This window comes from Sphaerodactylus townsendi, linkage group LG01 (assembly GCF_021028975.2).
Source record: "Sphaerodactylus townsendi isolate TG3544 linkage group LG01, MPM_Stown_v2.3, whole genome shotgun sequence".
Taxonomy (NCBI): Eukaryota; Metazoa; Chordata; class Lepidosauria; order Squamata; family Sphaerodactylidae; genus Sphaerodactylus; species Sphaerodactylus townsendi.
The window spans coordinates 144,361,598-144,505,776 of record NC_059425.1 but is presented as its reverse complement, the minus strand read 5'-3'; positions in this window follow the sequence as shown (position 1 = coordinate 144,505,776).

Here is a 144,179-nt window from a genome sequence, read left to right as displayed (position 1 = left end):
ACATTGCTCCATTGCTCTACGGTATACTCTTGCTCCTAGGTTTAAAAGGAAGCTGGGTTCATCTGCTAATGAAGCCCAGAGATCAACCAAGTACTGTTCATAGCAAAATTTTACTGCACAAGTGCCAACCAGTTTGGAAGAAATTCAGGACATTTTCTGCATCTGTGAATTAATCTTGGGATCGGCTCACCAGAATCAATGCCTTTGAATACAATAAATCCATCTGGCAAACTCATCCACAATGAAGAATGTGACATTCCTAACTGAAATGTGTGTGTATGTGCCATCCAACATAACAGCCTGATGGTGACACCGTAAGTAGGGTTTTCAATGCAAGAGTATAGTATAGTCATAACGTAGTTATTACTAGTCTGTTCTGTTGGTTCAATGGCTATTAGTCATGCCTGACTTTAGCTAGATCTGGGCCTACCTGTAGTAATGGAAAAATACAGAAAAAGCAGACATCTCTCTTGTATTCGTACTAGCCCTTAAATAAAAATGTTGTAATTATGACACTTACCTCATTTGGGCTCATACGTTACATTGTTAAATTATTCTAATTAAAAATAGACTCCTGAAAATCAAGGAGAAGAGTAATGACTGACAGCTGTCCTGATTTTTCAGTGGAATTCTATAATTATTTTTGACATACTTTTGAATTAAATAATGAAGCCTGATCAAAACAATTGTATGGCTCCCATACAGAAAGACTGTTCAAACATCACTTGTCTATTGTGTAACCAGGATATTGCTTTTCTACTAACATTGGTATGTTTATGTTGGCAAAAAATAACTATAAACAGATCTATTACTTCACTGAAAACTCCACAGAATTCTCTGGCTGGCTGGAATAAAATGTGCATTGCTGTTTAAAAAAATCACCTTGTTTTGCATTTTAAAACAAGTACTAATTTTACCAGTTTCTTTTGGTAAAATATAGTTGAAAATAAACTCCTTTATTGGTATGAGAAGGAACACAACCAACTCATACAACATTTTATTTCAGTGTGTATACTATAAACACCACAAAATAAGGAGAATTACACAGCCATTTTATATGAGGAGCACATTAAAAAATAAATCACGCAAGCAAGAAAAGCAAATACCAACTTTAAAGAGATGAGCTTTGCATTGTGCTAGGAATCATGCAGTTGATGCTCTCTAGGGTAATTATGCGTAGATTTAAACATTAACTAGGAAAATGGTAAAATCTGCATCTTATCCAATGGTGTAGTGGTTAAGGCATTGAACTGGGCAACCCAGATTCAAATTCCAACTCTGCCATGAAACTTGTTGGGGGACGTGGGGTCAATCATTTTCTATTGTGAGGATAAGATCTCTGAGGGGAGAATGATATACAAAGAGGTCTCCAACCTTTTTAGTTGTTTTTTGAGGAACTTGGATAGTCCTGAACCTCCATATCAGCAATATTTAGATTTCTGAAAAAAAATCAGGTCCATTAGACCTTCACTTTAATTTTACCACCCCGTCTTACTCATCTCCTTCTTCCCATCTCCCTTTCCCCTCCTTTACCATGAATCCAGCAGTGGAGGTGGATGTCTACATGGAGTCCATGTAGTACCATCAATCCAGCAGTGGAGCCCTACATGGAGCCCAAAGGCAGGAAGGGTGGGCTGGACTGAGCTGAGCTGCAGCTGTGCACCATCCACTATCTTAAAGCCCCATGTGGAGCCTGGAGATGGCAGCAGTGGTTGCAGAGCTGCATCCTGGGCTGGGTTGGGCTGGGCTGGGCTGGGCTGGGCTGGGGCACAGCTCAATGCTACTTATTGCCTTCACGACCCATGTGGAGGCTATGCCAGAATTCTGCAGGTAAGTGAGAGGAAAAGGGGCGAGTGATAGTGACAGGGGTGGAGAAATGAAACTTTAATGGTGACAGGGCCAAATTAGACCGAATCATGCAAACACCCCCCCCCCCCAAGCATGATTAGGATATACTTTTCAGCTCCCTTTAAATTGCCATCATAATTTTTTGGAAGAACTTCCTCCATTCAAAAATACCAATAAGGGATTTTCTGGGGTTTGCTAAACACACAGCCCTAGCCACAAGTATTTGGCAGAAATAGAGAGAGTTGTTTGTGGCTGAGAGAGGTAATAATCAAACAACCTGAGGAATCAGACACAGTAGTGGGTGTATCCAGAACTGGTATTCATATGTTAACATGGCGTGGATACAGAGATCCAAAAGGGGTCAGAGCAAAAAAAGATTCTCCGCTTGAGTTAACTTATAAGAGTCAGGAATTGTTTTTGCTGCAATAAGCTAACAGATGCCTAAGCATTGACTACAAGCTAGCTAGCTTTTGATCTTCATATCCTGCAGTAGCAAACAGGTGCCTGAACCTAACCGCATCTGTTATCAACATCCTATGACAGTTTCCAAGAAGATGTTTGCCTTTTCTGTTCTTTGCAATACTAAGAAAAGTTCTTTGTTCTGTAACATTCTGAGTAGCCCCCATCCCTTGGCCACCATGAGTTGCTATGCAGAAAAAGTGTTAACCTTTGCTAATTGGCTTTTGTAAAATGGAACTGCTTGCCATTCAAGGTAGCGCAGGAGGCGTGGAGATTGATAGGTTAACTGAGCAAACTGTGCCCACTTATAATCTCTGTAAAAGTTTATGCAGGCCTTTGATCTGGGTCCCTGAATCCCAGGCACCCATGTAGCTACTTGCTTGCTTCTATCAGGCCTGAATAAAATACATTCCTGATCAAGAAACGATCGTCCTATTTGCTGTTTGATCCTGTCTTGTTCGTGACTGTGCCTAGGACAGAGGTAACACATACACAGTGGGATCTGCTGGGAAGGAGCCCTCCTTGATGCTGAGCAGCATCTTTCCAAGCCCTGTAAGGGCTTTATGGCACATCCGGGAATAAGGGTGACACTTGGTACCTCTCAGCACTTATGCATGTCCAGGCAAGAACATACAAGGACAGTAGAAGTACTGGCCAAGTTTGGAGTCAGAGCCTGTAAAAAGAAACCACTGGAATGTTGCCTACTGCAGCTTGCCCTCAAATAGATTAGCATATGTTAATAAACAATGATGTAGATTATCTATTTACATAAATAATCTAGTTGAACTAATACAGTTGTTTTGCGTGCTTATTTCAATGGAACCCAGGCAAAAGATGTGCTTTTAAAGGGAATTTCTTCTTCCTTGTAAAATACCAATACCAGTACAGAGCAGCTAGATTTGATTAACAAACTTGAGTGGAAACTAAAGGATTAAATTCCTTCTCCCTTCTATGCAAACTAAAACTACATGAGACTGGAATGTGCATTTTCAAGAAATCCATGATTGTTGTCCCATTTGTTTGTTTCCCCCCTTCCCCACATTACCTACATCAGTTTGTTTCTCTCTGATATATTAAAGTGGCACAGTCTAGGCTAAGTTTTCAACATCATATATAATTATTTCAGATTCTTTTTCTATACTAAAGTATTTCTTTTTTTCTTATATAGGTTAAAAGCTAAACAAACGTAGTACACTATTATATAGATTACTTCCAGGAAAATCAATTAAAAGGGCAACAATTCAGAAATGTTATGCTCAGGCAGATTAAAAGTATTCTGCTCTTATTCCACCATCACTGCCACTGGGAAACTGTCCATCATGGACAGTGAGCCAAGAAGCACTCCATGTACTAAGGGCAATTTAAATATCCTGTCTGTGATATCCCTAAGAAACAGGCTATCTTTAAGTCTTATAAGTAAGGCTGTTCAGAAATGTCATTGCTATATTTAGTGATGCTTCCACATGGGGATTGCCACAGCACCCACTCCCTGAGGGAAGACAGAGGCCCCAAACAGGGAGTGAAGCCTGATGCTTGAGGGTGAATGTATTTGAGTAGCTGACTTTGTTGGCCCAAGGCACTCCCCTCAACTCACGCATGCACGCACGCACGCACACGCACACACACACACACAGGCTTTTTGAAACACAAAAACTGGATTTTTATTTAACAAACTTCTCTTCTCAGGATGGTTCAGAGAGGCACATAAGCATTACTTTAGGCAGTTTCTTCTTAGATGTTACAGCGCAAGCAGTTTCAGTAAGATTGGCTGTTTCAATTACAAGCCCTCTTGCTTCCCACCAACCAGACCTCTAGCCTCTTGTGGAAACAAGGCTGTTCCCCCTCAGTCTGAGATATTTGAGAATACAGCCCCCCTTTGCCTTATCCAGAGGTGGGATCCAACAAGTTCTCACCACTTCTCTAGAAGTGGTTACTAATTTTTTCTGAGTGCCGAGAAGGGGTTACTAAAGCAACCTCCCTGCCCGATAGGGCAGGAGGTACGTGTGTGCGGCGGTGCCACTGTTTGAATCCCACCACTGGCCTATTAAAATTTTTGAATCGGAACCTGTTATTAAAATGTTTGGATCCCACCACTGGCCTTATCCCCCTTTGGCTCTCTTTGCCCTTAGCCCCTATCTCCTTCGACTGATTCTGAGGAAACCACAGGGATCTCTTTGAGTCACACCGACTCTCAGACTGCTTTCCAGACTCTCAATTCCCCATCTCCCTTCTGAAGGCTTCTTACCGCTTTTATAGCAGCCAGTGCACTCTATCTGTGGCTACCAGCTATAGCATCACAGCCCAGCCAATCAGGTTGACCCTGGTTATCTCTGGGGTGCTCTTGTCTGCACTTGTCTGCACTTTTGCTAATTAACCTTTTAATAGCCTAATCCATCACAGGGATCATTCTCTATGTAGCTCTCATTGCCACTGCAAATGCCGAGGTATTTGTATTAGCAATGGAGCACTGACTTAGTATACACTAGTAGATTTTTTCCAGGATTAAAAAAAAAACAATCAACAATTGCTACATTGTGTGTATATCATGCTATCAAGTGGTCGTTCACTTCTGGTGACCCTGGGAAGGGAATTTCAAGGCAAGCGAGGAGCGGAAGTGGTTTGTCATTGCCTCCCTCTACAGAATCTTCTTTGGAGGTCTCCCTTCGAAGTACTAACCCTGCTTAGCTTCTGAGATCTGACATAATTAGGTTATACCATGTTGTCTTCCCTCCCAAAATTGCTACATTACAATAGTGTTACCATGAACATTTCCCTGTTTAGTTCTACAACAAAAAAAGACTGACTTTATTCAGGAAAGGAAAGCTGGGAATTCAGAGGAGATGGTAATTTATAGCACTAGACTGTTATAATGTTGTTGTGTTGTAGTAATCTAGCAATTGCTAATCTTTTTTTAGGCCACCCCAGAGATGTAGAGGAAATGGTGGCCAGAGTGAGGGACTGAGGCAAGGAATATGGAACCATTGTGGGAACTATAGAAATGTGCAACTTTAATCCACAAAGCCGTTTGACTATGATTATTCCATAACTATTGTATTAAACTAGATTTGGGGAAAAGACCAAAAAAGGGGAAAATCTGGAAAGGAAATGACTGGAGATTGTGTCGTATGGATATTCTAAAATTACCACTCCATTTTGGATGCTAAATTAAACTCAAACCTTTGGATGGAAGTAGTGCCCCCCAAAAGATAATGGATTGTAAGTCTCCATGGATCTATAGCTATCCTGAAAAAAAAGTGCAGCCTGGGAAAGGAAAGGTTTCTGTGGTTAATAATTATAATCCAATCTGGGTGCTTACTAGAAGTTCATAGAAATTATTAGTGGACTGTGCTGCTGAGAGATGGTTACCTCATTTTTCTCCATTTATATACTAAGCCCATTGTAAAGCTGGTTGCCCCAGCCATTGTCCTACTTGAAATACATGAAAAATGGAAAGGAATAAGTAATTGTTTTAATACATATACAGAAAAAATAAAACATCACGTCTTATAAGCTATTCATGGGACAGGGCCTGTAGGACTTACCCATTATTAGGATTCAATAACAGTCCAACAGGGATAACCATCCCAAGGTACACACCAATTACAAAAAGACAGAGTAGTGTTGGTTGCCAGTTAAATATCTGCCAGCACTTCTGGCTGTGTCAACTTGTAATTCTCCCTGTTTTCTCTTGACTATGTCAGAGCCAGCTAGCTCTCAACAGGCTTAGATGATATGGATGAAATCCTGGCTGTGTTAGAGCCGATGGCAACTTTCCCATGATTTCAATGGAGCCACAATTCCTCCCTAGGCTTTCTCTGTTCCATTGTTTCTGCCAAGACAAAGCTTATAGAGATGTAAAAATGCATGAAGGACACTGTATCTTGTGCTTTACTGTGACCCTGGCATCAGCAGCTTGCTATGTTCTTTATGCAGTTGGACGAACCAAAGAGTTTCCCAAACTCTGGGCTGAACACAAGCTGGCAATGCACTGCAGACAGCACCTGCTAAGATTGGCCAACTTCCATAAGTTGCCAAATTCATGAATTCTGTTTTTTTCTTTTTTGCTAAATCCTGGTTACCATGTAGTAAACAGTTGTTTGATTTATCTGTTTATAGATATAAACACCACCTTTGTGACTCTTCCTGGAAATGTACACATATCTTAAGAACATAAGAACATAAGAACTAGCCTGCTGGATCAGACCAGAGTTCATCTAGTCCAGCATTCTGCTACTCGCAGTGGCCCACCAGGTGCCTTTGGGAGCTCACATGCAGGATGTGAAAGCAATGGCCTTCTGCTGCTGCTGCTGCTCCTGAGCACCTGGTCTGCTAAGGCATTTGCAATCTGAGATCAAGGAGGATCAAGATTGGTAGCCATAGATTGACTTCTCCTCCATAAATCTGTCCAAGCCCTTTTTAAAGCTAAATCTTGTTCCAGCATATATATTTAGGTGCTTGTGTGATGTGACAAAATCTCACATGCACAAACATATGAGACTTAAGGATCTCCAAATGAGATTTTTTCACCTTTGGATGCAAATATACATTCAGGGTGGCTCAGAAAGAACTAAACATTAGAAGGTGTGCACATAACAACTTGATGGTAACCTTATAACACTAATACAGGGGAGGGGCCGTTTGCAGGAGGAAATTAGTAAGCATGACTTGCTGAACCCTTCCTTTGCCCATTTCAGTTGTCCCCAGAATGTAGATATTCCTTTTCTTCAGTTGGGTTCTAAACTTGGAAGTGCAGACAATGGGCTGGGTGACAGTAAAAATCAGTAAATGGAGAAAGCACCAGGTTGCCTTTCCCTCCTCCCACCCATTCTCCCACACTAATACCATAAAGTCCACTATTTTACTCCACTTTTCTCACAGACTCCTGTTTGCTAGCTTTAATTTTCCAGTTTTGCGCTCTCAGCTGTATACTTGATGTCTCATTCTTGGGAAGAAAAGATAATTCTGAAGAAATGGACTGATGCCCAGAAAAATCTGTGAAGGAGTTTATCTAATTGTTCAGTTTCCATGTACATTTTTAATGGGGAATTTCTTCTCAGCTCAGACTTCTCACCTCAAACTATCTGAAGTGACAAATGCGAAGTTTTTAGAATGGTCATGTTTGTTTTACATAATTGGGCCTATTTAATATCAATCCAAAACACACCTCATCTCTCATAGGTGAGTTGCATAAGACTATCTAACCTTTCTGTTGATAATCTCAGAAACCATATCTTACCTTTTAATCTTTATATAGGATAAGGTAAAGCTACATATGTATTTCTTTCCTGATTTCATGTACATATGCAAGCATATTTTGTATCATAATGATTCTTTTATATTTACTGTAGGTTTACAACAGGGAAAAATATGCTTTATTTCCATGTGTCTGTTTTAAAAGGAATTCTTACCTAAGCAGGGGCAGGAATAGCAGTTCTCACATTACACTGCCAAAATCATGTAAAGGTTGTCTGTCAATGCAACATTGTCCTGTGAAGTATAGTAAGTCTCTGGAATGGCTGCGCCATTCCAGCGACTTACTATACTTCACAGGACAATGCCAAAATTACTATACTATACTTCACAGGACAATGCCAAAATTAAAGCAACATAGTGTGTACTGGATGATTGATACTTCTTTTTACTAAAGTTAATTTCAGGTAGTTCTGGGTATTTCTTTTTATCTCCAGGGATCAAGTTAAATATTGTCTACAGCCAAATTTTTATGTTTCCCACTCATTCTGGACATCTGTCATTAAAGGGTTTTTTTTGTAATTTCAGAAGAAGACGAAGACAAAGAAGAAGAAGAAAGAGGAGGAGGAGGAGGAGGAGGAGGAGGAGGAGTTTGGATTTATATCCCCCCTTTCTCTCCTGCAGGAGACTCAAAGGGGCTTACAATCTCCTTGCCCTTCCCCCCTCACAACAAACACCCTGCAAGGTAGGTGGGGCTGAGAGAGCTCCGAGAAGCTGTGACTAGCTCAAGGTCACCCAGCTGGCATGTGTGGGAGTGTACAGGCTAATCTGAATTCCCCAGATAAGCCTTCACAGCTCAGGCCGCAGAGCTGGGAATCAAACCTCCTACGCCACTGCTGCTCCTATCCAGTACTTTGCCCTATCCAGTACCTCTTACATTGCTATCATTTCTTCTATGGCTGCTTTCAATGGAGGAGATGGAGTTTTATTTAAAAAATATTTCTGATATCTGATTAAGCCAATAGTTAGCAAGAAACTCGGTCTTAAATTTCCTGAAACTGATGTTTTGTGTAGACAGGTGGGATGTCACAAACTTCACAGAAAACATGTTCAGTAGGCCAGCATACCTTGTTCATACCTTGTGAATTTAGATGAGCTGGTTCACACAATATCCATCATTTGATGATAGCGATATTGAATGTTCATATATGAATAATACATTTATTTAATTATGTTATTTCTGTTGGAGACAGAATTGGTGTCTTCTCAAAGACAATTCTTTGCAATGGAATCAGTTCCTACATTCAGCTATGAGTCACCATCATCCTATGAGCCATCATATCAGTAATCCAAAGGTTAAAAAAATCCAGATATGCAAATACATATGAAAGCTAATGTGGACACACAGGTGAGGCATATGGAGTTTCATTCATTGTTAACAGTAATTTCAGTGAAGCTGTCAATATTCTTCTTCATTTAGAGAGACTAACATTCCAGCTTAGCTTGATAAAGACATCTAATTCTTGCAGTGTTAATTGTGAGAAGTGCATCGAAATCCTCAGAACTGCAAGTAACAATAAAAAGATGCATGTTTGAACCAACTTATTGCAAATATCATTCTTGTTTTGTTTCATTCAGACATACACAGAGCTAAACATGCTATGCAAGAAAAGCTTTTGCTAAAATACTGTAAAAAACATGGACACTATTTCATTAGCGCTATGTTCAGATCATACAATTCATTTATTTGTTTGTTTCAAAATTAAGTAAAATCAAGACAAAAATTGCTAGGAAATACTCTCTTTGATGAACTGCATCGTTGTTCTAGCATACATAATTGTACTGGATCACATGACTAAATCCTCTCAAGAACACCATCACTAAACCTCTAATTACAGTTATGTAACCTGGCTACTGTGGCGCAGAGTTATAACAATTTTCTCAACACTCTAATTGGTAGGAAAACCATCACTAGGAGGTACACAAAGGCTAAATGCAGAAGCAACTCATGTGAAAGTAAAGACAGCTGTGGATATAAGTACTTTGCACCAATAATGAGGGTACTTACTAGGATTAGCAAAGAAACAAATCGATGTAAGTCAGCTAATAACAACATTTTTTTCCTCTGGGATTCATTAAAATATTGCATTATATTTGATCTTGAGATAATTATTATGGCTGCCCAAATGCTTTTTTCAGATCTTAAAAAAAAGTATAGTAGTAAATTTTCTTATTTTCCTTTGACAGAGTAGAGACTCTACAGGAGTAAGATGCCAGAGCCTTTGTTTTCTGCTAAAACTGTTTACATATGTTAAAAGATGTTATGTTTGCTTAAATAAACAGGAAAATGCTGGCTTGGTTTCTACAGGGATAATCATCTCATTTAAGACAAAGTACTTGGAGCTGTAATGATGTACCTGTGAAAATGACTGCACACCATTATTATGTGCATTTTGCACAGCCATATTGGAATCATAGTCCCCCTCCCCTTGTAGCACCATTTAATTTCACATCATCCATGAAGCTGGGAGATAATCAGTTTCATCTATTGCACAAAGGCAAAAATGGATACAAGGCCAAAAAAAAGTCCAACTCTACTACTACTGTGCTTCTGAAAAGCTGTTTAACAGCTGTTCAGTCAGACAGCAGCTAGGTGAAGAGACCCACTTTCACTCTGACCTATCACTAAAATAGGTCACCATTACTCTTGTATAAATCCCATTGACTTAAGTGTTACATGTTTACACACAGTTTAGGACTCCATACAAACAAGTTTATCTGGGTTACACAGGAGTAGGTGTTACCTAGTTTAACAGCATGAGACCCTTTGAAAGTAGCAATGGGTAATATAACTCAGCTTGGCAGTGCGAGAGGCAGGCTAGGTGGGATCTTTTAGACAGCTATACCAGAATTGGCTTTCGAAACGTTCTACAGAGAATGCAAAAGAGACCAAATTGTAATTTTAAATATTTTTATATAAATTTTGGTTGCAAACAATAACACAGTAAGACATGGAGAAGCATACACACTGTTCCTAAGTGATATAAGCAGGAAGGAAAAAAGATAGGTTTGGATGACAGGTTGGGAGGGGGAGCAGGGGACTTATACATTACCTAAATTTAGCTGAAGAAGTTCTGGAAGAAGGCAGGGATTCCTATGCCAGCATGGAGAGTGGGGGCCAGCAGCAGCTGGAGCCAGCAGCAGCTGGAGCCAGCCTGGAGAGCCAGCCTGAAGGGCTTGAGCCAGCATGGAGAGCATGGAGAGCCAGCTTGTAGAGCCAACACTGAGAATTTAAGCCAGCAGCAGCTGGAGCCAGCATTAAGAACCAGAACTGAGAATGGGGAACTTGGGTTGCACTGTATTTTTATACCCCTGTGAGCAGTTTGGGGCAGGAGCTAGTAAGTTTCAGTTTTGTTTTTCCTGTATTCTCTATTCCTGGATTTTTAAGTAAGTTTTTATTCCTGGATTTTCTGGGTTTCCATGCTGGGATTGCTGGCTTGAGCTAATCAATGGCTCATCTATTGTCTTCTAAGTACTGGGATAATAGTACCAATTGTTCCTTGATTATATCAAGGAAGGCTCTGAAAAGCTTATGCAGAGTTACCTCTTGAGAGTCTCTGCCCATATATTCAAATATGGCTGAGGCTTTGAGTGGATCAGGGAGGGAACGATTGTTAAGAAGATGATTTCTAAAGACAGAGGTAATGCAAAACCTTGTGATGAGGTGTTTCCCAGGTTCTTTGTAATACAACAACCTTGGCAGGGTGTCTGGAATAACTCAATCAGTGATTTAATTCTGCTAACAGGCGTTTTTGCACTTGGCCAGTTTTTGGTTTGGACCTCTGCTCCACACATACAAGTATATGAAAGTTGGCTTCTGCCAATATAGTTTTACAGGAAAATAATATGAGATCCATATTTCAATAGAGGGGGGTTTGAAGGGCAGGGCTAACATAGCTCTCTTTCTATTTCCAATTGTATTTCTAATCTATTTCTAATTGTAATTCTATTTCATTTTAGGACAAATAAACCAATGCCAAGATACTTTAGAAGTGATGTGGAGCTTCTGTCCCATATAATGAGAACCCCACATACATGACATCTTGAGATGTTCAATCAAAAGGAGACAAACATATCTGATGAATAAATGAATTCATGAACAGATTTTACAATGTAAATGAATAGGTATTACACAAAATCAGATTTCTTTAACTAGGGTTGGCCATGTAAATAACACATTCTCTTTCTACATGATTATTCTTTTTTTGTATTTTTGAAGCACTCCCTTTGTTCAATGCACTTGAATCCAAATTACAGTTATGATTCCATATAGCTGTTGATATACAGTAGGGATTCCTGACATGGAACCCATGGATGCCACTGCACCCGCCAACTTCTTTCCTTGTGGCATCAAGTTCTTTGAAAAAGTGGGTGTGGCCAGGTGTGACTTTGGAAGTTTTTGATTATTATTATTATTATTATTTATTATATTTATAAGCTGCCCTCCCCCGAAGGGCTCAGGGTGGCAAACAACAGACAATAGAGCACAGTAAAATCAGTAATATCAACTATAAAATCAATTAGGAACAGCTCTATATATTAAAACCCAACCCCATTAAAAGCAGCGTTCTAACATCAAACATATCGATGGCGTCTCTCTAATCAGTCCCCTGAAAAGGAAAAGGGAAGGAAAGGGCGGTAGATCCACAGATGTTATGGAGAAAGCGGGGAGGGGGGGAACCATCAGCGGCCGGACCCCTCAAAGGCCCGGTGGAACAGCTCTGTCTTGCAGGCCCTGCGGAAATCATTTAGATCCCGCAGGGCCCGCGTAGCTGGGGACAGAGCGTTCCACCAGGCAGGGGCCAGAGCTGTAAAAGCTCTGGCCCGGGTGGAGGCCAGCCGCGTCATTGAGGGACCAGGGATCACCAGTAAGTTGGCCTCTGCTGACCGCAGAGGCCGAGTTGGGACGTATGGGGCAAGACGGTCCCGCAGGTACGGAGGTCCCAGGCCGCGCAAGGCCTTAAAGGTCAGTACCAACACCTTGAAAATGATTCGGAATTCAACCGGGAGCCAGTGCAGGCGGTGCAACACAGGTAAAACATGGTCTCTGGCGGCACCCCCTGTGAGCAAACGGGCCGCCGCGTTCTGGACCAGTTTTAGTTTCCGAATCAGACGCAAGGGAAGGCCTGCGTAGAGCGAGTTGCAATAGTCTAGCCTGGAGGTGACCGTTGCATGGATCACAGTGGCTAGGTCCGTTTGAGAGAGGAAGGGGGCCAGCCGCCAGGCTTGGCAAAGATGGAAGAACGCAACCCGGGTTACATGGGCCACCTGGGTCTCCATTGAAAGAGACGAATCCAGGTGGACCCCCAGGCTACGGACGGAGGAGGCTGGTGCCAATGTAGCCCCCTCCCACACTGGCGGCTGAAAATCCTCAACCCCACCCCCCCGACCCAGCCAAAGGATCTCCGTCTTCGATGGATTCAGTTTTAACCTGCTCTGCTTCAACCAACCAGCGACCGCCTCCAAACAATGCTGGAGAGCTACAGGGGCGACGACCGTTCCCTCCTCCATCAGCAGAATGAGCTAAGTGTCATCAGCATATTGGTGACAGATCAGCCCAATGCTCCGTACCAACTGCGCAAGAGGTCGCATATAGATGTTAAATAATAGCGGGGACAGCAGCGCTCCCTGAGGTACACCACACTGAAGTGGGCACTTTCGGGAGGCTTGGTCCCCACACCACACTTGCTGGGTCCGGTCCCGGAGAAACGAGGCAATCCACTTAATGACAGTGCCTCGCACCCCGGAAGTGGCCAGGCGGTGGGTCAAAAGGTCGTGGTCGACCACATCAAACGCTGCGGTGAGATCTAACAACACCAGCAGCGCCGATCCGCCTCGGTCTAGTTGCATACGGAGCGTATCTGTGACGGCGACAAGAACAGTCTCCGTCCCATGCCCAGCACGGAAGCTGGACTGGAAGGGATCGAAGGCCGATGTGTCCTCCAGAAAGCCCTGAAGCTGCTCCAACACCACTCTCTCAATTACCTTCCCCAGAAACGAAAGATTCGAAACGGGGCGGTAATTGGCCAGATCTCCAGGATCTAACGATGGTCTTTTCAAGAGTGGGCGGACCACTGCCTCCTTCAGCCCACCCGGAAAAACTCCTTGCTCAAGGGAGCTATTGATAATATTCAACAGGTGGGGCCATAGCTCCACCCGGCATGCTTTAATAAGCCAGGAGGGGCACGGATCCAGAGGACAGGTAGTAGGTCTAACAGCAGCCAGGACCCTGTCGACAGCAGCTTCAGAAAGCAGGGAAAACCGGGCCAAACTTGGGCCCGAAGACGGCAAGGGAGCCTCCAGTTCACTTATTGTCTCTAAGGTGGAGGGAAGGTCTTGGTGGAGCAACTCGACTTTATCTGCAAAAAAGCTCATGAATGCCTCACAGCTGATAGCCAATTGACAATTTGTAGAACCCTCAGACAATGAGGTGAGTGACTGAATAATACGAAATAATTGTGCTGGGCGAGAGCTAGCAGATGCAAGAGAGGAGGAGAAGAACGCCCTCTTCGCCTCCTTTGTCGCCATCCTCATAGGCTTTCATAAATGTCCTATAAGATGTTCACGCAGCCTCGCTTTCACGCAGATTTCCTCCCACACTTGCCTCTAGCCGCCTGAGCTCCCGCTTCTTCATACCTCGCGTAGCTCCTCAGTATACCAAGGAGCCAGCTCTTGACCGGGAGAGCGCAGAGAGCGCTGGGGTACAACTCCTCGATGGCATCGAAAGACGTGGAATTCCAGTGTTCTACCTGCCCACTCCCGCAGGGGTGCTAGTAGGATTCAGGGTCCCGAGAGCATTCAGGAATCCAATAGGACTCCATAAGTCTCCGCTGGCGGTGACATAAACTGTGCTCTGTCAGCTTAGAACAGGGATAAAGCTGCGGCTTACGTCCACCCGAACCTTCAGGGCATAATGGTCAGACCATGGCACTCTCTATGCGATAGAGGATATGGACCATATCAATTCCCAACCCAAAGACCAAGTCAAGTGTATGCCCGGCCTCATGAGTGGGGCCAGAACTTACCAAGGAGGGAGGCCTAAGCGTCAGCATGCATAGGATGACACCAGGTCCGCCCACCATTACTACCGGAGGCGGTGTCGACATGGACATTGAAGTCACCCAAGACAATAAGCCTGGGGAACCGCAACAGTCAGCCACCACCTCCAGTCAGCCACCACCTCCAGTAGCCGCGGCAGGCCGTCCCCTGGCGCGCTAGGCGACCGGTACACCAAGAGGACGGCCAACCTCTCCGAGGCCATCCACTCCAAGCCGACACATTCCAGACCTGCAATCTCCGGGACAGGGACAGCCCTAAAGGGGATGGTTTCTCAGATGAACATCGCCACACCACCCCCCCGGATGATATTTAGTTAGTTGATTTTTATCCCACCCTTCAAATGCATCCCAAGGTGAGCTACAACAATTTAAAAATGCTTCCCTCATTACATTAAAAAACAGCATCATATACCGATAAAAATTCCTAAAAATGTATCTAATACTGAAACAAACCTAAAACAAGACATACCTTTAAAATGCCCAAAAACACATACCTGAAACATACCCAGCCCCTCTCTAACCCACCCAGGTGCAGATGGAGGACAATTTCCAAAGAAACCCAGTGGCTGGAAAGTAGATGGCATCAGTCATTCCAATTTCCCAAGTGAAAAAGACAGTCTTGACCAGACACCAAAAGGTACAAAGTGTTGGCACCTGTCAGACCTCCAGTTGGAGGGCATTCCATAAAGTGAGGACTACTACAGGGAAAGGCCTCCATGCAGCCCCCATCCCCTTACGTCAGAGGGGAAAGAGACTGCCAAAAGCCCCCCGCCCCAGTGACCTCAGCACCCAGGCCAGTCTGCATGGCAGAAGGCACTCCTGCAAATAGTGTGGTCCCAAGCCTTTTAGGGCTTTAGAGGTCACAAACAACACTTTAAATTGAGCCTAGTAGCAAACTGGGAGCCAGTGCAGATCCTTCAGTACTGGCATAATATACGCACACCCTGAAATGTTAGTAACCAAGCTGCAGTAGGCTGCACCAGTTCCAGTTTCCAGACTCTCTTTAAGGGTAGGCCCACATAAAGTGCATTTATTGTATATTTATAGTATAATGTTGTCAGTGGTTTATGTGAAGTTTTTTGCCTGTGCAAATTGTCCAGTGATGTTCTAAAAACATAGAGTCTAATGAAACAAGATTGGATTGCATGGCTAAAATGCTTAATGCACACAAGTGACATTTTTTATTGAAGTCATCATATCTTTCCAAGTTGAATGCACTTTTCCAATTCAAGCAAAATTTGACAAACATCACTCCATCAATGAATGATGAAGACAGATACTGCCAGATGAGGCTTTCTTAGCTAGATCAATATCCATACTTATGGACATATTCAAGAAAATATGTTTAAACAATATATTAATTTTAAAAGTCATCCTGTTAAGCAGAGCTTCTTTTGGAAATATTGAAATACCTTCACAGTTTTCTACAACTTTCCCCTCAGATTTCATAGTTGCTTCCCAGAACAGCCAGTTTATGGTTGTCAGAAATCCAAAGTAGGCCCTGAAGGCTCAAGAAAATTGAGGACCCCTGACATAAAGCAACCACCAAAACAACCCTAGGGATTCCGGAGGAGATAGATATTGGTCAAATTCCCTCTTCAAATTAAATGCCGATATATCCAGGTTTCAAAAGAATCTGAAACTTTTTATCACGGATTCTCCATCCCCTCTGCAGCATGTTTTTTACTGAAGACATCTATGTTTATCGCGCATCGAAACAATGCTAGACTCCCCACAGAGACATGATCAGCTTGCCGGGTCTATCCTGATTGGCTGTCGTGCCATGTTGGGGCGGGGACATTTTTTTTGCTAACGTGCTAATGTAAGCACGTAACGTACTAACATAAACATGTACGCACAGTATCCCCGCCCATCCAACTTTCTTCTGAGTGGCTTATAAAAGTTTGTGCTGGATTAAATGTTAGGCTTTAAGGTGAGGCTGGACTCCTGCTCTATTTTGCAGCTGTAGCTGAACATTGCTATCTGTCGCATTTATGCTATGATAAATGGGCTGGTCATTAAGTTGTCTCAGTAAACGGTTTAATAATGAAGTTAAGAACCACCTTTTGAAAGAATTTTTTGCAAATAGATTCAATTTAATTTGAAACTAAAATGCATACAAATGTATAGTTGTTATTTCTTTTTTATAAGAAGGACAATGTTTGTTGTATTTGATAATACTGAAGGCTAGTAATAATTAACGGATTTTTTTCTGGATTAAATAACATAACGATTGGTGAAGTCAAACCTGAGTTTAGTGAAATAAGTTAAAAATGATAAATACAACAATCCCCAAATAGGGGACTATAATATGTATACTTTTTCTTTCCTTTTGTAAGACTCTGTGTAAAATTTTAACTGATATATAGTGTATTTTTTTTTCTTGTAACGGTGTAACTCCAATAAACATATTAAAAATAAAAGAACCATGGATTTCTCACCAACTCGAGCATGTCTGTGTTATGGGACACCACTGGAATGACTCTGTAGCAATGCCCAAAAACCATTCAAAAGGTGCTTGTGCACATGCACTCGCGTACACTCAGAGAAAAAGAAATCCAGGTCAATAAACTCCAAGGCTGCTCTAGGGGATGGACAGTAGTCAGCCGTGTTGGGCCAAAAGAAAAATACAGAAGCCGCAGTTATGTGTCATTCAGCTGGTTACTCCTAATAAAATATATTGTGTAGATTGTGGGCTGGCTTTTTCTCTAGGGAGAACGTCTGATGCAATGCAGCTGTGGCTGGGGACTCTCCCTGTCCTGCGCCTCAACAAGCACCCAGCCCCACGTGTGCCAATGTCTTCTTTTTCAACTGGGCACTTTAAAAATGCGCCTCTTCTCCCCCCAACCCCTGCAGCTGCTTGCAGTGCTATGTGGTACTGGCTCCCACAAGGGGGCGGGATTAGTCTAATAACACACACATCCGCCACCGGGCAGAGGGTGGGGCTCATGCAAAACAGGCACACTCCAGTTCTGGAGTCAATGGATGGACTGAACGTGCGGCAGGCAGGGCTTCTTTTTTTTCATGGTGAGCATGCACAACAGCCGCGAACCTCTTTAAATTGCCTGTGATTGTATATACCTCAGCTTGGGCTGCTGGAGAGAGCTGATTGGCTGGAAAGTCATTGCATCACTCCCAACAGCATGAAAACAAACACACATTCGATTCCTGTTCCTCCCCTCGGATCTGGGTTCAGCTTGTGTTTTCTAAAAAGGTTCACATTCATGCAGGTCCAGGAAAAACACGTGATGGGGGCGGAATTAGTGACAGAACCAGGATGAAGATGAGTTTGACATGTAAGTAGTGGGGAGCCCTTGCTCAAACTGTGTTTTTTGGCATGAATAGCATGTGTTTTATTGACGGTGGGGATTCCACCATTGTTATAGTGAACTCTTGAAAAAACAATTGTGCCTAGTTGGGGTAGGTAACATTAGGATGGATCCTGCCTAAAAATTATCTGTGTGTAAGAAAATATTTTCACCAATTTCCCTTTCCAGATCAGACTTCTACCTTCTCAAGCTATTCCAGGAGGTCCCCCATCATCCAGGAACAGTATTCAGTGGCATTTTATGGTCTGTTCTGCACAGCACAAAAGAGACATCTGTGGGACATCTTACAAAGAGGCCACGGCTTCTTTTCAACATGCACTCCCAAAATAAGACTTCTAGGGCATGACTGAAAAAGAAGTGTCTGTGGTTTGGTTCCAGACAGCAAAGGCATCAGAGGGGAAAAGAGGTTTTTTTCCTATCCGACAGTTTCACACTCTGATAAGTTACACCCTCAGGTTGTGCCCAACTTTTTGTGTTCAGCTGAACCGATTATCCCTGCGGTCATTTGCTGAAGGTTGTTCCAGGACATTTGCTCTGCAGGCTCTAATTCTGGGCCCCTTTTCAGCCTAAAAAGTATATAGTTGTACTCAGCTCATCCTGCTAATTCTGGCAATTTATAATTTTCCTTTTTTTTATTTTTGAGGAGTTATCTCTATAGCTACACAGACACGCATAAGAGAATCTTAGCCACTCAGAGGACTGGCAGCACACAAAATGTTGGGTACAAGTTGAGTGTGAAACTGACCACACAGAAAAATGTTCAGGTGGAAAAAATAAGACGCCTCCTAAACTCTGCATTCTGCACAGCCAAGCCAGGAATGTCTTGCAGGTGCCTTAAGGAAAAAAGGTGCACCTTGAACTTAAATAAGGCATCCTGCGGTTGTTGTTTTTTTTGGGGGGGGGGGGGAGAGCTATGAGGAATTCCTTCCCACACAAGCACAAACATCTTGCTGATGCCTAGGCTGCAGGGACATATTTACTGGATAGTTGGTGCTAAAAGGACAATTCCAAAAAGGAGAAAAAGAAGGTGACATTATTATTACTTTTCTGCTCCCATACTTTTATACACACATCTATGGCTGGGCATTCACAGGGCAGAGCGGCCAGAATGGAAAAGTGGGGCAGATCAAAATAGGTCTTGGTCCTGGAGATCCCCCACGCCACAATCCAGTCTAGTAGCAGCAGCAGCTACCCAAGGTCACCCCTAAGAAAAAAAGAAACATGTCTTCTGTGTGTGTTTAATTTTTAAAACAGACTCCCTTGATGCTTGGCCAGACTGGCATGGAAAGCCGTGACCCCAGTCCAGAAGGAAAGTTGGTCGCTTGTGAAACAAAGCACAGGAGGGGCTGAGACAGAATCAACTGCAGAAATGTCCAAATATATCTCTAAGCAGCTTATCTACCTAAGCCACAGACCACAATGAAAAGGATAAATTCACAGGGAAAACATCAGATCCAAAATGTCTAACATGCAAACACTGTTGGCTCAAATTTCATATATCTGGCTCTGGATTCCAATGAATTTCTACACTTGGCATCCATTACTAAGCACAAGGAATCTTTCCTAGCCAACCCCACTAAATTCAATGATGAAATCTCTATTTCCACAGAAACCAGAGTGCTGGAGAACATGCCAATTACATTCGTTTTACTCATTCATACCAATGTGGGGAATTTGCCCTCTTCTGCCAATGTCAGAATTAAAAGCACTCATTAACCTCCTGCATCTCTGGTGTGAAATAACATAAGCTGATAGATTATAAATTTGTGTTAAGTTACTGACTTCAAGCAAGTGACAGCATTGGAAAAAAAAAAACCTCCTGTGATCTCCAGTACAGTTCTATATCATGTCATAATGACAGTTTATTCCTGCAAAGAAGATAAGAATGAAGGCTAAGAAGGTTAATGGATCTTTTAAAAATGATCCTAATCTTTAGAGAAAAGGGCAAATTCTTCTCTATCAGAAGAAACAATCTGAAATGTCTGTTTTATAATGAGTTGATTTAAACTGATCAAAGGATTCTGGGATACTCACACTCATCATCTTCCCTTTTTTGCTGAATCAAAGTAATTTGTGTTAACTGATACAAATGCCAATATTATTTCTAAGTTCTGCCATCAACCATGTTGTGACAACTGCAAGTACCAGTTCTCACAGGCCATGATCCAGCATCTTATCTATGAAGTTTCTCTTGTTCTCTTGCTTGATAAAAATGTCCCATATGCTTGTGTTCATTTGCCATTATGTAAATCAAGTGTTTCCCTAATTTAGCAGAGTATTGGAGCTCTTTCTGAAGCGATTCATGTATCCTTCTTGCATTACTTAGGTACGGACAGTCACAGGTGAAACATGCTGCACAAGAGGAGGATATAACACAGTTCATTCTCAGGACCCATTTTCCAGAGGGTTACATATACATTTTACTTTGTCAATATCAGGCTCCGAAAAACAAAACAAAAACCTATGATCTTTGTTATGCTTTAACTCATTGGACATAAATGAATTAACAACAGAATACCTCATTGTAGGATGGGATTCAAAGAACTGCATCACTTTGAAATTGTGACTCTGCAACAGCATTTTCTTATACCACATGGGAAATCACTTTTGAAAACATTCAAAAGCAGGTTGTCACATGGCAAGGAGACCTCTTCAAATGAGAAACATCTAACATTCTATTGGATATGCCATAGTCCTGGCACATATGAAGTTGCCATAAATTGAGGAATTCAGGAGGCTTGTGTGGCATAAATGCAGATGGGAGAGCCAAGCATCTAGCTAAACCCTATCCTTTGCATGCACATTTACTACAAAGTCCTACTACCTTCAGTGGAACAGTCTTACAATACAGTTTTAAATAAAGTTGCTTCACCTGCCCAAGCCTGTTGGATTGGAGCCCATTAAAAAGTTCATCTAATCAAAGTGATGTTTCACCAAATTCCCTCCCACTGTAGACCTTTCCCTCATGCTGTTCTTCAGGGTAGTTTGTCCCCCAGGAGCAACATTTTGAGGATCAACAGGAGGGGGTAGAAATGGAAATCCCATTCCACTGGTGGAAATTTTTTCCATCAACAGAAGTTTATGGCAGGACCCAATCAATGAGCTTGAAACAACTTTACATAGAATTACACTACTCGTGTATTTAGGATTGTCACTCACTCACTCACTCACTCACTCACTCACTCACTCACTCACTCAATCAATCAATCAATCAATCAATCAATCAATCAATCAATCAATCAATCAATCAATCAATCAGTTTTATTAAAGTCGAAGACCAGAAATTACTAAATACAGAATATAAAACCACAATGTACAATTTCCAAATGAAATTTGGAAATATTTTTTTAAAAAAGGCAAGAATTTTACAGATACAAAATGTTAAAACCATAAGAAAATATCAAATCGAAAAACTGATAACACTAGGCAAAGTGTGTATGTGTTTCACTTCCACTTGTATTACCTATTTACAGTTTTCACTGCTCATCTGTGGCCATCTGAGCGAACATTCTAAGGGCATACCAAGCCCTCAGGCCACAGGCATGTTGCACAAACATTCTAAGGGTGACAGTTAAACACAGCCAGCTTCATGGCCTGGTGCACTATGAAAAAGACGTTTTACCTGGCTCAGGTATGGACTTTCGGCGATTTGAAGGTCCTGCCCACAACAGGGAGGAATGTCCTGTGAAAATTTGGGTGCGATCCGTCCAGCAGCTTCTGAGGGAGACTATCAGGGACAAACACACGTTTAGATTTTTATATATAATAGCGGGGCCCGGCCACACGTTGCTGTGGCTTATTGTGGTCAAATGGGAAAGGAACAGTAGCAGCAAATTAATTGCAGAGGCCAGAAGTGATGTTTCACTGGGCTCCCTGCCTCCCCTCCCTTGCATGCCACCCCTCACTGTCTTCCCTCTCTCACTTCTCTTCCCTTGCATGCTTCCCCCTCTATCCCTTTTCTCTCCCTCCCTCTCTTCCCTTGCATGCCATCCCTCCCTCCCTCCCTCCCCCTCCCTCATGTGTATGTGTGTGTATGTGTTTCATTTCCACGCGAGTTACTGCCTATGTACTGCTTTCACTGCTCATATCTGGCCATCTGAGTGAACATTCTAAGCAGCACGAACATTCTAAGGGTGACAGTTACACACAGGCAGCTGCATGTCCTTCACCATGGAGCACCAGGAAAAAGGCGTTTTACCTGGGCCAGGTGTGAAATGTCAGGTATGTGAACATCTAAAAACACTCTCACCTGGCTGACTATAGTGACTGGGAATTTTCAGAGGAATTGGCCCAGCAGTTACTGAGTTATACTATCATCAACAAAAACACTGTTAGTTTTATATATATATAGATAAGATAAATCTTGACTAAAGAGTGTGCTAAGTAAAAACCGTCTTATTCAGGCCTTCCCTAACCTCACGCATCCATCTGGGATGAAAAGGATCTTGGGCTATTAGAGGCCAGAGTCTTTTACTATTTAGAAATACTTTTTCAGCCATTGATAAGCTGATAAAAGAAAAAAAAATCCTTCAACTTTCATCTGTCCAGTCTCCAGTCTAAGAAAAGTATTTGGTACACCAGGTGGAACCTGAAGGATAGATTTTGAGTTCTCTCTAACATCATTACCTGTGCTTGTTTTTTATTATAATATACTCCATATGTAAGTTGGGGCAAAATTTTAGCTTGATAGAGTTTTAAGACAGACGGTACATAATGGCCTCACTTAGTGAGGAAAATTTTTAAGGCTGAGCCTATTGTCCATTCTGCATTTTCAGATACCATTTTTATCTGCTCAGCATTTGTGTCTGTTGTCTGGACCATGACCCCCAAATATTTAAATTTATCAACTTGGTCTGTTTCCTTTCCTCTCACTTTCCAATTCCTTTGTTAAGGATTTTCACCGAAAGATATCACCTTGGTCTTATCAAAATTAATTATAAGGTCTTCTTTCTCACAATATGCTGTAAAGGTATATAGTGCTTTTTTAAAACCAAGAGGTGTTTTGGCCAACACAACTGTGTCATCAGCATATAACAGTATAGGCAAATATTGTGTGGCAACCTTAGGAGAGTGTGTGTCCATTTCTCTTAGGTGATCCACTATGCCATTAATATAAAAATTAAACAGAATGGGAGCTAGGAGACATTTTTGTCTTACACCGCTAAGGATTCTTATTCTGTCTGTTAAGAAACCTTTTGGAATGCATCTCACTCTTAACAAGGAGTAGTCATAAAGGGCTCTGATAAGGAAATATAGCTTTTTATCTACATTTGAGGTCTCTAGTTTTTGCCATAATTTTTGTCTTGAAATAAGATCAAATGCTGATTTTAGATTTATAAAAGCAGCATAAAGTGAGGTAGGTCTTTGGGATGAATATTTTTGATTAGATGTTGTAAAATCAGACAATGTTCTGTGGTTGCTCTCCCCTCGTTAAAATCTGCTTGTTCAATGGTGATTACCTGCTCCTGTTTTAACCAAATGTTTAGCTTGTCTAGTAGATGACCTGCATACAGTTTACTTATAATATTCAAAAGGCTAATTGGCCTATAATTGGCAGGTTCATCTTTATTGCCCTTTTTAAAGATTGGGATGACAAAGGCTAAACTCCAGTCTTTAGGAATTTGTCCTGATTTGTCAATATATGTACAAAGTGAAGCTAAAAACCTTCTCATCCTTGGCAAACATAATGAAGTAGAATCCACCTTTGAATGTATTTAGGATTGTAGTTTATGACTACTCCTGGAATATGCCTCTACCTATCCCACCATACAACTGTGTCACTTTATGATGGATGCAAGTGCCTATGAAAAGCAATGAGATGTTTCACACCAGATTTTATACACAGTAAAAGAGATTAAGCACATTCATTCTGCTAATTTCTAAACTTGTTCACGATAAATATCTAAGTACTCAATATACTACTTTGTACTTTCAGAGACTCTGGATAACCCTTTTGTCAGGATTTGACAGACTTCTGACATACTCATTTCTTGACCATTTGTTCAGCTGTGATCTCACTTTGCTTTGCTTTGCCTGTTACTCCCAGGGAATGTAAGTCTTTTCCAGCATCTGTCTTCTGTCCTCCCAAATAACAAGTGAAATAAGGTGTGTATGCAGCTTTCACTAAAGCCTCAGTATAATATTTTTATCTCTCAAGAGTCCTTTCTATTGACTCTTTTCTCTGAGTGCTACCATCTTGCCATCAGTGTCTGTCTATATTGTACTGTGCTTGTGGTAATAAAGTTTCTGGTACTGATTTCTAAAGCTGGAAAGTGCTCAGAGGCCAAGGGAGCTACATTTTTGCAAACTAGCTTCTATGAGGGAAGTGAAAATGGTCAGCTTATCTAGATGAATATGCCCTTTCCCTTTCTATTTGTTTTCATATATTGTCATTGTTAAAGGTTTTGGTTCTGCAATTTTTGTCGCTAATGTGGACATTTGTTTCTTTTATGCATTTTAGACAATTTGTATAGAATTTATAACTACACCATATGTCATTTATATATATAATGCTTATGTACTGATGCACAAATAACATTGGAAAAACTGCTCGTATTATGCACTTCCATTGTGATACAAGAATTCATTGCACTCTTTCCTAATCTCCACTTCCAGTGTCTGAAGCAGGGAGCAGTTCTAGTGTCCACATGATTCTTGTCATGGTTTCACATGTTCTTTTATCCTCCCATGATAACCTTCTTTGAATTAAAAAAACTTTACTTAGATAAAAGAGGACGATGGAAGTATGGCAGAGAAAATTTTAGAGAAAACTTATAATGAAAGACACTCTGGCTATAGATGCCTCTTTGATTCAGTGAACATAAAAAGGTACAATTCTACCAAGGGATGGAGTCTTTTATAGGATAATGCAGGGTCTCAACAGTGTGTTTCTCTCACTGCCTCTCCAAAGCCTTTATATATGTTTCAGTGACTGATTGTACATTATGGGAAAGTGATGCTATTGAAAGGTATTGTAACTTTATCAAAAACAAAATATAGTTCAGTGTAGTTTTATATTTAAGTGAGTGATAGCTGTTTACCACTGATTCAATGTTTATAAATTAACAGTTTGCTTGTTGTGAGAATCTGTAAAAGGGACATTGGAAAAGAACTGTCACCCTTTGAATCCATGATTGCTTTAAATGTTTAGGGCTCTCTTTCTATATTCTATAGTACTTTATGTTCCTATTTGTGGTGGGTCAGGTCGAGAACATATCTTAAAATGGCAACATGCATTAAGGTGTGAAATAGCATTTGGAACCTTTTGCTTTCTTCGGCATAATCTTTTCTGTCAGTTTAATGTGAGAAAATGTGATTAAAATGTTGTATCAGTGGTCAGTGGCATCTTTCTTGGATGATATTGGCAAAAAATGTATATAGTAATAACCTCCGTAGGTATTGCAATGAACCACGTGCAGGACTCATCCACACATAGTGGAATTGTATTAGAGTAAGGAAATATTGGGAAATGGTAACCATAATGCTTTCAAAAGGAATTAGATATAGCATTGAAAATACCCCAGAACTATAGTATGTAGTTTTTATTCCAAGAAAACTTATGTATTATGAGATTCTGTTATAACGGCTGCTAGATTAACTCTAGCTAAAATATGAAAGCAAAAGAAACCCTCTGTCTCTATATGTGTGTATGCTTTCATATTTTAGCTAAAGTTAATCTAGCAGCCGTTATAACAGAATATATACACAGAGTGAGACCTTTGGCTCATGAAAGAAATGAAGATGTGGCAAAAATAGACTTGACATGGAACAAACATTGTGAGGAATGGTCTCTTTATAATGTATTGTACCTTTGTATGTTTTGCATGTTTTGTAAAGATAAAGAATAGATTAATTTTAAAAAGAAAAGAGGCCATTCTCTGGCACAGACTTCCTGGAGCCTCCTGTAAGAGAGTGTTCTCCCAATGTGTTAATTAATCAGATTGACTTACCAGACAATAAAAATAAATTTGCTATGTATTTTCAAGCATTTTTTGTGTCTCAAGTTTTTGTTTTGCTTTGTTCCAATAAGATAACCTTCTATTTGTCAGGGTTCATCACACATTGGAGCTATAACAACTTAATCAAGTGGGCTCAAGGTAATTCCTCTGCCAAGAACATATTTTTATGCCAGTAACCATCACAACTGACAAGTCAAATCTGCACCAGCAGTTTTTGATTTAAATATTAGTTTATCAGTCAAGGTAACAAGATAGAAGCCAATGTAGGAGCCTCTCACACACACACACAAACATCATATCTGGGTGGAATTAGACAGTGTGCTGGAGATCCAGTATTGTGTTTCCAGAGGTCTTTAATGTTCTTTTAAAATAGCTGTGGATGGTATTGGGTGGGGAGTAATTCTTCCTGCTGTGCTATTTCCTGAAAAGAAATATCTTTCTAGATGCTGTCAGCAATGGTGAGGGGGAAAAAAACAACCTGCCTTTTCACCTTCTGTTTGGGAAGAACTACTCCAGGAATAGTACAGAGGCCATCATTAACTCCTCCCTGTCTTGGTTTCACAGCTAAATCCAAATTGGGTTGGGCTGGGGAAGCTGCAGCTGCTTTTAAAGGGAATTATAGGTCTCCAGCTTTTCATCTAGTTGCACTCTAGGTAGCCCGTTTAGATATTCTGGCAATCCTGTTGTGTGTACCAGGAGAGCGCACTATATTCAATCATCTCAGCTTGTGTGATTGCCATTTTGTCTGAATAGGTCAACACACTACATTCTGATGTCAGTACATGTGAGCAGAACACCAAATTTATCATAGTACGTGCTCAGGTGTACAGAAGCTGGAATATACATTGCCTTATTCCGACAACAAAGTGACCGTAAGAATAGCACACTTTTGTAACAAGCACAACTGGACTGGAAAGAGCACCCATTAGGATTGTGGGTGGGTATGTTTTGATATTCCATTTATGTTTTAATTCTTGCACAATTCTGTTCTCTACTGTGCCTCACAAATCAAATGTGATGCTAAATTTACTGCTGCCACACAGCTGGGAGAACATATTACCTTTCATTGACAGAGGGATAGTGGGAGGACACACAGGCTACAATGACATCAAGACTTGAAAAAAGGTCTAGTAAGTGTTATGGAGAAAGTAAGGGAGCTAGTGTTTTCTGTGCCATCTGCACATAAAACATCACATCTAATTTGGTCTTCAGCCATTGCTTCTATGTGTCCATTACCTGCCAGACTTTCATACACTTGATAAATTCATGTTGCCTACAGTAGCGTGAGGCATCATCACTTATTATTATTGTTGTTGTTTTGTTTGATATCACAGCTGCCATTTCTTTAACTGGTTGTTGACCTTTCCTTACAATTTGAGCCTCACCCAGAGGTCTAGGATGTTATAATGTATCAGCGTAGTATTCGTGCGGATTCCAGCAGGGCTGCCATTTGAATGCAACAGATGTTTATTTTGTCAATTTGAAAATGATTCAAGTGCAGCCCTAGTGTTTTTGGATTGGTTGGAATGGTTTGGAATGGTTGGAATGGTTTGGAATGGTAATCAGGATGCTGATTACCACTGGGATGACCTCAGCTGGTTTGTGCCATAGTTTCTGAATCTTGATTTTCAAATAATGATATTTAGTGGCCTTCTCATTTTCTTTTTCATTCATCCATGCTATCCCTCGGTATTGCTGTGCTGATCATGGTCACTTTCATATCCTCGATCGCTGTGATGTCTGGTGTGTTATATACCAACACTTTGCTCATTTAGATTCAAAAGTCTCACAAGATATTAACCTTCTCATTTTCTGTTACTTTCTCTGGGTAATATTCCCACCAGTTTCTAACGATCCTGATGCTGTTATTATTGCATAAATTAATAATAGTAATATTAGTAGAGTGGCAAAGAGAATACCTGGAGCATTTTAAGAGAAGAAGAGAGTCTTGGGTGAGAGAGCTGATAGTATGTCTATTCTTATGGAATCTGAAACTCTAATCTGTTACTCACTGAATGACTAACCCCAGAGTTAACCTCGACAGTCTCTAGGGTTTAAGGAAGGGGAGAGAAAGTTTCTCCCTCTCTCTCTTAGTTATTATCTTAGAGTTTGTAGCCTCTGTACTGCCATTGATGGTCCAGATCCCAGATATCTTGATAATGCTATATTTGATACATGCCCTCATTGCAGAAGTTTAATTTGGTGGCAAAGAACAGTTGGAATCTCTTGGTACTAAGTTAATTTAATATTTTTACTGTTAAACTTCTGAGAACTCAAAACAATTATTTAATTGACTCTTGACTGGGGAAGGAAGAAAACCTCTTACTTCCCCTGTTAGATTCACATTCAAGTATTGCAGAGTGAGCCAATATCAACCCTCATGTATTTCTGATTTTCATAAAGCTCTCCTATTAGGGTGATGGAGGAAGAAAATCTAGTTAATATGAAATATATGAAGAAGTTAAAATTTAATTTGCATTATGGAAAAGGCAAAGTACATTTAGTAAATTTTAGTGTGATATTTAGTTTTATAACTGACTTTTCATTTAACTACTTGGATTATAGAGACTTCTGCATTTATATTACCCAAAATGATGAATCCAAATAGCATATTAATATGTATTTCCATGGGACCTCCTAAGAACATTTTTCAGTGCCTGATGACATTTCTAAACGCTGGTTAGATTTTTAGTCTGCAAGCCATTTCCTCGAGATAACTTTCAGTGACTTCAGGTACCTATAAGTTAGAAATAAACTATAAACGTCTCATTGTAAACCACTGCTATTCAGTCTACATTTGTTGAGTGAAGATGACCTTAGAAATAACCAGTTATTTTGGAGATACTTAATATAAAGCAAGTTCCAGATGAACCTGTGAGACAATACGTTCTATCCATATCCCATAATTCATGTTAAAAGATGTCAAGAAACTTACAAAATGACAGTGTATTTGCTGGATGTCTCACAGTAGGGTCCACCACAGAGTTCTAGAAAAGCTTTATAAAGTATGCTGCATAATTTACCCTTATGTCTTCTCCTTTAAGAAGCATGAACTTTCATTTCAGGACCATGATTGCTGGTTGTGGTGACAGGGGCAAGAGAGGGAGAGATGGTGATGAGAGAATAAACCAAGCCCATGCCATATTTGGGGAAAATATTGGCCACAGGTTTTATTGAATGCAGCTGAAAGAGTGATGGCACGGCATGAGGGTGGATCCAACAGGCAGCCTGCCTGTTGACTGATAAGTCCGTTCCCCCATCCCACCTGCTGGGTGATGGGAAACCCTTGGAGTGGTAAATCCATAATTCCACATGGGTGCATATCACTGCATGGTTCCCTGGCAACCTGAGCTGGACATGCCACTGAGCAACTCTACCTCCAGAACCTCTTAAGGAAGTCCCCCAATGAGGGAGCTGGGCACACAGGCACCACCTTCCTCACAAATGGAGCAAAATGAAGACTTTGCTTCTCAGCAACCACCTGTGCACTACATGAGATCAAAGTTGGGGAATCATAAGTCTCTTTTCCCTATTTCTTGCCCTGATAGGAATAAGAATGACAATATGATGGGATACATAACATAATTGGATCAATAAATGAAGGCAATAACAAAAATGGGCAAATAATCCAATTTTAACTAGAAAAACGGCACAGGAGAAAGAGTTCAGTATATATGCTTTTTCATGCATTATGCCCATCACAACATGAAACAATCCCATAGTCGCCAAGGTGGCCATGAATGCTTAAGCTTGACCTTACAAGGTCTCCTCAGCATGTATGATATAATTCTGAATGACAATCATCCTCAGGTTTCTCCATACCAAATCTAAGATCACCTCCATCAGTTCAGCATGACACACTGCTGCAAGCTAAGTAGACAGTAAAACAGTAATATTTAATGTGACCCTGATACCCAACACCTACAACCAGATTTGGCTTCTGTCTGCTTGTGCAGTCTATTGATTGAGAAAAAATAACATAAAAATAACAGTTGAAGTTTGTGAAGTACTAGTTGGGCCAAGGTAACAATATCAGCGTTATCTAGTCATGTTTTAGTCAAACAAGATGATCCAGTTGTTTCTCATAGATCAAGTCAGTCATTATAGAGAAATTATTTTTCACAGACCTGACATTGCATAGTAACAAGATCACAGTGGAGCCACTTCCTTTCAAAGAACCTGATGAGACAGAAATTAGGCTTGGAGTGGTCACCATATCTCATTTCATGTATCCCTGCACAGAGTACTCCTATCACCACTGTAACTGATGTAGTTGCCAACCTATGCACCACCTGGACTGTGGATGAACCAATACATGTGTGCTATGTTGTCAGTCCGGAACAAAAGCCATGTATTTGAATATTATAGCAAAAAAGGTAATTAAATAAGATGAAGCAAAAAAGGGGTTGGATGCAACTTGACGGTACTTTCCACCACAATAAGCGGTCCCATTTATCAAAGAGGATCTGTAGTTCCCAGTCTAGATGGAAACACTAGAGTTTCTATTATCACAATTATCTCTAGATCAAAGCAGTTGACTATCAATTATAATGATGTCACTATTAAGCTGAATCCCCTTGCTGACAGCATCAACCATCTCTTCCCACAAAACTATAAGGAAGACAAAAAAAGCTATGAAACAGGCACAGTTTATCTGATTATAGAGTGAGGTGGCATTAAGAGAAATGGTAGGGCACAGCTTTTAAGCAAGCAGAGCCTTGCAAAACCCAAGAGAAGGATGTATAGTCTGGAGTCAGCTACCACTGTTTAATATAATTAAACCATTAGAAAGCAGTCCAAGACCATCCAGTGAACAACCAGTCTCATCCTAAAATCAGCATTCAGACTTCACTTTGTCTGAATTAAAAGTTTGTGGCCAAAAACCAAACTCCACATTCTGAAGATCCCAAACTAACCTCCCATGTTGCAGCTTCTCACTCTAAATGCGATCCCTATGTCTTGCTTGTTAATGTGACTACTTAAAAGTCACAGGTGTATCCAAATATCTCCGCTTTTTGTTTCTAAGTAAAGTGTTTCACATGTAAACATCTTATAAGATTAAAATGTTGAAAATTTCATAATGATATTCCCACCAATCCATGTCAGAACTGAGGTATTTTATTATGTTCCAACTAACTCAATCTAAAACAACAAACACACATGCACAGTCTCACAGTCACTATGGCATTCTTCACTTCCCTCCAGTATCCTTCTGCTGAATGTCCAATGATACATCTCATCATTTCTCTATTCTTCAACCTGCCATCATATAATGTATAGTTTTGCAGAAATGTAAAATGTGCATGAGTGCCTTGTGCAAAATGTCTTTGCCAGGAGGAATGTACTACTGAGCATTCATGTATTTACAACTTCCACGTGGCAGCTATTTCAGATAGAGTGGAACTTCAATTCTGAATGTTAGTAAGCACATAATCAGGTTCTTCAACACTTCCAGTAACAGAAAAAATGCAATGCTTTTCTGTGCCCTGTGGATGATATACTCCTTACTATAACTGACATTTTTGCCTTTCTTCCTCTCCAAAACACCATTTAATTGTAGCCCATTATTTGGCACCTAATCTATGTTGATTTGCCTCTGATCCAGATATATGCTCAAAGAGCTGGACTTTTTTTTTCTTTTTCTGAACAAAAACCAGTAAATTGAGCCCCAGTGTATGCTGGTCGTCACTTAGAAGTTAAGAAGTAACTTGTAATAGAATATATTTCAGTCCTTGCATCTGTGCTTATCATCCCGTGGGAGTTTGTGAAGAAACTTGTGGGATCATGGCTTTTGTAAGGGGGGGTGGGGGTGGGGGGGAATTGAGACTTGATTTGTCAGGGATGAACAATAGTCCTGTATTATTTGGGTCTTTATATTAGTATAATTCTGCTTTCAAACTGCTAGAGGGTAAATGTTGTATAGTGGTTAGAGCATCAAACTAGAATTTGGCAGACCCAGGTTTAAATCCCCACTTTGCCATAGAAGTTCAATGGTGACCTTGGGCCAGTATCAACATGCAGCCTAACCTTTTTAAAAATATTGTTGTGATGCTAAAATCGATAAGGGGAGAACAATGCAACCTGCTTTGGGCTTTCATTGGTCAGGAAGGTTGAGCACAACTGAAATAAGTAAATATATAAATACGTAACGATATATTTCTTACCATGTCCTTCTCATAAAGATTATGTTTCTTAATTGTCCATGATAGCAAATCTGTGAGAAATTCTTACTAGAAGCAATAATATGAAAGGTAATAATGTATTTGGATTCTTGACTTGATTTTGTAATCTAGAAATTGTAAGGCGTAACCAAACATACAGCAAGCAGTGATTGTTAATTTACTGCACAAATGAAGGCACAGACTGCACAGACTGATCTGATACTCACATGTGTGTATCTTGGATTCTTCCTGCCCAGGCCTCATTTAAATCTTGCTACTACCACAGCACCAATTATCGAGGACAGTCCTCTCCCCGCACCCAAACTCACCCAAGAGTTGGGTTTGGGTCTGACAGGTGTATGCCAGGTGTCCTAGGAAATATATTTTCTTTGTTTACCTAACATATCACATAAACACATGATGCATCTTTAGTCACACTCTTGGTTTATCAATATCAGTATTATGTCCTCTGAATAGCAGTGGATCTCCAAGGTCTCAGGTACAGGGCTGGCATATCACCTACTTTTTAAAGGGGCGCTGCTGGAATCATCTGCATCCAAAGCAGATGCTGTGACAGTGAACATGGTCCTCTTCTAGGAAGAAAAAGGGAAAGAAAAATAAATAAAGGAAGAGGAACGAAGCGAGGGGTTGTAGGGAGAATGTTCTCGTCTCCCAACCATCCTCAGCAACAGAGCAGCAGCTGCAACAGATAAGATGGAAAGTTGCGTCGTAAGCTGCTAAACTCATAACCCTAGCTTGTCTATGCAGATCTTGAGATCCATCCCAAGCATCAAGTCCAGTTTCTACTGTCTTTATTTCATATATTCTTCTTTTCCTGCCCCAGGTCATTGATCTTATGCTACATAACTAGTTCTATTGCTAATGTGATCTCTGTACCTACCCGCATGCCGAGCATTATCTTCAGTCCAGGTTATGCTTCTCTGTCCACTATTATTGCCTAAGTCCATTCTATATTTTCAGTTGACTGTGACTGACCATGATTCTTTTGGCTTGTTTTCTTGTGTCCTTAGCTGTGACTGAGAAGCAAGCAAGCAAAAACTCAGCTTGGGGAAGTTCAGAAGCCATGCCCCAAAATTCTCCAATCTTATGTAGAATTGCAGAACCTCTTGTCAAAATCTGAAAAAAAAAATTCTGAGCTGCTGCTTGTGGGGAAAATGCCAGTTCCATTGTAAGCATCTGACTTTGCATTTCAAATCCAGGCCATTCTGTAGTGTACACAGGGACTGTTTATTTGTCTCCTTCCTCCTCATTGCCAATTTAATGAAATCATTGTTTACCTTGCTTGGAGAATTATTTTCTCCTTAGAATAAATATTGAAGTATAAATTGCTGATGTCGCTGTACAGCACGAAAGAGATACAGAAGATCTGGGAAATGATCCAAAATGCCTCATACTGAATTTTCTGACAAACTCAGGTTTTTTACCTGAAGCTCTTAGTTCTCTGAAACACAGAGCCATCTTTGAAGATAATGCAGGTGCAGTCTGAAAAGATTAGGTGAATGTGAATGGAATGCAGGATGTCAGCCCCTTTCATCACAACAGAAACATCCTTTCCAGAACTTGCTGCTTAATAATTATATAGTCATTTATCACCAGGAAACATAATTTAAAATTTTCTAGTGCTGGTTCATCAAAACCAGATCTTTATGATCTTTTTTCAGCATTGTTCTTATTGTTATACTTTGTTCAGGGAAGGAAGTTTGGAGTGGAGTTTTAACTGATCTTTTGAATTAAGAAATATTTTACTAAAAGCATACTGGTAGACACTGAACATGAAATAACTTAATGGGACAACTACTGAATAAGTGATTTCAGGATAGTGGCTAGAAACAAACTGTGACAGACAGCAGCATAAGGATGAATTGTCATAGTTATAGAACCTTGAATGGCAGGATATTAAAAAAAGAGCCTCTGAGAATTCTACAAGTGGTAGTTGATAGAGACCATTAAAAAAATTGACAGTTGATAACTGACTGTTGAAGCTGACAGTTGACGCTGACAGTTAGAGTGAGAGGACTGCATTTGTTTAGGATCCAGTGCATGTGAGAGGAGTAATCTGAAAGTTATTCCCTAAGGGAAACAGCTCTAAAGAGAGTGATTCCTATCCAATTCTAAGGGAAATAGCTCCTATGTGAAGGGGGTGATCCCTAACCAGTTTTAAAGAATAAAACTGGGCAAAATTGTGTGTTCGTTCCCTACTACTCACTCGAGAAGATTGTGTTCATTCAGTTAAGCAGTGAACTCTTATCTCAGAATATGAGAAGTGTCAAGACCTGTCTGTGAACGACATCAAATAGAACCTGATTTCAAAATATCTATTGTTTTTAACATATTACGTTTTGTTAGAAGACAAAGTTAATTTTCTGCAATCTCTTTCCAAACCTGACTTTTCCATTCCCCCCCAAAAAAGACAAATAAAACCATTTTGAGTGTTTATTTCAATAAGCCTCTAATGTTCCCTATATTTCTGACTTTTATAAAAACAGAAGATTATTTTTGGATTCCCCAACCATGTTAAGTGTGGGATAGAAAAAAAAATGAGACACTTCATAAGCCTCAGGAGTAATAGTGGTGGTTGATGAGGAAAAAATAAGTAAACAAAGAAAATTCCATCAAACAAACAAAGGGAACAATAGAAATCTGTCACCATTGAGATGGTGTTGTATAGCTAACCTGATATATGAGATCTGAACCTGTGCTCACCCCACCCAGTCTGCTTACCAACATGTAGAAATAAAGTGAACCTCTTGTTGATTAGCAGACAAGAGAATAGCTCCAGAGAATAAAGCAGCTCATACAAATAGGGTCCTTGCTTAGATGAAATTGGAAAGACCTACCCCAGCCATTGAATGACTAGTTGCAAATGGAAGTCTTTTATACAGAAATGCTAATTATGAAGATTTGGTTTGGGTGGAACACTGGAAGGTTCTTCCAATTGTATATTGTCCCTTTAATATAGATATCACTCGCTTTACTCATGCTCCTTCTGCCAGCCATTGTCTGGAAATTGGATATTAGAAAGCAAAATGCGGAAGAATCATGAACCCGTAAGGTTTCTGATTGCTCTCAGATGTCAAAAATAATTCTGGTCATATTTGGATCATTTACAATATGAAGTGATGGAGATGGTTACTTTGATTAGTAAAGTTATAACTGCAGATTGTTACTGTCACTTGTACCAAAGGAGAGAAATCTCTTTTTCTCAGCAAGAAACTGAGCATAGAAACTAGTTCTCTATCTCTGCTTGAATTGATTAGGGCAACAAAAAGCTTTGTATGCAGTAGAGATAAGTTGGTTTCTTCAGTTCCATTCCATTATTGTTTCATATGTTCACTTTATTCTGTATTTCTGCCATCTTGAATTCCAGTTTAATGTGGAGAATTTCTAAAATTTATTTTAGAATTGCAAGATATCCTGTTTGCCACAGCTTTTAGCTACTGTTATTCTCTCCCAGCCCCACACATTATTAATGCATACTAGTGCATTAAAATGATTTAATGTGATTATACCTGTGGTGCTTTTATTTATGTGCATTAGATTTGATTGACCTATGTTGGTCACCAATCTGGCTAAAAAGTGGGGTATAAATATATCAAATAAAGATAATTTTTATATGATGTTTTATTGTATAAACCATGCATCACTGAAATAACACATGCACAAAAATTCTTGATATACATGAAATTACATGTACCTTGTGCAGTGTTTAATGTGGGGAAAAGATATACGAAAACATGCAAAATTCAGGTACAAAATGCTTCTACTTCACAACCAAACCAAGTAATTTGTAATGGCAGAATCTAACATTGTATGTGTGTAACCCAACTTAGAATTTAAGAGGGGTATTATCATTAATGGAAAAGGAGTTCAAGTCTCTGACAGTGTGATCCCACCTTGTGACCTGACCCTTGCCATTCACTAGACTTACAACAAAATAAACTTTTAAATCTGTTCTCTGTTTTGTGGGGCCAGAGCCGCTTCTCTGGTCCTACACAGCAAGATTAGTTTTAAGAAAACTAAGTTAGAAATAAAAGCAAAAAGGCATCTGACATTAGAAAACAAACAGACAGTTTTACTTAGCAGAATATAGCAAGTTACAGAATATAAACTCTCCTTCAGAGGGAGAGGCACTGCATTTAGAAGGTTACAGAATACAGATAAGTCAAGAAGGTGACCTTCCCCCGAAGGAGAGGCACCCCCAATACAATGTTTAGAATATTACAGGAGATGACTTCTCCCAAAGGAGCGGCCTTGGTGCTCTCAAGTGAGAGGCACGCGCAGTAGAGGAAGACCTGAATTTTTGTAGATGCAAAGACGTCACACAGTCCATCCCCTTACTCTACGTATTATGATCCATATACCTTAAAAATCTAATTGGTCAGAATCTGTCTTCTGGTCACAAATAAAGACAGCCTATATTTCTACGTCAAACACATTCTTTCTGTAATTCAAACGCTGCTAGCTGTTAACGCATGGCCTCTATGCATATACAAAGGATAGTAATAAAAGCTAGCTCACTGTCTTCAAGAAAAACCCGTTTGCTGAGTTTGGCTCTCAGAGAGAGATGCCTTAGGCAATGCACCATTCCTTAGGCTCATAAAACTTCTCTTCAATTCCCCAGCATGAAATGTTAAAACATGATTCTAACGATTATACAATGATTCTGAGACAATAGAATTATAGTGAAATACAAATACATGTAAATATGAATCACTCTCATTTATCATTTGTGTTCATTTAACTATATAGAAAAACACTTGTTCCCATTTAACTAATCACATTGGTTTAGCTAGTTCTAACCCAAAAACCTAACCAAGAAAACAAGGTAATAAAATGCATCTTGTCTTCTGTCACGTAGGCCCTCAGTGCCAGGATACTGAAGATGTTATCTTGCTGGCCTGCATATTCACTGAGAAACCTGGTGACATTCCTTTGACCTGTTGCTAAAATGCAAGCTTTTGCTGGTCACTTACACAGAAGCTCCATTTTGATTCTTAGCTTCTTTGGTTCTATAACTTTCATGTTTCTTGATTAAACAATTTATACACATTCTGGCCCATCTCCACAGTTTCATAAACAATAATGTGCAGTACAACAATGAAATATGGCAAACCAGTGCAGAAACAATAATCAACATGTAATAGTTCTGGCCTGTTGGGCAGAACAGGCTAGCAGAGTCTCAGTCCTTGCAATTTTCTCTAGCTGTGTCCTGTGGCACTGTTGATGGACTTGCAGCTTTTCTGTTCTTTGCTGAGCTTTCTCTCCTGTTTGTCAAGCCTTCAAGGGTAGCCCTGAAATGTGCAAATTAAGTTCATAACAACAGAACTCTGTGAAGTAGGTTGGCTCCAGTTACAGGCCTCTAACAGCTCTGAGGGAATGGTTTATATAGCACCCATTGTAACATTTTATAACAGGAAACTAAAATACAAACTAATAGTCAATCAATATAAATACAATATTCCCTTCTCAACATTTAATTCAACATTTTCATACCTGAAATGTGCAAAGTAAGTTCATAACAACAGAACTCTGTGAAGTAGGTTGGCTGCAGTTACAGGCCTCTGACAGATCTGAGGGAATGGAGCTCTTTCTTCCTTATATGGAAAATCTGAGCTCTTTAGCCCCCACCCCCATTGGACCCTGGTTTACATGTGCAATTGTGTTATAGCTCTAAAAACAACTCTATGTGCATGTTTCTGATAAGCCTGCAACAGAAAGTTGGTTAACTGTTTCCAGATCTTTTGTCATCTTAATCCTGAGGATTATATCAATAAAAGACCATTCAGTATAAATATCTAGTGTAGATATGATACTTTGTAATTTCATAAAAACCCAAGTGGACATTCATATAAGGAATAATCTGCAATGTGTTGTTTGGTGATATAAATATAAATGGTGGTACAAATTGTTTGGACTGAAAGTGCTAGGGAAATGGAGCCTGATTTCTATGCTCATCTTCACATTAGAAAGGAAGCCAAACACAGGATCATTTTTTTGTTTCCATTCCTCTTAGATCCGAGAAACAGAGACTATAGCAATCAATATGTTGCCATTGTGTCACGTGGCAAGCAGACAATTGAGAAGATTAAAAATATGAAGATATCCCTCCAGACTAAGCTGAACATAATTGAAAACCAGGTTTGGGTGACCCACCAAGGGCTTGATATACATGTATTATCCTAAGCTGGGTCTCTTAAATGATTCCAAATGTTGCTAGTATATGACAGTAGGAAAATAGGCAGCATTCAAATTGGTCAGTTGAAGCTGTCTTGCTTAGCCTCAACTGTTTTCAAAGAGCAAAACCTGCCATATATTCACCAAAGGTAATGGTGGCTTATTTAATAAAATCTGAAAGTCATTCTATTCTATAAAGATGCTCCAGCAAAAGCTAGTCATGCATTGTGGATACCAGCAGACATTAGAAAGGAAATGCTTAATTCATCTTGAAACCAGCCAAGTTTTGTTTTAAATAAAACATTTAAATATTTAAAATACAGAAGCTTTTCAGTAAGATTTCTGCAAGGTTGTGAGCAATGCTTTTCCTGTTTAGTCCAGAAATAACTACAGAGCAACCTATTTCTGGTTGCATCAGACATCTATTACCAATTCCTTACTGAAGCAGGAAGAAAGCAGCACATAAAAATTAAAAACAGCAGGGGCCAGAAAGTTTCAGACACCTTATTCTAATTATTGGGAACAAGCACATTTTCATTATGTGAGAAGGCTTGTGATTAACTGCAGTCAAAGATGAACAGCTTCTGCCCTTAGGCAGGAACTGTTTGTGTGTGATACTGGGGTCAGGTGAGAGGAGGACACAGTTGCAGTGGAGAATAGCATGGCTAGTGATGCTCAAAGAAGGATGTTTCTCCAGGCTGTCCTGACCTCTAACTGGCATTGCAGAATGTTGCAGGCCAAGAGAAAGCATTTTCTTCCATCGGATTCAGGCTATGGAAAGGAAGAATCCTTCAGCATAATTATTATTAAGATAATTTGTGCTCCATATACATACATACATACATACATACACACACACACACACATTATCATTATTAATATCATTGACATTAACATCAATAATATCATCATCACACACACACACATATATACATATATATATACCAATATGTATGTATGTATGTATGTATGTATGTATGTATGTATATGTATGTATGTATGTATGTGAGTATTTATTTACTTATTTAAATCAGGCAGAGTAGCCATCAGGGAAGCTACCTAGAAAGAATATCCTGTAAATCTCACGGAGGACCTCCCTATACATTTCACAGGGAACCTGATCTGAAGAGGAAATACTTATATCTGAAGAGTAAACACTTACATCCCTTCACCCATCTGGTGTCCAACAGCACAAAGCATTCTCTTATATTCTTCCATACAGAATCTGACCTGATAAGCATGGCCAAATGACTTATCTGGGTGCTTCAACATATGCTCCCTGCCCTCTCAAAGGCAACTGGTTTAAAATTTTATTATCCAATGAAATTTAGCCTGGTTAATTTTTTTCTTCCAATGTGTTGGTTCATTAATACTACCCTCTCAGTAGGGATGCTGTCAGTCAACTGGCAAAAACACATCTGTATAGCTGGAATATTAATACAGACTCCCAAGTGCAGTGGGTTAGGCTACAGGCAAAGGATCCCATTCTGAGGTTGTTCTTTGTGTACCTGTTGTCTGAATAACTCTTGTCTTTCCTACAGTTGTTGCAGTCTATTTCATGTACTACTACCCATAAACAGCCAGAGATCTGACTTCTTAACATAATAATTGCTTTTCAAACATAAGTCATGTTTAAATCCTAGGTCTATTTTGATCATAAGTTATACATGTTGGTCGATTCCTCACGGTCAATTTATTGCATGATACTCATGTAAAAAATCATGGTTTAAGCAAGGACTCCCCACTGCTTAAGTGCTGAACATGGATTCATCCTGGTTCTGGCACACGGTCTCCCCCTTATCACGTGGTTTTCAGAAACCTGCATGGACATGCAGCTTTTTGAAAAACGCATGCTGAAGTCAGTTCGATGGGCAGGTTCAGGGGACAGAGTAGGTTTATTTTTCCTGCCGTAGGGAGTGACGTGTAGCCTTCTAGCCAATCAGAGTGCAGTGGGCTGTGCGCAAAGCGCATGCAGTCTTTTTTTTGTTGTGCACCAGTTGAGGCTGCGTAGAAATGTAGAAACGCCTATGTGTAAACTATGAACTGTGTAAACTGAAATTAGCCTACTGTGCCAATGAAACTGAGCAGGTAAAGAGTTGGAATGGCAAAGCCACGCATCTACATAGCTGTGTGTGAAAACAAAATGAGGGTGGAGTATCGTTCCTGCTCCAACATAACAGCCAATCAGAAGAAAGCTGCTCAAATGCATAGACGGGGAAATTCAACCTACACATCTACATAGCAACGTAGCTGCATGAAAAAAGTTTTTTAAAAAAAAGTTCCCCTCCCAAACACAACACAACAGCCAATTAGGATGAGGAAGAACAGACCTGCTAAGCAGATCGTGTGGGGAGTGGGGAGTGTATACATTGCTTGAAACTGTGATAGACATCGAGGTCTCATCGAGACACACGCTGCAGTGGGGAGGGAGAAACCATGATGAAAAAGATGCTGTTTCTTTTGGAACCATGAGAATTCAGTTTAGTTTTCCAGTGGGGATTCCATTGTTATTAGACACAAATATATAACAAACAGTATTCTTCTGATCATGAAACCCAACTACCTTGGTATATTGTTGTGACATGCAGAAATGGGCTTGTGTGATTGAGTCTATTCTATGGGCTTGAGCAAAACTGGCTTGCCTGGTAGAAATAAGAATCTTTAAAAATGAATGGTAATGCTTCTCAGTAACAGTGTTAAAAATGGTGCTCTCTAAGCCTCCATTAGGATTTGGAGAAGGTTGCTGTCATTTCATCTAAAGACAGGAGGCAGGTATGTGTCTGTGTACAAGGAGACAAAAAGTTTGATTCTGAAACAGGAAGAGGTAGAAAGATGCTGCAAAAGGTTGGCTGAAGCACCCTCGGAAACATAGTAGATCATTCCACACAGCTGAAATAAGACATCCTGTGGATACAAAAAAAGGCATCCTGGGTTAGCCACTCCACACAGTCTTTTCCCTAAGATATCCTTAGGACACCTTATTTCTACTTGAGACATCTTTTTAAAAAAAACACACACACTTCAAAGTGAACCTTTTTTCTGGGGTGCTGTGTGGTTTCCGGGCTGTATGGCCATGTTCTAGCAGCATTAAGAACATAAGAACATAAGAAGAAGCCAGCTGGATCAGACCAGAGTCCATCTAGTCCAGCTCTCTGCTACTCACAGTGGCCCACCAGGTGCCTTTGGGAGCTCGCCTGCAGGAGGTGAAAGCAATGGCCTTCTGCAGCTGTTGCTCCTGATCACCTGGTCTGTTAAGGCATTTGCAATCTCAGATCAAGGAGGATCAAGATTGGTAGCCATAAATCGACTTCTCTTCCATTAATCTGTCCAAGCCCCCTTTAAAGCTCTCCTGACGTTTCACCTGCATCTGTGGTTGGCATCTTCAGAGGATCTGATGACTCTGCTAGAATGAATGCTGCTAGAACACAGAATGAGAATGCTGCTAGAACACGGCCATACAGCCTGGAAACCATACAGCACCCCAGTGATTCCGGCTGTGAAAGCCTTCAACATTACATTGAACCTTTTTTCACTAGGCTGCCTGCATGATATCTCCTGCCTGACTGTGTGGAATGCAGAACTCAGGAGGAATATTATGTTTGCTGCTCGACCCTGTAACCCTTCCCTGTATACCCTGCCTTATGAAATATTGGATTTCATATACTGTGTGCTACAAAATGCCAGTTTCCATGTTTGTATGGGTGGATAGCAGAGTGTCCAAGCTGAAAGCAAGCCTAATGCAAAACAATCTGTTTTGCCTAAGGCAAAACAATCTGTTTGCAGATATTAGATCTATGAGTTACTACAGTAATATAATCTGGATGCCTCATAACAAGAACATGAATCTTTGATTATCCCACCCTGCCAGAGTACTCCGTTAACATAACGGAGTCTGTAGAACTCCCGAACACCACACCTCGCTAAGCTGTTCTGATACAATGGATCCTGGAAAACTCCCTGATACTGTGCTCTTGAGAAAACATTTCTCCAAACAATTGCCTCTTCCCTGCATTTCCCCCATTTCTCAGATACGATCTCTTTAACAACAAGATCCCTTCCTGATTCACTCAAGCCTCAGCCAAATTTGAATACTTAAGGCAGAGACTTTAGGAAGCACCTCTGCATAAACCATTCAAGGTATCACCGATATAATCAGAACCAATTGGCTACCAACCCCTGGGGTTTAGAACAATAGATAGAGCTGTTAATTAGCTCAGCCCTGCAATCCAGCACAGATGCAAGAAATGAAACCAAATGCAAAGGGTCTCTTTTCCCGCCAAACTAGCGATCCACCTTATAAAAGTCCCGCTCACCTTAAGTTCATTGCTCAATACTAGCCTGAACCTCTCTTGGTCATGGTGGTGTGAGAGACGATATCGTCCTTCACTTGGGTTTCTATGCTGGCATAGAGATCCTTACCTTCCTCTGGAACTTCTCTGCAGATCTTAGATAACGTATAAGTCCCCTGCTTCCCCAGTTCCCATTCTATCATCCAACCTATCTTTTCCTCCCTGATTATATACTTAGGAACTGTGTGTATGTGCCTTAATGTCTCACTGTGTGATTGTTTGCAACCAAAACTTATATAAAAATATTTAAACTGCAATTTGGTCTTTTGTGAATTCTCTGCAGATACGTTTCAAGCCATTTCTGGTATAGTTGTCTAAAAATATCCCCTCCCCGCCTATTTCTTGTATTGCCAAGCTAAGTAAATCCCCATTGCTATATAAAAATAATTTCATACACTGTTAAGCTGGGTAACAACCCTTTTTCTCTCTGGTCAGTTTCACCTCAGTTAGCGCCCAACATTTTGTGTGCAGCTGACGGGATTCTCCCTGCTACCATTTGCTGAAGATTGTCCCAGGACATTTCCTCTGCAAGCTCTGATCCTGGGTGCCTTTTCAGCCAAGATAGTATATAGTTGTACTCAGCTGGTCCTGCTGATTCCAACAATATATAGTTTTCCTTTTTAAAATTTTTGATGAGTTATCTTCATAGCTACACAGATGAGAATCTTGGGTGTTCAGAAGACAGGTCTACTACCCATTGAAAAGAACTGGGTTGACTTGCCCTCCACTTATCAATTTCATTTTTCTGTACAGCAAGAAAAAACTAAGACTATGAATAGAGCAATGTTCCGCCCACAGTTTTCTAGAGCCTATTGCATTTACCTCCATAATGGGCTTTACCGTCAGTAGCAAAATAAGGTGGTGAAAGTATGGCAGTCCTTGCAAAGCTGCTTCTCATACATCTCTTGCTCCTAGTCAGCTTAATGTAAGCAAACTGACTATTGGTTCTAGACCAAAGTTGCTTGAGCATTAATTAACAGGTATTCAGTTGGGTTTGAGAAGAAGCATATCCAACATGGCAACACAGAGGAGTGTTCTGTAATACCAGTGTGGAATGCAGATTGGAGATACAGTCTCTTGAGTTTGATCTGTGAAATATCTTTATAAGTATTATGAAGTCACTGAAGCTTAGACATGGTTGTTTGAATTCACCCACTAAAAAACAAAAACAGAAAATAAAACTGTTGTATGCTTTTGGCCCAGTCCTGCAGGACATTAAAATATTCCCACGAGCTTTATGCATGTATTTGCTGGTTATGCTCTAGACGACACTTTCATTTATTTGTATTAATGAAAGAAAAGTCTATTCAAACATGTTTAAGCACCTGGACAAAGAAGTAAACAAAATATATCTTAATTTCTTTTTAATCTGAGTTGTTTTCTCCTTGTGGCACAAAGACATATGATTGTGTATGCAACAGTGCACTTCATAGGGATATCACTATAAATTATTTCATTCTGAGATTACAGAACTGAGTTATGAGAGCACATACAAAAGAAGATAGGGTCAAACCCCCATGTATTCTGAACTAGTAAGATAAGAGATGATTTCACCTAAAACAAATGAGTAATTCCTATGTATATCTTATGTATATCAGTTTGAATGTGAGGCATACTTGGGCAAAGTCTAGACAGGATACAGATTAATCCTCACAAACAAATGAACAGGATGGCATTCAAATAGATGCTGACATTTCTCAGAGTATAAAAGAACAAAGCATGCCAAACTGAAAAACAAATAAGCCAGATCTGAAATTCATCTTAATATTCACAGTCTAAACTTGTTTACCAACCAAAAAAAAAGTTCCTCAGATTTTTAATAATTTATGATGATGTACACCAGGCTAGTCTTTTTGAATCACTTAATGCATAAATATTACATTCAACAGATTGTGTAGCTGCCTGAGTGTAACTTATTAACTAATCAGCATACTCATTGTAATGGGGGGGGGAGCAGTTGTGCATGTTGTGGATATTGCAAGTGCTCTGATGGATAATTTTTTGTAGATTGTTTTATAGACTCATCTAAAGTTAATTTGTTCATATTCATGTATGTGCGTGAGGAGAAGGAGAAAGAGAGAAATGTTCAATACACCAAAGAACTAAATAGAATTTTGAAGGAATTACCCACACACATACAGGAACATATCTATATGTACACACCACAGGAACCTCGACCTTCACTTTCTATCCTTTCCCCACAGCACAAGCTCAATAGTCCAGAATGTCCTATTGCTATAGACAAGGCAACTCACTGTAGGGGTCTCTGAAAAGTTTAGAAGGAGTTAAGCTTCAGACAAGATTTGAAGGAGTTCAGTTCTGCATTCCAGAGAGAGCAGGCATGTTTGGTTTTGTGAAAGACATGTGGTGTTGGTGGGAACAGAATATTGGGGAAGAGAGACCATATTTAACACAGTTTGTTTAGGCTCTCAAATGGTCCTATGACCAACAGTAAGTTGTTTGGGTCCCTGCCTAGAATCCCCGTGGCATAAAGTAAGAAGGGTCACAGCTCTCTCCTCAGGAAGCTGGTCTTCCACTTCAAACTGACCAGTCTCCCTCAGGTGCTTCCCTGAAGCCAAATCTAGGAGACCTCCCCTTAAGGAAGAGTAAACAAGCCCCAAAGAAACGTTCCTAGGGTCACCCAAATTTTATATATTCTGTAGCCCTTACAGATTTTCGGGCTCAGACCCCTTTTCTGGAGTCTCCCTCACTCCCACTCTCCCCAGAGAAAAAGAAGCCTCCAACAGCACTCCTTTTATTCTCCCAGGCAATTTTCCCCAGCCAAACAGGACTGGACAGGACTTATTTCAGTGCTGTTTCTCACTGGAAACTTCCCAAATATGGGCACTTGTCACACTATAGTCTAGCCAAGAAGGGAATTTACTTCTAAGAGGAGAAGAATTCCTAACCCAGGTCCATAGAGCAGAGCTAGTTTGTCTTCTGGACAGAGTGAGTAGAACTGAGAGAACTGACTTACAGTTTGTGTCAGAAAAGGGAAATCACACTGCGTGTGGGAGAAAATTCCACATTCCTAGTTTTTAGTAGGATTTACTTCAAATGCTGTGAGATAATCCTAAGGTTTGAGGAGTCAAAAAGGAGAAAGTGGCTTATGGAAAGACTCCTTTCCATATAATTTTCAGGCACCAGAGTTACCACATGAACCTCTGGGTACTAAATTGGATATAATTTGTGAAACAATCTTGGAAGTTTAATATATTTTAAAAGCTTTAAGAACTCTGACTGTTTCTGCACGGGTGAAAAACAATGCCCTAAGGACGGTAAAAACATTGTCCCTGGGGCGCTGTTCACACAGCTGGTGCTGCTGCATCGCAGCAGCACCATGCTTGCCCCCGTCAAGTGGCACAAAAATGCTGCTTTCAAAACTCACTCAACGAGTGAGTTTTTTATCTGCTGCGAATGGCAGCAGATGGAAGGCGGCATTTTCCCTGCACCGCTTTTCCCCCTCTTACCTCCTCTTTGCTGCTGTCACTGTAGAGAGGCCAGGGGACACACTTCCTGGCCTCCGTCCCTGGAGGTGTCACCATGTCCCCAGGCCTCTGTACAGGGACAGCAGCCAAGAGGAAGTAAGAGGGGGGAAAAGCAGTGTGCCCTGTGCACCAGTGTGCCCTGTGCACTGGGGCACCAGGGCTGTTTGCAGAATGGCGTGCGAATGGCTCCAGGGGGTGCAGCAACTGTAACTACGTCAGTGCACCCATGCTCGCTCGCCAGTGCAGAAACAGCCTCCGTGACAGACATCTTTTCAAAAACCTAATTAACATTTGTTCTGCACTTTGAAAACATCTTAATATCTGTAAATAAAAACTGTTTCTTTCCTTATCGATAATATTCCCTCCTAAACTAATCCCTTGACATTAATAATAAAATTCTATTATGTATTTGTTAAACTTTGAAAAAGCTTTTTGCATTGTTATCTAAGGTAAAACAAAAAGAGAGAGTGAAAGGGGCAGGGGGAATCAACAACATCAACAACAACAAAACCTTACCTGAATTAAAATGAAAAATTTTAAAATGTATTTCTCCTCCACAGCTAGCTCTCTCAAACAAGAATTTTTAAACATAAAAGGCCTAAATGAGAATTGGGCTACCATTCCACAAGCCTTTCAGTTTTTTAAACTAAAAAGCGAAAGGAGTAACCACAGGACTTACTTTGCTGGCCAAGCCCAAGGCTTTAGCTGCTGGACCCTCTTGCAACAGAGCCTTCTTGAGCCCCAACAGATGGCACAAAATGGCTTCTGGACCTGCCTGTATTCTTACAAAGCTTGGGTTGGTGAATCACAGGTGACTTTAGAGGGGTTCATGAGGCTTTGGAAGCTTATTGGAGTCTTTATAAAGTACCACAAGTCAAGCCTTGTAAGTTAAAAATTAATGCATGATGGTGCCACATCACTGTTCCTCCCCATGCCTTGAAACACTCCTGCATTCTTGTTACTCCTAGAATTCCAGGTGGATTTTGTTTGTTTGCTTGGATGTATTTGAACTGGGCCGAAAAATGAGTAATTTTTGATATATTTTTGACTTAGTGTCTCTGGATTAAGGTTGTCAGGCCCCATCTGTCACCCAGGGGGGCAGGGGAGCTTACCAGAAGCAAGAGGAAGGCCTAGGTCTCATTATCAGTGATGTGGCAACATCACTTCTCGTGTGCACTGGAAGTGATGTCATCACATCACCAGCAATACAAAAACTGCACGGTAAAAATGGCTTCTACCATAGAGTTTTTGCCCAAGTACCAGAGCATTGCTGCTATTCCAGCAACAAGATGATGACATTTCCATTGCATCCTAGAAGTGAAATTATTGGATCGCTAGCAACAGTGCCTACATCTGCCTCCCCTTGCCTGTAAGTCCCAATCCCAATGGCCACCCTTTTCTAGTTCCTGCCAAATATTTTTAGAACGTGGGTGGGGTGAGGTAAGGCTTTTGCTCAGGAAGGCTTCTGATTGACTACTGGAGACTTGGTTGGTTGTGCAGGTTCTTTAAAATGCTGCTTTGGCAGCGGCTGCCAAGATAGTACAAGGATCTACAGTGTGTTACTGAAGTTAAGCTGTGGCAATCATTTTGTGGCTGACTCTGCCTCTTGCAGCAGTTTTTTCATGGCAGCCATTGGTTGCTACACCAACCACACTGTGTCAGAGGCCGTTACCGTATGGAGGCGGAAGCGGCTGGGTCGGCACATTTCGCACCGACCCAATGATGCTGGGACCGTCCGCATGGACGGTCCCAGAAAGAGCCGGGACGACCCGGCATGTCCCCGGGCCTCCGGCACGTCGCCGAGGCCTGAGGACACGCCCCCCCGGCCCTGCGGGCCTGCTCCAGCGTCGACGGGCTGGAGGCCCGGCGACACGCTGGAGGCCCAGGGACAAGGTAAGTGCAGGGAGGGAGTGGGGGGAAGGCGCTTTGAAGCGGCTTCAAGCCGGCGTTCCCAGGAAAGTGCGCTTCCCAGCGCACTCCAGAAACGCCGGCTTCGCGCCGGTCGGGCGCTGCGAGGGCGGCGCGGCTGCGATGAAGCTGTGCCCCCTGTGCGAATGGCGGCCTGGGGACGGCGTTTTTGCCATCCCCAGGCCCCCACATTCCGCCCGTGCGGAAACGGCCAGAATTTTTCCTCCTTTCATCATTTTGTTTAGAATAAACGAATAGGGATACATTGGTAACCTCACTGTATTCCCTAAAACGGTCATGGTTAAATTATAAAGAATGAGTATAACTGTAATTTAAATTAAATATGAAGTCAACTGAAGATAAAGTATTTATTATCCATTAAAATTATCTGGTGGACTAGGAGAGATGTTTTAACTATCATAAGAGCAAAACTTATACATTAGTAGAATTTAACAAGAGGTCAAAAGGTAACATTCAAGACTAAGGTGGAATCCACACAGCATAATAACAGGTTACATCTGTTATTTTTGAATCTGGGTCTATTTTATTCTGTTTTTGCCCTTCGTATGGTTGCCCATTTTCCATGAGGGAACCAGTGTTTTCTTTCTGCCCCTTCGTATGAACCCACTATATTTTTTTCACAATGCAAAGCGCAGGCACAAAAATTCTATTTTTCCTGCATTATGATTAGCAGTTCCATCATCACAGTCCACATTCTGCCTGCTCCTGCCCTTTGGGAATGCTTCTGATTGGTCAGGAATCTACAGCAACCCTGGGAGCCCAAGCAAGACCTCCCCCTCTCATTTCTACAGTGTGGAAAAAAGTTTACGGCTTTGAAACCATGACATATGCAAACATTAATCATGCAACCACCACCACCCCTTTAACATTGTGATATACAAAATAATAAATCTATCCAAAAGGAGAGCAAAGCAATATGTCCCATCCACATCCAAAGGTGTGCATCTGCCTAGCTATGGGCTCTGAGCACTCAAAAAATAAAAAGGAAAGGAAACAATGGGTTTAGGAAAATACAATGGGGAAGGACCCGTGCAGAGTTCCCCACTTTAGGTAATGGATCCATGCAAAGTTCTTCCCCAAACTGGGATATTTTCCTTAGCCAACCTGTTATATTTCTACTCTGTGGAATCCACCTAAGATTCTCAACCATTAATCCAATGTTGGAATAAAATGTTGTGGGGAAAAAATTGGTGCCAAATCTTTTCCAATGGAGAAGTAGGGACACAAGGTCAGAAATTTTAGTATTTTATTATATCAGCAAAGTTGAGCTACCCATAGTAGACAAGTAGGACTAGTAGTCCAACTGCTTACACTCAGCAGTCTCCCACCTTCTTGGAATAAGACACTTCACATGAGATGTTCTTTCCACAGGAAGGCTTTACTTGATAGTTGAAGCATACAATCACTATGCAAAGTTCTAAAGCTACACAGGACTAAGCACTAAGATAAGTAAGAAGCCTAAAGATACATACAGAGTTTTATACACTGCCTTTATAATGTTCAAGCTAGCATTTTGCCCTGCAACAGTCTTCCATAGGAACTGAGTCACAGTCTCTTGCACCAATAATGTTAAAGGTCGACTATCACAAGTTGCTCCAGTCTTTCTGGCTCCAGCTTTCTGTGACCTAGGAGATGAATCCTCTTTTTTCACATAGGATAACACATGAGGATGTCAAAGATCCAAATCTTGTAGATTTAGCAGGACATGGAGATTAGCAAATTGCTGTTTGAAGGGCAATTATGATTGTCCTAAGAAAAATGTTGTAGAGATGATATGGTCCACTTACAAATTCCAAAAAACCAACAGAAGCAGGGAAGTTATTCCTAGATATTGTTTCAACAGCACTAGAATTATTGAGGTAATATGCCATATGTAACGGGATCGAAGCTTCTGGTAGAAAAGTTTCCTGGTAGCTGTTTTCAGGAACCTTCCTTTTAATTTTCGCTGCCACCATTTAATTCAGATAACTAGAGAACCCCACACTGTTACTAGTCACCAAGGCTTTAAAGATTCCCACCTCTCTCCCGCTCTGACTTGAGGGGAAATTACTTCAGAGTCCCTTTAACTGTTTTGGAGGGAACTCCTAATGGCTGGGGTTTCTAGCCAGTCAATCACTCTAAAGACACACACGCACACAGACTCTCACAGACACAAGGGAGTTTGAACACGGTAATTGAAATTTATTTTTAAAACAAAAGAAAGGTTTCAGAGACGTTGTTGGCACTTTAGTTTCACACACACACTGACACATGCAGGTGTCTCTTCAGAGAAAGGTTTTTCTTTAAAATATCAACCTCCTTTACTGACAGACACTAGTCTTTTGCTGTACCTCACCCCACTGAATCAACACACACCCAGTCTATGCCCTGTGAGATTCTGGCATACAAGCCTCCCTCTCCCACTGTCCCAAACTGGCCAAACTGCCACTGGACTGGGCCTCCCAAGACTGGTGTTGAACTGGGTCTGGTCTACTGACAAGCCTCTGGCCGGCAGGTCCCTTTCCGCCAGCCTCAGGGCCTCCACCCTCTAGCAAGCCTCCTCCGCTCGTAGAGTTATCTGGATCCTGACAGCTAACACAGCTGAGTCAGAATCCTTCTCTCTCTCAACTGTCAGTTTCAGACCCCAAACTCTGACTGATCTTCAGTCTTGACTGCTCTCTGACAGACTCTTCTGATTAGAACTGTCCTCACTCTGTGCTGTAAGCACATTAGCTCCCCCTAGCTTTGGCCGAACGTTATTTGACCTTTTCCAACCAATCAGGTGGGTTCTTTGATTGTGGAGCCTTTTTCTTTACTCTGGCTGTTGCTAAGGCCTTCTTAACTAGGTCTGCTGTATGCCAGCCCTTCAGGGTGGGGCAAGTTCGTTACACTATACAACTACATCTTTCAAAAGCTATCTTAAAGGATATGCAAAATGTGCTTGAGAAAAATCCCCTTAAACTTCTAAACTTGGGTGTAGGGTGAGAGGTCTGATAAAACTAACTATTGTTCTAAAAACAATTCACATTAAGACAAGGAACAGAACATTTGTTGGGGGGCTCTCTTGGGCAATTCTCTGGGGAATTAGTAATGTAGTCTAACGCACAACCTCATATGACTCTGCCCCTGGGTTGACTCTAGGGATGTGCCTCTATTTTGTAATGCCATGTAAGACATGCAAGAGCTCTGTGAGGGTTCAACTGTGACCTAGGCTATGACAATGCAGGAAGAAGAGAGGTTCCTTCTCCCCCTGTTGTTTTTCCAACCTGAAATTACTCCAGGATGTATTTACTGACACATGAATCCCAGTGTTTTTTCAGGATGGAAAAACAGTGCAGAGAAAGGCAGGAGCCCTTCCCTCTGTGTCATGATGGTCCCAGTAAGAAGCAGGCCCCTGATGGCACTGTTAAATGGCTTTCCATGGCACTAGAAAATAACGGTGTGTCCTCAGGGTGAACTCAGGGAAAGTGTCATGTCTAGGTGTGCCCTCAAAGGGATTATGCAGCTGCATATTGGAAGGAGAAATCCCCTGGAACAAGTTCAATGGTCCAAAATTAGACTGCATGAATGATCAGGTGCAACAATTTCACCAATCTTTCCTGAGATATATCTACAAGGAAAAGAAAAACAAAAACTTGTGTTTTCCAGGTTTAGAGGCCAGGTGGAGAGCATACCATACAGGAAGTGTCATTTACTAGTAGTAGTCCCTCCTTGGGATGATTGCAGGTGATCTATATTCAGTGGTGGGATTCAGCAGGTTCACACTGCTTCGGCAGAACCGGTTGTTAAAATGGTGCTTGTAAACAACCAGTTGTTAAGTTATTTGAATCCCACCACCGGAACAGGTTGTTAAATTATTTGGATCCCACCACTGTCCATATTGATTTAAAGTTAAGATTCAGGAGTTATTGCCCTACGCTACTTTGCAGGCATTGCAATATATTTGTGGACTATTTAGTTTTATCCTTTGCTTTTCTTCTACAGATAACTATGCTCCTGACATTTTATAGCAGTCATGACATAAGAGATAGCATGTGGAACTAGGGTATATAAAATGATCCTTTGCCTGCAAGTAGTTGCTTGAAGCATGGTTACATGAGTATGCCATGCAGTGACCCATTCCAGATATCTCAGCCCCAGTGGCATCTCACTGTGTTAAGACTTAAAAAAATAACCACATGACAAGTACAGGAGGCACATGGAAGTCTGAATCTTCCATGTGATGATCTACTTCCCAATTTATGTGAACTCTTGCTTTCAGTTTAATAATTTGATACCATCTAATATCTGCAGAGTGTACCAAAAGCAAAATGCAGATTTGCAAGGGAAAATACGCAGAGGTTGTTTGATTAGAACAGAACTTTCTTTTTTTCTTTCCATTAATCAAATTCTTAAAGTATTGTCTGCTTCTAGCTGAGTAGGTGGATGAATTATAAAGACAACCAGGGAGGATTTCAGAGGTAGATATATTCTGTGTTGTGTTGCAAAACTAAATAAATCACTTGTACTTCTCAATGTGGCAAGAACAAACTACACTGACATAAATTATAGGCTTAACTACAGGCTAGAAAAACTGCTATTCAACAAACAGAAAGGACCCATGATAGATGCTATAAAATGTAACACAAAAATCAGGAAATAGCTAGGACTTAATCATGCTTGTCAATATTTTTCTTTTATCCAGTGACAATGCTAATAAATACAGACATGGAAAAGTATTACTGTTCCTCATTTAACTAAATGAATAATCTTAATAACAATATTCATCACATTTCTATGTGTGTCTTCTGAGAAGTAACTCCCATTATATTCAGCAGTGCTTAATTTCGAACAAGAGTGCATAGGATTATGTCCTTAGACCCTGATTTTCTACACTGTTTCATCAAGATGGTCAACATTTTGGGGAAGAACTTCGTACAGCTCTCTTCCCCAAAATGAGTTCAACCCGTTACATTCTTCTCAACCAGGGTTTTTCAAAAATTGCTAAACTAAGGGCCAGCGTGGTGTAGTGGTTAAGAGCAGGTAGATTCTAATCTGGAGTGGCAGAGGCTTATCTGGTGAACCAGATGTGTTTCCACACTCCTACATTCCTGCTGGATGACCTTGATCTAGTCACCATTCTTCGAAACTCTCTCAGCCACAGCTATCTCACAAGGTGTCTGTTGTGGGGATAGGAAGGAAAAGCCACCTTGTAAGCCACCTTGAATCTCCTTACAGGAGAGAAAGGTGGGGTATAAATCCAAACTATTGAAAAAGAACATAAGAACATCACTAAATACCATGACTCAAAAATCGAGATTCAATGCCTATGGAAAAAAAACAGCTGAGGTCATCCCAGTGGTAATCAGCACCTTGGGTGCCATTCTGAAAACACTAGGGCTGCGCTTGAAACATCTTTAAAGAAACCAAATCAACATCTGTCAGAAGGCAATCCTTTTGGGATCAGCATGAATATTAAGCCAATACATTACAACATCCTAAGCCTCTGGGTGAGGTTCAAATTTTAATGAAAGTTCAATAACCAGCTGAAGAACAGGCAGCTGTGATATTAAACAAAATTAAATAATAACATGGTTGTCATTTTGAAGGGTTTTCAAATACAGCCCTAGTGTTTTTGGAATAGCTCCAAAGGTGCTGATTACCACTGGGATGATCTCAGCTGGTTTGTGCCATAGTTGCTAAACCTTGATTTTCACGATATTAAGTGACTTTCTTATTATGTTCAGCAGAGGCCAATTTGCTGGTAGTCCACGGCCCCTCAATGATACGGCTGGCCTCCACGCAGGCCAGGGCCTTTACAGCTCTGGCCCCAGCCTGGTGGAATGCTTTCCCTCCAGCTGTTTAGGATCTTGGCGAATTCCGCAGGGCCTGTAAGACATAAATTCCAATGGATCATCTAGGCCTATGAGTTGTCCCTCTGTTGTACTCACTCTGGGTGATCTTTTTGCAGCAGCTGATTATGTGATCTACAGTTTTGTCGGCTTCCTTGCACATCTGCATTTTGTATCATTTGAGGATTTTTCGATTCTGGTCTTGATTGTATTTGTCCTAATTGCCTGCTCTTGATCAGCTGAAATCAACCAGCTAAAGAACTAGCAGCTATGATATTAAACAAAATTAAATAATAGTGATAACAACAACACACACACACATTTGTGAAAATAGTCAGGGGAGGAAATCATTTATCTTCCGAACTAATCCAGTCTTTTCAATAATGTGTAGCACATTTCTCCCTCCCTAGTTACCTGTTTCTCATGGTAACTTACATGAGCTTAAAAAGGCAATGAATATGTTCTATATTGAATTTGAGCAATTGTCAATCTACTCCGTTCCATTTCTCCTGTCAATTATAACATTTCAGAGCCTACTCACCTTGAAGCATGACCTAGACATCAAAGGACAGATTTTCAGTGCCAACAGAATGGGATGCCATGGCATGATTCCCATTAGCAATAATAGGAATTGCTCATCTAATTCCCCATTCCCCAGATTGGACATATTTCTCTTTAAAGTTATGAAAGACATGAAACTTACCATGAGAGCAACAGTCTTGTAATAGACTAGTTAACTAGATTTTGATACCTGGAAAGAATTTTTTTTAAATCCAGGGACTGTATTTAACAGTTACATTCCAAAGCACCTCCTGTAAGAGCAACCATTAAAGTTAGCAACAGAGGGTTGAAGGAGCAGATTTTAAAGTTTGTAAGGAATTAAAAGAACCTATTGTTCTACCACCCTTGCCCATGGATTGGAAGGAAAAGAACTGCATGAGGCCTACAGTTGTATCAAGACTAGCTGTTTCTGCTGGCACAAGGATTTCTGCTTATTGAGTGTGATTTCCCCTCCCACCAACTTGAAATGAACACTAAAATATTATTCCTTGGGAAGAGAGGCCCCCTACCAAGAGCAGGCTTTTATAGAGTATTTTAGACTGCCATGGGTGGGGGCTGAGGAAAATCACACTCAGTGGGCAGAAGTTCACAGAAATGTTATTCTGAATCCAAACTGTGGGAACCAAGAATAAAGTAATTTCCTCTTGGATTATCATTGCACTGCATATCCCCTAAGTTTCTTTTAATAAGGTAGAAATAGGCATTTAGGAAATGGGCATTTAGGAAAGATGGTGGGGTGTAGGTCGTTTCATATCCTTGCTTAGATGAACTGTGAAAAATACAGAACAATGTATCCCTTAGAAAGAAGAGGTGATAACAGTTTTACACTCCACCTCATTTTGCTTAATTTTTTTCTTGGTCTTTGCCTGAGAAAGATGGGATATATAAAACATTACCTGTAAAATATTCAATTATTGCCCTTCTCAAGCCCTTGGAATATTTCTTTATCTCATTTATTCTCACAATGACCCCCTGAGGGTAGTCATTAATTATTCCCATTTTCAGAGAGAGGGAAATGAGGCTGAACAGAAGTGATTTGCCCAAGGCTACCTGGTGACTTAATAGGTGAACAAAAGCTAGAGTTCTGATCTGTTTCTAGAACACAACTTGTGCACTACAGTGGCTTTTGCCCCTACACATTCTGAACCAGGTTTGCATTTTTAAAATGGCAAACAATTAATTGGCAAGCATGCAGATACCAGAAGCCATGTTACTTAGAGACTTAAAAGGCTATTTGCTACTTAGAAGTAATAAGACCATTGGAGCCCATGTCAGTAGAAATTTCATAAAGAGGAAGGTCTTGCCTGAACCACCAAAACACTAAAAGTCCTTCTTGTTTAGATTCCTGTTTCTAGACATGGTAGCCAGATCCATCTGGGAAGGCCATATATTGAGCATGAACATAACATCACAGCCATGTTTGTACCAAAGCAACCAGACTCACAGCTTCCAAACCATTTAAACTATCTTTGATAAGAGCTGTTAATAATAGGGATGTGTAAAAATTAGTTTCATTTGGTGATTTTGTTTGACAGTACCAGTTTGGAAAATTTATGCCCACTGGATTTTTTAAATTATGCTGGGCTTCTATGCGGAACAATTGTGTGTGTCTTTTTTTGTTTTCTATCTTAGAAGAACAAAATTCTCAGAGATTCTTCATCTTATCCAATTGGGTCCTTGCAAGAGGGGAGTGGTGGGAAGATAATCAGTTTTATAAGACATGAAATGCGGAAGACATTTCTAAATGTAACTTTATTCTTTCCTTTCCCATTGCTCTGATAATCTCATGAATTGTATCTTTGAAAAAAGAAATCCTTCTTAACAAATAAGAAGATAACTGTAGTGTCCATTTTGCAGGATATTAAAACTTTTACTTTCAGAGCAGGCACAGGAAAATGTTTGACAAATCAAGAAAGCTGCCAGCATGGCAGAACTTGCAGAGGCAAGACCTAGAGTCCCAAGAAAGGTACAGCTATCTGCATTCCCTGGAAGAGATTGGTCAACATACAGACACTATGGCAGAGTTGCTAGCACTTAGGAACCCTAAAACAGGTGTGACAATGTTAAAGCCAGTCTGGAATTTTATATTTTCTTTGACTGCCTCAGGCCTCTTTCTGATCATTATGAGTCTAACCTTTGAAGGAGGTCACATTTTGGAATTAATCTTTTGAGCCTTTGGGGTCTTGCTTTGACATAGAGATTTAGCCTGAACTTTGTTCTGACCACGGTCTACTCGGCACAAGGATGAGGTTCATGGATTCTGCTGGATTCCAGAACATTCCAAAATTTTAGGATTTCAGATGTATGTTGAGGTTGTTGGAGGAGCTTGAACATGATGCTCCTTGATGTTATTGACAAGATTGTCCTTCATGGACTTCTCCTGACTTTGGGGCAGAATCCATATAGAACTAGGTGAAGATGGTTGGGAGATGTCAAGAACAATATTGGCACCGAATGTGTACTGAATCTGACCAGTCATGTTGTAGGACAGACTGGAAGACCTATGAAGTTATGGTGGCAAATGTAACTTTTCTACTACAACTGCATCTGCAAGTTCATGGGCATCCCAACTGATAAAGGTAGCTTGGAATTTGCTGACTCCTAAATGTAAGCATGTATTTTATGGTAAAGGTAGTGCAGAAGACTGGGTCATTACTGACTTATGTGGTGATGTCACATCATGACATTCACTTGACAGACTATATTTATGGGGTAATTTTCCATTGCCTTCCCCAGCAATCTACACTTTACCCCCAGCAAGCTGGACACTCATTTTATCAACCTTGGAAAGATGGAAGATTGAGTCAGCCTTGAGGTGGCTACCTGAAACCAACTTTTATTGGGAACAAACTCAGGTTGTGAGCAGAGCTTGGACTGCAATACTGCAGCTTACCATTATCCGCCACAGGGCTCTTTGTCTATTGCCTGAGGAACAGTTGTGACATTTTTGTAAAGTATTTTTGTAAAGTCTTTTACTGAGATAATATTGAGAATACATGCCTATCTAGATACAAGTTGTAACATACACCCACCAGAAGAAAGGCCTAAAACAACACTTAGTGTATTTATGGACCATTTTGACCCAGTTTTTGTAATGGATGTTGACAGGATCCTGGAATCTATGAGGTAGGGGTGGGGGGAAATTATCAGTATTTGGGGGGGGGGCAGGTTAATAAACCTGGAAATGTATGAAAAACCTGAAAAAGATGATATTCTATATTGGCTTATCGGGCTTTTCCTAATCCCAAAAAAATATGCCTGCCTCTAAACTTTGTGTAGGTCCCATAGGAAGATAGATTAGAATGCTGGACCCGGCAGGCTAAGCCCAACGTCATACTGTGGCTTGGCCTGACTGGGTCCAGTTTTATGCTGCTGGCTCTGCCTCCATAGTTTGCCTGACTTTAGAGGTGGAGCTGGGGAGCCAGCAGTATAAAACTGTAACAATCAGGGCTACCCTGCAGCTTGACATTGGGCATGCCCTGGCAGGTCCCACTTTAAACTGTGAGCTCTCCTGCAAAGCTCACAGTATAGAGCCAGATCTGGCTAGGCTGAGCCCAACATCCAACTGTGGGGTTACCTGACTGGGTCCAGCTTTATACTGCTGTCTCCATCTCTGAAGTCCACATGACAGTGATTCTCAGCCTTTGATATCTTACATTTTACCAGTCACCCTTTTAAAGGAACTGGGTCCCTTCATGATAGAAGCAAAAATGCCACTTTTTCAAGAAGGACATTTATATGTTTGCAAGCATTCCGTTCTTATAGTTATCATTTATAATCAATGTTAAGGACATAAAAATTACAGAAACATGGTGGATAATCCCTGGCAGTTAAGGTCAATGTGAAGTGGGACATCAAAGATATTTGCCAGTGAGTGGGGTAGACAAGTTATTAGCAGAAACATGATGTATACACGGTTACTGCTGTCATGCCAAAAGGTCATATATCTGTGGCAGGTACATCATCCTTGCAAGTGGATATGGGAACTGAAAAAAAGCAAATCCTGACTAATTGTTATGAAAGCCAAGCATTCTCCCTAGACCAGGGGTAGGGAACCTGCGGCTCTCCAGATGTTCAATTGGCCATGCTGACAGAGGCTGATGGGAATTGTAGTTCCTGAACATCTGGAGAGCCGCAGGTTCCCTACCCCTGCCCTAGACTAATTCCGCATACCACCAGTTGATAACTGCTGGCCTGTAACAGAAATCCTCAACATGATGTCACTCTAATTAATCAAAGGGGCACAATTTTTAATGCTGCCTTATACTGGTTCACTGCATATTGAGGCACTGCATATGGAAAAGTTTCCTATGTGCTTGTAATGTCTGCCTATTCTGATAGCCACTTTCAGGTGCTTACACTGTTTTCCTATTTCTTTTAATCCTGTGCAAGAGACACCTACTCACCAACAGAACTCCTCTCTGTGGAAAATGCATCACTGACCCAGCTGTTTTCCTCTTTTGTTCTCTCAAGCATTGTCTTGTTTTCCCCCTCCCGGCTGGCAAAAGAAATTGATGCCAGAGGAACAGCAACAAGGAAAACAGCTGGGACAGCTACTTCTTCCCTCTCGCATGAAAATCCAAGATTGTCAAATGGAAAAGTCTGCATCACAATAGATCTTCAGTGACAAAACTACACAAAATACTTAGTACAATGTTTTCTTTAAATTATTATTTTTATTTCCAAAGCTGCTTCTGGATGCTGCAGTGTGCATCCAGAATCTCTGTAGGGCACTCATCTATTCCCTTTTAGGATATATTTCTTATCCAGATTGCCTCCAAATTGCCCTGTGGGTAAAAAGCTGTGATTTTTTTAAAAAATCAGTACAGACTGAAGCTTCTCTCAGTAGCTTTGTTGTTCATTTTTTTTTAAATAAAAAAATCATCTCCTTCGTGTGTAGTTGGACCCTTAGGGCTTAATGAGACAAGAAAGTCTGATTTATTAATTAAATTATATATGCCCCACTTTTCTACCCAATGGGGGCCCATTACAGCTTACAACATTCTCTCATTTTATCCTCACAACCACCCAAAGGCTGAGAGAGTGATTGGCCCAAGGTCACCCTGGATTCTTCCATGGGGTTTCACATCACCAACCAAGCCGCACTAGTTACTTAAAGCCATTTGGGAGGCTAGAGGGCTTAACTCTTCCACCTTGCGTGGTTTCATCAGTCAGACTCATCCCACCCCACAGTGTTAATAGCCTTAGATGGAAGGGAGGCAAGTTGCTGACTCTTTCTATCAAGATTTCCCAGTAAGTCACCACAAGACAGCCTTTCATTGCTTGTCTCTTGCTGTGGAAATGCCTTTCTGAATCCTATGAGGTCAAAAGGACATGTTGAACCACAATCTAGAACTGTCTCAATTTTCTGGCTGAAACCGCATGAGTTATCTCATGGTTTGCTAGAGACAAATGATTTCCAATTTAGTAGATTTTGTACACCTGGTGCAACAGAATTAACTTTTTCTATCTGGCCTCTTCTGCACATGCAAAATAATGTGTTTTCAAACCACTTTCACAACTGTTTGCAAGTGGATTTTGCCATTCCGCACAGCTTCAAAGAGCACTGAAAACAGTTTGAAAGCGCATTATTCTGCATGTTTGGAATGAGCCTCTGACTGAAAACGTGGACCACACCTTGTGGATGACATTAGTACATATGAATTCTGGTTTTTTATTCTTTTCTCTGGACTATTGTTAATAAAAATGTGACTGAATGAAGAAGAATTTATGACAAAGTTTTATCATAGGAAACTGATAGTGACAGAGCTTAGCGTACTTGCAGTTCCTTTTCCCGCATCAACCATTAAGTGGGCAAGGCAGAAGAGGATTGGATTGAGCTATCACTGTCCTCCCTGAACACCAGAGCAGTGGAATTTCTACTTTTCTTGAAGAGGTACATGTATACAGTCTCAGAAGTGGGACTGGAAGTGGGAATCGCAAACATAGTGCCAATTTGGACAAATTGTTTTTTGTCCAGGTATTGATAAACATAGAAGAACACATGCTTTTTATAATTAACAGTTATGTAAGCTTCTCTTTAGTTTTTTCAAAAAGCAATCCAGCAGAAGTTGAAATTGAAATTTCAATCTCTTAAAAAAAAGAATTGTACACAGAATATAGAATCGCTATATATCGCTATATACAATCCTATGATATTGTGCCAATCTCCATCTCTGATAGTCTCAAGTACTGCCATTAAGATAATACAACCAACATGGCTGGGGTGAGGGAAGGAAATGTTGATGTGTAGAACTTCAGGTGGGCATAAAGAGTGGTCAAAAGCCTAGGGAACAATATGAGATAGAAGATGGGGAAGTTGCTGTGGCTAAGTGGCAGCAGGTTTAGTCTCAAGTACTTCCAGTTAAAACAGATCAGGTAATAGGTGATGTGAAAGACCTCATCATGAGAGGATGGACAACCACTGTCAATAATACTGACATAAGGCTGCTTCATGTGTCATGTAAGCAGGCAGGCAGGCAGGCAGGCAAGAAGAAGAAGAAGAAGAAGAAGAAGAAGAAGAAGAAGAAGAAGAAGAAGAAGAAGAAGAAGAAGAAGAAGAAGAAGAAGAAGAAGAAGAAGAAGAAGAAGAAGAAGAAGAAGAAGAAGAAGAAGGAGGAGGAGGAGGAGGAGGAGGAGGAGAAGGAGAAGGAGAAGGAGAAGGAGAAGGAGAAGGAGAAGGAGAAGAGGAGGAGAAGAGGAGGAGGAGTAGTTTGGATTTATATCCCCCTTTCTCTCCTGTAGGAGACTCAAAGAGGCTTACAATCTCCTTGCCCTTCCCCCTCACGACAAACACCCTGTGAGGTAGGTGGGGCTGAGAGAGCTCCGGAAAGCTGTGACTAGCCCATGGTCACCCAGCTGGCATGTGTGGGAGTGCACAGGCTAATCTGAGTTCCCCAGATAAACCTCCACAGCTCACACAGCAATGTGGGGAATCAAACCCGGTTCCTCCACATTAGAATGCACCTGCTCTTAACCACTATGCCACTGCTGTTCTCAAAATAACTATTCAAATAGCTCTCTCCTATATTCATGGAGGTTCTTTCCTGTGATCAGAGTACTCAAAATACACCAGTGGCATAGCACCAAGGGGATGAGGGCCGTGATGCTCTGGGCACGCACCAGTGTGGGACATGGTGGGGGAATGGTGGGGGCATTACAGGATGGGGCGGGGGCAGGGCGCAGGGCACACACATGCTCTGGGCGCAGTTTCCCCTCACTCCAGCCCTGAAATATACCTCACAATTTGGAATTTCTTCTTAGCTGACTAGACAAGATAAGGACTTGTGCTGTTTCAACAGCTGAATATCTCATGGAAGATGGCATTTTTGTTGGGAGGGGAATTACCTTTTTCCCCCTTCTCTTGTCACTCATCTCAGTATATTAGGTTTGGTCTATCTCAGCAGCAACCCAGACAGCTGTGATATTTTCCTACATAATCTCCTTCAGCTGAGTTCTGCTTGTCTTCCTCATGTTGTTACTTCAGCCACACATACACAAATTCTTCCTTCCTATTGATGGTTACCATTTAACTCCTTAGGTTGCCTAGGTTACCAGTTGGCCACCACCCACTGTACTCTTGTGTATATTGGACATTATACTATGTAACTTGAAATTTGATGTGGAAAACCACATATGCCCACTTTTGTCATTATAAAGTGATCAGTAATACAGAAGATTGCAATCTTCAGGAACAAAGAATTTGCTTGAATTGATCAGAGCTAATCTCCATCTATAGTTTCCCTTGCCATTCATGCAACTCTAATAGTACCTCATCGTGTATAAGCTATACATTTCTCTTAAATATGAGGGATAGTATATTGTCTAGAGAGTTGTTCCCTATTTTGTCATAGAAAAGGCAAACTGCCTTTATACCTATTAAATCAATGTGGAAATATCACTTGGGTTGGATAATTAAGATGTGAAGCTTGATACCATTGCCTAGTTAAAGGCGATCCATAAAATGTAAGTGATTATAAACCTTGCCAGCACAATGTATTCCCATGAGTCTCTGATAATTGGGATGATCATTTAACTGGCACATTCTTTTTCCACTAGGGTGTGCCAATTAAATGGATTCTAGTATACTATGCTGTAATAGGACATTTTATATTAGCTCTCCAGCTAAAATTACTTGTATTGAAAAGAATCATGAAAAAGTAGTATGGATTTTTTTTTTAGTTTTACTTTCCCAATGTATTATAAATGAACAGAGAGTGAATACTCACCCTGAGCAGGATTGATAGTGTGGCAATTAAACTGACAGAAAGCAAAAAAAAAATGAATGTCCATTTTGAAGCACTCTTTAGACATTATAAGTAATCTCTTCAGTGCTCACAGAATTATATTCAGTGTTACCTTACCTGTGATCTAATGGAAGAAACAGAAAGTGTAACATTAACAACATTAATGATGTTTAATATTTGAATTAGTGCTGTACTGAATTTGTGTTACGTTTGATTGTTATTGAATAAAATGACGTTCATTATAAAAAAATTCCTGTGTTCACAGCTATTTTACCCCTAATGTGTTGTTCCTTCAGCGTATTTTTTTAACCTTATAGAGCAGCGGTGGTGAACCTATGGCACAGGTGCCAGAGGTGGCACTCAGAGCCCTTTCTGTGGGCACATGTGCACAGAGCTCATCATGTGGGGGGCAATCACCCCCCACACACACACACACACATCTAGGCTAACCTGGGCACAATCCTTTACCTGGGAGCAAGCTCGGTTGCTGGCAATGGGTCTTGCTTCTGAGTAAACCCTCCTAGGGTCGTGATTCACCCATTGGAAGCGTTGCACGGTTCCTTCAGCAAGCTTACTCCCGAGTAACTTGTGCCTTGGAGCCAACCATTTTTTCTAAACTAAAAGCTCAGTATTCAGGTTAAATTGCCATGTTGGCACTTTGCGATAAATAAGTGGGTTTTGGGTTGCAATTTGGGCACTCGGTCTCGAAAAAGTTCACCATCACTGTTATAGAGTTTCTTTGTTACCTGATCTCAATTAATCAAGGATCACAAAGGAAATGTGATTATTTGATGAAACCACATAGTCAGAATTGGTTGGATGGTGGCATCATTAGAGACAAATTATTCCATCGGCATCACTTGGAATGGACAAAGGAAGGAAGAAGGAATATATTATTATATTTATTTCCAAGATTTCCAAGATTTACATAGTCCGCAAAGGAATGGGGACAGGGCAATTTACAATCAATATTACACAACAACAATCCCCCCCAAAATAATTCACCCAATAACACAAGTCAAAAACCCAATATATAATCATCTGAAAAATATCAAACACACTCCATAGAAAGTCCTTAAAACTAAATTGGCATGCATCCCTTCTTACATTTTTGTAAAGAGGAAAGCCTCATAATTTTCCCTAGTAGATCATTCCATAATATGTACAGAAAAGGTTCAGACTCTGGTAGAGGAACAATGTGCAACCCTGGAAAGAGTAATAGTGAGGAAAAGTTGACTTGAGATGTGTGTCTAGTAAACAGGTTCACATAGGAAAAGATGGTCTTTCAGATATGGGAGTCCTAATCATCAAGATCTTAAAAGGAAGGGACTATTACTTCAAACAGAGTTCAGAACAAATAGTTAGCCAATGGTAACTAATTTATAATAGGTGTAACATTTCATATCAACGATGTCCATACCTCAGGAAATCTGAAAGGCTTGTGTATAAGAGATATAGATGGGATGTGTAGATGTGCTTTTTCTTACTTTTCTCAGATTATTTGGCTTGGATACAACCTAGAATTCCATAGATGCAAGGATTTTTTTTTGGCTGATTCACCACCACCAATCCAGGCAGATCAGTACACCCCAAATATTGTTCCTGGGGAAATGGGAGGGGACTCCTGGAATAGACTGGGGCAAGGGTGGTCAAACTTGCTTAATGTCAGACCCACATAGAATAAACTTCAAATATATGGCAGATTATGCACTGGTCTCTACAGCAGCTTCCCACTGGCATATATGATGCCGGTGGAGCCCTGGGGCTGTTCGCATGCTGAGGTGCAAGCGGCTCCAGAGTGGCCATGGCCCGCAGAGGTGCCTTCATTTTGTTTTCCTTCCCTTATCTCCCTATGGAGCTCCGCAGGGATGGGGAGGCATGCCCAAGCTGCCCTCCGACACCCATAACGACAAATCTGAATGTGTGTGTGTGTGTGTGTGTGCGTTTGTGCGTGTGTATGTATGTATGTAATTAATTCATATCTTATATAGCTCTTATAATATGATATAGAAACTGCTTATTCATCTTTAATTTTTCATACCAAAGAAAGGCATGAAAACCAAATCTTAATTCTTCTCCTTCAAAATATAATAATCTGTGATTTTTTAACTGGAACCAATCTTTTAACCAAACTAAACGTATCACTTCCTCTGCACTGTTGTACTTTGAAGGCAGGCTGTAATAAATTGAGATTTCAATCACCATCTGTTTTAGAACTAGGATTTTTAATGGTATTAAATTTTGGTATTTATTTTATTTGATGGAAGCCACACTGAGCCCATACGAAGAGAAAGGCTGGCATACGAATATAATAAATAAATACATTTTATAACCTATTGATTTCCATGGGAGATGACTGGAATAATATGAATTCACAAATTAACCTAAACAAACATTTTCCTTTTCAAAACAGCTTGAATATGCTTTGGAAGGGAATTACCTGTTTAAGTTCCTGAGAACACAGATAACCTTGGAAGGGTGCAGTGGTGTACCATCACAAAATGGTGACTGGGGCAGGTCCTGGGCACCCTGCCTAGCCCCCACCTGAACTCCCCCACCCCCCAAACCTAACCAATCTTCACTTCTCCAAGCAGAGGAGACCTGCCAGTGATGGAAGGGGTGTTTGGGTGAGTGTGGGCACTCAGCATATAAGTGCTGGTGGCCAAAAGCCAAGCCCCCATCCTTCTGTGTGTGAGTGTGGGAAGGTTAAGATGGACATACTCAAATTTTTCTCTTCCCATATGCCACAACCTGAGGTTAAAGCAGCCATGGAACAGACTGAATCCCAGCCTCTGTGTTGCGGGTGAATTTACAGCCAGCAGGCTGTCAGTGCCTGCACTCAGCTCTGTCCCGCCACCTTAGGAAAAAATCCTTAATATTTGCTTTGCATGTTGTTGCTTATGACCATGCTGCTGGGCTTTGGACACTCCCGCCTCCAACTTCCAACTCCAACTTCAGGTTGCTGCTACCCCTTTCAACCTCCCTATCACATAGCAAAGCATGGCAATGCAACCACAGCCAAGAATGTGCGCAGCAGGAGTGAGGAGACCTGCTCCATCTCCAGCCTATTTAGCCATGAACTGCACAATATAAGGCAAAGAGCTCACTACTTGGCCACCCCTTGGGGAATCAGAGGTCTTTCACAGGATGGAGAAATAAGTTATCCCACCCTCAATAACTGCAGAAATTGTAGGTGGAATTCAACCATAATTGTGTACATTTGAACTTTTTTCCCCTTTGGGCCTTGTCCTTTTTATGGCTTTCAATTGGTTGATCCCAAGAATGACTCAATTTGTATGCCATTTTCTGTTGTTCCATCTTCTATATTATCTGCATCTTCTTTGGGCTTATAGTTAACTTCTGCACTTGCTTTCTCCCTTAATGATTTTATGTTCTTGATCATGTAACTAGGGTTATGGATTTCAAAAACTATCATTTTAATTCCATATTGGAAAGCCAGAAATGACACAATTATCATTTTCATTAAATGTTTGGAATATGTTTATCATATCAAAAATCCTATTGGAGAAAATTCCCATTTTCATTAACGTTGGAGTGTATGTCTTCCTATTGTTACCTATAGGGAAAATGGCTTTTTTCACCAAAAGACCCCAAAATTTCAGTAAATGTCTACTCTACTAAAGAACCCACAAGTTTCAAGTAAATTGGACAAAGAGATTTTACAATTCCTTGAAGAAGGTGCCCTTATCCTTCTCCCCATATGCGGAAAATATTTCCAGAGCAGCTACTTTTAACAAAATGACATCCCACCCTAACTCCCGAAGAAAACATAAAAATGAACAGCTAAGATAAAACAGTACATTAAAAACATCCCAGAAAACATCCCTTCACAACTAACCCTCCAAGGAAAAATTAAAGGTAGCTAGCTACTAGTAACATCAAAAAGGTTAAACCAGTCTGTAGTAAAGACAAGGATCCAGTGTATGCTGGCATACTCTAAGCAAGTCCCAGGCAGAGACCTCCAAACTAATCATAGACTTTTTCATAGCCAGCACCACAGGAGGAGCAGTGACAGGGAATTTCTTTAAACAGAATAGCGTGCTCAAGTGAGGGCAGCACACCTAATTGCTCCCTGGGATTAGATTGGCTGGGAAACTGGAATCTCTTTCTCCTCTCACTCCCCTGTTCAGGGAACATAAACAACTTTTATGGACAACTTTTATGATCAGCACTATCCATTTGCACACCCCTACAAGTTACCATTCCTTCATGGAAGATGGAAGGCAGTTCTAAAATGTATGTCTATGTGTAAGCGTGAAATAGAAGATTACTATATAAAAATCATGTATTATTTGAATTCTGTCCTGTCTTCTGTTATATATGGCCTCAAGGCTGCTTACAACATGTTCAATAAAACAGAATAAACAGCATTCAGTTAACCCCCAAATAATTACCCCTTTGTCAACCAATATAATCCAAGACCCATTAAAAAAACAAAAAACAAACAGCGCTACCTTGCATTGCTTCTTGAACAATTGAAAAGAAAACCTTTTCACCTTGTAGGGTAGCCCTCTATACAGAAAAGCTATGGACTCTGATGGAGGAAAGAGGATAGTGAGGAGAAACTAACCTAAGGAATATAACTGACTGATAAGCATATTGGAAGAGACAGATCTTCAGATATGTGATCCTGATTGTAAAGGGCTTCAAATGGGGAAAAGCATCTTAAACTGAACTTGAAACAAATAGGTAGCCAGCTTCCCTGTTTTGAAACAAGTAAATAAATTTACACCAGTTAATCCTTGATAGCAGATTAGTTACTTTACTTTGTACCAATGGAAATATTTAAACTGTCTTTAAGGTCTGTCCTATTAAAACACATTCCAGCAGACCATACACAAAATTGAGCAGGCATAGTTAGGTGTGGCAGAGTCTAATTAGGTGTGGCAGAGTGAATAGACCAGATGTAATTATAGAAGATGCATTAACATAATACTCCGGTGATTGTATTGCCCATCAGCAGTTAATGGGGAGATTTTTACACTAATGCAGTCTTAGCTGTATGTCATTTCTGAGTGGTTAAGGCTTCAATTATAGCCCAATCTCATCACATCTCAGAAGCTAAACAGGTTCAGATCTTGAATGGGAGATTACCATGGAAGACTTCATACAGAAAGTCAATGGCAAACCATCTCTGCTTCTCACTTGCCTTGAAAACCTGTCACCTGGGACTTGATGGCACTTTACATATACACAAGACATCATCTAGATCTTTATTTGATCATGCACTCGAACCTGCATGACTGCATAATCATGAGAGAGGGTCAGTCTTAGGCTAGGGGATTCAGGTGCACCACAACTCCAGGATGCCCAGGAGAACTTGGTGAACTTTGCATCTGGTCACATGGGGGGGGTTTGAGAGAGTTTTGAGAGAATTCAGCCAGCAGGCTTCATGTGTAGGAATGGGGAAACAAAATAAGCCTTCTGGGGGCCCATAAAATTGAACCCCCAGAAGCAAAGTTCACCAATCCTGAGTGCTATTACCAGGAGGGCCTCCTGGAGCCATCTTGAAGTCTGGTGCCTCAATCTTCAAAAATGTGCAGCCTGCATAGAAATTCTCCATTGGCTACAATGGAGCCAAGGCACTGCAGAGCAGAGAATCTTGGGGAATTTCTTGGCGTGCCTGCCAGGGGCGCATTTTTAAAGCTAGCAGCACCAAAATTTCAGGGTCTCATCTGGAGACTGTCCTGATGATACCACCCTCAAAGGGGTAGCCCATCTCCTGTTAGCTCCCATTGGAAACAATGGGGGATGGGGCATCCACTTTAGGGGTCCATAACTTTGAACCCCCTGAACCAAAATTCACCAAACTCAGTTGGTATCATCAGGAGAGTCCCCAAATGATACCCTGAAATTTTGGTGCCACTAGCTTTACAAATGTGTCTCTGTAGGCACAAACACTAAAAAAAACCACAAAATACAAAAAAAATCAGATGAACCTGAATATTCGGGTATATCCGAATATTCAGTATATCCAAATAGGTTATTTGTTTTATTTGGGCATACAGATAATTTTAAGTCTGAATAAATCTGAATCCGAATTTTACCGAATTTCTAAGGTATTGACAAAGCCTAGTCAGCAGGAGCAGAGCAAGGGGGAACTGCGCCCAAGGCATGCCTACATCCTGCACCCCTGCCATGCCCCTGCCCACCCCTGCCCATCCCTGGAACACCCCCAGAATGCCCCAGAACACCCATGCCCCGGTGCACATACAAACCACAACAAGGGAAGGAAGGAAATCTACTACTCACTGCTACAGGGAGGACCATGGCATGCTCATTAGAATCTCTAACTACACATCTCCAGGAGGTTTGGAGATGGAGGATTGAATCCCATAATATAAACACATTCCATTTTGATAGAGAAGGAAGCATGGTGCTGCACCTGAACACTCCAGATATGCCATCCTATTTCTGCGCTACACCAGCATGTCTTCAAAATACACCGGTGTTGGGCTTTGCTGTTTTTCCTAACCATTTATAGACCACAGTTACACTGACAGTATGTACTACCTATGGTGCATTTAATGGTAATAAAAGTCACTGATACCTTTGAAGCCTATTAACCAACAAGGGCAGATTACAGTCCTGAAATCATGTCCAGAATTCTGAACATAAAATCAATAATTTTGTATTAACTAAAACTTTGAACATCTTTTATTTGGACAGTAGTGGTTTGAATCCTCTTTCTTCAACCAAACAGAGGGCTCTCTGCTGTCTCTTTTATTGTGGATTGACTAAGTTAAGTTTCTAGAAGACTTGAGATAACATTGGGGGGGATTACAGAAAAGTTTAAAACTTGAAAAGTAAATAAAGAAATATGGCAAAATCAATATCAGTTCATTAGAGGGACCGAATGACTTACGGAATAAGTTCCTGACAGAAGCCATCAGTCATTTTATAAAATTATCTTTATGCCCCCCTTTCTCTTGCAGACTGGGGGTGACTCACAACATATTAAGTTACATTTTAAAACAATAAACTATCAAACACTTTCCAATATAGGCTTAGCCATAAGATTATCGCCCAGAGCCCCTTGGGGATGGGGCGGCATGAAAATCTAATTAATTAATTAATTAAATCAGTAAAAACCAAGATGACAGTTAATGTACTTCTAATAAATACCCCTATCATAATCCTACTAACCCCATCCTCCTCCAGAGGGTGCAGAAAAGGGACACCACTCTCTTGTGGTTTTAACAGAAAGTATTCTTCAGTTTAGAAAAGGATAGCTAGATAATGTCCTGATCTGGAAAGCTCAGACTAGCCCAATCTTGTCAGCTCTCAGAAGCTAAGTTTGGTTGGCCCTGGTTAGTATTTGGATGGGAGACCAACAAGGAACACCAGGGTTGCTACACAGAAGCAAGAAGTGACAAGTCACTACTGAATGTCTCTTGTCTTGAAAATCTTACAGGGTCGGCAGAAATTGGCTGCAATTTGATGGAGAAAAAAACCTAGGCGAAAAGAACCTGGGATAATGTCTAGATGCAAATGGCAAAAAGTATGGGCTAAACTCTAACCAAATACAGTGCACAGCCCACTTGAGGGACCATATTGTGACAGAGGTGGAAGCACAGAACACATACTTATCTATCAACTGCTGTGTCTGTGCTGTACTGGCAGCCAGTGGATCATTTTGAACAAGAGAACTTAGACTAGTAGCACCATATCAAGCTGAGTTACACTCTTCTATGTCAATTACAGTCAGCAGTCTTGGAAGGGTGTGACTTTATTTAGGATTGCACTATCAGTTGTTTCCTGTGATGAATTTGTTCAGCAAGAGAGGAAAATTGCTTGCATTTGCTTCAACATGAATGCCAGCCTTGTAGCAGAATATGAGCAACATGCAGTTGTATTAAAGCTGGGTTTTGGTTAGAAAAAGTGAATGATCCCTTAGAAATATTTTTCTCTTATAGAAAGATCCTTCATTTTCAAAGCATTTCTGATTCTCTGGGGACTGTAAACCTCTTGGTTTCCTGTTTTAATGGGTTCTCCAGTTTTTATCGTGTCTATTTATTTGTTCAACTAATACCTATTCTCTTCAGGCCAAAGTGTTTATATCGCTTGTTCAATCCAATTTCTTCACTATATGAATATTTATTTTACTTGCCACTGTAGTTTGCTGAGAGTCTTGAAAGAAGTGTTAGCACCCACAGCTATGTTATGTGCTGCATGCTGGTTCAAATCCTTATCGTTTTGCAGCTGCCATCACGTTCCTTTTAACAGACACAGTTCACCAGTTCTTTTAACATTTGAGGGTCTCCACGTTAAAATGAGTAATGAGCTGACGGGGGGGGGGGAGTCAAAGAACACTATTGCAAACATCTTCTTCATGGATCATTTGTAAAAGCTTTTTTTTAAGGAAACAGGTTTGACTTTTTTGAAAAGTCAAAGCTAAAGGACTTTAAAGATGGCTAGAGTTAATATTTTAAATGTCTGTATCATCCTTTAGTGTCTGATCTGGGTGGCATGCCATGAATGAATCCTGGATGGATATGCACATTGTAAAATGAGTGTAAAATTTTAAGGTTGGACAGCTGCTTTGTTCATTGTTCAATGCCCAGCATTGAAAGTTGGCAGGATTTCTTTCCAACACTAATGTGTGGGATGCAGTAATTTTAAAAAGTGCTGTACTGCAGTGTATACTTATACAAGAAAAGAAATAGTAAGAACTGCAAGGAAAAGCTACCTGCTTTTATATATTTGTCTCAAAGTTACCTACTGAAATTTGATTTGCTATCTCAATTTTGGACTGGGGCACAGAGAGTCCTGTAGGTGTGCTTAAAGTCCTTCTGTGTGCACACGAGACTTTGCCAATGTTTGTTTTCAGATGCAGTCTCTTTTGCTGTGGCATATGCAGCATCACAGGACCCCCAACCCTCAAGCATAGCCGCTACAAGAAGAGAAACATTGTAATGCGCACTGAAGCAGCCTTATTCTTCTCTGGCTGCAAGTCTTACTATGGATTTCAGCACTGCCACAATGTAAGAAAAAAAATGCAACCCAAATTGCACAAAACAATATGGAAAATAAAAGGTATTAGTGGGTGTGGGGTGCTATGTGGTTTCCGGGCTGTATGGTCATGTTCTAGCAGCATTCTATCCTGACGTTTCGCCTGCATCTGTGGCTGGCATCTTCAGAGGATCCTTTGAAGATGTCAGCTACAGATGCAGGTGAAATGTTAGGAGAGAATGCTGGCAGAACACAGCCATACAGCCCAGAAACCACATAGCACCTCAGTGATTCCGGCTGTGAAAGTATTCAACAATACATTAGTGGATGTGTTTCTGTATATTGCTTTCAACCAGAGTAGCTACAAGCAGCCTTCTTCTACACACTATTTCCTAGTACGTATTCTGAAATTGGACCATCTTTTTAAAAAGGCGAAATAACGCTGCTCATTATTTATTTATTTGTTTGTTTGTTTGTTTGTAAATAATTGTATTAGATAGGAAACAATGCAGTAAGATTATTTGGTATTTTTTCTCACTATTGTATTCTCTTTTTAAGAAAAGCTACAGAAATGTGTATTAAAAATATGAAATTCAGCATCAATATGAACACTACAGTTTTTGAAAGCCAAAATATCAATTCTAATGAATGCATCAGGAGATAGAATGTTTCAACAGATGTGCTTGCCTGGACTTAGTTCATTTGCATTTCTCTTTTTGACAAATTTCAGTGATTGATTGCAGATGGCAATCCTATTTTGCAACAGCAGCATCATGGCAAATTTACTTCCCCAGTAAAGCCAACCGGCAGAGTGGTTCTGTATTAATACCATATTGAATGCCCATTTCATGATTCTTTACATATGAAGCTTCTGCTGGCAGAGGTGAGAAAGCAATGACAATGCCATAACACAGGCGGCCCTCTTTCAGGTGGGCAGCATGCATCAGGACATTTGGCTGCACATAATTTGGGAAGGCCTCCTGTCATGGGTACAGTTGTAGGAGCATTAGCAGGACATATGCTGGTGCCCACCTCTTGTGGCAGTTTGGGGCATTGGGTTGCATCTAATTTGGGAGAAGGCTGAGCCTCTCTTGGTCTGGGGACCCCTATAAGGGGTACTGAGGATAGGGTCATTCCACATTATGTCATGCATTAGGGGCTGACACCTAGCTCCAACCCTGGAGGGAACCACACTGAGCTGTATGCCGTGGTCTAATAACTAGTGGGAGAAGTTGGTCAGAGGCTTCCAGATTGCAGGATGATGTGCTGAATATTCTTACACAATGGCATCAGTTCCAATGTGACCTGGAAGTGATGTCTTCATACCAGGTGTGGCAATCTTCTTCTCCACTGCAACTGCTCTGTTGCTGCTGCTTCCAGAGACCTCTGCTGCTTTCAGAGGCTGAGTCACACAGCTAATAGGAAGCCTCTCAGAAGCCTCTCAGAACAAAGAAAACAAGAAAACTCCTGTTAAAAAGATGTGGCTGTTAACCCCATTAACCCCTGTTAAAAAGAAGTGGCTAAAAATGTTAACCTCTATTAACCCCTGTTAAAAAATGTGGCTAAAATGTGGCTTTGAGAAGAGCTCTCCAAAAAGGAAACCAGAGCTCACTTAGCTCTTTCTGATCCACTCCTCTTCTCCACTGCAACAGCTCTGTTAATGTAGTAACTGAAACACAGTCCTAGAGAAAAGGTTGATAGCTCATAATTGTTTTCAATGTTCATGAGAAAGCATCCAAGGAACAATGGTGTCAGATGGCTGTCCTGTTTAGGTAGAAGAGAAGGACAAAAGTAGGCAGACAAATCTATTTTCCTCCTCCAGTGCACAGCATCAATTTCCATCTTATGCTGACAACTACCTTACTACTTTCTGACCTGCATTAACTTAGAAAGTGCCTCTTTTTAAAATAGACAGATGTCCCATTAGTATTTTAACCTATACTTGGAAGCCTTCTAGAAATTCCAAAATATTAATAGCTTTTAGTATTTCCAGTGGGGTTGCTTGAATCACACTTTCAGCTTTGCTTCAGAACCAGCAATCCCTGAACTATGCTGCATTACATTTGAGAAGAAATCACCTTCATTTCTCCTCATTTCAGCAAGTAATTTATCTTATTACTGGTTTAAAATGACAGTGCATGATTCACAGAGGACCTCCAGTATTGACTGTTAATTATGTCACATGATTCCACTTCTAAACAAGAGATGTAGCATACATTTGTCATTATTTTGTTCTTGTAGCAAATGACTGCCATGAATGGTAGCCTTTTAATTTTGGCAATTCCTTCTTGTATAGTTTAAAAAATAAAGAAGAAAAAAAGATTCTGTGGAAAATTTAAACAAGGGTCTAATATTCCTCTTTACATGCCCTATGCTTTGATATCTACATCATAGATTTTATATTCTTTTCTAACTGCAGTTTCCTGTGCTGCATTGTATGCTTCTCTGAAAGGTCTCCTAGTTCTCATGAATACGTGTGATGTTTTACAAGATAAAATATATGGCAAAAGACTAAAGTTAGAGTATGTTTATGCTGATGTGAATGCCCATCCTGTAGGGAACCTGAGGCTGCACTTGCAAACCAGAATGGAAGGGCCTAGCATGAGATGCTGGAATCCAGAAAGGCATCCCAGTACCCTCACAGATAGGAAGCAGGCCTGTTACAGTAAGTGAGACTGATGCCTACTATTGTTTGTGGGAAGGGAATGACTAGCAACAAGCAGATTGCATCAATAATGGCCAGCACGGGACATGCTGTCCAAGAAGGTGGCTAATGGTTTTGCTCACCAGAGCTATTTAAAGGGACATCTTTGTCACAGAGGGGATAATGCTCAGACAATGCATCTGCTGAGTTGATCAATTCAGGAGGATGCCCAGCCTGTGGCTGGAGTAGAAGGGTGTGCTAACATGAATTAAGGTGTCTACCAAATAAGATGGAGGCTGTCACATTACACTGTTATAAACCAGCTGCTAGAACAGTTTTTTAATTAAATATCGGTATTTCTGAAGATTGGTCCATCTGGAGCTGGACCCTTGATTCTATGAGGCAGTTCACATCCATTGGAGACGTCTTTCCCATGGCAGGGAACTGATTTGGGCCTTGGAAGTAATCATGGGCTCTACAGTATAAATGAAATTTCATGTGAGTCAAGTTTTCATGATAAAAGTAGTATGAATAGTTGCCACTACTGAGCTCTTCCCAGCACTTCTGAGAAGATGTAGGATTACAGAATTCAAGAAAGATGAATGTACAGATGGGAATAGATATCCAGTTCACATACAATGTAGTGTGCATAGCAGTGAATAGGTTTATTTGTGAGAATGGCCTACTAATCACTCACAGCACTTATTTGCTAGACACAATGTCTGAACTGGCATATGATTCTATATTATGCCATCGTCATTCTTAGAGAGCAAATTGCTCATTTTGAAATAAAATTTCAAATGACTAACAACTTCTGCTTCAGATTTTGGGGTACTTTATACGAAGCGATTCGCTACAGATGGAATTTAGGTACACAGCCTCTTGAAAAATTAATGAGCAAGGATTATGTTTATGCTTTAATTATACTTTCCAGAGGAAAAAAATTCTTAACAGTATGCCATCCAGGCTTTGTACTTCAAAAATAATATAAATGTACTCCAAAGCCTGTTTCAGTCGAAAGAACTTCAGGAAATAAAAGTAAAAATAAACTAATCATGTCTGAGAGAAATGATGCAGAAGATGTCAAGTGGAAAAATATAATGTCAAAACCTGAGTAAGTTACCTCTTCAGATAAGGATAATAAAATATGAATCAGAAAAAACAGTAAATTAAGAAGGAGCTTGATCAACAATGGCTCTAAATAAAAAGAATATTTTCTAACTTTCTCAAGTACAAGGAAAAATTGGATTTTTATTTTTTTATTGTTGTTGTTGTTCATTATCTTTATTAATTTCCTAATTTGAAAGCATGCACCAAGAGTAATTGATGAGAAAAAAGCTAAGTACAAGGAGCTGGCTTTAGTATAGTATAGTATAGTATAGTATAGTATAGTATAGTATAGTATAGTATAGTATAGTATAGTATAGTATAGTATAGTATAGTATTTTCATTCCTTCTGTTCTGTTTTTAGCTTTACATTCATACTGTTGTATTGACCCCAAGTCCTAAAAAGCAGCAGTGGCATAGGAGGTTAAGAGCTCTTAGGAGGTTAAGAGCTCGTGTATCTAATCTGGAGGAACCGGGTTTGATTCCCAGCTCTGCTGCCTGAGTTGTGGAGGCTTATCTGGGGAATTCAGATTAGCCTGTACACTCCCACATACACCAGCTGGGTGACCTTGGGCTAGTCACGGTTCTTCAGAGCTCTCTCAGCCCCACCTACCTCACAGGGTGTTTGTTGTGAGGGGGGAAGGAGCAAGGAGACTGTAAGCCCCTCTGAGTTTCATATAGGGGAGAAAAGGGAGATATAAATCCAAACTCCTCCTCCTCCTCCTCTTCTTCTTCTTCTTCTTCTTCTAAGACAAGAGATTCTATTGCTGATAAGGATAATCAGAGTTCAAACTTTAGTACATACTGGTTGAGGGATTAATTCCTCTTAAAACATTAGGTTTACATCTCAGAAATGTTAGCAGTCAAAGCAGCATCCATGCTTAAAGTGCCTTCTACCAGTGTCAACCAACTAGCCTTCCTGAGTAAGCCAAGTCTTGCCAAAATTATCTGTACCCAGTAAAGCATGCATATTCTCATCATACTATGTGAGGACTGTAGAGCCAGGGCAGACTAGCAGTAGTATGCCATCTAAGCAATTGTGGAACACATCCACGATGATGACTATATTTCTGGCCTGTGGACAAAACTAGGCTACTCTTCTACATATTAAAACACCATTTAAGAAAATGGAAGGAAAGATAAACTTTCACTGAGAATGAGTTCCAAGTATGAACCAACAGCAGCTGTACTGGCCTCATCTGCCTACAGCTGCAGATATGGAATTTCAGTTTTAAAATATGATATTAATTTTGAATGGAATAAAACATTCTGGCCTCCTTCCAACCCACTGGGGTCAAGGGTCATACAATTTGCCAACATATTGGTAGGGGATGGTGGCTTGTACATTTGGCTGGCCTCTTCTAAAATGGACCAGCTTCATCAGGGAACCCAGATTTATTTGGCAGCAGCTCCTGCAGGGTCCCTATGCCCAGTTGCCACAACCCTGGCATATATGGCCCTTTGGCTGGCTATCCCTGGTCCCCTCCTTCTTCACCAGGATGGGGGTGCATTATCTCAGTTCTAATTTGCCTTGGTGATGCGGCAGTGCTTGGGGGCATTGGGTTTGCCCACTGGGGAATTTTGACCGCATTCCTTTTGGATAGGAGCAGCTACGTCAGCAGCATGGGAGGGTTCCTTCCCAGACCAGATTCAGGCCATTAGTCAATGGCGTTCACTAGAATACAGGGCATATATGAGACCTCACCTTATGGTTTGATCTGTTATTTTTAGCTTTGCTGGGCCACCGGACCTGTGTTCGGATTGTTAGACACAGCATTGTACACTGCAAAGCTGGTTGGTCTGCTGCAAGGTCAGGTTGGGGCTTGGACCTTGATCTGGAGGACATCATTGAAATTTGCTGGCTTGGCCAATGGTGCATGAGATGGAACGCCTTGCTGCCCATGATTCAGGCAGCTGTTCTTCAATTTGGCTCACCCCATGGCATTGTCATCCAGCTGGGAGAGAACGATATCCCGGCACAAAAGGGTATAGCACTGTCTCACAAGATGGCCACAGACTTGCAAGAACTTTATCGGTGGCTGCCAAGGGCAAAAGAATTGGGTCACTTGCCATCCATCCCCTCTTCACATCATTTTATGGCCCTTTTAAGAATTGGTGGTAGTGGCAGCTGAGTGATGGGGAGGCAGCTGTGAGAAAGAAGTGTAATCATGTAATAAAGCACTGTAATTGCGTAAACGGCATGCATCAAAATGAACGCACCAAATGGACAGCTTCCTGGCTGCAACTGGCAAGCAGATTGTAGACAAAATGATGAGTGCATTAGCGTAACTAGGTGTATTGCTGGTTAGAGGGCTGATATGTTGAAATGAATTGGTTTACCAAGGATTAATGGGAGGAAAGTTCTTTTAACCAAACAGGTGGCAAGCCTGAAGATTTTTTTTTAGATTCAGTGCTGTTATTTAAGGACAGCTCAGTGTGTTTCCCAGAAGCGTTTTCTTCTATTTGCATCAGGCTCAAAGTTTATCCATCTACCTAGACTCATCTGATCTAACCATGTTGCTGATGCTTTTCAATAACTTTTAGATTGGATAGCTGTTGAATGTGCTATGTGAGGCTGCCCTTGAGGACAATTTAAAAACTTGAAATGGTACAGAATGTTGCTGCCATTTGTTGACTGGTATTCATCATTCAGCCTGTACTGTATAAAGTATATTTGTGGCCAACCCTGACCTGGATGACCCAGGCTAACATGATTGGCTCAGATTTCAGAAGCTAAATAGGATTGACCCTAGTTAGTAATTAAATGGGAGCCACCAAGGAATACCAGGGTTGCTGTGCAGAAGCACACAATGGCAAACCATCTTTATAAGTCTCTTGCCATGAAAACCTTACAGGGTCACCTGCAACTTGAGAGCATTTTACACACATACATGTGTTGCCAATTTGCTTCAAGGTGCTAAATTTTTAATCTTGAAAGCTGAGACCCATATACCAGAAGTAACATCTCTCTTTATATGAGCCCAAACATCTGTTGAAATCTGCTCAGTAGATATTTTTGAGTGTTCTGTTACTGATTCAAGCATATACTGCTGCAGCTACATCATATGACTTTTCAATGACAAACATAATTCTTAGGAGTGTCTAGGTTAAAAAAACTGTTGAAACCTCTCATACTATTATCACTCCACAGGGCCTTAAAGCCTTCCTGTTAAGGAGTATTTTCGTAAGTCCCAAGTAACTAGTTGGACAACTGGACTTTGATTATTATTTATGATTGGAGATATTTTATTATCTTAATGTTATATACTTTTTTTACAGGTTGATGATGTCTTTTTTAATAACAGAGGAAGAATTTAGGGCCACAGCAGTACTAGCTAGCAGAAGAAAAGAATTAAGGTGCTGAATAAATTCTTTATTGTTAAATGTATTGTTACTTTCTAATTGCCTGGTTAGGAAGTAACAATAAAAGATTTATGCAACATCTTGATTCTTTTCTTCTGCTTGCTATTTTAATCATACAAAAGTTTGAATTTAAAGCAAATAAATAAATATGACCATCAACATTCCTTCATTGCATGATTATTCTAATATCAACTGTGTGCATCCATTTTATTGAAATGGAATAGTGCTAAAAGCAGGAATATTCTTCCTTTTATCATGATGAAAGATAAAGGGAAATATTAAACAAAGTAAAATGTTAGGCTAGGATAAAATATAGCTAGAACTGCATTATAAACTGAATTTCAGCTACAAAACCTATCACTTCAAAAGAAGAGAGGGATTTTTGCAGCTTGAAGTAAATAAAATTGTGTCTTGTTTCTGCAATAATTTCACAAAAAAGAAAAATGGGAACTAAACCTCCAGGGATTTGAGCATGTGGCTTTCTGGTTGTGGTGCACCAAAGTCACTCTCCTTAGCAGGAGGCCATGAAACAATTTATACTTTGGGGAATGAAGCCAAGTTGTTGTTTTTGTTAGCAAGTTATTCATCTGCACTTTTAAGACAATAGTGGATGAAGAAAAATCCCTTGAGCTATGTGAAGCAGCTCGATGGACCTTTAAAAAGACTTTTTAAAAGTATATTTCCCATCTAATTTACTTGTTTCAGGTTAAGAAAAACCACTCAGTGAATGAGTCAATCTGAAATCTCTTGATATGTACAGGCTCTAGCTTATCTCAAAAAGCAAATGCTGTAACTAGCCAATTGAGCTCTTCCTATAGAATAAATGTGGCAGATATCCACCCTCTCTTCTCTTTCCAAGTGACTCATTTCAAACTTCCTCCTTGCTCTTATTAATTTAGACATATCAAGCTTTCATTTCAGTTCCAACCTAATTTACATGGACCATATCATCCATGCTTCAGGTCTTAGAGAAACAAGATGCTCATGGTTCAAGACATAAAGGCATCAAATGAAAGATGAAAGTCTGGTGCCACTGATATCTACTGTGGAGCTGTGGTAACAATAAATGTGATCCTAAAGCAGGAAAGATGCAAATGTCAGTGTATGTCTCTGTGTGTGAAAGCATGCACTTAAGAATTAGAAACTACAATCTAATTTTAATCACATTGAAATCATAGGACTTCTATCCCCCACCCCTTTGGGAAGGAAAGGCACCATAGGTGAATTCCACATAGTATAAATATAACATCTTTAGGATGTTCTAAAAAGATCAGTTTTGAGATTTTGGCCGTTTCCGCACGGCCACGCTCAGGGGTGGGTCGGCGTATACAATGCCGAAGCACCCCCTCCCCGGGACCGGGGAAGATAGCACAGCGCTGTGCTGTCGCCCGAATGATGTACCTCCCCTGCGACCTTCCGGCGCGTCGCCCAGGCCAGGGGACATGCCCCCTGCCCTGCACGACAGCTCTGGGCAACACGCCGGAAGGTTGCAGGGAAGGTATGTCATTCGGGAAAGGGGGGTGGCACCTTCCAGCTCGAAGCCGCTGTTTCCAGAAAACCTCGCCTGGGGAGCGAGGTTGGGAAACAGCGGCTTCGTACCGCTGGGGGGGGGGAGCGAGGGCGGCGCTGCTGCAATGCAGCTGTGCCCCCATGCGAACAGCTCCCTAGGGACGGTGTTTTTGCCATCCCTAGGGTGCTGTTATTGGCCCGTGCGGAAAGGGCCAGCGTGTTCCCACAGTACAAGATAACACAAGCATTGACAACCAAAGCAGATTTTTTTTCCTGCCCACTGCATGGAGCTCTTGTCAGCTTCACAGTGGTGATATACACATGTTTGTGATGCTGTAACTTCACAGACATTCCCCTGAAAAAAATAACACGAGCATGGGATTGCTAGGTTAAATATACTTCATTCATCTACTTTTTACAATGAAATAGCAAATGGATATGCTGCAAGCACAGGAAACCTCCATGGAGATTCTCCACAGAGAATCTGCTGCAGCACACAAAATGGCGGGCACAAGTGGCAGAAACAAAAGTAAGAGGTTTGGTTAGGAAAAATAAATTGTTTCCTGCCTACTGGCATTTGCTTAGCAGGCAGGAATCCTCTTCAACCCTGGTTCAGGGGAAACCCAGGTTAAAAGGAATATAATAGGCTGAACTCATTTTGGGAAAGAGAGCTGTGAGAAGTTCTTCCCCAAAATGCTATTTATAATATCCTAAAGACATTATATTTGTGCTATGTGGAATCCACCATAGTAAAGTCTGATGTTGTCAGGTCTTGGAATCTAAGCAGGGTTGGAACTTGGATGGGAGACTGCCAAGTAAGATGTTTCAGAGAAAGGCAATGGTAAATCATCTCTGCTTCTTACTTACCTTAAAAACGTTTGTTGGGATCACCAGAAGTCAGTTGCAGCTTGACTACATACATATATGTGACCCCCTTCTTTTTCCAGCCCTACCACTCAGCAAAAATAATCTTTCCATTATTGGTGTCATCAGGAATTCACTGAACTGTATTAAAAATACAATGCACATGGATGTGGAACTGCTAGTATTAATATCCTATTTGTTATGGCTTCAAGATTTTGTTGTCATATCCACTTATACAATGTGTTGGATCCTGTCCCAAATAGATGTGCAAATTAAAGCATTTCTTTAATGTTTAGGTTTTCAACAGTCAGTAGATCATGTGCTAAGTCACAAAAGTCCAGAGGACAGGACTTCTCATAAATATTGCTGGAAATCATCAATGTCATGGATTTCAAATCATGCTGTCTAGTAGATTTTTTCAGCATGCAGAAGTTTGAATTTGTCTATTTGTCCCACAAGACACACATAAACAGAGATATAGGATTACACATTGTGAGGATTCCTTCTTTAACACCAATGGAGAAAACAAATTAGCAAGAAATGAAGTTAGAGATTGTTCTCCCATTTTTATGATGGAGTTCCAGATAGAAGTATATAAAGAAATTGGATTAACAATGTTTGAAAAAAAATCATGGTTCACTATTTCCTCAACAAATAATGATCATGAAGTACTATAGCACTAGCACTCCAGAAACCGTGCCTTTACCCCTATGACATGAATTTTTCCCAGAGGTCTGAACATAAGGAAGAAGGAATTGAGACCCTGCTAAGTATCAGAAACTTAAGCCAATAAATGGACTCTGAAGTTTTGATCAGTAACATTTATTGAAGAGGTAATGAAGCACCATGCTTGGCAAAGCCAGTTCGGACAAAGCTGGCATTCACAGTCCCCTTTATTCCCTATTGAAAGCCCCCTCCTGTTTTCCCAAGAGGTTGTGAAAAATAGTCTTTGGAGCTAAGGTACCCCAAGGTCGGCAGCAGACAGCAAGAGAAAGCCACCTGGCTTTCTGCCCTATGAGATAATGGATGTAATACAGTTCTCATGGGACAGTGATACCAGGGGAAGCCTAGTTGTCTATAAAGCATGTGAAGCCATGAAGTAAAGATCAAGGAAAGAATGCACAGATGGCAGTGGATACAATAGGCTGGTTACATATATCTTTCTAGCAGCGTTGGTTTGTTACTTTAAGGAGTTACATGGTTCTGGGAATGCACCTCAATCACCTAGATAACATCCCCTTGACAGACCCTTGAACATAAAAACCCCCGCAGGATAATTGAATTAATAATTGATAGATTCACACATCCCTAAAATAAAAAGATGGATAATGAAAAGAACAGTTATTTTTAAAATTGTTGGAGATTTTACAGCAAATGCTTGATAGGTCATGCTCTAATTCTGGAATTAACTGATGTGCTTAGAAATTACACATATGAATATATCCGGTTTTGTTCTTTTTATTTTCATATGTTGTCATTCTGAGTTTTTTCATTTCATTTCACACAGTTGATATTGTTGATTTGTTTATTTCTGTTATGGCATTTTCTGTTATTTTTTTCAGTACAGTGTAGGAATCTTTAAGAACTTGTGGGGGCATCTCATTTAACTCTCCCCCACTATTTCTTCTTTCCAATCCCAGCAACCCCATTGCCTCTCCTCTTTTCGTGCTTCCTTCTGTCCTTCTCACCCATGAGCCAGCCTAACATTTTCTGTCCTTTCTTGTCCTCAGCTTTCCTACTTTCTTTCACCTTGGCACAAGGACGAAGGTAAGGGGGAGGTTCTCAGGTTCAAACCCTCCCCCATTGCATTCCCGAAGCTCTGCCCTCCGTTTGTGGATTTTTTGTATCTTACAATTTTTTTTGTTTTTGGCCTGCAGGGGATGCAGTTTTTAAGCTAGCAGCACCAAAATTTCAGGCTATCATCAGGTGGCTATCTCTTATGCCGAAATGTCATATTCTAAAGTGAAACTAAGTCTGTCTCACACAGTTACAAATGAATACAGTTTATTCTTTGACATTATTTTCCATTGCAGAAAAGCCATCAAGTTCTTATTTTATTTACTTCTAGTCTTCTTGGTTCTCACAAGTGGAAAATCTGCTCTATCTTAAAGACCAAGGCAGAGGTGAGATGAAAGGTTCTTCCACAGGATACCTGAGGAATGTGGGAATGTGCAACTAAACAGTCTTCTACTTTACCTCATGGGTGGTTAGCAAACAGAGAATAATTCCATGGTCGTTAGGTTATCTGAAAGAAAGGCAGAGTATATGTGAAGTAAGCATTACAAGCTAAATCAATGTTATCTTCATCTGGAGTATGAACCAAACTCATGAAAAATAATGGTGTCTAGTGACTACGCTTAGAAAAACTGGTTAGCTTGTTCATCATTAAAATATATTAGTGCATGCTGTTTATCTAGCACTTTATTTCTTCTGCCTCCATTATTTATATATTTATCTCTTCATTATCAGACTTTGGTTCCACTTTAACAGCAGACTAATGCAGGACACCTTCAAGATCATCATATTTGGAAACTTGCCTTTGTGTCACTTGGTGATTGATCTTTCTGTTAAGAGGAATGTAGATTTTTTGACCGTGGGGTTAAGCCATTTTCTTTATCATTGATAGGCAGGTCAATGAATGGTGTCACTAATTTAATCAACATGGATTCTCCTGTATATCTTCAAAGTGCTATCCAACAGGCAGAGCCTCAAGTGCAGGACAATGACTTGGCAGATCTATCCTTTGCTCTAACAGTAGACTGTCATTACTTCTATTTTAAAAAGAAAACTGAGATCCTATTGTTGATAGTTACTATTGCCTACTAAACTGAACAATAAAATAATGGCAATGTTTTCTATAAAGGTTCTGGCAAAGGGAAACAAATCAGAATATTCTAATATAGGAGCTAACATAATACAACTGGAAGGAAATAGATATTGACTTGATCAGAACATAGATGAGAGGCCACAATTGGGAGCCCCTTTAGACTGGAACTAGATACTTAAAATAAACAGTAGATCATCATCAACATCACATCCAAATTTCCCATTCTTCTCTTTCTCACCCAAGACATAGAGTACAGCTTTGTCAGTATAGAAGTACAGTGAAGGTTGACTGGAGCTCTTAAAAATGGATCTACAGGGAAGAATGTATCATTGTATAATATGGTACTTCATGTAGGATCTCAGAGCTGTGTGTCTGTATTAGAAAGAGTGAACAACAGAGAAAAGAGAACAAGATGGTATGTACTTCACAAAGGGTTGTTCTAAATGGAAAATAAATTTAGTACTTTTGAAAATTAAAAAGATAGAAATCTGTCTCTTTTACTTGCCCTGTATGTCCTTTTCAAATGTACTCCTATCTGAGGAAAGGGTGTTTTTTTATCCTCCAGCATCTGTTTCATCAGACCATTAGTACTACATCCAAGTTTTTTAGCTAACATTTTCATCCTAAATTCCTCTGATATCTTGCCTTAAAAGCATTCATTTAAAAGTACCTGCAGTTCTGATTCACATTTGCGAATTCCATCTAAAAATGGATTCTCTTAGCAGGACAGAGGGGAAAGAAAATGATATGTAATTGACTCATTCGATAACAGCTTACTCCCTAAGAAGTACCACAACTTTGAGTGGTTATATGCATGGAGTCATTTGTTCAGCACTGTGAAGCATAACCATTTATTTGGGTCTGACAGAAATATTCACTGTTGTAACTTAAAACCCACAATTAATGCAACTGCTGCTAAAGAAGCAATACTGTGTTTCAATCACAAAAACAATAGGCTTTATCCAAAGCTGTCTTCCATTAAGTGAAGAGCTTTTTCTTGATGGAGGAAACCTCTCTCTGGTGGAGCAAAGCTTCTTCTACTGAAGCAAGGCTCATTAGATCCTTGCCAATATCCTTTACAATGTACCAAATGATTTCCGTGTTTATTGATTTCAATTGGAATTGGAATTATTTGTTTGTTTGCTTGTTATATTATTTAGACTCAAGGCAGATTTGACAGTGTAAGTGAATGCAATTAATGCAATTTAGTATTAGTTACTGAGTTAGGTTTGTATTGTATTATATTGTTTTAGGTTATTGGCTAGTTAGTGGGGTTTGTATTGTGATTAGTCCTAGGTAAATTATGTCTTTTTTTGCTTACACCCATAGGGAGGCCTTAGGAGGATCAAGTATTCCAGTTTTCCTGGAACATGGGAAATATAGTGGTAGGCCCAGGCTGAATGTGAGACATAGGGTGAGATCTGGATATGCTCACTCTCTGTCTGACCAGTGGCCTATCCCGAGGGATGCAGGTTGTGTGTTAGGGGTTCCTTACTCTGCTCCAAGGCTTCTGCAGCTGAATGCAAGGTCTATTAACAACAAATTTGCTACTCTCCGAGATTATCTCAGAGAACAAGCTGACCTTGCATGTGTCACGGAAACCTGTGCGAGGGAGGAGGAGACAGTTGCCCTCAATAACCTCACTCCGGATGGTATCGTGGCAGTCCAGCAGCCTTGGACACAAGGCAGGGGGGGGGGTTGCATGGTTATGTTAGTTCATGATGCTATTCTCTTCAGGACATCCCTGCCCCGACGATCGTTGGCATAGAGTGTTTGGGCCTTCATTGGGATCACCCTGAGAGGTTGGCTGTTCTGCTACTCTACCAGTCGCCTAGCACACCAGAAGACAGCCTGTTGGAGGTCACCTCTGGGTGGGCATTATGGCTCCCAAACTTGATTGTGTTGGGTGATTTTAACATCCATGCAAATTTGGCCTCCTCTTCAGTAGCCACTGACCTAGTGTCATCCAAGGCACCGCTAGGCCTCTCACTTGTTAACACTGGGGATCCTACCCATCAGGGAGGTCCCACTCTGGACCTGATCTTCACAGCAGGAGTGCATGTGGTCTTATCCTCCATTGATAGAGTGTCGTGGTCTGACCACTATGTTCTAAAGGCCCAAACTGATGCTGCCGTGCCCCCTGTCTAGGCAACGGGCATATTTGGGCCCATCCATGGAGACTAATGGAGACCCAACCCACTGGCAACACTCTTGATACACTGGTAGGGAGCTGGGAGACTAAACTCTCTGAAGCCATCGAGCTTGTTGCTCCAAGACGCCCTCTCCGCTCCCATGCCAGGTCAGCTCCTTGGTATACTGAGGAGCTGTGAAGAATGAAACGGAAGCTGAGACAGCTTGAGCGAGTGTGGAGATGGGTGTTTGACAAAGGGTCAAAACGCTTGAATAGGATGTTTATGAGGGTCCATGAGAGAGCAGTGAAAGAGGCCAAGAGAGTTTACTTCGCTTTCTTCATTGCAACTGAAAGCTCACACCAAGCTTAATTATTTAGGGTAATTCAGATTCTAACAACCTCTTCTATAGGTCCAATATTTAAGGAATTGGCATTTAGCTGTGAGGCATTTGCGAGCCATTTTGCAGAGAAACTCTTGTTCCTCTTCCAAGCCCTTCTGGCCACAGTTTATTTATTTATTTATAATTGGTTTTATATACCGCCCCTCCCCCGAAGGGCTCTGGGTGGTGAACAACACAATAAAACAATAATTACAATAAAACCCCATTAAAACAACAATCAATAATGTTATATTGGCATCCAATCGTAAAAATAGAACTTCATAGATCAACCCTGGAAAATAAAACAGAGAAGCGGAGAACCCAGAATGTAAGGCAAAGGAGGGGGAAAGGGGAGGGGGCATCAGCGGCCGGCCCCTCCAAACGCCCGGTGGAACAATTCGGTCTTACAGGCCCTGCGGAACTCTCCAAGATCCCGCAGGGCCCGGATAGTTGGTGGTAGCGTGTTCCACCAGGCAGGGGCCGGGGCTCTAAAAGCCCTGGCCCGAATAGAGTCCAGCCGCATCATCGAGGGGCCAGAGACCACCAGTAAATTGGCCTCTAACAAACATAGAGGCCGTGTAGGGACATATGGGGTAAGACGGTCCCGAAGGTACGAAGGTCCCAGGCCGCATAAGTTGATGCAGTAAGGGAACTGGAGGCCCTTTGGCCGTCTTCTCGTCCTTTAGACTACTTCAGTTGACTCAACCCTGATGATGTAGACAGGACTCTGGCAGCTGGAAGACCTACTACTTGTTCTTTTGATCCATGCCCTTCCTCATTGTTGAAAGCCAGCAGGGGGGAGCTTTGGGGCTACCTGTTGAAGATCATCAATAACTCTTTTGAGCAAGGAGTTTTTCCAGGTCAGCTTAAACAGGCAGTGGTTCAAACCCTCAATTAAATCCATTAGATCTAGCCAATTACCACCCAGTCTCAAATCTCTTGTTTCTGGGTAAGGTAATTGAGTGAGCAGTAGAGGACCAGCTCCAGAAGTTCCTGGGATTCCTTCCTGTCCGATTTCCATGCTGCCATAAAACACAGGCGGTTCTGGTAGCCATTGTGGATGAACTCCGGTGCCAGGTAGATCGAGGTGGCTTGGTGCTGCTGGTGTTGTTAGATCTCACCGCAGCATTCAATACTGTAGGTCATGACCTTATGGTCCACCACCTTGCCAAGATCAGGATCTGTGGGATGGTTTTTAATTAGCTGTCCTCATTTCTCTGAGATCGGGATTGGCAGGTAATGTTGAGGGGAGAGAACTCCAAGCGCCACCCCATGATTTGTGGGATGTCGCAAGGAGCAATCCTCACTCCAATGCTTTTTAACATCTACATGGGCCCCCTAGCTGGATTGGTCTGGAGTTTTGGGCTGCGGTATCACCAATATGTAGATGACACCCAGGTTGTGTTCATGATGGCAGGCCACCCAACCTCTGTCCCAGGGGCTCTCCAGCATTGTTTAGAAGTTGTGGCTGGCTGGTTGAGCAAGCTGACTGAAGCTAAATCCAGCAAAGACGGAGCTTCTGTTGGTGGGTCGGGGGGACAGACTGGTTGACTTTTGCCTGCCTATGCTTGATGGCGAGCTCTTGAAGTTGGCCTCATCTGTCAGGAGCCTGGGGGTGACTCTGGATTTAGCTTTGTTGGTTGAGGCCCAGGTTGCCAAGACCAGCCAGGTGACTTTTTACCATCTGTGACAGGCGCAGCAACTGGCTCCTTATCTCTCTATGTTCTGATCTGACCACAGTAATCCATGCAACGGTCACCTCCAGACTGGATTAGTGTAATTTGCTATATGCTGGCCTTCTCCATTGGCTGCCGATCAAGTACTGGACTATATTCAAAGTGTTGGTGTTAACTTTTAAGGCTGTGAGTGGTCTTGGACCTACATACCTACGGGACTTCCTCTCCCCATGTTGTCCCATTAGATCTCTCTGTTCATCAAAGGGAAACTTATTGGAGTTCCCTGACCCGAAGGATGTCTGGCTGGTTTCTACAAGGGCCAGGGCTTTCTCAGCTCTGGCCCCTACCTGGGCCAGATAAGCTCCCCAGTGAGATCAGGGCCCTGTGAGACTTGAATGAGTTCCACAGGGCCTGTAAGATGGCACTTTTCCACCAGGCATTTCCACCTGGCCAACCAGTCTGATCAATACTATCATGGGTGCAGTAAGGGGCGGGGGGGATTTTTTATCATCTATGGTTGGTCTTGTTGTTTTAATTACTGTACTGCTGGTTGTTTTATTATTGTACTTGGATTCTGTGTTGTTGCTGCCCTGAGTCCTGTTGGGGAGGGTGGGATAGAAATAAAAATAAATAAATAAATAAATACAAATATAAGCAGCGTAATGGGTCTAGGATTGTGAAAATCTAAAACTAAGCAAAAATCCAAAACAAAGCAGAAACAAAGCATAAATGTTAACATTACTCATTAAACAATTCAGAAATTACATTGTAGGAGAATTAATACAGTAACAGATAGTACTTACAGTGTATAACAGTATTGTCCACTGTCCCTTTCCCTTTATTTAAGCAACTTAATGAACCTTATTACCTAAATAATATAGTTTTGCATAGTTGGTGAAAAGTCAGACCATGAGAATCATCCTGACCTCACCAGGTAGACCATTCCATAAGGTGGGGGCAACAGCAGAGAATGCAGATGTACAGGCAAATGGTATTCTTCCCATTTGCAGAGCGGCAGCTGCAGAAGGCCCTACTGACAAGAGAGAAAGCTAATGATTTATAAAAGAAGGGATTCCAGCTGACTTAAACTTTCCATCTGTAAAACCACGTAATCTATTCTGAAGGGTCTTATACTAATGATAGTTTCTCAATATTGAAGAAAATTAATTTGGTCCACCATCAGGGGCTCATTTCTATTTATTATTAGTTTCTCTTTTTTATTTGCAAGAAAAAAGACTATTGCTACACTATAATATATATGTGTTTATTTTAATTGTATTTTTATACCACCTCTCCCCTAGTCTGTAAGCATAAACTTCCAAAATATTTCCATTCTTTACTTCAAACTGCATTTTAAAAGCTGCTAGGCCAGTTCATAGGTTTGCTCATGTGCATTATTTTTTTCTTTATTTTGTCTGTTACAACATGCATCATCTGAACCAAATGAGTAATTCTAACAATATCTCATTTTTCTGGATTTCCATTAGAGATGCAAGTTACAGGATCTCTCCAATTATTGTAGAGTTTCTAAAATTAAACAACAATATGGACCTTCTGAAAAGGAACAGCTTCTTGGGGAAGTTGACTCAAAGATGGAACCCCATCACTTTCGCCTTCCCATCCCAGCATCTAGACCTGAACTGGTAGTCTGGCAACCCATTATCCACACATTGCAAGAGCCATTTTTTAAAAAAACAATCATGTTGTAGGCTTCTGCTTCACAATTAATCCTACAGTTGGACATGCTATTGAACAAGACAATGATCCAGACAAATCTAAGTGTTTTAAAAATCTCTGATAGCCATCTGTCACTTTTAAGCACATGCCGAATATTCCCTTTGAAATCAATTGGATTTGAAAACATTTGACTTTTCCTGGATCATGCCCATTCTCTGTCATCAAAACCTTTTTTTTTTTTGTCATTGCAAAATAAATAAGTGAACAAAAATCTGAGTTGCTTTTTCCTTTAACTAGTCTGCTTGGGTCGGCATGGTCCTTTTCAAGGTTGCACAACAAACCATCTCCTTCTCCTGCCAGCTTCATCACAAACATATTGAGTTATAATCTTCCCATCTCTCTGACAACAAACAGTCCTAACAATCAATAAAATAAATCCTCAGTGGAATCCCCACACTAAAGGAAAAGGGATAAAGGAAGATATTCGTTCTGGGGAAGCAAACATTTATACTGCATTACAGATTGTCCCCCAATGGAAGCCTGTGTGGATACAAGTTATTACTTTTTGATGTGCATGAGCAAAATGACGCCCATCATTTTTTACTGATTACCCATCTATGAAAACCTCTAAGGGTAACTTTGGCTTCTGATGAAAAAGCTCTTCCTAAAATTTAATGTTTCACATCATGTTTGATGCTGTCCAAGAGAGAACAGCATCATGTTTCTTTTCAAGAGGCAGGCTTCTTAACCAAAAAATAGATTCTTATTACTATTTAAACATAAATCTTTCTAATTATGATTCATTCTCCAGCTGTTCAGTTAACAAAATCACAGAACAGCCATTCACCAAACTTGCTGGAATAGAACTACATTTCCTTGTGACAAAATAGGCATATTTTTAAAAATTGTTAATTACTCGACATGTATGGAACTCTAATATCTTACCTACAGTAACACTCTCACCATAGGCATTCAATTTCCAAATTCTGTGCACTACTAGATGTATTCTTCATAGTAGGAGAATGAGCTTAAAAGGAATAGCCAAAGGTCCCAGTTTGTCCTTTACCATGGCTCGTATGTAATAAATACATGCTTGCTTATTCTCAGGGGAAAATTACTGTAGATTATTCATCTTTTCTGTGGTTGATTATCTGGATCCTATTAATCCTTGAGGATCTCTCTCTGATATGATTGATGTTTTTGCTCTCTTGTGTTTCACTTGGGTTTTATTATTCTATTCTTGTGCTGTTCCTACTTCGTCTTTCAGTGATTCTCTTAATCTGTAACTCTTTACTTTCTTCCAATCTTCAATTTAATTTGTCATGTGGTTTTTTATTTGTATGTGTATTTTTAAAGTTTTTAAACCTGCATTTTATCCTTAAAGCCAACTACCCAATGTGTTTAACAAAAATTCCAGTTAAAATCAGGGATACTGAGAACCTCAATGGGAATGCCCTAAGCAGTCAAATATACTTTTCGTGAACTCAGCATTTACAGGTATGTTGATGTGCCTCACTAGATTGACTTGAATTTCATACTGAACAGCTTTGTACCTACACAGTCATGACCTGGTAAGCCTCTGCAATCAACTATCTATGGCCAATTTTTCACATCAAAGTGCCCCGTGGTAGATCTAGGGAGTGTGCCTGCCATGGCACTTTTTGCCCCGGTGTTGACTCTTCACTGCTCCCTGGTTCTTCATGAGATTCGAGGCAGGGTTGGCACATTATGCCTCAAATGTTTCTTCACAAGGCCGGTGCTTCTCCATTTGCACTGCAATCTCTTCTGCAATGTCTTCCACACATACGCGGACAACCTCTGTTTCAGTGACATAGGTATAGATTTTTTATGGAGTGGGTTTGGGGGTGGGGCCATGCCCCCACCCACCCCTGGGGGCATGGCCACACCTCCCCAAGCTGTGCCCCTGGCCTCAGTGCTTATAAAAGCAGCTCTCCGAGGCCAGTGATGGCGGACTCCCCTGCCCTGCCTGGAATAAAATCTGAGTTTTGCATGCCCCCCATAGGCGACCGCTGTGATGCTGGAATCCACCCCCAAACAGCATCATTTTCAATGGTGTTTAAACTAGGGAGCCCATATTCTCCTTTTAAATCCACCTTAAAGGGAGAATCTGGGATCCCCAGTTAAAACAACATTGAAAGTGATGCTGGTTTGGGGTGGATTATCCCTCACCCTGAAACAGCATCACTTTCAATGTTTAAATTGGGGACCTCAGGTCCTCCCTTTAAATCCATACCGAAGGGGGTGGATTTGAAAGGAGAATCTGGGGAAATTTGCGGGGGTGCTTGCTGTCAGGAGTGCAACTGTTAAGCTAGCAGCACCAAACTTTCAGGGTATCTTTGGGAGTCTCACCCAGGTTTGGTGAAGTTTGGTTCATGGGGTCCAACGTTATAGACCTTCAAAGGTGTAGCTTCCATCTTCTATTAGCTCCCATTGGAAATAATGCGGGATGGGGCACCCGCTTTGGGAGTCCATAACTTTTGACCCCTGAACCAAACCTCACCAAACCTGGGTGGTACTACCAGGAGAGTCTACTGAAAAATCTCGGAAATGTTGGTGCTACTAGCCTATAAACTGCGCCCTCTGCAGGCCACAAAAACCGAAAAAACACTTAAATATACAAAAACACACAAATGGGGGCAGAGCTTCGGACATGTATTGGGTGGTTGAACCTGGGAACCCCCCTTTACCTACATCCTTGCTCTGTTTCCCACTTTCTTATTGGATGAATCTCTCCTTGTTCCCCGCACTCACTTTCACTATTTTAGTTTTAAATGACTTTGAACACAAATCAGGCACTGAGAATCAACATCCTCACCCCCGTCTAAAATCCTTGCATGTGCGACAGAATCGCCGTCCTTCCATTTGCGATGCCTGCACACACCAAGCCATGAGTAGCCCTCATATAAGCGCAACTAGGTTCTTACACATTCAACTTGTTAAATGAAACAGTCTTTCTGATTTGATGTGTATGGCTTGTATTGTCACCCTGAAGAGACATCAAGAGCAAATGTTCTCCCCAAAGTCTCAAGTCATTAGTGTCTAAATCAATAACCAAGTACTGCACTAACCTACCATTTTGTTCACATATAAACAGCAAAGGTCCAAATATATAATGATTATATAAATGACTGATCCATTCATTTGCTTAAGATTCAGTTGTTACATACTAAACAGGATAGGTTTTTGCCCAGCTCCATCAATAGTGGTGGTTGTAATGACATGAACTGAAGCCTCTTATTGATTCCCTTGTGTAGGTAGCTTTGTTTCTGCTAAACCATCACTGCTTCATTTCTAGTGTTTTCAAAACAGTTAGCCTTGGCTATTTTCTGAGTTGTATTCTAGCAATTTATTTTGGCCCCAAGTTTCCCTCATGCCAGCAACCAACTGGGACTGTAATATATTAAAAGCATTTAGGATGGAAGTCTAGTTTCTATTTGCTATGGTAATTGTCTCCAGAAGATGCTCTGATCTCCAGTCTTGTTACAGTACTAAGCTGTACAAATGACCCCCACCGCCCACTGGAAAATGCACATTTGGCAAACCTAAAGGCTTGCTTCTTGGCATTGAAGATGATGTCAGGCAGCCTAAGGCATGCCACCACTCACATAATTCAAAATGTTAGCTGTAAAAATTATGGTGACTGCACTGGTCTGCATGTGGTAATGAAGAAAAGCCGGTGATTTCAAAATTTCTTTCAGTTTTTGTTTGTGCATAACAGAGATTTTACTAATATAATCTTCTTTTATCATTTTTTTCACTTTATTAACTCTTTGTTTTTATTCTTAATTGATATTCTCATGTTTATTCTGGGTTAATCAAGATACATCTCAATTGCATTATTTTATTAATTATCTGAACAGAATTGCTTTCCTGAAATAGGTCAGAGCTGGCACAAGAGCTGCCAGTCAATGGCCGGTACCCAGTGGGAGACTGGGGGAGTGGGGATCTTGCATCATTGGTGGGGCACTCTAAGAATTAGTGGAAACTGTCATATGCAGGGTATCCCAGACTATTGCATCAATAACATGATATCACTTTCACAGTTCCCCAAAAATGACATCATGCTGCCAACACAACAGGTTTTTTTTGCTTATTTTTCTCCACTGTTCTACCATGGGGGTCAAGTGTTGTTGCTGGGTGGCCTCCTGATATGGCACAGTCTTCTCCTGAGATGCCACTTTACTTTCTCATCTGCCTTCCTCGATCAGCATCAACTGAATTAAACAAAGATAGAATCATAGAGTTGGAAGAGACCCCAAAGGCCATCAAGTCCAACCCACTGTTGGAACACACAATCAAAGCACTCCTGTCAGATGACCATCCAACCTCTCTCTAAAAACCTCCAAGGAAGGAGACTCCACTGTAGGTTTTCGTCTTAGGGCCATGGTTCATAATATATTCTGGAAGTTCATGGCCTCACAGTTTCTGAGTCTGATTTCAGCCAACACTTCTATAGTTGTAGGACATGGACAACTACCTGAATTACCTATCTCATAGAGCAAACATTGCAAATTATTTTACAGAATTTTCTGCATCTTAAATAAACCACTATTCTTTTTACTTTCTTTGCATCTAAAATGTGAAGAATCTACTTGCCATATCTTTAACTGTCAGCATATGTTGGGCTATACTTTAACTGTCAGCATGTGTTGACAGTTATTATTTATCAGAACTATAAAAATGAATGGATAATCTGTAACTAGTTATGTCATTAATAAATTTGTCTTAGGATCTTATGTGGTAAATATATCTGCCAATTCAGTTTTCCAACTGGCTAAAGACGGTCCTATGGTTTAACCTGTAAGTACTGTACAGCCTTCATCTTTCAAAACTTACTGACTTTTTAATGTCCCTCAGGCCTGTGGAGGCAAATCTATTGGCTTTTCCAAGGTTTGCCTGTTAGATTTAAGGGGTAATAGATTTAAACAATACACTACTAGCCAATGAAACAATCTTGTTAATTTTTAAGGTGTTTTGAAGTGAAGGTTAAAAACTCACAATCCTTTTATTATGCTTGCATTAACATTATATCAAGATTAAGCACATCACATAACAAGATTAAGCATTGTTTTATATCTCTGCATGCATGATGTCCTGCGATGTGTAAAAATAGAAAGTGCCATAAAATGACTTTGGTTTAAAAAATGGGAAACAAAAGCTTTGAATGAATGTGGCTTTGTTCTCCATTTCTGCTAAATTGCATTCACAAGTTGTTGCTCGTTTTAATAAGGTATAGCAGATGAACTTTTTTGATGCTGTACATTTTTAACTTATTTATAATAAACTTTACAAAATTGTGTTGGTATTTCTCTATGTTGGTCCTTTGTCCCAGATACCCTTTGAAAGAAGACCCAACGTAATAGCTTGGATTTAACTAGTTTATTTAATTAAGTAAATTGATCTGCATCATATAAAAACATCTAACATTGAAATTGGTGGGTTACACTAAGGCCTTTCTGCAGATCCATCCTTGACTCCAAACACAGCCCATATACTCTTCTGGTTTTGTTTTTCATTGTTTGCATGGAGTGCTTAGCCCCAGCCACACCCTCTGATGCACCACACAGCCACTACCAGGCTTGGAAAAATTTTGCTCAGCACCAAGGACTGCTACTTCCTAGTCACACCCTGCCACACAGCCAGTGATGCCCTGTTGCAGACCTTCCCTCCAACACATGGATGTCTACTTGCCAGTAATCCCTAACTCTTATGATTAACCTACCTGATTCCTACCATGCAAGGGGATTAGCATAGCTTAACATTCCTTGTCCCATCTGCTGACTAGAAGGTCCTATAGGCACTGACACAGATAATTTAAATTTAAATCAGTGTTTAACAGAAAGATTATACCATCACCCCTATACAAATATGACATATTATATTTGATGAATTCATATGCTATATACCTATCCCTCCTTCATTCAGAACAGCATTGTGAATCATCTTATTTGCCTTTACTCTTAGTCAGACAATGTAGGTCACCTTTTGAGTCCCTCTCCAAACACTTCCTTGCAGAAAATCAGATCATACCAGAATGGTGTGAGGTAAAAGTTCCCTTACCCTAGCCCCAGGGTCTTCAACCTGTGGCTCTCCAGATGTCCATGAACTAAAATTCCCAAGTGGCCATGCTGGCAGGGGCTGATAGGAATTGTAGTTCATGAACACCTGGAGAGCCGCAGGTTACAGACCTCTGCCCTAGCCACTATGTATTTTACAAGGCCATTCCTTTCATCCATACCAGGTTGTTCTCACCCAAGTACAGGATAAGAATATTTGGATCCTTCCTCAAAAACTGTTGTACAAAAGGCAGAAGTTGGTTCCACAACATGTCAAGCCTGCCCTATACCCCAGTGGTGTAGCACTAATAGAGCCAGATGGGGCGTGATGCCCCAGGCAGAGCAGTGGCAGAAGTGTGGCCAAGCCATGAAGGAGACATAGCGTTCACCCATCCACATACTTAACTGTGATATATGAGGGTTTACTTTTTAATCTTTCTGCTATTTTAGATTTGGAGAGGATGACCTTTTATTGCTTCTTAGTTGCCTCCCACTTGATAGAATTACAATTCTATTTGTTTGTTTTGTTTTCCTATTTACCACTTATTTAGAAGTCAAGAGTTACAAAAGTTTGTGTGCTTAAAAATGAGATGCTGATTCCTTGACAAGTTGAAATACTGCTGAATGAGATACAAAAATTCAGATAGCTCATTTTTTGATAATATGAGGACCTCCATATATTTCTTTATTCCTATACTCTGCCTTACAAGGGACCCATGAGTTCCAATTAGTGCCAGAGACAGGTTCAGATAACTGCTGGATTTGTCTTTTCAAAGGAAGAACCTCCATTGCTCCTGTTTCCCATCATGCCTCTGTATAATCTGAGATCTTTGTACTAGGCAGAGGAGTAATCTAATTAGTCCTCAAAGGGCTTCTTCCAATACCATCTGAAGACTGAAACAAACTTCAGACATTCCCTCTACCAGAAACTTCTCAATTTTCCAGTTGTTTAAGTTGAACATCTAGCTTGTTGTACAATCCTGTATAATTTACAAGTTCACAGGGTATGTTGTATATCTTGGTTTGTCCTACTACCAGTATTGTTATAATGCTCTTGTGTGACAATTCAGACTGTACTTTGCATCTGATAGACACTTGAAATACATAAACTTACCAGCTAGCAAATTGAAACATGAAGCTTGTTTGGGGATGCTGTTGGCAACATTCCTTTGTTCCAGATTGTCAACTGCACTATTCTTTGCTAGATTTTTTTTGTGGGGGGGAGGGGGACTATCAGGTTTATGGTACATGAAATAACTATAAAGAAAGAAATGCAATCCATGTGAGAGGAGAAACAAATGTACTCAATTTAAAACGTCTGCATACAGTTCTGATGAATAGAACGGATAAGATGGATCCCTATGCTCACTAAGGTAGCCACATTTCCTACATGGATTGCCTAGCTGAATTAATTTAATGCCATATAACTGCACTTGCTCTCTTCCAGAGGTCTCTGACCAATGTTACATAAGACTTTTGTTCAGAAAACTTGGCATCCTTGCAGGATAATATATCATAATGACCAGTGAGATATTTCTATATTACACTTTAATATATCAGCGAAAGAGCATTCTTCTTCTACAAATTCATTTTATCATTGTCAAAAAGAAGACAAAATATACACACACAAGCATTACAAGGGTCTGGAAGAGAGGTGAGGCCAAAGTATAAACATTTAATTTTAATACCTCTGACTAGAAATACGACAAATAGCCATGAACATCTGTTCCACAATTAAAATACTTGGAGAAGCTTAAAACAGTTATATGGATAACTGTCCCAAATGTGGAGCATGATGGAATATATGTTTCCTGTGTTCATAAATCCACATTCATTTATACAAAAAAGAGAACAGATCAAATTGCGGCAGGAGGAAACTCGATGCAAGGATGTACTTGGTTGCACAATGTAGCCTGAGAGATAGAGTTGCATTGGGAAGTATGTGTGTCACTCTTTCAACTGCATTTTCTCATTCCATAAATAACATCCATTAGCAAACATAACAAATGAGAAAGGGGTGGAAATTGAAGAACCCTTGCACATGTGTTGATCCTGTGTGAGTGTGTGAAAGCTCCTTTGGAATAAATATATGTAATATTTTTTTTATTCTCTTTTCCCATTGTTCTTGCAGGTCCTAGCGAGCTCAGATATTATCACTTTGTCCTGCTCATTTTCACAGTAATATTTCCCCCCAAAATGTGACAATTTTATTTCTCCTATTAAGTTCATGTTATTTGATCATACCCACACCTGACCCTCTATGGTCCACTCTGCACAGGCCTTAAGAGCAGCAGTGCACCGGCATACTTGATGTCGGTGTACCCCTGGGACCATTAGCACGCTTTCATGTGCATGTCCCAAGAGTCGCTGCAGCCCACAGAGGCACCTGTAGATGGATGTGCACTGCTTCTTTTTTTTACTTACTTCCTCTTCCCTGTGAAGCTCTGCAGAGATGAGGGGACGCCCCCTCCTGTGGCCATGTCGATGCCTTGGGGGTCGGGGGCCAGGAGACATCTCCTCTCACCCACACAGAGCTACGCAGGGAAGAGGAGGTATGTGGGGGAAAAGCTGTGCGCCAAAAAACGGCGCCTTCTACCTGGTGCCGTTCGCTTGGCACCAGGTAGACACCGCTGTTTTTTAAAAGACTCACTCATTTAGTGAGTCACTAAAAACCGTTGTGTGGAAAATGGGGTGTTGTGGCTTTGCTCCAGTAGTGGCAGCTGTACGAAGTCCTCCCCCACAATCAGTGGTGGGATCCAAAAATTTTAGTAACAGGTTCCCATGGTGGTGGGATTCAAACAGTGACGTAGCGCCAATGGGGCTGGGTGGGGCACGACGGGGGAGTGGCCGGGCATTCCGGGGGCAGGGCATTAATAATTTCTCTGTTGCTGTAAAAAACTCTTACTGTAAAAAAAAAAGTTCCTAATTTCCAGCTGGTATCTTTTTGTCCATAATTTAAATTCATTATAGCAAGTCCTATCGTCTACTGCCAACAGAAACAACTACTTCTCCTCTCATTGACTGCCTGTCAAATACTTAATACTTTCAAATACTTGATTTTGTTTCTAGAAATCAAAAGAAGGAGACTTTCCGTAAACAAGGAACTTTACCATATTTCTAAAACATGTTTTTAAAACAGCCCAACAGGGAGAATGATCCCGTTTTCTGCCTTCGCTAACCGGCCACATAGGAAACAACAGGACTTTATGATTTTTGGACCTAATGGAATTTCTAATGGAAAACCGGACCCAATTAGTAACCCCCTCTCGGCACACACAAATAATTAGTAACCCACTCTTGGGAACTGGTGAGAACCTGCTGGATCCCACCTCTGCCCACAATAGCATTTTTACCAGCCACACACTGCTGTGTTCAGCCCGTGTGGAATCTGCCCAAGTCTCACATTGTTTCTTGCACTCAAACATTTTTTGCTTCATGGTAGATGAAACATTTATAAATGTTCACATCTTTTTGCAAAATTACTGTATATTCATGTCTGAGCTGTCAGCTCAAAGGTGAAGGGCATGAAGGGATAAAATCTTCTTAATTCAGATTTACAGAGATAGTTTTTGGTGAGTTTCAATATGGACACAGGGTCTACGCTAGACCATTTCCAGTGCATCTCACATCCATTTTAAAAACTCAGATTTTCTGGAAAGTCACATTACTTAGCAGGATCCTATCAAATCCCTCAGCTTTGATGGCTTGACGGGGGGGGGGGGCAGAGAAAGTCCATTTTGCTTTTGTTTGCACAAATTTATAAAATCATAGAACTGGAAGAGACCACAAGGGCCATCAAGGCCAACCCCCAGCCATGCAGGAACAGACAACCAAAGAACCCATGACAGATGGCCACCCTGCCTCTTTTTAAAAACCTCCAAAGAAGGAGACTCCACTACACTCCAAGGAAGTGTATTCCACTGTCAAACAGCCCTAACTGTCCAGAAGTTCCTCCTAATGTTTAGATGGAATCTCTTTTCCTGCAACTTTTCCCATTACTATTTGTCCTAGTCTCTGGAGCAAGCTTGCTCCCTCTTCAACATGACATCCCTTCAAATATTTAAACATGGCTATCATGTCACCCCTTAACCTTCTCTTTGTCAAACTAAACATACCCAGCTCCCTCTCTCCTCATAGGGCATGGATTCAGATCTTTTACCATTTTGGTCACCCTCCTCTGGACCCGTTCCATATTGTCAATATCCTTCTTGAATTGTGGTGCCCAGAACTGAACACAGTATTCCAGGGGAGGCCTGACCATTGCAGAATAGAGCGGTACTATTATGTCCCTTGATCTAGACACTATACTCCTACTGATACATGCCAGAATTGCATTGGCTTTCTTGGCTGCCACATGACACTGCTGACTTATGTTCAGCTTGTGGTCTTCTAAGACTCCCAAATCCCTTTCATATGTAGTGCTGTCAAACAGGTGTCACTCATATTTGTGCATTTCATTTTTTCTGCCTAAGTGGAGTATCTTACATTTATCTCTGCTGAAGTTCATTTTGTTAGCTTTGGCATATCTCTCTAACCTTTCCAGATCATTTTGAATCCTGACTGTGTCCTCTGGGGTATTAGCTACTCCTCCTAATTTAGTGTCATCTGCAAATTTGATTAGCATGCCCTCTATTTCATCATCCAAGTCATTGAAAAAATATTGAATAGCACTAGGCCCAGGACAAACCCTGTGGCACCCCACTAGTCACTTCTCTCCAGGATGAAGATGAGCCATTGATGAGCACTTTTCAGGTTTGGTCAGTCAACCAATTGCAAATCCATCTAACAGAAGCATTGTCCAGTCCACATTTTACTAGCTTACTTGCAAGAATGTAACGGGGCACCTCCTGTTCTCCAGGAGTTCTCAAAGATTATTGCAAGTGGTTCTGAAATTACTTCTGCCAGTTCTTTTAATACCCTGGGATGTAGCTCATCAGGATTTGAATTCATTTAAGTTAGCCAGATATTCCTGTACCACCTCTTAATTTATTCTGTGCTGAATTTCACCTACTGTGTCTTCTGTTCCATTTTCCCCTGGATGTTTGGACACTGTTTTCTTTTTGAGAAAAGACAGGCAAAGAAGGTGTTAAATAGTTCTACCTTTTTCCCCATCCCCTGTTAGCATTTTGCCATCTTCACCATTCAGTGACTCTATCCAATCTTTTTTCTTCCTTTTTCTATGGGCTTACCCAAAAAAGCCTTTTTTTGTTGTTTTTAACCTCTCTGCCAAGCCTGAGCTCATTGTGAGCTTCAGCTTTTCTCACTTTCTCCCCACATGTCCTCACTATTTGTTTGAATTTCTCTTTGGTGATTTCTCCCCTTTTCCATTTCTTGTACATGTCCTTTTTAAATCTCAGCTCAGTTTAAAGTTCTTTAGACAGTCATCCCGGTTTCCTTAGACACCTTCCATTTTTCCTCCTCTTTGGAACTGTTTCAAATTGTGCCTTCAAGATCCCACTTTAAGAAATTCCCGTCCATCATGCACTCCCTTCTCTGTTAGTATTTTTAGCCACAGCATCATACCCAGTAGTTTCCTAAGCTTAATGAAGTCTGCTTTCTTAAAGTCTAGGATGTGTGTGTGACTACGCTTAGCATCCCCTTTCCGCTGTTATACAAAAGAACTCCAAAAGAATATGATCACTCCCACCTAAAGATCAAACTCCAGGATAACATGGTTACTCCCACAGAAGGATCCCACCCTTTCCACTCCTTTAAATAAATCATCACTGTTGGTTAGCTGATCCCCTTGTTTCCTCTTCCACTTTCCAGACATTGAAACTATCTGCAAGGCAGGTGGGGAGTTTGTTGGACCTGATAGTCTTAGCAGAGTTTAATACCCAACAAATATCAGGATAATTGAAATCTCCCATTACTACTACTTCTTTCCTTTCTGAAAGTTTGGTTATGTGTTCCAGGAAAGCGTCATCTGACTCAAATTAAACTGTGAAGTTTCATTTTCTAATTTCTATTTCCTCTCACCAATTTTCTATATGTGTATATATGTTGTGTGTATGTGTGTGTTTGTGTGTATATATGTATGTATGTATGTATGTATGTATGTATGTATGTATGTGTATATATATGTATGTGTGTGTATATATATATCCAATATATCCAATATTATTTGTATGCTGATAAAGCTTATCCATTATTAATATTTTATACATAGAAATAACCTAGATGGTCCAGGCTATCCCATTGTTATCAGATCTTGGAAGCTAAGCAGGGTTGGAAAGGAGGCCATGAAGGAAGTCTTGAGTTGCTACAAAGAGGCAGGTAATGACAAACCATCTCCGAATTTTTCTTCCCTTGTAAATCCTACAGGGTCTTCATAAGTCGGATGTGACTTGATGGCATCATGTAACATGTGCTTTCTAAATTGCCCATACATGTAAAGTGTGTGTATACTTTGTATAAAGTGCACAAAAAGACATATGAAAATCAATAACAACATCAAAATGGGCAGACTAATTGCATTCACAAATGCTATTATGAGTTTTGTACTCTAGGCTGCTAGTTTTAGAGCCTACAGTTGCCAGAAACATCAAGATTTCAGTCATTTTTCTTTCCCCCCTTTTTTAAAAAAAAGATTCATTGCTTTCTTGGTGTAAGTTACTAACAAATTATCCACAGTTCTTCATAATCAAGACAATAGTCTGGACTTATAATTAATTACTTAATTAATTTTTTGAAAGTGTAGAAAGAAGTTATTACATTGAAATGAGAACAATGCAGTAAATGTTCATTTGCTAATGAGAAAAAGAAATGTTTATTGCACAATATTTTCAAGTACCTTCTGGGAATACTTCAAAATACTGAAGTTATTTTCACAGGAATTTGCACTTCTGACATTATATATGATTGTTCTTGACATTCGTCCTTTGCTAGTAAGCTGCTTTATAAGAATGTATGGCAAGAGAATCCACTCCTTATTACATACATAATATGTCATTATTTAGTAAAAAAACTGGTTATGCAGCAGGTACATTCACTTTCAGATAATTAAATAATTAAATCTGCTATGTGTTGTGAATTATGACAGTTGGAGCACCCATGTAAAATGCATCCAGCATTTCCTTTATTACAGCAGAAAAGGGATGTTTGGAGTTATGAACATGAATTCTATTGTATTATGTCCTATTTTCAGTGCTAGTGCATCTACATAAATCAAACTAGCACAGACAGTACTGAGAACTGACCTGAATTGTATAAAAAACAAAGACTGTGTCCGATCTCCATGGTTTATCATTTTGCTTTTTAAACAAACAATCCTATAGAAAAGCAAGTCTTGTCTACTCTGTCTTCTCTCCCTCAGCAATTAATAACTAGTGCTTAGGGACTTAAACAGTATCCTTGACCACTCAATTCAGAACCAGAGTTCAACTGGACCTTTCTTCCTTTTGTGGATTGTTCTCCCCCACCTCCAGCTGTCTCCTCTGTTTTTTTCCCTATGTGTGGTCTTTTCACATGTTTAAAACTATTATTACTCATTCATGGATCCCTCTGAAACTAATGCCTGTCCACAAGTCCCAATTTATTTCCCCAAATTATTCTAAAAGATTTTATAGGAATGTTTTCCTCTCTAAAGATCTAATTATGCATTTTTATGTCCTGCTTCTGTAATTGAATCAAATTAATTACCCTTTTATCCCATTTTTAGACCCAAATTGACTCATAAACAAATAAAAATACAAAACGAGAACCATACTAATGTGATTTAAAATGCTGCCACTAGGAGGGAATTCTCAGCTAGAGCTGAAACTAAGTATGGCACAGAGTTTCTTGGACCAAGACTTCTCTGCCTCCAGTGACTTCAGTGATGCCTGTTCCAGCTGGGCATGTGTGGTGGCTTTTGCACCTAACTCCATCAAAATGGAACAAAGGAGTGCCTGACAATATCTCCTTCCATGTATTTTTATATGATATCATTTCTCTTCATTTCTTAATTTCTTGAATTGCTTTGCAGTTATTCCATTTTTTTGCTTGATAAAATTTGCTTGCTTCCTAACATAGAATCCATGCATTTAGGTTGTAAACTTCCAAGGAAGGTCATGATTATTTTAGTGTATTGTATAATAGCTAATTGCTTCTTGGTTCTGTAGAAATAACAATATTTTTTCTTGTTAGCACTGTACTTGAATTTCATTTTTTCAGTTAACAGAGCTCACTCTAGTATTATGCTACATCATCTACATTTATCATACATCTATAACTCTATATTCAAGTCCTGACTCAAAACAAGAACACAACCTAAATAGCAACACACAGTTCAAAGGAGGTTCCAAAAATTGTACAACCGCTTGCATTATCGGTCTTTAAGAATTGTACAGTATTCTACAGAATTCTACAGAATTCTACAGTACATAGAGCCAAAATCCACGTATAAAGACTTGTGTTTGTAATTTAAAACAACAGTTAGAAGCATTTTCTTCCTGGCTTAATTGGACTGTTATAATATTAAACTTACAGCTGCCAAAAATGAAAAACAAATGCCATTTTTGGATATTTTTGACAGAGTAGAGAATAACTGGAAGTTGACTGCTCATCTGTACCATAAACCTACAGATAAAAATTAATGCCTTCACAGGGAATCTTTCCATCCCCATCTTTTGAAATATAACGTTTCATTTGTTTTTCTGGAGCTAAGTGGAATTCTACAAAATAAAGGGATTACCAAAAAAAGTGGCTGGAAAGGTATTGCTTAATTTTTTTTAGTAGAGATGACCCTTGAGAGGTTAGCAACAAGCCAGGACTGAAGCAGACAATATTGACAGGCAAAACCTGCTTACACCTAAGTGTACAACATGAAGCAAAAGAATTACAGCATCTTTTGAGTACTGCGTTCTGAGTGAAAAGAAAATACTGTATTTAAACGCTGAGTAATTTGCCTGGTTATGAACTTCCACTCTTGTTAGGGTTGAGAAAGAGTAAAACTATAGGCAATCATATCATTAAAGCAGACTGGAGGGTTTACACTTGTCCCACCTCTACAGTGACAGGGGGATGTACTGCCTGCAAGGTGACATGGGAGGGGAAAGAAATCAAATTAGTCTGGTGCAAAACACTTGAAAAGTTCTCTAATTGTAATACATATAATGCCGTGTACCTTTTAACATGTCCATGCAATCTTTTGTAAATGGGTTAAACCATATTCAAGTTATTTGTAAGAATGTTGGAACACATCTCCAGGATAAAGAATAACTTCAAAGAAGAACTACAGGTAATGAAAATTAACATATGCCTGACTTCTTCAAGTTTACAACACTGGAGGTCATGGAATCACAAGGAGCTGAGCTGGACATACAATGGAGACTGAAACACAGATTGAATCAAGGTACACATTTTTTGAATCAAGATACACAGACTTTTCCTTTGGACTTAATCAAGCCTCCCCACTCTGGCAGCAAAGCAAAATTTAATTCAAGCTTGCTGTGAGGAGGCTAGAAAGTGAAAGTGGGGCTGTAGGGAAAATGTTCATACAAGAAATCTTGCAGTGACCGGCATTTGCCCTATCATGCAGCAGATGTTTTGTTTAGAATCAGTCTCTGAGAAACTCTGATAGAAGCTTTCTGAGCAAAACCTGTGGAGTCTCATGCCTACAACCCCATTGCTTTCTCTGATCACTATAGTAAGATGGAGTGATCCACCTTGTTAAAGATCACCTCTGTGTGTGTGTGTGTGTGTGTGTGTGTGTGTGTGTGTGTGAGAGAGAGAGAGAGAGAGAGAGAGAGAGAGAGAGAGAGAGAGATCAAGTAGCAGCTGACTTCAGGCAATCCCAGCAATGGGCTTTCAAGGCAAATGATTACGCATAAATAATTTGTCCCAGCAAGATTTCTGCAGGCAGCAAAGGCAAATATGTATCTTGTGCATAGTGACTTAAAAATACTGGCCACTTCATTCTGGGAGATCAGTAGGAAACAATCTGAATTTATTGACCTAACTGAGGCATCACAGCAATAAATCAGATTATCTTTCTCATTCAACAGCTCAGATCAAGGTGCTAACATGCCTTGACGAATCCTACACCATTTCACTGACTGAGTTTCTGCTGATTCATTAGTAATGGAAGATTTTTTTAAAAACACACACATCTTTCTGGGCTAGGCATTTATTTCTTAGGGTTTGTGGCTAAAATCTCAACTTTGACAAATGACATGAAAGACAAGAGAGAGAGAAAGAGTGTGTCCAAAATGTTAAACTGTGCTGAACAGGATTTGGATGATGGCAGCAATAGGAATGAATTCCTTGGCAGGGAGGTGTGGTGCCATTCTCTGTATGTATGCTGATAATCAAAGCATTGTATAGAGTGAAATGCCACTTCAGTTTTACTCTCTTTTTATATGATGTGGCATATCAAATCTGCCAACCCGAGGACCATCTGGAAACAGGTCAACAGAATGGACTCTGACACCACTTGACAGATAGCAAATACAAAGGTCCAAAAAAGGAGCATAATTGGCCTACATACCAGGACATTAACAGAAACAAACACATTTGCATTCTGCATATTACAATTATCAGTAACTTAATAAATTCACTCAGTGACTGCCTCAAGGAATTTAAGATTAATTTTAATGGGCAGTTTTGCTTTAAAAAATTCTCATCTGCATTCTCAGTGTAAAACGGAAGCAATGGAATTACTTCTCAAAGCTTTGTATCACTGACATTTTCTTTCTCAGGACCAACAAAAGTGATTGTTTTAAAATAATGTCCTACTCACCTGTAGGATAAAAAACACACACATTTCTATATGAACCTTGATGTCCTCAGACTGACCTTTGGTACTTCATGAGAAGGTACTGCATAATCATTTTTTTTCACTGCAAAATAACTGTGTATGCGAAATGTCAGCCAGTTATTCAAATACCATGGCTGCTGCTATCTTGACCTAAAGGAAGGCTTAAAAAGTGGCCACATCTTTGCTTTATTTCTGGCTGTAAAAGCTTATCATTCATAAGCTACATAAAGCTGTCTTATAGTAATGCTCCATCTAACCCAGGAGTGTTTGCGCTGACTAGCAGAGACCAGAGAGTCTTTCACTAAAGATGCCCCAGACTGAATGTGGGCACTGCAAATAACAGGCTTTACCAGTGTGATGCCCTGTAGGTATTCCCTATCTGCTGCATGATAGGGCAAATGCCGGTCACTGCAAGATTTCTTGTATGAACATTTTCCCTACAGCCCCACTTTCACTTTCTAGCCTCCTCACAGCAAGCTTGAATTAAATTTTGCTTTGCTGCCAGAGTGGGGAGATTTTTCAGCGAGCCCAGCTTTGTCCTGAACATCTTCCTTCTGCCCATGGCCAACCTGCATCGCTCCGCCCTCCTCACTGATGTCCATGCCCTCCCCCTTGCCCATTCAAAATCACCTGCTCCTTCTGGCTTCTCTAATGCTCATTTCAATATATCAGTATTAAAAAGGCTTTTGCAAGGAACAGTACAAGCAGGGTCTATTTCTGGCTAAAGCCCACTTCCCCTGCTCTGCTTTCGCCCTTGCTGATGTTGGGGGAGGGGAGGCTTTTAAAAACTTTTTTCCAGACAAGCGCCTTTTTAAAAACAAGCTTCTCTCCCATGGCAGCACAGAGTGAGTGAGTGAGTGAGTGAGTGAGTGAGTGAGTGAGAGGGAGGGAGGGAGGGGGGGTGACAGAGAATTTCAGCTCTATAGTATTGGTACTACTGAGTGTTATGAGATCTGTGCCTTTATGAGAGCAGAGTTAAGAGAACCAGGAAACAGAGACCCATTGAGACTAGCTGTGAGGGAGGACTGGGCTGCCTCCTGGTATGTAAATAGAGAAGTGCAAGGAGACCCCACTTCAGCCCCACTGCACAGCTAAAAGGCCTGAGGCAACTGTTCCATGAGCAATAGGCCAGAATGTTTCAATCAGAGATACAGGGTCAATCCTCTGGCCTTTGAATCTGGTGCACTTCAAGGCCCATCTTGTGACTTCTATGTGCCACATTTAATCTCTTGGAGGAAGAATGGGAGAAAAACGGAGAATAGACAGAGAGATAGGTAGAACAGCTGGTGTATTGTGAGCGATGCATGAAGATGATGCTTTTATGAGTAAATTAGTTTTATTTTGAACTGTGATTTTTTTAAAAAAATGTATATTGTTAACCACTCTAAGCTTTGGGAAAAGACCAGGACATTTCTTTTAAAAAATGTAAGGTATTTGAAAATGTTCCTTTTTAAGATATTAGAACATTTGTTATCTTAGTACCACAAAATTCACAACCTACAGTCTCCTGGGAGCAACTATGGACAGTACAGAAAATACAGTGAATTCTAGTTTTATTTTGTTTAAGACCATCTTTGAAGTATGTCTTTTATCTATAGGATCTGGGTTTTTTATGTAGTTCATTCCCAAATCTTTGGTGCTGTTAAAACAAGTCACATTTTGAGGGTGTTAAGAAAAATCCTACACAGATTTTTCTCTCCCATATGAAGGCAGACCATTATACCAGCAGTAGTGTGATGAACTCCCAGAAAATGTCTCAGGAATATTTGAATAGTCTGCTTAGGAATTCACTGTAAAGTTATTATTAATATTTTAAGAAACAATACCAAGAAACATTATCTGTATTGCTGCTGATTTTCACTAAGTACTCCAGCAGGCAGTTGCTTAGGGCAGCGCTGAGGTTGTTGAAGTAGCATAATTCACTTCAGCTGGGTTTTAAAGTCTAAGCTCACTTTTTAACATGCAAAGTCAATGCTCCAAAATGGAATCTATGGACAAGAGCTAAGCAGATTTGCCTTAAATACTCTTAATATGATCGACATCACCTTCATTTGCCTTTTAAAAAGCATTCAAACATGCTAATAACTCTGGGGAGGTTTTTTTTTTTTATTTCCTCTGCAAGGAAGTACTCATTTAGTGTACAGGAAGAAGAAATGTGCTTTAAGATGCTATGTTCTGGGTACTGCACTGAAGCATCAGAGGAGAATTAATTTGTTTGAAATTAGTTTTCAGTAAAGGGAAGTGGGGAGTAAATTAAACAAGATTCACAGGAGTGATGACACAACCACCTGACAATGTAAATATTTAATTTTTAATTAAATCATTTCTCCAGTTAAGTTTTTCAAAATATTGGAATATTAAATATCACAATAGCCCTTTCAACCTCCCTAGTTTAACCCATCCCATGATGTGGAGATAACATACAATGGAGAAAAAGCAAGCACTAGAAAGAGAGAGATCAAAAGGAAAACTCAGCATTGAAACAAGAGAAGCAAGGGAGCAATGATGCCAAAAAGAAAATTTAAGTGGCAAGGAAAAGAGAGTAATGCATAATGGCAAGAATAGACATCATGAAACTAGTATAGATTCTGATATTCTAGTTTAGCAATCTACGTCATCTGGAGTCAGTTAGATTTTCTTTCTGTGTATATCCCCAGAAGCCAGGCATACAAGTCCCTTTATCCTCTAATGATCCAACAATATTTGGGCTCTCAGGCTTGCTTAATCACCAGCATCTCACTATACATTCTTGTGCTCTTTCTAATATTATTTGTAGCTTTATTATTAGTATGCTCTCTCTGTCTATCTTTCTCTCACAAAGCTATTTAGTATATTTGTTCATCCTGTCTTTCCTCAAAAGGACTCTGGGTACAAGATTCTCCTGTTTCCATTAGTTGTGCTTACAGCAAACTAGACTGATTAAAAAATCAGTGACTGGAGGTTATCCAGTAAGCTTCATGGCTGAACAGGGGTTCAAACTCTGTCTGTGTCTCCAAAGCACAATATGCTCAAAGTTGCACATCAGATGTTGTCATAATGTTTACTGGAGTTGGGAAGTACAATTAAATGGACGCTGAGATGACTGAGTCCAAATGTAACATCAAGCACTGTGGGCACTGTCACTTTTTACCAGTAGTGAGCTTTGCGTAGTTTTGAGTTACATGTCACAAGCTATGAAATGATTGCATAATTTTATGGCTTATTCTAGCAGATGGTATCCAGTTCTGTTTAAGAATGTGCACCAAATTTTTGCTCAAAAACCTGCTACCCAAACTTTCAGTAATGCTTCATACAATCCAGTGCAAATTCACCCCTGCTGCAAGTGCAGTTCATGTACCTTTTATTCTCCTGTATTTAGGGTCCATTACCATCTGTGGGACCCATCCTTTCTTCTCTCCTCTTGGGAGGGTTTAATGGGGACTATTGCAGGCATTGTTTATATGTTATTTGCTGCATTTTAATTTAAATTATTAAGAGCTTGTTATGTATTTGTATTTTATGTTGTTCACCGTTTCCAGAGGTTCTCCTTCAGGAGTAGTGATTATATGCATTTGAATGAATGAATGAATGAATGAATGAATGACTGGAAATGAATGAATGAAATGAAATTGTCGAAATGAAATGAAATCGAAATTGAAATCGAACAGGAATGGTCGAATGAAATGAAATGAATGAATGAATGAATGAATGAATGTCAGATTAGAGTAGTAGCGATCCTGGTCGATTCCCCTGCCAAAGTCAATTAATCACATGATACTCACACAAAATATCCAGGCTTCAGGAAGAACTCCAGACTGCCAGATTGCCAAACATGGATTCATCCCGGTTCTGGCACTCCCTCTCCCCCTTATTCAGAACCTGCATGAAAGTGCACCTTTTTAAAATAAAATGCGGCAAATCCAGATTAGTGGGGAGAATCGGGGTTTCAACCTAGATTTAATTTCCCACCATTGGCAGTGACGCAGAGTCTTCCAGCCAATCAGAGTGCAGTGGGCTGTGTGCAATTCACGTGCAGCCCTTTTTTTTTGTTTCACACCGGTGGAGGCTACGTGAAAACGTGGCTGCATTGAACATGATTTCTGTGCCAACTGTAAACTAAAATTACACTTTTGTGTCAGCACAGCTGCGTGAGCAAAGATACCAAAGCCTTCCATAAATGTAGCTTAGTGGGAAAAACAGCTACCGTCCTATCTACGCATTCGTGTGGTGACATGGTTCCACCAAAAAAAATCTTTAAAAAAATTCCCACCCCAACACAGCACAACAGCCAATCAGGACAAGAAAGAAAGCTGCTGAACAGATTGCGCGTTCAACAGCGTGATCATGGGGAATGCTGCACTGTTTGAAAGCATGATAGACGTGGATGTCCTCATCACACGCACGCTGCAGTTGGGAGGGTGAAACCTCGATGAAAAGGCGCCAATTCTTTTGAAACCTGGTTGTATCTGGATTTAATTTCTCAGTGGGGATTCGACCCCTATGTCAAGATTTATGACATGTAGCCTGAAATTTGATATTGTTACTTTTCCATTAGTATTTCTCCTGTTAAATTAAATTTTAAAAAGATACAATTACATGAGTGGGCCAACAAGAACTAGAGTACACACAGCTGGTTGTACCATCTGCATCTATAAGCTTCCAGCCAAAATTATCTTTCCCTAAGAGTTTCCAGTTGTAGGTAATGAAAGGTAATATGATCATGACTCCATATCAGGAAATAGAATCCTTAGCTCAATTACCTGGTCAGTTATTGACAAAAATTACACTGACTGTTAGTAGATATGGCTTACATATTCTTGCTTTCTGTCCGCAATATTTTCCTCTGCAAAGCCTGACTAGATAGCAAAATGAAGCATCTTTCTGCCAGATATGCAGTGCCACGCGTGCCTTTGCTGAGCCATCTGCAGATGATGCCTTATGCCAGTCGTGTCAGTTTGACTGTATTTGGACTCAAGATCTACAAGAAACATGTTTTAAACAACAGGCAAGAAATAGTACGCATTTTCTCTCATTTGATAATAAGCTATAGATATGGCTAGAAGAGATCCTTCCAGGAAGAAACTGCTCATAACTTGGAGAGTACCAAGCACCAGTGAATATTATGATCCAAGTAGATTTGAGACTATTAGTGATATTCCCGTTTACTTGCAAAACAAGTTCCTGCTCTTAGGTTCACACTGCAGAGATGGGTGTGTTCAAAGCAACATCCATTTATTAGCAAGAAGATACATGAGTAGGAACAAGTGGTTTCAGTGCACAACAGCTTACCCAATCTATATTTCTAACTAACAAACAGAAGCAGCAAGCAGAGACTGTATCCCACAAGACTAAACTAACACTAACAGATACCATTGGTGTAGGAACAGATTGATCCATTGTAATGTATACTGTAAGTACATTTACACTATTGACTCAAATTGCAAGGCTATTTTCCTGCATAAATGCCACTTCTCTAAAGCCTTTGCAAAAAGTTATATGAAGTTAGAAAAATATTATAATACCATTAGTTCACCTTATTTGTACAATTAAGCAGATCTGTATGGTAGTACTCAGCAAATTAGATTTAACCCATACATGACTTTGTATAACTCATAAGGGATCCAAAAAGAAAACCTCTTGTTATTGTGGCATGCAGAGAAAACAAAAATAAGGCCTTGTCAAAGACAATATGAGTTGCCATACATGGCTTGTGTACTGCATTTGACTAGGTCAGGGGTCTGCAACCTACGGCTCCAGAACCGCATTCAGCTCTTTCAGTCTTATACTACGGCTCCGCATGACCTGAAGGTTGGAGGGTAGCGTGGGCATGTCCCTCCAGAGTAGCGCTGGAAGGAAAGGTGAGTGGAGGGGCCAAACCGGAGGCGGCGGTGGCACCGGGCAGCCCCTGCCATCCCCTCTTTGCCCCTCGGAGCAGGTGGCTCCATTGGGCAGAGGGGGGTTTCTCTGCCTGGCGCTGCTGCTTCTCGCAGGGCATGAGGCGGCAGCACTGGGCAGGCCGCAAACGCCATCCCCCCTCTGCCCGACAGAGCAGGCGGCTACCTACTCTGTTGGGCAGAGGGGGTTTCCCTGCCTGGTGCCTCTGCCTCCCAGCACTGGAAGAAAAGTAAGTGGAGGGGCTGAACTGGAGGCAGCTCCATGGGGAGCCACCTCTCCGGCTCAGTAGATTTTCAGGGCTGTGGAAAACACGTCCAAATGGTTCTGTGGGTGGTAAAGGTTGCTGACCCCTGTACTAGGTGGTGGTGACATGTTATGCAGGTGGTGACGATGTTATGTGTCAAACGCAGTGGAAGCTGCCAACCTTGAGTTTTATGATGGCAATGAAATTTGCAAATATGAGTTTGACTAACTGGTATTAAAGACAATTCATCTGAAGGTTCTAAATTGACTCAAGATGGTTCATCCATGGAGAATACATACATAGCTTAAGTCTAGGTTTAATCTGAGGCAAAGATACTACTTGCAGCTATGAGAGAACCAAGCAAATGTTTCCAAAGTATGGACTTTGCCACCCAAGAGTGGGACCGCTACTGCTCAGAATTCCCCAAATCACAATAATGACACAAATACTCTTCTCTGTGGGTTAACATTTCTGGTCATAGCTGAACCATATTTATTTGACAAGGAAGCAAAGAAGCATGATGTGAAACATGGAATCTGATCTGTTCACTGGGCAGCCTGAGTGCTGCCCCCCAATGAAATCTTTCTCCAACCCATTGGAGGGAACCGTTAACCTAGCACAGCAATTGTGGACCTAAGGCGGGCAGAAGACCTCCTGCTGGACATCCATATTGCACTCAGTTGGGCGGACAGCCTCTTGCTGAAGAACTGTTTATTACCGCTTAAGGTTTGCAACTAAGCCTCAGTAGCCCCCACCTGGGTGTCCTGACTTGTGCCTTGCTCCACCACAAAGTTGATGTGTGGAGTCTAACCCTAACATAACAAACAGAAGAAGAACTTTAGAAACTTAAGAAAGTTAAGAAATTGGGGACCTTGCATGCAGTTTGCAACGCTTACCCTTGGCTGTAGGGAGGCCTACATGCTGGCCTGCAGTTCAATGAGGGTGGGACAGGGAGAGGTTGCAGAAATTCAGTGGCCAACAGCTGCCCCTCCCGCACACACGCAGCATGCATTGCATTTCCAAGCTTAACCGTGGGAGGTGTATAAAATGGTGCATTTTAAGCTGTACACACTGACAGCAGCAGCAACTGGCTGAAGGTAGCGTGATAGAAGCGCAATTTTAAATGTTAGATGTATGTAGCCATCTGGAGCTTAAAGCCATGCATCCCCTTATCTCTTTCAGGAGCAGCTTCCACCCACCACCAAAACCAAGGAGGAGAGGAGCGAGGGGGCCACCCAGCTGCAGTGCAGTGAAGATGAGGGTAAGCCTACTTGTCACCCAGAGTGCCATGTTCTGGGGGACCGGTCGTGTCGCGGGATTCCAACGTTGCCCTTGTTTCTGAGAGTTGTGTACAGCATCTTCCAATGCTAACTGGCTCTGCAATCTCTCCATGTTTGCCAGGAATGTCTGGGGTTGCGGAACAACGGCTGGAATGTGGAACAGAAAGGGGGTCGGGACACATTTCGGCTTAAGTGTGTGCAAAAAAGTGTGTGATACGGCGACGACCTCACATGCCATTTGTTCTGTATCTGAGTTGGGCTCCTGTTGTGTCCTCTCCTTGCCATGGCCTTGCTGAGGCCAGAGTAGATTTTCCTGTTGGGAGCCTTACGGGCTCCTGAAAATCAATAGTGCGTGCGCGAAAGGGTTTGGCACCACCGCTGCTGGGGTCACGGCCAGTATCATGCAGCCTCCACCTCCTCTTCAGACCAGTTATTACACCTCCACCTTCGAGGAGCTGACATATCGACCATTAAGTGCTCACTTGTTACTGAGGGTGATAGAAGTGCGAGAGGGGGATGGGCCAACAAGCCCGCACATTGGCCTTTGAAGGGCAGCCGGAAGTGAGCAGCTAACGGGAAAACGAGGTGATGTTGCATGGATAACCCCCGGAACTTTCCTGTCCGTCTAGCCGCCTCCAAGCGCTAAAGCTGCTGAAACTGCTGTTAGAGTGCTCACCAGCAAATGTAAGCATCCGATGGCGTTCACGCGAACAGGAATGCGTGCGGCAGTGTCCCTATGAACTTCCAGTGCACAGCCTTCCTACTTAAGGCCCTCAATGTTCCCCAGACACTTAACTATTGATAATACAATTTCCCACTGCCCTGGGCGTTTATAGGTCAGGGCTTCTGTCATGATCCCCATCAGCCCGGGCTTGAGCAGGAGCATTGAATTCCAGGAGAGGTTCGCGTACTCACCCACCCACCCCCCGCACAAACCACCATCTTTTTCCACGGCTTCACTCCCAAAAGTTGCACCGTGCCCCACTTACTACAACTCATGAGACATTTCTTTTAATAATTGGAAAGGTTTAGGTCTCATTCCTGGATGCTCTCTCCTCAAGTTATTGAGGAGGTGGAGAGGGGAGATGTGTCAGTAGGAAATCTCGAGTGGTGACCGCAGGCGTGTAGTTTTGATTTATCAATAAAAAAAAAACTTTATTATATGGCAAAAGCGTATACACATTTCTGTGCACATTGGCAGGCCTTAATACACCAATGGGACTAGACGTTGGAGATCCGGAATTTTGCCCATGCAAGCGAGGGAGACTACCATCGGTTATTGCACTTTTAGGGTTGGTTGCAATAGATTGGTAAGGTTGCCAGAGGCATTCCTCACCGCCTTCCCCCTTGCCAGATGCTGATCCTCCAGAGTAGGACCCCTCTACCTAATTGGTATTAGAATTATGCGATGGGCTGAACTGCTCATCCATCTGGAGATTGGCCAGGGGGCCAGTAGCCATTGGCTCTCCTAGGAGAGTCATGGCCTTCCGCTTCGCATAGGTTGTGGAGAACAACACAGAGTGGCAACCAGGGAATTTAATTCCCTCTCCACCCTTATGGGCAAAGCTCTGTGCCACAGGCACTTTACCTCCCCTTCAATCGCCCAAAAGGCACGCTCCACAGCACACATCTGGCCCTGCTCATTCTTCTGCCTTGCTACTTAGGCTTCTATGTCAGCGTTCCGTGGATGAAGTTGAATGGCTTTACAAAGCCACCACCTCTCGCGTGGGGAATGCGCCGCATCCGCTTCAAAAAATCAACGAGTGGGACAATACGCCATGGAATGGACATTACCAGGGTTAACGGGGAAGAAGCGGCACCTCTGTCCGCATGGCCTGCGTGAGAGAATGGCAACCTCTTCCTGAAAATGTGTGCGTCGTGAAGCTTCTACCGGGAATTGACCGTAATGTCCACCTCAAAGAAGCGTCCTTTGTCATCACAAAACAGCCATAAGAAACAATGGAGGCCACCCTCTTCCCATGTTGATTGTAGTCCGAAGGCGTCCAATGGGTTTCAGAATCTGAGATGTGGCACCCATCAATTGCTCCAGACGCACTGTAGGAGAGCTTCAGCTAGGTTGGCGTAAATCCGCGCATAGCACCTGGAGGTCGTTTGGAAAAAAAAAGAGACAGTTGAAATTGTTGTCATGAAGCCATTGCTCCGTGTAATCTCTGAACAGCAGCATGCCCGAGGCAATACATGAAGTGTGCTATAGGGGCGACTCTTTAATTCGGCGAGCATGCCCCTTGCTATGGGCGCTACTCTCCTCAATCAGAGCCCTCCTACTCGCAGGAAGTTTCCTTCATTTCCTCTCTGCTCTATTTTTAAACCAGCAGTTAGGCGGGAGGGCCAATTCATTGAATGGCCCTCCCTCCTTGATTAAAATCTGGAGCCCATCCTGGTACCCGCGAGCACTGCCAGGACAGGCCCCAGTTTAAAAAAAGATGCTGCCGCGACCAAATTCATTGCCACACACAAACCTGCCTGGACCTTGTAGTTTGCCCATCAGCCTGGCAGCTTTATGTCAAAACTACGCCCTTGTAAGGAGTGGTTCTCGGCGGGCGTACTTCCTCAAGATACCTCAAATGCGATACCAAATTCTGGGCATGCGCCATATCTGCTCAGCCCTTCAACCCCCTCACGATCACGGTAAGTATATCTGCCCCAGGGTGGAACGCTTCCTTCCCCAGCCCTACCTACCAAAGACAGACCCCAGGAATGTGCAACTGTTTTGCCCTCTCTGACCTTGAGAGCGCACCCCAAAAGGTCCCTTTTTTCTTTCTAAAATTAGATATGCCATACCCATTGGGAATTCCTTGGCCCGGCCCCGGCGGTCTGCTCTGGAGCTCGGAACTCCTCGCAAAGACAGCATCCTGATGGCGTGCTTTTGAAGCCCAACTCCCCATAGGAGTGCGCCTCCGCCCATTCTCCGAATAAATTAAAGAAAGGGGAATAGGTGGCCCCTTAATTGCCTGCCCTTTGGTCACATCAATCGGCTCCCAGAAAAATTTGAACCTGTATCTCCAGGCCCACCAGGAGCCAAGAGACACGCACCCTAAAAGTGGAGAGTGTGCATGACTCTGAGTAGCACTATCAAATGATGGCTAGCCTACCTTCCTCCACTGGATCCGCCAAACCCGGACAACCCTCTTGAACAGGATGTTCTTCACGCGGCCTCACAGAATTCATGGACAGCCTCGAAGCGGTGGTGGTGCCCACTCCAAACTGCTCGCTACACCTCCCTTGAAGGAGTTGGGGCTGGCCATAGATCACCAAATTTGGCCATCCCTTACTCGCATCTCCATCGGCAACTTAGCAGCAGCCACATAAACGTGTGTCTTGGCGGCTCAATTGCTGATGCTAGGCTGGCATCAACGATCTTCCGGAACGTTCCACACCTGCCTTGCTCATGCGGAAGTTCTTGATCCATTCCCTCATAGTTCCACTTGATGACCACATCGCCAGTTATACCACCAGTCCCTGCTATGAATGCGTGGTACACTCCAGAAGCGGTGCAGCGTTAGCGCATGCTGGCCAAAGGCAACCCAACGGGCGGTAGACCTTGCGCCACTTTACCTCTACTGTCCGGCGAGAGTGCAGAAGCCTGCAGGTAAAACTTTCATGCACAGCCATGTATGCGCTGCATGAAGGCTTCTTCTTTGCGCTTGCTGACGCAACCTCCTCGTCCCAGTGGCACAGCAGCGTCACAACCAGAAGAAGCAGCCTCTGTCTCCTCTCCAGGTCAGGAGGCATGGCGACCTGATGGCTTTCCATCTGATATTATGCCCAAAAAGCAGTTCTGTAGCCAAAGCGGGGCACAACTGGTGAGGGAAACCTCCTAACCAGGTAGCAATACCTCGGTTCCTTGGTAACGCGAGAACTCGAGGCTACGATATAAAATGGTGACGAGATCACGTCTCAATCAACGCAAGATGTATCAAGCTCAATCAACGCAAGATGTATCAAGATTGGTGGCCAATCAGGGTTTTCACCCGCCCACCGTCCGCGTTCAATCCGCCGCGTGATGACAACGTAGGTAACGCCTCTTTAATGGGTGGCGCAAGCGAAACGCTTTAGCCCACCCGGACCGCCCCGTGGACTGCGGCGCCAGCCTATCAATAGTCAGATTCGCTCGCTTTTGCGTAACACGCATTGCCTGAGGATGCGAAAACACGGGAGTTGCGAAGCAAGCGGAAGATGCGTGACTACAGGGCCATGTGCGAATGCCATCGAGCGACGAAACTACATTAAAAAGGCAAGGAATCAATGCGGTTCGCTTTTATTCTGGAACAAAAAGTATTTGCGAAAACGCCCTTAATCATTCTGTGGAATTCTAAAACAACCCTTTGCAGTCATTAACTTTGTCATAACTAAAACAAGTGTCCATGACGACAACTAAAAACAGACTAACGGTATGCATTGTAAGACAATTTAGAACTTCATCTTAAAAGTGAATTTTGTAAAGTTGTTGATGATGGTGATTGTAATTGGCATCTCGTAATTGGCAATTAGAAATTTCTAATGCTTTACCTCTAGAAGCACAAGATGAACCAGATGTATTTGTTCTTACTGTGTTTATAGACCTTCCTTGTCACAAAAAGTAAAAGCCAACAATGCTATAAAAATTACAGATTTCAACAAATATCAAAACCAGGGGTCTTCAAACTATGGCCCTCCAGATGTCCATGGACTACAATTCCCATCAACCCTGCCACTTGGCCATGCTGGCAGGGACTGATAGGAATTGTAGTCCATGAACATCTGGAGGGCCATAGTTTGAAGACCCCTGGTCAAAATTATAACAATATTGAGTTTATGGAAATACCCTCTGAAAAAGATCCATTTCTAATCCAATCTCCTAAAATCTTGAAAGCTAAGCAGGGTTGGCCCTGGCTAGTAATTGGATGGGAGACCTCCAAGAATTACCAAAGTCATGGCACAGAGGCAGGCAGTGGTGAACATCCCCTGAATGTCTCTTGGCTTGACAATAGTACAGGATCACCTTAGACAGCACTTTCCTCCTCCACCACATGGAATAATTCTAGCATGGAAGCCTCCATGGCCTCATGAGATAAGTTACTGTAGCAGGTAATGTCCACAGCAAAGAATGCACAGGTATAGACAGCTGTTTCCTTTACCCATTTACAGGGCTGCATCTTCAAAACATGGCTAGATGATGCATTTGTTACTAGAGATGCCAACCTCCTGGTGGTACCTGGGGAACCCCAGGAATTACAGTTCATCTCCAGACTATAGAGATCAGTTCCCCTGGAGAAAATTGATGCTTTGGAGGGCAGATCCTATGGTGTTATACGCCACAGAGATTCCTGTCCTCACCAGGCTCACCCCCCAAATCTCCAGAGGCTTCCCAACCTGGATCTGGCAACCCTATCCCCAACCCCAGTCAGTGGTCAGGGGGCACCTGGCAGCCCTATTTGTTACATATTATGGTACAAACATAAAATATATAATGAATATGAAACAGTCCTACATGAAGCAGCCCAATGTCATCTCCTACAATATTTCAAATTAGTTTATGGCTGCACCTCAAAAGTATAAAGGAGAGTACTTGAGCTATAGATTATAATGCCCCTTGATAATTATATTGGTCCAAAGGAAGCACAAAGAATTCTTACAGTTGTATTCTTCTCTGTTGGAAACAGAACAACCTGCCACCTTTATAGGCTTTTTAAAAATAAAGATTTTTGATATTTTCTTCAAGTTTCATCTGCTTTAGATGCTTCAGACATTTCTATAAATGGTATGTTGTTCAACATGGAAGTTGTTCTGTCATACCAATGTTTACCTCTGATCCTTGAGAGTCTTTAATGGTCAAGTACTTTAGTTCTCAATGTGAGGCACATACCCTTTTAGAAGAATTAGACTCTGAAACTTAGAAAAACCTTTTCTGAAAAATGAACATCTAATTCAAATCTATGTTTTTGTTTTAAAGACTAGGTATTAATCTTGTCCTTGTATGTCTGCTCCCTATGTTTCTGCATCTCTTGACACACTTTCATTACAGAAAGATTATCAAAAGAAGTTCTCCTACCAAGAAACCACTTTCTCTTAGGTCTCATGACAGATATGCAGTATAGGCTGGGTAATATGTCCAGATCCCATATACACTAAAGGGAGGAATCACTGACCTGGATAGCCCCAGGGTAGTCTGATCTTATCAAATCTCAGAAGCTAAGCTCAAATGGCACTCATTAGTATTTAGAGGGAAGACCTTCAAGGAAAGCAGGAAGAAGGTAATGGTAAACCACTTCTGAATGCCTCTTGCCTTGAAAACCTACAGGGTTACCATAAGTCAGTTATGACTTGATGGAAAGAACGAAAGAAAGAAAGAAAGAAAGAGCAACTTCCTCAGCTTAGATTTTTTATAATCTTTTTATAATTTTTTATAATCTTTTCATTATCTTCACCATTCCCCTTCTCTTTGAGGGCATTTTGGGGAGGCCTACTCACTGTGGAGGATTGTAGCATCCAACTCATAGCATTTTAAAGAATGAAAAATGCCACCAAACAACATTAGAAGAAATCTGCTGGTAGTGATGGGCCTATTAGTGTAGAACCTGCCCTACTGCTGTTAGAAGACCCTGAAGTTGTGTCTGGGACCGGAAATGGCAAACTTACTAAATGAGCACAATGAACACCTTTATCATGCTAACAGTTAGAATATTCAATTTTTTCTTTTGCTGTCATGCTGAGATCTAAGTGTTAAGATTTTAATACAACACTCTATTTACATTGCACACACTTTAATGAGAAGGATAGGGGTGAGATGAAGAAGCCAGGCAAGGTACTAATTGCTTGAGCTGAGAAATATTCACACCTGCAATTCACAAAGAATATTACAGAAGATATGTGAAGGTGATTGAAAACTAACTGGCTCACACTAAATCAAAACACACCCAAGGCAAGACTAATATGGGTTTTTTTATAAAAACAAAACAAATTTCAATTTTTATGTAAAATACTATGCTATTACTTACATTCTAGATTCTTCATGTGGTGCATTGTACTACTGTGAGACAAGCAGTTCTGCAGACTTCTGGGACAGAAATCAGTCTTTTAGAGAGGTTATCCCATTTAGGCCTAACCACTTATCTACAAACCTTTCAGAATGGAACTTGCTTTATTTATTTATTTATTATTTATTTAATTATACATCTGGCAGAGATGTATCACAGAGGGAAGTCTGTTACACATTGTGTCAAGTGGGAAGGGAATATATTCCCTTCCCTTCCCTCTCCTCTCTCCCCTCTTTTCTCACTGGACACAGTGTGTAACAGACTTCCCTCTGTGATAAACCTCTGAAGATACCAGCCACAGATGCAGGCAAAACATTAGGAACAAGATCTACCAGACCATGGCCACACAGCCCAGTAAACCCACAGCAACCAGTTGAATCTGGCTGTGAAAACCTTCGACAATACATAATTAGTGATCATCTTGTCCCAACTCCTTTATGTCCACCAATGGAGAACACTTGGGGGGAGGGGAGGATTTTTAAAAAGGGATTCAAAATTGGTTAGTAATTGTTTTCTGTTCATGCATAGTACCTTTTCAAGAGGGATGCTTGTACTTCTTACACTACCAAGTGGGAGTTAATAGTGCTTTTCAGAAGTTACAACCATGGACACTGGGAACTCACCAACAGCACAGCATGCTGCCTACATGTCCCTAATATCTGTGGTGATCATTTCAAGTGAATATGGCAATGCAGATATTATTTCTCATACACATTTAGTATCACTACTCATGAACTACACATTTAGTATCGATACTCATGTATATAAAACTGGTTTGTTGCCTGTTCAATCAAATACATGTTATCGGGAGTATCACATGTAGGGTGAGCTTGGTACATGTGATTGTAAAAGAGCTAGTGTTATTTCAACAGTAGTGAACAAAGGTTGTGGAATCTAGGGCCGTTTCCGCATGGCGGCGGAAGGGGTTGGGTCGGCGTAGATGACGCCGACATGACCCCTCTGGGGACGGGTCCCAAGACCTCCTGGAGACGGCAGCGACCCGCGTGGCCCTGCGATGGAATCAGGGGCGGCCTCCCATCCTCACGGCCCTCCGGCATGTTGCGGAGGCCAGGGGACACGCCCCCCTGCCCTGCGCAACTGCTTCAGAGTCGCAGGGCAGAGGGGGCGTGTCCCCAGGCCTCGGCAACATGCCAGAGGGCTGCAGGACAGGTAGGTCGCCCAGACATGGGGGGAGGGAAGGTGCCTTGGAGCCGCTGCCGTTCGCATGGCAGCGGCTCCAAGCCGCCATTTCCCAAAACCTTGCTGGGGAAGCGAGGTTGGAAAACAGCGGCGCAGCTGCAAAGCAGCTGCGCCCCCTGTGCGAACGGCTCCCTGGGGACGGTGTTTTTGCCGTCCCCAGGTCGCCGTATTCCGCCCGTGCGGAAAGGGCCAAGGATTTTTAAAAACTCTATATCTTTTTGAGAGAGAATTCTTAACACATTTGACTAAAATTTTGCACTGTGTGACATAATTGTATCCTCATAGGTAAGCTTTTCTAACTTGTAAGGGTCAGGAGCATGAGTATTCCATATCCATGTCAGCCATTCTGTTTCACATGAAATTCTATATCAATTTCAGACATCAACAAACATTTACTCCCAGCTAATTTTCTGAGTCCCTGGTCTGAGAAATGCACACATAAGAACATTTCAAAGTAGTGCATTCTGTTGTAATACTCTAGATTTAAAATAATGATTAATTTTGGAGGACAACAGAGTTCCCCCAACAATATTTTTGAATGCTACAAATAGGATATTTCATCTTCCCAGCTCATGATTTTTTAATTTCTGTAGCATCACTTATGATATGGGACTCACTTTTAATTTTTAACCTATATGATAGATTCTCCCTTTGGCTGACCTTTTTTTCTGTGTTCTTTTTTCTTTTTATCTCTCTACTGTTGTCTTCTTTCAATTCACTATGTTTCTTCTGCTCTTTCTGCCTCCTCGTAAAAGAAAGAAAATATGGATGCACATTTTTCTATTTTCCCAATTCCCATTTTGCTTACTAAGATGGTCTGGTTCACAAAACAATTAAACTGGGGCACTCATCACATTAGCATCAAAAGAAATACATTCTAATAAGCATACTGGGCCCTCACATCTGAAATGGCTTCCCCATTCATATTAGTGGATGTGACAGATCATGTGAACAATATTTTTAGCTCATGCAGAACAGTCCAGGTCAGTGCCCCCATAAGACTCAACATTAAGGGAATAATGTTGGTGATTTCCACACAGCAGAAATAAAACGTTTCTGCAAACATTTTTTAAAATATCAGTTTTGGGTTTTTTTAGTTTGCGCAAAGACCATCAAAAACAGCCAACCGACAAGATATTAAAAATGTTAGCACAATTTACAAGATCTTGCTGGAACAAAAAATAGAACAGGAAGTGGTAAAAAATAACATGATCAAATGGGCACAAAACATGGAAGAAATCATAACATTAGAACAATGGACAAAGTTCTACAAGGATATATATAGATTTACCCCAAATTCGGCCATATGGGAAAACAACCTCAAAATGTACTACAGAATGTACATAACACCTTCCACACTAAATAAAATAAATTCTAAGATTTCTCCCATGTGTTGGAAATGTAAAGAAAAATTAGGAACATTTATCCACTTATGGTGGACATGCAAAAAAATAAAAAGATACTGGGCGGAGATCCATACACAAATCAATAAAATAATTAAAATAAAATACAAAAAATCGATTGGGACCTACCTTCTAGGCCCGGCCTTGCTGAAAGAAAAGATCTCTTATAAATGTAAATATTTATTATTTCATATGATTGCAGCAGCAAGAATAACGATAGCTCAGCAGTGGAAGTCAGCGGAAGTTCCAACTCTGGAGGACTGGAGAATTAAAACTCAAAAAATGTTTGTAATGGATAAAATATCTTTTAACCTTAGAGGAAAACCAATTGAAGAGTATTATTCAACGTGGCAGCCGTGGATCAACTACATAAATAAAGTTTAAATGAAGTCATTCCACTTACCTTGAATGCAGGTTATAGAAATATTTACCTTTATTATTTTAATGAATTTATTTAGGACGGAACATGTATTAGGATATAATAAATGCAGTTAATAAGGCATAGTTACGGTAGATTAGTAGAGGGGAAGTCAGAGGGGGGGTTCAGGGCGGGGAGGGTAACGAAGGAGAAGGGAGGGACGGACAAGAAAGGAAGAGCATCAAATTATCTGTATTAGTCTAGACAGTAAAGTCAGACAACTTATTTTGTAATATTTACTGATTGTATTAATTTATGCTCACAAAACGATGAAGTAATCAATGTATAATCCCTTTCTCTATTATTTCTGAAAAAGCAATAAAAATTATTTTTAAAAAAACAGCCAACCAAAAGCATTGCCAACCAAAATGGATCTTTTCCCCACGTGCTCCATGGAGCTCGGGTCAGTTTCACTGTTGTGCCTGCCATTTTGTGTGCTGCTGCAGAGATTCTCTGTGCCTCTGCCATTTGGTGAAGGTTTCTCATGGAGGTTTCCTCTGCTTGCAGCTCATCTGCATTTCTATGTAAAAAGTAGATGAATAAAGTTTGTTTGCCTAGCAATCCCACACATTCATCATTGTTACTCTTTTTGTGTCTGGAGTATGTCTGTGAAGCTGTAGTGACACAAATATGTGCATATTGCAGCTTCTCTAATCATGATGTCATAGCTTCGTAGACATACCCCTCAAAACAAAAAAAGAGAAAAATGTCCAGTGCATGGGATTGTTAGGAAAACAAATTTTATTCATCTACTTTTTACAATGCATATGTGCTGCAAGCAGAGGAAACCTCCATGGGGAACCTTCACATAGAATCTTTGCTACAGCACACCAAATGGCAAGTGTTAGCAGCAAAAATAAAAGTAAGAGGTTTGGGTGGGAGTAATACAGTGTTTCCTGTCTGATTTTGTTCACTCAGCAGGCAGGAAACATTTTCAACCCAGGCTGGAGAGAATAGGAGAGAAAAGATCGCTAGTTTAGCAGTTTTCAAAAAAAACCCCAAATTGAGAGAAATAGAACATTTTGAGTGCTTTGGGGGAGGAAGCTGTGTGAACTTCTTCCCCAAAACGCTTTTGTAAATGTCACCAAGGCATTTTATTTCACTTTGAGGAATTCACCATTGAATTGTGTATTGTACTCATGATGAAGAATATGCTTTCTTTCCTCACAGCAATTTCACTCAGGCCCTTTCTGCACGGGCCATTTACGGCGCCCTGGGGATGGCAAAAACGGCGTCCCCAGGGAGCCGTTTGCACAGGCGGCGCTGCCAAAACGCAGCAGCGCCAACCTGGCTCCCCTCCCCCTCCTCCAGGGCGGCATCAGGCTGCCTCCAAAAACCTCCCTCCTGGAGGGAGGTGTTTGGAAAACAGCGCATTCCCGACGGCGCGTTGCAAACGGCACAGCCAGGAATGCGCTGTTTTCCCCATCCCTCTCCCACTCACCTCGTTGCCTTCATTGCCCTGCTGGCCTCCTAAGACCTTCCCTCGCTGTCCTCCGACCCCGGGTCTTAGGAGGCCAGCAGGGCGACAAAGGCGACGAGGTGAATGGGAGAGGGACGGGGAAGAGGCGGCTCTCTGCGGAGCTGCCTCTCTTGCGCCGGCCTCACCAGGGGCCGCTCGCACACTCCCGTGCGAACGGCCCCCACCCCTCCACCAGCAGAATTCCTGCCGGTGCAGGGGTGCCCAAATGGCCTGTGCGGAAAGGGCCTCAGTCTGAAGCCCTAAGCTGTTCTGAAAACTTGTTAGTATATCATCAAAACCATGCACCATGTAACATGATGGTAAGCTAGCATAAACATAACTCAGAAGGGAAACAAGTCATAGCACCAGTGTAAGGTACAGAAATTTGTAGTACCAGGGAAGGTATCCTAATTCCTTCACAAATTACAGGCCATTCCCATGCCAGTTTTTCACTGAAACCACATCTTAATCCTACCAGCTATTCCATTCCTGCCATTGACCAGTTAGCCAACCTGGACCAGAAAAAGAGAGATGAATTAGCTGGCTACTGGGTTTCCAGATGGTTAAAGAAAGGAGTTTTTATCTGTGTACACCAGCATTTTATTACCAAACAATATCCAAGGTAGAAGTAATGAATGCCAAATGTTCCAAACTAAAAAAGCTTTATTCAGAAATGGTCACCACTGAACTACACAAAAATGACAATGAACGAAAATAGACTATGCTCTATATCAACCCTTTTCCTCCTGGATAGTCACATTCTCTATTTCATACACACAAACATACTGTAGATGTGATAAAGCCGAGGGGTTATATTAAGAGAAGGGATGGGAAGAAATTCAGGTGGGTGATACTACATATTCTGTGATGTGTTGAAAGAGTGCAGAGGGGGAGAAGTCTGTGCAATGGATGTCTGAGATGGTAGTAGATTAAGGTGAAGGGGTATGCAGACAGTAAAAAAAATGTGACACTTGATACACTTTTAACCAGAACAGGAAGTTCCTTATATAGACAAGAACCCATAGGTGGACCTGGGACCCCACTTTCCCAGAATGGGGATTGATCCAAGGAATGAAGCTTGAATGTAAGTGGGTAGTTTGAAGATAACTACTGCCTAGATCTGGTGAGCACATTAGGAGGAGATGCCTGGCATTCCAGGTTAGTCACTTTCTTTTCTAACCTGGTCCCACAGAATTAACCTGCCAAGTAATAGATGGTTGTTTGGCCAGCACAGTTGTACCTATCTTGGGCACACTGTGATTCTACAGTCTGTTGGTGCAGTTTTCCAAGAAGTAGGGCCATACCTAGCTAGCAAGTTTGTTCCTTCAACTTACATTCAGAACTATTCTGATGTTGCTCAATACATTTTGAATAGTTTCACAACCCTGCCTCTATTTAAATGGATCTACACAGCAGAGAGTATTGTTATTTCTTATGTTCTGTATGTGGATCATGATTGGGTGATGTTAGGAAGATATGCAGGCATCATCGTGCATTGATAAGTGGCTTTCATGTATGGTTGATATAGTGTTATCAATAGTTTACCAGCACATGATTGGTAGTAATTTGTACCCTGTGGCCTCTAGTGCTTGGGACTGGGTCTTTTGGGTAACCTCTTTGTTATCCTGTGAGAGCATAGGGTACAAATTACTTATGCCAGAAGCATGACAAGTTCAGTGCTTGGACTGAGCTCCTTGTGATGTTGTGGATGAACAAGACTGCTCAGACAATACTGCCCATTCATTTCTGGATGTTCTTCTTAATCAAAGAATGAAACCATTAAGGATATAAAACTATTTAGCAATGCACTTTTAAAACATTAACCTAGGGTTATCTTCTGGGTGATTCCCCAAAGTGAAGTAGAAATGTAGTATGATTATTCTATGGAGGTTGCCAAATCTGTGACATAAACATGATACCTCTAAATGCAAGCAATCATGCCAGTTGATTTGGCTTGGAGATACTTGAATTGAAGCTAATTTGCTCCTTCTGATGATCATGAAAGATAAGCTCAGTCTTGGTTTGTTTGTATATCAGGCCAGTTTGATAATAAGGGAGGGTAGAAGAACTAAAGTGCTGATGCTTTAATAATTTGAAATATGTTTGAGTCCTGAAGGTTAGTCACTTTATATTAGTCAGTTTATATTGGGAAACTTGGGCACCTTGCACACGGGCCAATTATCGCTGGATAACAATGGTGAAAAACCCATTTTGGGGGGAACTTCACACGGTTCCCACCCTTAACATGGGTCTGACCCATGTTATCCCCCCAAAATGGGTTTTACCTGAAACACGCTATATGTGGAGCATCTCGAAAAGTCTGGGTTGCAGACGCTTGTGTGCAAATGACCCGGGCAGGAGGTGCTCTCCGCAGCGGCACATTCTGTTGAGGTGTTCCTTCCCACCCTCTATCTGTGTGGCCAAAAGTCACACAGGGTCATCCAGTGAGGCAGCATGGTTTTGGAGACCCAATCATACATATTTGTGTGGCCATGTGCCAGCAGGAGGTGAATGGCAGCAAAACCCACACCTCCATGTGAAGACGCGACAGCAGCCTGCATTGCCTCCATGGGCTCCGGGTGCTGCCTGCATGGAGGTGTGCAAATGGGGCAAGAGGGAGAGTTGGTTCCTTTATCCCACCTGCAACCTGCTCTCCCTGTGCTATGTGGAAAGTGTCTTGGTGAAATGTAGTATTCCTACATAAGAGCCCTATGAAACAAAGTGGTCAACTGCAGTACTGCAGTCAAAAGCTCTGTTCATGACCTGAATTTGATTCCAAAGGAAGTTGGTTTCAAGTAGCCAGCTCAAAGTTGACTCAGCCTTCCATCCTTCTGAGGTAGGTAAAATGGGTACACAGCTTGCTCGAGGTGGAGTGTAGATGACTGGGATGCAATGGCAACCCATCCTGTAAATATAGATTGCGCGGTAAATGTAGGGATGTGATCAGTGGTGGGATCCAAAAATTTTAGTAACAGGTTCCCATGGTGGTGGGATTCAAACTGTGGCGTAGCGCCAATGGGCTGGGCGGGGCACAATGGGGGCGTGACTGGGCATTCCAGGGGCGGGGCATTCCTGGGCGGTGCTGTGGCAAGGACACAGCCGCTGTGCCAGTCCTTGGACAGAAAACAAATGCACGCAGATGCAGGCTGCCACGCACACCGGTGACCTAGGCTGGCTGGTGATGCTAGACTGCTTCAAGTTCTGCGCACTACTGCTGAGAGGAGGGGCATAACTAAGGCAAAAATCACATGGCAAAATCACCAATTAGTAACCCCCTCTCGGCACACACAAATAATTAGTAACCTACTCTCAGGAACCTGTGAGAACCTGCTGGATCCCACCTCTGGATGTGACATTTCCCTATGGGTCAGTGCTTGGCTCAAAGATTATTTTTACCTTTACCTAGTATTACTACATTAATTTCATTGTGATTATATGTAAAAACAGGGAATAGTATTAAGCTGTGGCATTTGAAGATTCCATAGACAACCGGTTTGGGACAACTAAGATGCACTTTGCAAAATGTCTGTTGGACATATGGGATATGTCCCAGCAATTTCTTCAGAAGCCTGGAGCTTTGAGAAAGCTGACAATCAATATTCATGAATATTTATGCCAAGAAAATGTATTCATTGACTTCAAGTTCATTTGCACTATTCTTTTCATTTCCCAAGTACATCTAGGAGTGACCAGTCATTGATCGTCTCCAGATGACAATAGATGCTAGTTACTGGTCTGCAAAAGGAAAATGGACACATTTATATGTCAGCAATGTGTTGCCTGTCTGTACATTTCCGTGTTCATTGATTTTGCAGTATCCATTTTACCTTTGCAGACTTATGCCTAGTACATTGTTGCCTATTAAGCAAATGAAACATGTGATATCTGGCCAGTTCAGCATCAGGAAAATCTGTATGTCCTTGTCTGTGCCCTACCTATAATTCTTAAGGAAACGGCAAGAACCACTAGTCAAAATAAAGATGATATTGTTGCAACTATTTAAAGAATAACTATTTTTGTTTTTAGAATATCAGCTTTCATTAGAAACTGAAAAGTCAGGAAGAAAAGAAATCAAAATCTCTGTGTGTCCATAAAGGCACAATCTACTGGGAAGTTCTACTTGTTCCAGTGAATGAATTATATATGGACTAAGGGTGTGCATTTGGATATGCTGAGCCAAAAAAAGTGAGATAAAATAATGGCAACAAATCCAATTTTAACCATGGTGACGTTGGTCAAAATTACATTGTAGTCACCTCAGGTATCTTCTATGTCTAGTTGGTCTGGTACATTTTTCTACTCCAAGGAAGAAAGAGAGCAGCTTTTGGACTTTCATATCCCTATACATGACAGTAATGAAATCCTCAATGATTGGGGAGCCTTGCTAAATATGTGCAATAGGAAAGTAAAGATAGGTCTGCATGCAGCACTCTTAACTGATTACAGTAAGGTCACTACAAGTACTGATTTCATGAGTAGACCTTTTTGTCAGTCTGGCCACTTTGAAAATGATTTTCAGTTTTTGGTGCTTCGGACTCTGAGTTCCATTAAACACGACTATGGGGACTCAAGAGGAATTCTTCTACAACAGCAAATGAGATCCACACATTGGTTCAACTCCTTGAAACCAGATGGACTTTATTAACAAATGGAATTGAGGTGCTTTCTGTAATCATGAAAATGTCTCTGATTTTACTATTTACGCATTTGTAAAACAAAGGGGTTACTCTCTGTAATCTAGGTAAATATTTCTATGAAACACAGTTTAGTAAAATATTTTAACCTGTTAACATATCAATTGGAGCCTGCACTTTTAAATAGTTAGGTATTTGCAAAGCCCTTTCTGGATGCCATTATAGCATTTTGTGAACACAGCGTGCCAGCAAGGCACTGAGATTGTAATATATTACATGGTGAGTGTTGAGGGCAACAAAGAGGGTAAAGAAATATTTACCTCAGGAATGTTGTAAAGCTGTAGTGTTACTTAACAGTTTATCTCCATGTTTCTTGATTTTAGCAAAATGGGCTGCATTACTAGGATTTTTCCTAAGAAGTAAGCCAAGCCTGCATATATTTGTCCTCCCTGATAAAGCTAAATCTGCAAAAGTTTGTACACATTTGGAGTGATTGTTTGTACTAATACATTTATTGACAGTATTTACGCCTGTTAAGGACCACACTGATGTTTGTTCTTTCATGCTGCAACTGGGCGATTTCTCAGTTGTAAATGCACTATGAATAATAGGAGGCTTTCTCTGTAATTGTTACAAGGGCATTGTAAGGAACTTGTTCCCCCAAAAAGTTTTTTATATGCCTACAATTAAGGTTGTGTTTTCATCCCTACTCTGTGTAGAGTCCTTCTCAATTGAAACTTATTTGTAGTACAGTTAAGTTTTGTAGCCGAAGCCCACAAAACTTACATACATTAAATTTGTTACTTAGGTCTTTCTGACTACAATTTAATTTTTACCAAGGTCACTATGGATCTAGTTGTATTTGGATTGTACCAAAAAGAGTGGCAGTCCCAATTAAGCTGAAAAGCTGAAAGCCATTTTTTAAAAGCTTTTTTCAGCTTTTTTGCAGCCCATGTAAGGGCACATGGAGTAATTTAAAAAAAAAATAAATCTAAAAAAATCAAAAGGCATTAACATTTCACTTCTTCATTAAACCTCTTCTTGGCTGGTGTTCTGTTGGACTTCCAGGTGGGTTTTGCTGGGATGGCAAAGATTGCTTTGCTAGACTGCTCTGGAAAGATCAATCTCCTGTTGCCCTTTTTCTGCTCTTTGGAAGGTTTCCAGTTCAACAGGGGGAAGCTGGAGATTATATTATTTAGAGACAGAGACAGAGACAAAATCTTTTAGATCTGGATTGTGACTAAGATTATACTAAATATGAGAGCTGGTGTGGCATACAGGGGAAAGTGTCAAAGTGTGTGGCATACAGGGCAAAGTGTCAGACTAGGATTTTTTAAAGACCACTTCCAGTTTCAAAGTTCATGGGGTGACCTTGAGTCAGTCACATTGTCTTAGCCTAACTTACCTGACAGGGTTGTTTCTGTAAGAAAATAGGGGAAGGGAGAAGGATTTCCTTAGCGGCTTTCAATTCCTATTGGGGAGAAAAGCAGGATATAAATAAATAAGTGCAAACAAATGCAGTCTATTCCAACCAACATTTTTAACACGGAAAAGGGACTTTTGCAGATGAAGGGAAATATTCTCAGAAACCCTTCCATGTTTTCCTTCTTATGTCTCCTCACTGGTATTCAGAACCCTTGTTCCACGGAATGTGGTCTCAATGAATTGGAAATCATATTATGAATGCTAATGCTGGCGCACATAGTGACCAATCAGATATGTCCATGTGATAGTAACATGAAGTCGAGTAAAAATAGGGCACATTGTCCATACTTTGGATGACCCCAAAAAACAAGTATACTTTGAATACTTTTGCTGCTGTTTGAAGCCCCTTCTCCCCCCGCAAAAAAAAATATTGCTGAAAGGAACATTTTGCACCTAGTTTGATTCCTTCCCCCCCAAAAAATGCTAGTTAAACTTAGATAACTGAGTGCACAACAAAAGTGCTAGTTAAACTTAGATAACTGAGTACACAATATATCTTTTCTTTTAATTGTAATCCAACTTTTTCAGCATGTTCTTTTCAGATATTAAATGTCATAATATGCCAGTTCTCATTATACATCTGATTTTTTTTTCTCAAACCCCTTCCCCCACCACCATTAACTCTAAACAGGATATGTTGAAAAGGTCAGAGAAACCAGCTGATCAGAATTGCCAAAGGCCAATTTAATTCCTTTTTTTCAGTCAAATGAACTTAGAGGAAGATGATATTTAAAACCTTATAACCATTTGTGATTCTTTGACCATTCAAAATGAGTTTTAGCTGTTTGCAGGTTGAAACACTGCAGTCTTGGCAAGAATGGGAAATGCTCTGAAGGCAGGTTTGGCTAAACTGCACATTCTGTCTCGTATCTTTTGGGAGTGATGAGGACAGAGATATTGTGCAAAGGTCATTTTGATTCACAAGTCGTAATATAATGGTAGTAGCCCTAGCACAGCAAAGAAAGGATAATTTGATGATAGTGTCTAACATTTCTATTGCAAGGCCTATGATATAATTGACCAAAATAAGACCAAAATAAGTCTTGTGTTTTCTACAAATCCAAATGAAAAGTTCAGGTTAACAAAATGGATAGCTAGTATTTTTTGTTCTATACTACAGTAAGCTTTATGTGGCTATATTTACACCAGAAAATAATTCTGTTCCAATGCCTTTCCTCTGTTGAGGAGACATAGGCCCTTTCCGCACTGCGCTTCCCCACTGGCAGGAATTCTGCCGGTGGAGGGGTGGGGGCCGTTCGCACAAGAGCGTGTGAGCGGCCCCCAAAGAGGCCGGTGCAAGAGAGGCAGCTCCGCATGGAGCCGCCTCTTCCCTGTCCCTCTCCCATCATTTGTTTGTCGCCAGCAGTTTCACAGTTGGTTTCTTCCTACACTTCACACACTGCCTCCTCCAACCTCCAGGGGTCGGAGAACAGCGAGGGAGGGTCTTAGGAGTAGCCAGCAGGCTTACTCTGGAGGCTGGCGGGAGTGTGAGTGGGAGAGGGATGGAGAAAACAGCGTATTCCCGGCAGTGCCGTTCGCACCGCACTGCCGGGAATGCGCTGTTTACCAAAAACCTCCCTCCAGGAGGGAGGTTTTTGGAGGCGGCCTGACGCCACCCTGGGGGAGGGGGAGGGGAGCCAGGTCAGCGCTGCTGCAACGAAGCCAAGCCAGGCGAACGCTCCCTGGGACGGGCTGCCGCCCCTCAGGGCTCGCCGCCATGGTCTGTGCAGAAAGGGCCATAGTTTTTATTGTAAGATGCTGAGTCCTCTCCCCTTCCTGTGATGGCACAGAAGCAACAAGTAGACTGAGCCAGTACTTATTTTATACATTTCCTGTCTGCCTGGAGGGGGACGGACATTTCAACACTTTTAGCCTCCATTCAATGGATGGGATGTTTTCCTTCAGACTTGTTGACAACACCATTCAGAACTGACAAAAAAGTTCTTATTCACCTAATGCATAATTATGAGAGTAACCCTGAGCAGGTGTACTCAGAATTCTACTCATGTTTACTTAGTGGGGCCTAATTCTCAGGCGAACAACTAAGGATTGCATTGTAACTTGCAACACTCAACTTCCGCTTGATTTAGTGACAGCTACCAACATAGGAAGTTTTCAAAGATTACCCAAATCCATAGATCTGTCAATAGCTATTATTATTGTCAGGGTTCATCTTATGTTTGTAGAAGCTGGGTGGTTTGATAACTTGTTCTATAAGCTATTTCATTTTATACATGACTTTTCCAAAGAAGAAAAAAAATCAGTTCAGCAGATGTCAACATCCTAGGCTAAGGACTCAAGAATTTCCCACTGACTATACAGGAAGTAAAGAATGGGAAACTTTGACAGAGCGCATGATCCATCCTACTATTTTTATAACCAAAGAAGCAATGTTCAATTACTGAACTGCTGTACAAATAAAAATCAGTATGTGCACATCAGAGAAGGAACGTATAATGTTACCAACTGAATGCAATGTGACAAAATATATGCTAACCTAGCAGGGACTTGATAAATCTCCTGGTTTTACTTCAGACTTCAGAAACCAGAACATTTTGTGTGTGTGTGCATGCAGCATGCACATATGCACACAAGTGTACATGGGTGTCCATGCAGCATGCCATCAGTCACAACATCACTGGGGAACTGTCTTTAGTCTGATATGTAGCAAACTACATTACCCTCATTTTGTGTAGTAACTGGATCCCAGTAAGTAGAAAATTGTTAAATGTGTGTTTTAAATGTGTTTTAAATAATGCATTTTGTGTTCCTTTAAACATGGTTTATGCATTTTAAATAGAAGCAACCAAATAATTGTTTCTCTAGTCAATTACAAATGTGTTGGAACATTAGAAACCAATGCCTGAATATAATCTATTAACCCACCCACCCCTCACCCCACATCAAACCCTGAAAGTTTAAGAATCAGTTATTCATTTAGTAGTCTGATGAGAGTTCTGGGATGCCCGAAATCATCTAAAATTAGTAGAGTGCATCACATTTAAAATATTGTTACAGTGTGTGAAATTTATCTTTACAACGCAATACCAATAATTCACAAGAGAGTGTAATGTGTTTTCAATGGACTAAATTAGGACTTCTGCCAAGTACTTCCAAAGTACAGCTAACATAATAGTGGACAGCAAGGTGGGAGCCATTACAAACTTGAGACTTTGCATCTTTTCTCACCTGTATTCTTGGGGACCACTTTGCTTGAAAACATGATACTATCTATGCTCAAATCATCTAGTACAGATTAATAAAAAGCAAGTTTAGTGCACATTATCGAGTCTATAATTTTTCTAATTCAGAAATAATCAGGCAACAATGTGATACAGTTGCACCCAGCTAGTTATATGAGTTGTGAGGACCTGCTCAGATTACATGCCACATTACAGATTACATTCACATACACGCTACAAGGGTCAGTGCTATCAGTCACAGACCAGGAAAGGGATTTGGGCGTCTTAGCTGATAGTTCCATGGGAATGTCAACTCAATGCATGGCAGCTGTGAAAAAGACAAACTCTATGCTGGGGATCATTAGAAAAGGAATTGATAATAAAACTGCAAAGATTGTCATGCCCTTATATAAAGCAGTGAAAGCGACCGCGACTTGAGTACTGTAGTTTCGTAGTTCTTGGTCAGCCACATCTCAAAAAAAAAAAAAGGATATTGAAAAGATAGAAAAAAGTGCAGAGAAGGGCAACGAGGATGATTGAGGGACTGGAGCACCTTTCCTTATGAGGAGAGAGGCTGCAGCGTTTGGGACTCTTTAGTTTGGAGAGGAGACGGCTGAGGAGGGATATGATTGAAGCTCTATAAAATTATGCATGGATAGAAATGCTGACAGAGAGAAATTTTTCTCTCTTTCTCACAATACTAGAACCAGGGGCATACATTGAAAATGCTGGGGGGAAGAATTAGGACTAATAAAAGGAAACACTTCTTTCACGCTAACGCAGTGATTGGTGTTTGGAATATGCTGCCACAGGAGGTGGTGATGGCCACTAACCTGGATAGCTTTAAAAGGGGCTTGGACAGATTTATGGAGGAGAAGTCGATTTATGGCTACCAATCTTGATCCTCTTTGATCTCAGATTGCAAATGCCTTAACAGACCAGGTGCTCGGGAGCAACAGCTGCAGAAGGCCATTGCTTTCATATTCTGCACGTGAGCTCCCAATGGCACCTGGTGGGCCACTGCGAGTAGCAGAGAGCTGGACTAGATGGACTTTGGTCTGATCCAGCTGGCTTGTTCTTATGTTCTTGTGTACAGAATATAAATTTCCATACAGATCAACCATTAACTGAAAATTCATCAACAGAATGCATGATTCAGTTCTCAACCTGTCCCTACTAGCCTTTGCATACACAAAACATGGGTTATGAGCACATTAATGCCCACAATTAAGCAGTATTCAACGACAGGAAAAATTTTGGATCTGCCCTTTTTTGCCCACAAGTGATAATATCCAATGCACTGGTGACAAGGATACAGGCAAACTTCAACAGTTCATTGGTTTGATCTGAACAGTGATCGTATGTTTTTAATACTAAGGGCAAAAATCTGTCTGCTGAACATGATCCCTTTACAAATACATTTCTACAGAAAGAAAAGCCAGTTGAAGATTAACACTTTTTTAAAAAAAATGCTGAGTACGTGTTTTTGCAGGTAATTACCTACTTTATCAGATGCTTGTATTACGGCAAAGCAGGGAAGTAGACAGAACAACTCATTAGGGATTAAACATAGAGAAGCCAAGGTGTTGGGTTCTCTGATGGGCATGGCCGGAATGTTGTTCTGTTGCATGGTATTGTACCTTGACATGATCTCTGTATGATGTTCTTACTGCCCACTAACAGTCAGTTTAAATAAGGAGTCATCTGAAAACCACTGTTGATTTGGTTCCCTGTTATTCTGAGAGTAGCATTGTTCCTCTGGATTACAGGTTGAATCCAGTGGGCTTTTCCACTGGTGAAAAAGGAAGGACGGGGTTCTCTTTGACTACCAATAAAACTATGCTGGCAAAACTATGAGACCTGCATAGGCAAAATCTATGAGGGACAAGAAGACGCAGACTAGGGTGAAATTGACAGAACAAAACTGTCTGGATCCAACCCAAGATTTACATGACTTATGATATGCCCTTAGTTGAAAGCCATAACTGATTGCAAGAGATCCTCACTGTTTCTTTTACATTTCAGCAGTTGTATTCTAGGAAGAAACCTTGTTCTTTTAAAAAAAGAAATGTGGTTAGCAATATATTTAACATGGTACCATAAATTTTGGAAAACTTTTAATAGATATTCTAAGTCTCTATCATGATCCTTGGGAATTACATCACACCTGGTTAAAACAGGACTAAGGTGTGTGCTATGTGTCACAGATGGTAGCTACTAACATCCTAGTAAGGACAGCAGTCAGTTGACTGCCTGTATAAGCCAGTTTCTATGTATCAGTTTTGCAAAATAACTCACACTGCCATCCTTCAGTGTCCCCAGAAGTCAAGGGTGTAATTCTGTTCATGATGGCAGTTTTTACATGTATACACTCTATAAAATAGGTAAGATTCAAATAAATAGTTGAATGAAAGGAAGTGATGTCCTTGCTAAAACCTCAGCATGAATTCAGATTATGAAGATGTCATCTATATATCTGAAGTACACTGGATCAGACGGTAATTATTCAAACAGCACAGTTCTAGGTCAACCATAAACAAGTCTACATGCTGCTGTGTGTGTGCTCATGACAGTGCCATGGATTTGTAAAAATGTTTTATCCGTGAATAAAAAATGCATGAGGGTTCAAGCTTAGTGCCTATGCTTTGAATTCACAAATGCCTGGAATCTGTTTTTATGAATGATTCTAGCACAGAGACACTCAGCATCCATGGTGACTAAGATAGTTCCTTTTGATAAAAGATCTTTGATGTTTTTATGTTTAACTAAGAAGTCTGAGGTGTCTTTTAAATCACTGACTTGATTTGGAATATATGGTCTGAAGACAGTAACAGGACAAAATACACTCTTGGTGATAGTGTTACTCTAAGTGGGCTGTTTTTACTTTAGTTGGGGAAATTAGCTTTAAGGACAGAGCAGGAGGGTATAACTGAGATCTATAACCTGTGTATATGGAGATAATCCTGATGAAAACTCTCAATCAGCAGGCTGTTGTAAAATTTAACAATTGAGTTTTATTAATAAAATAATGAAAAACATGGAATATATTTTTAAGCACTGAACATATACACACAAAGCATACAAGAGCTTTTGGCTGATGTAAGTGTGGTGCAGCCCATTAAGGCTTCTTGGCAGCAGGGAGGTTTTTTGACTTCCTCCTCACTGCCAAGAAATCCCTTGGAGGGGTAGCTGGGTGCAGCCATGGATTCACAGCTCAACACTTGGTTCGTGGATAGGGCTGCAAAAGGGAAAGGGGGGAAACTGGATAGAGATTTCAAGGATTGGTGATATTTACCTGTCTAGTAAAGGAGAAATCCATTGAAAGCAGTACTGGGGCGGGGGGGGACAGCCAGTGTCTCTCATAATGAAAGGAAAAGGGAGCCCACTTGCAAAGTGGGGTGTGTGGGCACAGATTCAAACACACTGACACAGAGACAGTGGTCCGAGGGCTACTATTTGTCCTCTAAAATGAATCCTGAGGTGGTGTGAGGTCAATTGTCAAGTAAGCCAAAGATGAAGAATTGATTGATGATCCAAGTCTGAACAAAGAAAGGAAGGAGAGGTATGATCACCAATCGTAGTGCCAGAATATGCTTCTCAGATTACATATTATCATTTCAGATGGCCTTGAATGTTTGTGAACTGTTTGGCAAGATTGCAACTTAATGGCTGTGAAATATACAGGTGCTTTGAAGTATCTTGCTTGATTTTCTAGAATATCCCCGGAATGCTATGGGAGGGACATGATGGAAGCATATGAGTGCAATGATGGTCCCAAATTAAAATAAGCAAAGGTTAGCTTGGAGTGCTGATTCTCTCACCACAGGGTAAACATATGGAAATTTGCTAATGTCCTTCAGTCAGCTTAGCGTATCTCCCAGGCCGCTGAAAAAAGTACAGATGGCCAACCTTCCATCACCCCCACCTCCCATAGCTTGGCACATGCGATGAATGCCAGCCTCCCAGAGAGCTGTGTGCTTGCTCTCCTGCCATCTTAGTATTCCCTGTACCAGTTATGACACCCCCTCGGGGGCGGGGGGGCGGGGGATGTCAGTCTGACTTCTTTAAATTACTGACTTGATTTGAGATATATGGCTTAAAGACCATAACAGAACAAGATCCTCCCTGGGTGGTAGTGATGATCCTGAGATGACAGGAATCTCTTGAATTCCTGATTTAGAAATCTTAAGTAGCAGTTTGTATGTGTTGAGGAGGAAGAGTAGACAGTAATATTTGAAAGCTGTTGTGTCCCATTTACTTTATGTAATTGGTCCTACTCCATATAGTCTAGTACTATCATGACCAGTCTTTTCAATAATGACACATGGATTATTTGTATGACTTCTGGCAGCCTTCTGTTGCATTGATGAAAGGTTGTATTTTGCATTTCCTGTTCTAGACAGATATCTAGTTTAGGTTTACATACTTCATGAGAGTCCATGAAGATTTGTGTTCAAAACTGTTAGGACTGTGCTGATGCATTATTATGGGGATTTGTATCATGGATTTTTTTAAGCTGAAAACATCAACAGACAGAAAAACAGATATTTAATACCGATGCCTTTTGTTCAGGGTTCGAAGATTAGAAATAGATTTTTCCTTCACTCACTTTGCTGCTGGCTATTTCTTTCTTATATTAATGATTCCAAATACTCTTTCTTCTATTGATGATTCCAAATAATCAGTTAATGTCTTTCACTATGTGTTTTTCAAGTGATAATCCATTGACTGATTAATGTAGCAAATTTTATGTTGCCTCTCCAGGGGAACTTTCCTGGGGTGGCTTACAAAATAAACATAGTAAAAACATACACCATTAAAAGTTGTCCGTTAAAACTCAGCACAGAAACCCAGCCAGAGCATAAGTCATAAACCATTAAGCAGCTTAAAACTAAGAACAGTTTTTCAGGCTAAAAACAGCAATGAAATGCTGTCAAAATAGCAATCCTTTAATTAAAATTTGGGGTAGGGGGACAGAGAAATAGTGTTTTGGCCTGGTGCTAAGAATAGCATAGGTACCAGGAAAGCCTGAAGGAGAATAACATTTCATAGGGAAAATCCATCTACCCCACCACCACCCCCCCAAAGCATAAAACTGAAGTTGGTTAGTAGTTCCCAGTTCCTTATTTGCATTTTTAAGTTTCTGGACCCTGATTAGGACAATTTAAAATCTCTGCACCCAAAGTAAAATTTGGAGCTCCACACACTATACACCATCACATTCAGGAGACTTTGTCATCCAAGCAGATGAAAGCTGGTTCCTGGTCCAAAGCCCAGTTCTTGTGCTAGCTGCACCAAAGTAGAGTACCCCAGGACAGATGGATAGACAGACACTGGAGCCCAGTTGCACCCAAAAACAATCTTTGGACCACACCACATCACACATCTCCACACTGCAGTGGTGCCCGGCCCAGACACTGGTTCTGATAGTACAAGCTTTTATTTGGGTCACTTCCAAGAATCTTGTGTTGCAAAGATGATTTGAATAAGGAACTGGAATAGTTACATGCCCTCTGAACCCAAAATAAAGTTTGAACCATCCACATCACACATTCCCACATTTAGGAGACTTTGCACTGCAAGGGGATGTATGCTGTTTCCTGGTCCTAAGTCCACTTCTTTTGTCGGCTGGTCCAAAGTGGCTTCCCCTTAGACAAATACACAGACCAACACTGGGACCCAGCAGAATTCTTAGGCCCCCAAAAGCTGGTTGGTCTCTTATGGTGCTACTAGGAAACTCTCTGTGTGTGAAACGTTCAGTGATTGCAGAATTAGCTCCATCGAATGTGGGCAAGGGTCCATGGGTTGCTTTTGTCCTCTAAGAACTTTCTGAACATTGTTGGAAGTGAAGGACTTTGTCTAGTCTCTTAGCCTTAGACATAAGACCATTGAGACCTGCAGAAATAGATAGGTCAGGACCCTGAATATGCTTTCTTTTTACTTCTTTGATGTTATCTCATTGATGTATGAACTGCTACTCTCAGGAAATCTTCCTTCCTTCAGCCTGACACCTTCTCTTCATCTTGTCACCATGAAGGCGGGAGATGCATCCCTATGTCAGCAGCTTAGTAAATGTGCATCTTCATATATGTGAGGTTGGCTTTTTACATCATTCTGTCATTGTCTGTGTTTTGTTAAAATGCCTTGAGAAACCAGACACAATTTTCCCGCCTTTGAGGACAAAATAGTAAGTGCATTCTTAGAGCAGTATCCTTTGCTACAGAGAGAAGTTTACTGAAAGAACACTTCCATTTGGGGAATGATATCAAGTATGTTACATTCAAACATACCATGCAGTTTAGGAAATCACTGTATGATTTTTGACATGACGATGGAAGGAGATTGAGAACAAAAACTATTCTAAAGATTCAAGAAACATCTCATGTCTGCAAGAAGCCTGAAGTTTCACATGCTTCTGTCCAGTGTGATAAATGCAAGGATTGGTTTTCTACAATTAACAGAAGTCATTAATATTGCCTAGAGAACACTATGGTTTTGTCTAGTGTGTGAGGCTACCAAAAATACTGTACTTAGCAATGTTTAACAAGGGATGATAATCAGTTATATATTTCTGAAGATATTGAATTGAGATGGTGGTTAGAAATTCAACCTTGCAATATATGCTTTCCACTGAGTGACCTGTGTCCACAGCTGGGGAATTTAGAGCCTCATGTTCACCAGCATTTACAATCACTTTTTGTGTAAGTGAATGGAGAAACATATACTTGGGCACATCCCAATATGGATTACATCCTGGCTGGGTAACTGAATTGGGCACAAAATTCAGGAGTATAATAATTTTTGTGCGTTTACTTTCACATACAGTTGCATTAAAAGAAAAAATTCTAAGAAATGAAATGTTCCTTTTTGGTACGGCAAAGCAAAATGCAAATTTAATTTGGTGAGGCTGGCCACTGAATCCACCCCCTCTTTGTTGTTTCTATCGCTCCATATGTCACCTGCTGATTGAATATCGGCCAATCCCCTCCTGGGGGTTAACACCGGACATCATCTACTTATTTTAATTATAGAAGATTATTGCTGCTAATGTCTTAATGTTTTAATTTATTTATTGTTTTAATTGAAATCATATGTTGTATTGTGTTCGATTGTTTTGTGAACCGCCCTGAGCCCTTCGAAGGTAGGGCGGTCTATTAAATTGAAATAATAATGATGATGATGATGATGATGATGATGATGATGATGATGATGATGATGATGATGATGATATATGACTACTAAGGAAACAAGTTCTGTTAAAATTAATATCAACATAAAAGGACAAATAAGTCACAAAGTTGGCCATGAATACAAAAGACATGCATGCCTACCAGAAAGAATTGAACTATGAAAAGAATTTTAAGGAAATACTTCAAGTCATCTGAGGATTAAGCTCATTAAGTGTTGTGATCCTGATACATTAATTGCTGGCAACCACAATGAAATGAAAACTTCTTCAGTACTACAAAAAAAATCTAGTGAAGGGTATTTTGATGGCCTTCAACATTTTCCAAGACTGCATTAATATGCTAGGGAAATGGGGTGCTGCTGAACATTTTGTTTATGAAACAGGCCATTCACATCTTCAACAAATTGCTGTATCACCTTTTGAATTACTTATGTATATGAAAGTAAAGCTTCACCTGCTTTCAGATCTTTAGAGAGCAGAGAACTATACTTTGATGCCACTGGATCTGCTGTAAAGAAGCCACCAGCAAGTAAACACCAAATTGTGCACAAAAGTCCCCTTAGACTCATCGTGTATATAATTTCAGTAACAGAGATGCCCACTTCAGTCTTGAGCAGTCCATTTCTCATTATCTACAGTCGGGACCTATTGTCTATATGTGAATTTCTCCAAGGGGCATTCCACTTTGAAGCAGCTGGCACAAGAACTGGGCTTTGGATCAGGAGCCAGCAGACATCTTCTGGGAGTGCAAAGTCTCATGAATGTGGTGGTTTTAGGATGCAGAGGGCGCAGAACTTCCAGTTCCTCAGTTAAATCTTTTTAGCAATCCAGGCTTCTTGGTGTCAACCCTAATAGAAGCTTGTGGTGCTGGGACCAAAATCTGGAGTGGGCACCACTCCTGTCTTGCAGGGGACAATCTCTGGAGTATAGGGATATGTGATGTGGATTCTTTTGGGGTGCATCTGAGCCCCAGTATGTCTGTGTATTCGTCCTGAGGGTACTCCACCTTGTAGCAACTGGCACAAGAACCAGGCTTTGGACCAGGAATCAGCATATGTTCTCTTGGAGGGCAGAGTCCACTGAATGTGGGAGTGTATGATGTGAGATGGTCCAACTGTCATGTGGGGATACAGAGGTCATGTAGCTGTTCTAGTTCCTTATTAAAATATTTTCAGCAATAAAAGCTTCTTGGAGGTGGCCCAAATAAAAGCTTATGGTGATCCAAATCTTATTTTAGGATGCAGAGCTTTTAAATTGTCCAAATCCATATTCAGGAACTAAGAAATGTGAATAGGAAACAAGGAACTCAGACTAAACTGGGAACTGGACCAAATTATGGCCAAATGTACTACTTCCAACTAGCAACCACACAGTTTCATTCTTTACAAATGAAAGCTTCTTAGCTGACTTCAAGTATAGCCACACATAAAAGGTATAACAATAATCTAGCCTCAAGCTTACATTAGCAGTTCTACACTTGAATTTTGGGTTGTTGTGTATTCTTTCCTGTATCCAGGCCTGTCAAGTTTGTACAATATTTTGAATTCTTGTCTTTTTCTAATCTGGATTGTGTTTATTGCATGTGAAGTACATGTAAATAAATGCATGAGATATGATTAGTTGTTTTTGAGGGGGCACTTGCTGGATAGAATACAGTGTCAGTCAGTTTCTGTGAATCTTTTCCACCTTTATTGTATTATACTTTTTCAATATTGCCCTGATCAGTGAAAGTGGTTGGAGTTTGCATGCATAGGAAATCATCACAAATTCCATCTGAAATACAAAAATTTAAATTCAGCTACTTTATTAGTTATTGTTGAACTTTTAATACCAAAACATAGCCTGTGTCAATCTATTGGAACTTTGTTTTTAAATTGCCTAAAATTTAAATTTTAGTATTGCATTGCAGCCAGAGGTGGGATTCAGCAGGTTCTCACAGGTTCCCAAGAGTAGGTTACTAATTATTTGTGTGTGCCGAGAGGGGGTTACTAATTAGTGATTTTGCCACGTGATTTGTGCCTTAGTTATGCCGCTCATCTCAGGAGTAGCGCGCAGAACTTGAAGCAGTCTACGAGGAGGTGTGCTGGCATGCGTGGCAGCCTGCGCCTGCGTGCATTCATTTCCCGCCCAAGGACCGGCGCAGTGGCTGCGTCCTTGCCACAGCCCC